General features: G+C 42.9%; 2 protein-coding genes across 4 annotated transcripts; one reads left to right on the plus strand and one right to left on the minus strand.

Moving 5' to 3' along the window:
* Window positions 1-628: 628 nt before the first annotated feature.
* On the minus strand, window positions 629-61549 carry ASB5 (ankyrin repeat and SOCS box containing 5). 3 transcript variants are annotated; one of them, XM_065405290.1, is made up of 8 exons: window positions 61350-61549; window positions 49419-49429; window positions 11566-11645; window positions 7079-7186; window positions 5705-5855; window positions 5436-5570; window positions 3477-3668; window positions 629-756 (listed from the first exon to the last, which is right to left on the minus strand). In XM_065405290.1, the coding sequence occupies exons 1-8, from the start codon at window positions 61547-61549 to the stop codon at window positions 629-631; spliced, it is 1005 nt and encodes a 334-aa protein (XP_065261362.1). The 3 variants fall into 3 exon arrangements, with proteins under 3 accessions (XP_065261362.1, XP_065261363.1, XP_065261365.1); XM_065405291.1 differs by lacking the exon at window positions 49419-49429 and having other exon boundaries at window positions 61354-61549; XM_065405293.1 differs by lacking the exons at window positions 49419-49429; window positions 61350-61549 and adding an exon at window positions 17801-17858.
* A 28221-nt stretch (window positions 61550-89770) lies between these two features.
* Window positions 89771-98734, plus strand: SPCS3 (signal peptidase complex subunit 3). The gene is made up of 5 exons (XM_065404820.1): window positions 89771-89933; window positions 91744-91817; window positions 94085-94161; window positions 95314-95429; window positions 95960-98734. Exons 1-5 carry the CDS (start codon window positions 89791-89793, stop codon window positions 96090-96092), a joined length of 543 nt encoding a protein of 180 aa, XP_065260892.1. The 5' UTR covers window positions 89771-89790; the 3' UTR covers window positions 96093-98734.
* Window positions 98735-144179: the final 45445 nt, after the last annotated feature.

Here is a 144179-nt window from a genome sequence, read left to right on the forward strand (position 1 = left end):
AGTGGAAGTGGTGTTGGAGAGGAAGGGGGAAATCACTTCACCTGTCCATATACTTGTTTGTTCTAAAACTGTGTGCTGGGGAAAGGGGAGGAGGGGGTTGAAATGAGTTCTCATCAGTTGTCATTTATGAATTGCCTATATAGGGAAAGCAAGAAAGAAAAATTGAGAGACCTATTTATTTTTCCAACTTATAGAGCGCACCTATTGCCATGTATTTCTAGACACAAATAACAGACGTTTACAAATATACAATAATAAATCCAAACTGACAAACTCACCAATACTTGTAAAGGAACTCTGTGAGGTTTCAGATGTATCAAACAGATTATAACATACAAATACAATTAATTAACTTTATCAGCAAAATAGCTAATTAGTAAGTGTTAAGCTAAAGCTAGCTATACAATCATTTCCCAGAGTATTAGCACACTTCATTTTACTCAGTTGTATTAGCACCTTGGCACCGAGTCGTTCAAGGGCTCCCAAATATTGTTACATCACGACTCCTGGTGTCAAAGACTTAGTATAGTAATATGTAAAAGACTATTTCCTCAGAAGTTCTTCATGTGAACATTCAGTATACAGACAAAACAGTACTTGTTCAAGTTTCTAAAGGTTAGCCACTATTTTATCTATACTGTAAAAAATCCTTCAATATTGTTGGCAACTGAAGTTGGGGGATAAGATGCAGTCTTGCTCTTCCTATGCAATTTCGGATACATAGTCGGCAGAGTTGGCAAAGAGAGCATGGAGTAGCTACAAACAGATAAGAGATTTAATTAAGTAAATGTTCAGTATCCTTAGGAGTTTACAACATGGGGTATATTTAATATTATTATGGAGTACCTAATAAACATGCATTTTTAAAAATTCTATATATCAGTCTTACTGACCTTACACAGTATAGTTTCTCAAAGATATATAACAATAAAAATTATGCTACTCAAACTTTATTAATGATCAAAGAAACAGAAAGAGCAAGGAAACTTGTATTTAAACTAAATATCCAGAAGACCACATAGTAATTAACTCATGCTGTTGTGTTTATATAGCTAATACTTTTTAATTTAAAAAAATTGTTTTTGTGAAAGATCCTCTGCTGACAACTCCAGAGATTGAAGTTCTTTTTATTTATAGTATAGGTACAATATATGTTACACAAATGCAAGTTTCACCATCAATATATTTCAGCCCTTCCCTGTAGGGACCACTTTTAGGAGTTAAAGGGAAGTTCACCTTTCATGCCTATTCAGTTTTGGCCTCTTTGCTGAGGCTTCCAAAAATGCTGCTGGCTGTGATTAGTGTGTGTAAAGGACATCTGACTACTAAGAACTAGACCAACAGCCTTCAGATGGTGATACTAGAGTTGAATTAGTGCCAGGGACACAAAGCTCCCTCAATGGTCACCATTCAAAATGCATCAGTTTTCCCTTATAGAGCTAACTACTCCTTTAGGGCACTGTGTTACGAAGAAAAGGTTGGGGGGTTGATTTGATCACAGTCTAAGAATCTGCCTGGGGAACTTATAGTTGGTAATGGGCTCTTCAGTCCAGCAGAGAAAGACATCACAAGATCCAATGGCTGGAAGTTGAAGCTAAACAAATTCAAACTGGAAGAAAGGCTTTTTTGTTTTGTTTTACAGTGAGAGTAATTAACCAATGGAACAATTTACCAAGGGTCACAGTGGATTCTCCATCACTAATAATTTTTAAATCAAGATTAGATTTTTTAAAATAAGATGCTCCAGTTCAAAAGAATTATTTTGGGGAAGTTCTATTGTCTGTCAGACTAGATCAGGGATCGGCAACCTTTGGCACACGGCCTGTTAGGGAACTCCGCTGGCGGGCCAGGCCGGTTTGTTTACCTGCGGATGCAGCAGGTAAACAAACTGTCCCGGCCCGCCAGCAGAGTTCCCTGACGGGTCACGTGCCAAAGGTTGCCGATCCCTGGACTAGATGATCAGTGGTTCCTTCTGGACTTGGAATCTATGACAGAGAGTAGGGAGAGCAACCCTATGGGCAAGGCTAGGAATTCCACCTGGCCCTCACACAGGCTATGCAGGGAGGAAAGTTGAGGCTACTTGTACCCTCTTTTCCACTGTTCTCCACATATAAAGGCTTGGCAGAATCTGACTCTGATTATCACTGATGTTTTCCCTCAGTTTTGTGGTTCCAAAGCAGACCTTTAACATTTATTTAATGTAGTATTTTTGGCAATGTTTTACTTGTATTTATTTAAGCTGTTAAAGTTAAGGTTGTATATATCAACCCTTCTTTCTCAGATAGTTAAATTCAACTATAAACATTTATTCCACAAAGAAAGTTAGAGTACAAGACTTTAATCTAAAATAATATTCCACACAGGACAGTTTTAAAGAAAAAAAAAATATAGGGCCTGATTTCCCCAAAGTCTCTCTCACATGCATAGTCTTTAAGAGTAATACATTAGGTGGTTTTAAAGCTACATAACAATTTATTAAAGTAATATTTTTGTGCCCGTATGACTCAAATAAGTCTGCTCTAAAAAAAAAAAATCTAACTCAGTACTGCTTACTCAGTAATAGAGTTGTTCCTCTTCCCATTCTCTAAACAATTAAATGCAACTACTTAAGAATAAATTTCTAACCCATACGCTGGAAGACACCTGTACAATGCATTTTTTTTTTTTTTTTTTTTAAACTGGGTTTTTATCTAAAAGAATACATAGCACTAAACTGTACTTTCAATCTCTTGGACAAATGACATTTAAAATTATTCTTTAGGAAATTATATTTTAAAAATCAATTAATAAAAATGGATAGGCAAATTGAAGAATTTGATGAAATAATATTCTATTTATGACACAAATCAATAAATGCTAGGACACCAAACAGCACATTTTCAAGACAGGAGGCCCAAAGCTTGTGCACAAATGCACGCAGAATATGCTTGAACTTGTTTGGGCGATGTGATTGCACACAAATAGCTAGGGAACTTAAATAACCATTTATAAGTGCAATCATATGAATTGCACACACAAATTTAGGCATGTAAATCCATGTAAAACCCAGGCCTCCGGCTTTGTAAATATGCCCTAAAAATTAAGTCTGGGCACACATCTTTCCATTTCCATGAACTATTTTTTTAAAATGAAATAAAAAAAAATCCAAGTTTTTTTTTTTTTAAATAAACTGCATGTTAGCCATAAGTTGAAGCTATTTGTTTTTGTTGGTTTGTACCATCACCTGTTAAACCGAGGAGGCCACATCTTCAGCTGATATAAGTTGACAGAGCACTATTGAATTTATGTCACCACCTGAAAAACTGGTCTATTTAAAAATATTTTCAATACTTTACATAGCTGGAGGTAGAATTTTTAACTGAGTGTAAACAATCATTTTATAAACCCATTATCAGACAACTTTTACTGATTCAAGTTTGTCCAAGAACAAAAACTATGTATAGAATGATGAACAAAAGTATATTTGTCCCACTTACCTTCATGCAGAAGCAACATTCTCTCCACCAAACTGCTTGGGGCAGCTAAATCTACGGGCCGTTCAAAATCTGTATTCTTGGCATTAATGTCTGCCCCAAATTCAAGAAGTAAATTTACTATCTCTGTACTGGGTTGCTGAGCCGCTGCATGTAGTGGCGTGTCCAAATACTTTCCTTTCTGTACATTAGCTCCTATATAAATATATTGGAGAGACAGAGACAAATAGATTAATTAATGTTGTCAGTGCTAAAAGTTAATGCTTTAAAATCTGGAACAAGATTTTTAAAAATGAGTGTCTGAAGTTACATTCCTAAATTTATAAATAGATATCTAAATAAATGGTCAGAATTTCAAAAGTTCTAAGCACTCCGTGGTCAACGTGAGCTGCTGGGTTGGGTCCAGGCCGGGTCACACAGCCCCTTATATTTAACTAGTTTAAAAAACATTCTATGGGTTTTAGAACCAAATTCCTTTTAACTCTCCTCTTCCCTTTCTAGCTCAGCCTCTGTTCTTTGTAAGCAGATATACTAGTATGGAGAAGGGGCTTTTTAAGGATAAAAAGAGAGGCAGACAAACTGCTGAAAAACATTGCGGAAAGGGCAATGGCAGCTTATGGCTCTATACCCACTTTAAACTTTCACTTTCATAGAATCAGAGAAATGTAGAGCCCAAAGGGACATTGAGAGATCATCTAGTCCTGCTCCCTATTCTGAGGCAGGACCAAGTATACATAGACCACCCCGATAGGTGTTTGTCTAACCTGTTCTTAAAAACCTCCAGTGATGGGGATTACTTTTATCCAAGCTAATTTGGGAGCTATTTAACTTTACTACCTTCATTTTTACTATAGAAAAGAAGGAAGTGGCCAGTGGTGCTGAAAATGCTTGATATCAGACCACTCAGAGTTGATGTTTTCTTTCTTCCACCCCACATACTGTAAATCAACAACCAAAAGGTTTCCCCTAACAAAAAATATGTCTTAGCATAAAGTTAAAATTAGAGTCCTGCAACAAGAAGCTGTGATAAATGAAGGGGGGTGGATTAGTTCCCTTTTATGGACACCCAGCCAGCCAGTTAGCTATAAAATCCCTCTTAATAGCTGTTCTCTCTACTTACTTTACCTGTAAATGGCTAAAAAGTCTCACTGCTATGCATAGGTAAAAAGAAGTGAGTGGGCACCTGGCCAAAAGAGCCAATGGAAAGGCTAGAACTTTTTAAAATTGAGAGAAAACTTCCCCTTTGTCTGTCTGTGGTTCTTCTCGGGGAGAGGCAGACAGGGAGCAGTTATGCTGTGAAAAGCTTGGGCCAGGTATAAAAATTTATGAGTATCATACCTAGAAACTATTCATCTAAAACTCCAGATATGTAAGTAGATCAGGAAATGTCTAGGAAGATGCGATTAGGTTTATCCCTTTTATTTCTTTATGGCTTGTGGCTTCCTTTGTGCTAACCCCAGGTGCTTTTGTTTTGCTTGTAACCTTTAAGCTGGACCTCAAGAAAGCTATTCTTGATGCTTAATCCTTGTAGTTTTTTTTTTTTAATCTAGCAAAAGTCTAAGTCCCAGATGTATTTTCTTCTTTTTTTATTAATAAAATTTAGCCTTTTTAAGAACAGAATTGGATTTTTGTGTCCTAAGAGATTTGTGCACATGTTGTTTAATTAGCTGATGGCAACAGCTGATTTCCTTTGTTTTTCTTCTCAGCTCTTCCTGGGGTGGGGTGGGGTGAAAGGGCTTGAGGGTACCCCACAGGAAGGAATTCTCCTTGGAAGTTTAATACAAGCCTGGAGTGGCTACTATTAATTTTTAGAATCCTTGTTGGCCGCCACCTTCTGCACTCGAAGTGCCAGAGTGGGGAATTAACTTTGTCAAAAGCCTAGTTTTGTTTAGCTGAATACATCTTACTGTAAAAGTGTGCAGTATCAGAATATGTTAATATTTTAGGTAAATAAACTTGTACCTGCATAAAGAAGTTTTCGAATGCAATGGATCTGCTGTGAAACACAAGCTACATATAGAGGTGTTCCCAGATGAGGAATGTCTTGGTCAACGTCTATGCCCCAGGAGATCAGCACTTCCAGACATTCACTGTGGCCTGCCAACAGAGTATGACATAGTTTGCTTGCCTCTTCAGTTAGATGTTCCATTTACGAAACCTGATACATTTCTTAACACTATAGAATGTAATTTGTCAACTATTCCATGTATGCTCAGAAGCTAGTTTTTTACCTCTACTGGCTGCTTCGTGAGTCGGTGAAGGGAGACACGACTCCCACTGAGCTTTGGCACCATACTCCAACAAAAGCTCTGCACAAGATGCACTGCCTCTTGAACATGCATTAAATAATGGGGTCACTCCATCAATTGTTGTAGCATTTACCTAGAATAGAAAAGATATGTCTAAGATGGGAATGAAGTAAGGGATGCATTCTTAACTGATAGTGTTTTAAAATAAGATATAGCTGAAATATGCTTGATACATCAACAAATACACTATTTACCATAACATCGCTTTATTGCACTCAACTTCTGTACAGTTCTTAGCTTCCTACCCCACCCATCGTTATTTGCATAATGGTATGCTAATTTAAATATGCTAAACTATATCCAAGAAAACATAACTGACCATAATACTAAATCTAAATAAGTGGCCTGACTTTCAAAAGTGCTGAGTACTCAGCAGTTCTCATTGACTTCGAAGTTCTAAAGTTTTCTTTTCATTATGGAAAATTCCATTAGCACTCCCCAATCTCTATCATCAGATGATTCTTTCTTGGTGCTCCACAAGCTCTAAAATTAGCCTATAACTATGAAGAGCTAGTGTTCTACTCCACCCCCAAAAAACTCAATTTAAAATAATTAAATTGATAAGTATTTTTTAAAATGTTCCTCCTGTGCTAGTCCCCATTTTAAGGAGAAGGAATTTCTCTGGAAGCTTTACTACTGTATAGTTGTGTGTGTAGAGATAGCATGGTACGGTTGAGAAATGCAGAAGCATACCTAAATACTGTAATTGCATACGCTTTTATTTGTAAATCTTGTGCTCCCTTTTCCCTGTTCCCCTCACTGTTTGTTGCTCTCCCTTGTTGTGTCTTGACTCATATTTAGACTATAAGCTCTCTGGCACTGGAAACATGTCTTTTTCTCAGTTTTTGGGGAAACATGTATGGGTTCTGTAGAAACAATAAATGTTTATGTTCTGTAGAAATAATAAATATACATTCAATTTACAATGCTTACATTGGCCAGAGTGCCTCAATTTTATGTCCAATTTCACTCTTGCTTTCTCCCCTGGTTTTCTCATCTATTTTCTGTTCTCTGTTCTGCCCATCCTCTATGTGATCTTTTCTCTCTCCCCTCTACTTCTGCTGTCTTCTCTCTCCTCCATTATGCAACAATCCCATCAGTCTCTTTTGCTGTCAATCAGCAAAGACTTTTTAAAAAAATCAACTATTACTTAAAAAAAACACAAAAGGCAAACCTACTGTTGTTAACAAACCAACATACTATGGAGCAGGAGAATGTGGAGAGCTCTGGATGAAAAATCAAGAAATGGATCCCTTTCAATTAGATAAGGTCAGTGCATATGAAAAAGATACTTACATTTGCCCCTGCTTCAAGAAGGATTCTTGCACACCCTACATGATCTCCCAGGCAGGCTTCATGTAATGGAGTGACTTGGTCAATTGTCAGAGTATCCACATTGTAACCCTAAACAGGATAGGAACCACACATAAAGGTAAGACAAAAGCTATTCAAAGCTGTTAAGTCTTCAACATTGTTAGTTGTAAGCATCACAGTTTATTAGAGCTGGGTGAATAATGGATTTTTCAGTTCACTGGCAATTTAAAAAAAAATGTTTAGCTTCAGGTTGAACCAAAAATGACATTTTTTAAATTTTTCAGTGAATCAAAAAGTAATTTAGTTTTGACTCAAAAATGCTTTATTTCAGTAATGTTGAAACAAAATGTTTTGTTTTGTTTCACCCTGAAAATTTTTGTTTCAATTTTCAGGCATTTTGATAAAAGCAAAAGAAAGGAGAACTAGATTTACAAAACGGGGAGAGGAGGAGATGCTGCTGCTTTCAGTATCCCTTCTCTTATACGCTTTATTCCAATGGTTAGGGCAGTTACCTAAGATATAGGTGACCCAGGTTCAATTCCCTCCTCTGCCTGATGTGGAGAAGGGATTTGAATTTAGGTTTCCCTCATAGAAGGAGAAAGTCCTAGCCACTGGGCTATGGGATATTCAGCTATGGTGGGGGCTTTCCTAATCTTGAAGCTGTTCCACTTTTTATAAATAATTAAATAGTCATCTGAGCAGGGACTTGAACTTGGTTCTCCCACCTACCAGGCAATAGTTGTTTTTACTATTTCTCTGGCCCAATGACTATGCATTGCAATTCATAGTCACTCATAATGACAGTGGACAGTCATAGGGCCAGAAAGATAGTGAGAATGACTCAATAGCCTGGTAGTTAGGTGACCCATCTCCCAGGTGAATGCCAAAACCACTAGACTAAAGTCTATAAGGGAGGCAGAACTACCACCACCATCTCCTCCTGCTGCTGTTTCTGCTGCCACCATTGTTTTATGACTCTACTCCTCCTTTCCTTTGCTTTAGCCAAAATGCCTGAAAATAGAAACAAATTTTGTGTCAAAATGAAACATTTTGATCTTACTAAAATGTTTTGACACTTTCAGTTTGGTCTAAACCAGATGTGGGCAAACTATGGCCGGCCTGCGGTACCATCCTGCCCGGCCCCTGAGCTCCCGGCCGGGGAGCCTAGTCCCCGTCCCCTCCCCTGCTGTCCCCCTGCAGCCACGCGGGCCACACTCTGGCCCGCCGCTCCCATTGGGCAGCATGGGGAGCGCAGCTGGCTCTGGTCGAGTGTCATGGCTGCGAGTTCCTGCTGCTGGCGGGGAGCGGGGGGGTTGGGTAAGGGAGCGGAGGCGGTTGGATGGGGCGGAGGTTCTGAGGGGGTGGTCAGGGGATGGGGAACGGGGAGGGTTGGGAGTGGGAGTCCCGGGGGGCCTGTCAGGAAGCGGGGCTGTGGATAGGGGTCAGAAGGGCAGTCAGGGGACAGGGAGCAGGGGGGAGTTGGATAAGGGGGTGGGATCCCGGGATGCAGTTAGGGGCAGGGGGTTCCAGGAGGGGGTGGTCAGGGGATGAGAAGCAGTGGGTGGTTGGATAGGGGGTGGGAGTCCCGGGTGGGGGCTGTCTGGGGGCGGGGGTGTGGATAGGGGTCAGGGCAGTCAGGGGACAGAGAGCAGGGGGGTTGGATAGGTAGCGGGGGTCCCGCGAGGGGGCAGTCAGGGGACAAGGAGTGGGGGGGTTGGATGGGTTGGGGATTCTGAGGGGGGCAGTCAGGGGACGGGAAGTGGGAGGGGGCGGATAGGGGACAGGGACCAGGCTGTTTGAGGAGGCACAGCCTTCCCTACCCGGCCCTCCATACAGTTGCGCAACCCCGATGTGGCCCTCGGGCCAAAAAGTTTGCCCACCTATGGTCTAAACTATTTGGTGAACTAGACATGAATGTGTAAATAGTTTTGGTCGACCCAAACTGCATTTTTTGATGAATAAACTATTCATCTGAAAAGTTTCACCCAGCTCTATTTACAATATTCTATACATAATAAAATATACCTTATGTGAGCACAAAAATGAATGCATGCAGAATCTTTCATTATTTGATTTAGAAAACAGTAAGAAAAATAGCTTCTAAACATTCACATAGTTGTCTACACTTCACATTTGAAATACTTAGACTTCCTAGAGCCACAAATTCAAATTCCAAGACAGTAAACTCAGTCCTTCTTCCTTATGAGATTGATAAAATGACTGAGCTCCGTGCAGTTTTCTGTGGATAGGTTTTTTTAGATTCTTGAAATCTGATATCTTTTTCAGAGTCATAGAGTTGAAGGCCAGAAGGGACCACCATTTAGTCTGACTTCCTGTATATCAGAGCCCATCAACACTACCCAGCACCCACACACTAAACCCATCAACCAAAATTAGACCAAAATATTACAACCCACAGGAGACTAGACTATTATGTGCCACAGGGAGAGAATAACAGGGACTGAGATGCACCAATGCCTGATGACCCTGCAAAGGCAGGAAAAAAGAGGATGTTTGGTGCCACTTCAGAGAACCGGCCAGCTCCATCCAGTGTCTCATTTCCAGCTATAGTCATCTCTGATGGTTCAGAGGAAGGAAACAAAAAAACAAAACAAAACAAATCACCAAAAATAAATTGGTGGCGGGGAGGCTGGAGGTGGCTGGCTGAAGACCTGAAGCATGAGCTTTTAGGAACATAAGACATAAACCAGAAATGACCCCCAGGGCTGCTGTGTCCTGCCCCCTACCATCACAAGCAACCCCATCATACAACTGCACTCAAATTTGTCCAGCTCTGTCTTAAAACTAATTAAATTGTTTGCCCCCACAACTCCTATTGGAAAGCCATTCCAGAATCTCACTCCATTAATGGTTAGAAGCCATCTTCTAATTTCCAGCCTAAATTTGTTCATGGCCAGATTATATCCATTTGTTCTTGTGCCAGCAGTGTCCTTTAGCTTAAATTATTCACCCGCCTGATGCATTTATAGAAAGCAATTATATTGCCTCTTTAGCCTTCTTTTTGCTAGGCTAAACAAACCAAGCTCTTCCAGTCTCCTGTCATAAGATAGGCCCTCTATTCCTTTGATCATCCTAGTATCTCTTCTCTGCACCTGTTACAGTGTGAATTTATCTTTCTTGAACATGGGTGACCAGAATTGTACACAGTATTTCAAATGAGATCTTACAGTGCTTTGTACAATGGCATTAAAACTTCTCTGTTTCTACTAGAAATGCCTCATCTGATACATCCAAGGATTGTGTTTGTCTTTTTCATAGCTGCATTGCATTGGTGGCTCATAGTCATCCTGTGATTGACTCCCATACCCAGGTGTCTCTCCTGCATTGCTTCCAAATGATGAGCCCCCCCAATTAGCAGCAGAAATTCTTATGATTAGATCCCAGGTGCATGATCTTGCACTTTGTACTATTGAATTTCATCCCATTTCTGTTACTCCAGTCTTCAAAGTCATCCGGATCTTCCTGTATAATATTCCGATCCACCCTTGTGTTGACAATGCTACACTGAAGCCAGCTTTGCATCATCAGCAAATTACTACATTGGCTTACACAATATACTTTTTGTAGTACCATTTACCCATGTTCCAGAAAGGGCTCTTATTTGATACCATATTTTATAGTACTTAACTGCCAAATAGCAGGTTTGCTGTTACACCAACAGTAAAACTCCTGATTTTACTTTATCCCTTTGCTGTTACAAAATAATATTCAGTGTGTCTTTTATTATTATTATTATTATTGCTGCTGTTCACTGGGCTATTTTCAATGAATTTTTCTGAAGAACTCCCAAGTCCTTCTCCTGATCAGTAGACAGGATGATAGCTTTGTTTAGCATGTACTAATCCTTTCTCCCACGGTAAGGGCTAGATATTCAGCTGGTGTAAATTGGCATAGCTATATTGAAGTCAATGGATCAACATCAGTTTATATCAGCTGAGAAGGGACGTCAGTGCAACTATGCTGATTTACACGAGCTGAGGATAAGGGTTATGTGCCTGTAGGCACAGCAGAGAGTAAGGGCTGGTGTATAAATTGTACCATCCAAGGAATAATCCCAGGATGCACTGTACCTCTCAGGCACTATTCTTCCTTAATTCTCCAAAACAAGTGCTTTACTGCTCTTTTTTACAAAAACAAATAAATAGCGTCATTCTAGCCCTTAGAAGCAACCCTAAAGGAACAACAACATTTACAAGGAAACAGTTTTCATAGGTTTAATCTACCAAAGCTTCAAAACAAATATATTTTAGAAAATGCCTTTAAAACCAGTGGGAAAATATCTTGAAATGTCTTTAAATTTTATAGTATCAAAAGCTCCCAAATGAAAATATATCTGCATTATTCACCTGGAGAGCGTAACAGAATAATCATGCTATATTTACCTTTTTCTGGGTTGTCATTAAATAAGATAAAAAAGGAAAATGTTTTAAGAACCACATGGGCATTACCTGTGACAGTAAAGTTTTTAGAGAAAGGAGACGTCCTTGACTGGCTGCCTCATGCAGTGGTGAACGATCTGCCCAAGAACCTACAGAATAATAATATTTATTGAAAAAATTACAGCAATTAGAGTGATTTTAGAATGCACAGAACAAAACAGAAGTGGTTATGCTAAAAATAAAGTAAAAGGTTCTATTAAATGAATTATTCTCATTTTGGACTAAGTGTCTTAAATACATGTATTCTTTCCTGGACACTAAAAAGAGCAGACAGGCTACACGGCTAATTTTAAACATCTACACTGAGTAATTCTGCAATATGAAGGCGAAAAAGTTTCTACGTGGTATTTTTTATTAATGTATTTTAACAACTTCAGCAATATTCATGGTATTGGTCTACCAGAGCCTTGTATATTTTCTACAAAGTGTTGTATAGGTATATCAAAATCTACCAGCTTCAACAGGAAGCACAGACATATTGGATTGAATATTTGAAGCAAAAATGAGGACCACACACACCTTCAGAAACATTCCTGAAAAAAAGGAAAAGCTGTTCTAAAAAAAAAAATTAACATTAAAATGTCTATGGTTGATAAGACCAAGCTGAAGCCTCCAACCCCCGCTTCCCTCATGAAATCTATATGTAAGTCCCTGAGAAGAGAGTTCCCATGGTAGAAATAGGTTTTTAGGGCTAAATTCTTCCCCATGGACCAAATCCAAGTAGTTGTGTTTCTTGATGCAAGGATATTTTACAGGGCTTGGAAAGAAAATCCTAGCTTCTGCTCCAGGCCACACAACCACTCTGCTTCTTCTACTGAAACCCAGAGTGTGCCCATGCTGTTGTGACCCTGTTCTACAGGGTTCAGCTCTACTGCGTGGGCTTTTGCAGGGAAACCCATACAGGTGGACTCTCCAGTATACAGGCGATGAGAATCCCTGGCACAGGCTCTCAAAACTACTTGTTTTCCTCATCCAGCACAAGTAAACCAGTTCCACTATATCTTAGGCCCTTTGTGGCTGAAGAGAAAGAGGTGGGATTTGCCTCTTGGTTTCTAAATGGGAAGGAGTAATTGAGAACCCACTTTACCTTTTTTATGTATAATTTAGAGATGGTGCAAGTTTGAGGGTTCTGTGAAAATGATGCTCATATTTTTATTGAAGAAAGGCAGACCACTGACTTAGGGACAAATCCAGCCGTCACTTCCACAGCCACAGAGGGCCCTGGCAGCAGAACTGGTTCAGTTCTGTTTCTTTGTGAATCAAGATTTGAGGGGCTCTGTAGAAATCCTCCTACACTTTTTTGTGGATCCTCTGCTGATTACTTCTATGAGAGAGCCTCAAGTTAGGAGAGCTGCAGAATGCTCATGTACCAACTGGCCTGCAGCAACATTGCAAACACTTACAACATAGGGAGAGGATTCTTTTCTGCCTAATTGTCTGGGGTAGGTGCAGGATTTAGGATTTGGTCATTATTCTGCAACATCTTGCAGGAAATTTAAGTTTGATTCTCAGTCCCATTTTCTTACTGCCTAGGCTCATTGCAGGAATACCACAAAAGCAGTATGCTCAGCACATGGGGTCAGAGAGACCACCATGTCATTGTCATTTAATAACAATCCCTTGATTGATTGATTTTATTGAGTAGATGCTGTGACTACTCAGAGAGTATTGCAATCAGTGTGAATTGCAATGGAACTTCAGCTCAACCCGCTGAACTATTCTATGGATTTGTTTGGTTATTGTTGTTATACAGTGTTGAAACCACAGAAAGTTTACAGCCTGTAGAAAATAGAGTTCCCTCTCCTCCATCACACTTTTTCCTCTTTCAATTCTCCCTCTGATCATCTTGTTTCTGAGTGATAAACTTGTTATTGGAATTAATTGTATGAGAAAGTAGAACACGAAGTTCTAGACACAAGGTTTTGTAATATTACTGTACTGCATCAGATATATTCCAGACATACTTTTCATCAAGCTGAATAGTTAATGTTGTCTGTCTTAAAATGGGAAGCTTCTACAAATTACCTGCCCATTTTTACTTTTTAGGTAACTACTTAACAGTTGCAAAGGAGTATGGTGCCTTACCAGTCTGTTAGGATTCTTTGAATGTGTCAATAACGTAGTGAATAAAAGTAAACCGGTTGACATAATTTATTTAGGCTTTCAAATGACCTTTGACAAGGTCCCTCACAGGAGGCTATTAAGAAACATTGTAGTCATGGGTAAGAGGAAATGCATTACCGTGGATCAAGAACTGGCTAAGAGAGAAAAAAAGTAGAAATAAATTGTCAAATCATGGCAAAAGGTTAACAGCAAGATTCTGTTCTAGGATTGGAGATTAATATATACATTAATGATCTGGAAAAAGGCATGAGCAGAGATCTGGAAAAATGTGCATATAACAAAATTACTTTGGGCTTGTCTACACTTAAAACGCTACAGCAGCACAGCTGCGCCGCGGTACCGCTTCAGTGTAGACACGACCTATTCCCAACACTAGGGATTCTTCTGTCAGCATAGGTAATCCACCTCTCTGAGAGGCAATAGCTAGGTCAACAAACGAATTCTTCTGTTGACCTAGCACTGTCTACACAGGGACTTAACTACACTGCTCAGACGTGTGGATTTTTCAGACTTCTGATGGATGTAAAATCAGTTTCACACATACAGAATGGGAAGAGACTGTCTAGGAAGGAGTACGGCAGAAAGGGATCTAGGGGTTATAGTGGACCACAAGCTAAATATGAGTCAACAGTGTGATGCTGTTGCAAAAAAAGCAAACATGATTCTGGGATGTATTAACAGGTGTGTTGTGAGCAAGACACGAGAAGTCATTCTTCCACTCTACTCTGCTCTGGTTAGGCCTCAGCTGGAGTATTGTGTCCAGTTCTGGGCACCGCATTTCAAGAAAGATGTGGAGAAATTGGAAAGGGTCCAGAGAAGAGCAACAAGAATGATTAAAGGTCTTGAGAACATGACCTATGAAGGAAGGCTGAAAGAATTGGGTTTGTTTAGTTTGGAAAAGAGAAGACTGAGAGGGGACATGATAGCAGTTTTCAGGTATCTAAAAGGGTGTCATAAGGAGGAGGGAGAAAACTTGTTCACCTTAGCCTCTGAGGACAGAACAAGAAGCAATGGGCTTAAACTGCAGCAAGGGAGGTCTAGGTTGGACATTAGGAAAAAGTTCCTAACTGTCAGGGTGGTTAAACACTGGAATAAATTGCCTAGGGAGGTTGTGGAATCTCCATCTCTGGAGATATTTAAGAGTAGGTTAGATAAATGTCTATCAGGGATGGTCTAGACAGTATTTGGTCCTGCCATGCGGGCAGGGGACTGGACTCGATGACCTCTCGAGGTCCCTTCCAGTCCTAGAATCTATGAATCTATGTAGTTAAACTGAACTAATTTTCTAGTGTAGATCAAGCTTTAGCAAAGTCAAGTCCAGAAAGGACTTTGAGAAATTTCAGAGGGCTCTACCCAAGCTTAGTGAATTGGCAACATGATGACATATGAAACTGAATGTTGATAATATGCAAAGTAATACACATTAGAGGAAAAATACAAGCTGCTGATCCATCTTACTGGGTTCTAAGTTAACTGTATCAACTCAGGAAAACACTTGGGTATCAGTGTGGACTGCTCAATTAAGATCTTGGCTTTGTCTACACTAGCACTTTTGTTGGCAAAACTTTTGTCGGTCAGGGATGTGAAAAACACCCCCCCGACCAACATAAGTTTGGACAGCGCTTTGTCAGTGGAAGATGCTCTCCTGCCGACATAGCTACTGCCGCTTTTTGGGAGTGGTTTAATTATGCCGGTGGGAGAGCGCTCTCCCACTGGCATAGAGTGGCTATACAGGAGACCTTACAGTGGCACAACTGCAGCGGTACAGCTGTGCTGCTGTAAGGTCCATAGTGTAGACATATGTGCAGTTGTAGTGGGGGGGAAAGCCAACAAAGTATGAGGATACATAAGGAATGGAATGGAGAATAATATGAAAAATATAATGCTATTATATAAATCAATGGTGTGCAATACTTATCACTCCATCTCAAAAGGATATTGCAGCTTTGAGGGAGTTTAGTGATGTGTGATGAGAATAATTACAGCCCTGGAAAAACTTATATGAAGAGAGATTGAGATTGCTTACTTTAGAAAGAAGATGAATAAGAGGGGACACAACAGACGCATATGAAATGAGTGGTATAGAGACGGCAGATCCAGAGTTTCTGTTTTCCTCTCATAACATGAGAGCAAGGGTGGATAATTCAAAACTGATAAAAGGAAATATTTTTTCATCCAACACATGATTAGTCTGTGGAACCCTCTGCCAAATGATAGCACTGAGACCAAGAACTCAGCAAGATTCAAAAAGAAATTGGATTTTTAGATGGTTGGCAAGAATATTGAGTTATATTAATAAATACTAAAAAACAAAGTTTTACAAGTGATATAAAGCCTCATGCTTCAGGTCTTACGTTTGTCTTGAACTCATAGGAATTAGGAGGAGACTCCCCTATCCAACATCAACCTACTGTGGGGCTTCTTGCACCTTCTTTTGGAGTATGTGGTGCTAGCCACTGCCTGAGACAGGATGTTGGATCAGATGGACCACAGGTCTGAGCCACTGTGGCCGTTCTGATTTTCCTATTAAGACAGCCATACTCTGCTATTCATTTTGGATGATTTGCTATAATTGGTGATACATATCCTCTCTCTATATTATTTGATTTAAAGTTAAACTCATTTTGCAATTTTTATTTTTAATGACAATAGCCAAAGAGTTAAAAAAGATGACTAGTGATTTTAAGTGCTTTAACTTTTTAGTAACCACCTTGGAGACACCTTGAAGAGTTCTGATTTTCAGAAAGTGCTGACCGTTCACCCCCTCAAACTCAAGCTCTTGTAAGGTATTTAAAATAGGGTACACAAAATCGCCATCACTTTTGAAAATCTTGGCCAATATTTTTCTTTATTTTTTATAGAATAAATAACTAGCACTAAAGTGAGTCAAGATCTCAAATAATGGTTACACCCACAAATCAGGTAGTAAGTAAAAGTTCTCTTCTTGTGACTGCAAATGATTGTGCAAGAAAAATCAGAAGCCCGCATTTAGAGGCTGCTTTCAAAAGTCTGGCCTTATATCTCCATTTAAGAAAATTCTCTGCTCTCTTTTGGTGGTCTATTCCATTGCCAATTTAAGATGAAAGAAAGAAGTAAGAAGTACTGCAGTACTGTAAAAAAAAAAATCAGACAAAACCGTACATTGCACAAAGCATAAAAACATATTAAAAATCTTTTAAGAGATTTCTGATTGACTGCTGGTGCTATGGACATTTTAGATTTACAGCTGGACACAAAACAGAATATGGATATGCAGGCAGAATCTCTTTCTGCAATCCATGTTTATCCCCATCTTTGCTTCCCTCACCTCCCTCTTCACATGTGCCCTCTTGGATTGCTTAGGAGAATGCCTGCTAATGTCATTACTTCAGTGACATGTGAGAATCAAATGATACTAGATTACATTCCAAGTTCTATTTTGCACCTAGACCTTCCCTCGGTTGCTGCCCACAAGAACAGTGAAATCCAACAGCTGATGGCTTCTGCTAAACCCATTAAATATAGAGTGCTTAGTTATGTGATTGCTTCCATTATAAACAGTGTACAGATATTAAAATTACTGCAGAAATATTCTGTGCAAATTAAGTTTAGAAAAATTCTTCCACTTTCCAAGGATCTGCTTCTGCTTCCATTGAAGTCAATAGGATTTTTGTCTTTAAGTAGGAGGACAGAATCAGCCTCCAAATCACTATCAGCCCAGCAAAATTGGGCCTTCCAAATAAAATATCAGAAGATATCTTTAAAAAGCAACATTCTAACTTATTTAACTTATTGCTTTCTGCTGATTTCCAGTTTTGCAATTTCTGTTATCTAGAAAGTGTTAAGAACACGAATAAATGTACTAATTCATAATGCTGTCTACGAGCAATATTAGCATATAGATCCTATTCAAAACCTGTTAATCTATCAGGTCTCTACTGTTGTGGTCTTTTTTGATGCTAAACACAAGCTACCTCTCACTATATTTAGAAACAGCACTAGTTCCAAGCCATCTGGTATATAATTTACAGGGAACAGCAGCCTACGCTGTTCTGTAAACATGAGAGAGAAATAGAGTAAAAAAGAATTTATATTATTAACAGACAAGAACAAAGAATTATTTAAAAATTTCATACAGTACCTAAATCTCCATCTCCCCATGGCACTTCCAGCCAATTGCAATTATAAATTCTACTCATTTCTTTCAGTGTGAAAATAAAAATCCGTCCCCACTAGCTGGGAGCTATTCTAAATACACTTCAGCCATGTTTGCAAGGAGATCAGCAGCTCCTTGTAATATGAACTTTCACCTCTAAAACCTATGGCGTAAACACAGTTCTGAAGGCATTAGCTTATGTGGCCACCAACTTTTTTTCTTATTAAAAAGCAGCAACTGCCATTTAATATAACTATATAAAAATGTTAACATATTGGGAATATTGTTTTCCATTGGCCCTGGTCCTGCAACCTCTACACAAGTGAAACTCCGAATGAAATCAGTGGAAACTTTGCCTGAATAAGGACTGTAGGATCAAGCATTAATTACCCATCTTTTACCTTGTGGAATGAGATGAACTTATGAATAATAAATTATTTTACAGCTATCCACTCAAATCATTATAAATATATAGCCTAGTGCGTGAAGATAAAGGCAGTGATCACACAGGCTGCTTTATTATACTGAATTAGTACTTTTAAAAGCAAATAAGAAAATTGCTGCTAGTTTGTGAGCTAGCACAAGCAAATGTTGTTCTCATCAGTAAGAAAAACAGGATTTTGTCCCCCCCAGCAATCTTCTTGCAGCTCACTACTGACTGGTAGAGGATCTTAATTATTAGGTTGTTAAATTGAATGTAGAGCTACATTTTGTATTCTTTTTCCAACTTTGAATGAACAAAGCAGGTTGACTTTTTAAGGAACCTTTTTCACATACCAAAGCTTGAAAAAAATTCAAGTTAGCCAGTGTGGCATTTTTCAAAAATTATCATTATGATTATTAGCAATCTGGTGGTACCCACAATGTGCTAGGCACTGTCCAGACACACAGGAAGGAGCATTTATAATCTAGTAATAAATTTAAGGAGAAACAAATGTATTTTTCAGTGGAATCTGCTGTAGCAAGCAATCTTGGTCTAAAATGTTAGTGAACAAAAGGTAGTTGGAGGAAAAATGGGATTTGGTTTTATGAAAAACAAGTGGCAGTTCTGAAGCCATTCAAAAGCTAATGGCAGAAGCACTATGAAATAAATCATCACTACTTGTTCTAATGTAAGGCCTGATCCAAAGCCCATTGAAATCAATGGAAGCCTGTCAATTGTCTTCAACAGGCTTTGTGTCAGGTTCTCACTTCCAGTCATTGCAGTTCAATATATTCTATTATTCTGTTTTATGGTTTATTAAAATGTGATATCTAAAACTTTCATATCTGGCTTATGGGTTCTCATATGCAGGGTTCTCATATTAAACAGGATGCTGCTTTAATGCACAAGGCATAATTTTAGCATGGAGGCCAGGAAGGTCACCGCCTATGTTTTTCTTCAAAATATTTGTTGGATTCCTCATAAAAATATTTTGCATGGTAGGGCTAGCCACATCATTTTAAACCTTTTTTCATTTGTGGACCCCTAAAAAATTTCAAATGGAAGTGCAGACCCCTTTGGAAATCTTGGACATAGTCTGCGGAACCCCAGGGGTCCACGGATCACAGGTTGAAAACCATTCTATGGTAATGGGACAACCTTTGCAGATCTCTTAGACATAGCCATCCGTGGACTGCCAGTTGAAAACCATTGGGCTGGATCATGAATTTACCACAACCCCTGGGTAAGGGGCAGCAAGGCTCTTTCCACTCCCCACGTCTGCATGCCCACATGAATGGGAGTAGTCTCATCACTGGGGCTTTGCTCCCCACTGTGGTGTGAGCAGCCCAGATAGGACATAAGGCGGCACCAATCTCAAGCCAAGGTTTGGCTTTTAGTGCCTTCCATTAGAGTATCTCAGTCATTTTACAAGCATAGACCACAAAACTCACAATAACTTGCATTATTATACACATTTTTAAACAACAGTTAAAGAGATAGGCATAGAGAGATTAACTAGTTTGTCCAAAATCAAACCAGAGGACTGTGTCAAAGCCAAAAATAGAATACAGGTCTCCTGACCTCCAACTCTGTGCCTAAACCACCAAGACTATCCTTTCTTCCCCACCAGTACCTGCTGATTCTTCCTAGTACTGGCAAAACAATGGATTCCCCTTAATCCTGATGTAGACTATCCAGATACTCCAGATAAAATTTCCTTATCCTAACCAAACCATGTTTCTGTGTTTTGGCCTTAAGAGATTAAGACTGGATGGACAGCCTGCAACTTTCTCTGCCTCTTGCCCACTCCTCAAAGGCCACACCTAACCTGGAGAATGCAATATCCCGTCACAGAGATGGGTTGAATTAGCAAAGTCTGTGTCTGAACTTCCCCAAACTTAAGAGATTTTTGGGTACAGGATTTTGATTTGGTTGATTTCAAAGTTTTCAGTCTATGATCAGAGCTCATAAGATATGAAATGTCTTGCATTTGGGACTCATTAGAAAGGGGCTCATATGTGCTGGACTCCACTAGCTGAGCATTGTGGGGCAATCAGGGGATTTGTTGGGGGGAGGGCAAAATGGCCTGAGAAAGTACAGGGGAAAACAGAGGTGCAAAAGAAAGTCACAGGGATATCTTCCATGTAAAACACTTTGCTTTACCATTATTATAATTTGTAGTGATGTAATTACTAAAGGATCAGGTCACAGCCGCACTGTGCTAGGTTCAGTACAAATATAGTAAACAGCAATCCCTGCTCCAAAGAGTTTACAATCTAAAAAGTAGTCCGTTTTAGCCATAGCCATAGTGTTTAAGGCCAGAAGGGACCACCAGATCATCTGGTCTGACCTCCTGTATATCACAGGCCACCAACACCACCCAGCACCCAAACACTAACTTATCTAAAGATGGGCCAAAGAAGTAGTGTTTGGATCTCAATTAGTTTGAGCTAATGTTTGGGGTTCAGGATGAAGACCAAATTAGGGCTGTTTCAAATATGGATCTGACTGTGCTGTTCTTACAAGATGTTGGCACTGAATGGTGGAAATCTCACAAAATCAGATAATCTAGAATGGTGGAATTCTCATGAGATTAGTTATTCTTGTAAGACTTCTGCTATCTTAGTATGAAATCTCCCTAGAACTACTGTTTTTGCAAGACGCCACATTATCCAAACTGAACAAGAGAAAAGAGCCCCTTCTGCTTTTGGATCCAAACTGTTAGGCCAATGCTGAGCACTTAAAAAAAATCCCGTCCTATTATTATATAAGTGGTGTCCGTAAAGTCAGTAGAAGATAGTACAATATAAGAGCACAGAAAAGTATAAGTGGGCTATATAGTTTATTACCATGGGATAACAGTGTGACGCTGGCAGACCAGGTGCCAGCTCATGCCAAAGCCGTAGGCCTCTCTGACCACTTACAAATGCATAGCTGAAAGCCAGGCTAATTCACTTGTGTACTACATAAATAAAAGTGATTGTTAAATGAATAAGAATGTATTTGGTGTTTAAACTTCATGAAAACTATTGGGATGTTACGTGCATTATTTTCACTTATCTGTATCCTGCTATAATGTAATAGCAAACATTTCCCTGTAACTAAACAACTCAGCAAATGAGAAATAAGTCTTGTATAATGCAAATGAAGAACTTTAACAGGAAAGTATTAATTCTTGTGCATTTGAAGCAAGTGGTCATTGTGTGTGATGATCAGAGATCAAAGTCTCTGAATATGCTCCTCTCTCTGCCAATCAAAGAAAGAGTCTAAGTGGGTAGTGACCCAGTCAGTTTGTTTTCTGTGAGAAGAAGCTGTAAGTATGGACTCAAGGGGAAAATTCTTCATCTCTGGACTATTTGGAGTCTAACAGGGCAGAATAACTGAGCGAGAAGATGAAGATTCCCAGAGTTATTCTGGATAGCCCCTCAAAGACTTTTGGGAAACTGGCAGATTACTACATCTCTGCTACCATTTGAAATGATAGACTGTGACTCACCTGTACATATATTTTACCTGCTTTAACTGTTCAATAACTCTAATTTCTTTTTCTTAGATAAAAACCTTTAGATAGTTTAGTATGGAATTGGCTACCAACATTGTCTTTGATGTGAGATCTAGGATGCAACTCGACCTGAGTGAGTGATTGGTCTCTTGGGACTGTAGTAACCTGGAATATTTGTGATTTTTGGTGTAAGTGACCATTTATCACATAGTCCAGCTTGCCTGCATGGCAAGATAGACTGGAGAGTCTAAGGGGACTGACTATGACTCCATTATAAGACTATTGTGGTACTTTGGGAGTTTGCATTTGGTACTGGGTTGGCAAAATATAAATATAGAACATACCACCAGGTTAGGGTGTCTGTCCTGAAGTAGGCACTCATGGTCATGAGCCACTCCAGACAGCGTGACAAACAGTATACAATATTTTGGGGTTATGTAGTTCAATGTTTCTTTCTACATAATTAACAAATAAAAGCTGGTATTCAGTTTATACTTGCCATTTTTTCCTTTTATCTCCTAGGAAAAGGAAAGGTGTATTGCATTTTTCAATTTGTAGAAAACAGAAGTAGTGACTATAGCAGAAACAGTGAGTTGTACTACTGTAGTCCATAAGAGATCAATGGAATCGTCTTGGTGTAACTGTTAGTTGAAGTTGGTCCAATATTTTGTACTTCAGTTTGTTGGAATTAATTTACTGCAGGTTTTACTTTATTACAATTGCACCACATACATTCAAAATTACCCTTCTCAAAAATATCTTCAGCATATATTTGTGATTGAGTTTACTTATTTTATATAACTATTACATCCACAATCTATGTTAAAAATATTAAGGTTGCAAAGTCAAACAACCAAAAGTTAGAAAATGCCAGATTGCCTGTGTATTTCTTAATGCAGTTCTACTGTGCATATGCATTGAGATACAGTCTTTAATTGCAGCATCACATACTGTACTATTTTTTCCACAAGAACCCTGCTTCATTCAGTGAATAAGTAGGTTTTTTTTTTTTAATCCTCTACATTCAGTGTGTGGCCCCAGGTTTTATTTAACACACACCTTCCCTAAATACAGAAATATTTATTTTCTCCTGGGTGTTTCTATGGTGCTCTCCCCATAATATCCAAGTCCTTCACAATCATTATTGAATTTTACAACCCTGAGAGAATAGATGGTGTTATTTTCCATATTGTACAGGTGGGGAAGTGAGGCAGAGAGAGATTAAGGCCAAAATTGCCAAAAGTGTCCACTAATTTTAAGAGCCTCACTTGAGATACCTATGGTCTGATTTTTTTCAGAGTATTATGTTGCACTTTATATATTCATCACACAGCTCCAATCAGTTTCTATAGCACTTTGGCAAATCTGGACCCAGGTATATCTTACTGGGCACTCAGAAAATGAGGAACACAGAGTTAGTGGCCAGCTGTGAAAATACTGCTTTAAGAGACTTGCCTAGGATTACTGTGGCAGAGGTAGGGATAGAATCCAATTCGCCAGGATGGCATTCAACATCCTTAACCATCCTTTCTCTTCCAGCAAAGCCCTTCTTCATTCTTTATGCACCTTCCAAATTCTTCAGCAAATGAGGCAAGACTACAGTCTACAGTCTCTTTTACTACACAGTCCTGATTTGTTTCTAGAGCACTATCCATCCTGTGCACTGAATGAAGTAAACGTCCTGTGGGGAAAATAGTATGTGATCATGTAATTAAACACTGTATTAGAATGTACATGCACAAAGGTGTCAAATTAATGTTGTACAGGCAACTTAAAACTGGCATTCCTAATTTATGAGTGCTTGGCTTTGCAACCTTAACGTATTTTTAACATAGTGGGTTTTTTTTTAATGTAATCTATTTTTTAAAACCCTGGAAAATAAAGAAATTCCATCCTGTGGAAGCATACTGACCCCCAACTTGGGTCATTAGTAGGATTGGGACCTTTAGATCCACAGTACAGACCTTAAGCTAATGGAGTCACTGCTAGCAATATGGTAGTAGTAGGCTGTTATCTTCTATGCAGACCAGTCATTGGAGGGGGAAGAGACACTTTGCCTGTGTATTTCAAAGCTACACCTCTACCCCGCTATAACGCGACTCGATATAACACGGGTTCGCGTATAGCGCGGTAGCAGCAGGGCTCCGACGGCACTTTAAAGGGCCCCGGGCTCCGGCTGCTGCGGGGAGCCCCGGGCCCTTTAAATCACCGCCGCAGCGCTGCCGCCCCTACCCTGGGGCTGCGGCAGCAGGGCTCCGCCGGCGATTTAAAGGGCCCGGGCTCCCCGCAGCGGCCGGAGCCCGGAGCACTTTAAATCACCGCTGGAGACCTGCCGCCCATACCCCGATATAATGGGGTTTCAGCTATAACGCGGTAGGAATTTTTGGCTCCCCACGACCGCATTATATCGGGGTAGAGGTGTATTTGCTGATAGCAGAGACAAGTTGAGACTGAAGACTCCTAGGTTCAATTTCAGGTTCTGGAAGGGAGTGTGGACTCATGGTTATAGACCCTTCGGCCCCAGCCCCCATCTGTCTCTGTATCCCTCTCCTCCTATCCATCCTCCCATTGTGGCTCCTGCCCCCTTATCGGTTTGCTCCTATCCAATCCCCACCCTGACTCCCTCCCCTTCTGTTCCTATATACTCCACATCTCCTGGATCCTGTCCCTCTCCCCCACTGCATCTATATACTACCCTGCTCCCTGGACTCTGCTCCTATCCAAACAACTCCACTAGCTCCTGTCCCCCTCTTCTTCTGCTTCCACCCAACCTCTGGCTCTTGCAAACTCTCCTTCTGCCCAATTCCTCACACCTATGAATTCCACTGTGGTTGCATCTTCCTTCTCTTCCTCACTACCTGGGCACCAGCAAAAGAGTAACAAAGGGCAGTGGTCCTGCTCTCAGTTCCAGTGTCCATTCTACAGTGGCCTGGAGAAGCAATTGTTGGGAAAGTCATGCTCGGCCCCTGTAACCCTAGGCTGGAGCATTCACTCTATGGGGATGGCACATGCACAGTCCCTCATATGAACTGTGAGGGGATGGATCATGCTCAGTGTAAATTAAATCTTCAGAATATTTAGCTGCCAAACTATAACTAGTGTCTACTGAGCATGTGCAAACTGCAATTTTTCAAAGACTTATAACTTGGCCAAGTTTGGGTGAATTTTCACAGTGATTGCAAAAGGTACACCCTCCCATGCCAAACTTTAAGTCTCCGCTCCAAACCATGAGGGCAACTAAATTGTTGTGAAATTTTTTTATAAAATATATTTTTGCTAACCTCATTCTTAATCTTCTGAACCGTTTTAGCTGAAATTTTCATAAATAAGTCACCTTGAGGCAGATGCCCAGCATGGGAAATTTCAGCCCAAATGGTTAAAGTTTGGCAAAGTTATGAGCAACTGAAACAGGGTTTCATAATGGCAAGTGTCAGACAACCTTAAGTAAAAGCATCCTTACCAGCTCTACTTGGTGGGAGATAAATCTATGTATAATCTGTTGCAGCATTATGAGATGTAATAAATAAATGGATGTTTTTCTGATGTGTTTGTGACAGATACGGAAATATCCTGGACAAATCTTATTGAATTAAGTTAAAGATGTCATGCTGTCTGGAGTGGCTCATAACTGTGAGTGCCTGTCTCAGGGCAGACTGTCAGAAAACAAAAGCAGCCACCCAAAACTGGTGGTAAATTATAATATTAGATTTCACGAAGCCAGTAACAAATGTGAACACCTGAATCACTATACCAGTCTTACCAAGGAGTCACAGACAGTCCCCATAGCCTCTCCAGCATATCTTGCCACCCAAACAAACTGAACTAAGTGATAATGGTCATATAAACCAAAAAATCACACCACATCAGGTTTCTTCCAGTCTCAAGACACCAATCACTTACCCCTGATCAACTGATACTCCAGATCTTACACCAGAGACAACGCTGGCAGCCAATTCTATAGTAAACTTATAGGATAAGTTTATTAGCTAAGAAAAAAGAATGAGAGTTATTGAGAGGTTAAAGCAGGTAAAATATAATAACAGGTGAGTCAAAGTTTGTAAGTCCAAAATGATAGCAGAGATGTGGTAATTTGCAAGTTTCCCAAAAGTTTTCTCAGGGCTACCCAGAATAATTACGGGGATCTCAGTTTTCTTGTTCAGTTATTCTACCCATTAGAATCCAAATAGTTCAGAGATAAAGGATCTCTCTTTGAATGAGTACTTATAGCTTCTTTCCATAGACAACAATCTGACAAGTGTCTGTACCGACACAATGGCCAATTGCTTTGAATTCATTTGCATTCAATGAGTTATTTAGTCACAGGGATATACATAATGTAAATGCCTGCCATTATAATAGGAATAGATAAGTAAAAACAATACAAGTAACATTCCATTAGTTTTCGTGATGTTCTAACACACTTTGATCTAGGGTTATTTAATTACTAGGCATGCATCATATAAATGTAATGTAATAGTAAACAACAGGATATAGATCGGCGAAAACAATACAATTAACATCTCCTTTGATCTCTATTAACACACAAGTGAATTAGCCTGAACATATTCTAATACATTTAACTTCTTTGATATTCACACACAAGTGAATTAGCCTATGGGTCTGGCCTGAGCTGGTCTGTCAGTGTCATAAAAACTATCTTAGGACTATCTTAGGTCATTGTATTAAAATGCAAGTGTTTAAGTATTATCATGGGATCATTCAATGCCATGTAATGGCAGATAGCTAAAAAGTGACAAGTTCTACCAATGCTAGAAGTCTAAATAATAAGATGGATGAAGTAGAGTGCCTTGTATTAAATGAGGATATTGATATAATAGGCATCACAGAAACTTGGTGTACTGAGGATAATCAATGGGACATAGTAATACCAGGGTTCAAAATATATTGGAAGGACACAACAGGTCGTGCTGGTGGGGGAGTGGCACTATATGTGAAAGAAAGCATAGAATCAAATGAAGTAAAAATCTTAAATGAACCAAACTGTACCAAGAGGTGAATATAGCTGGACCGCTTGGTAATAGGGACCATAATATAATTAAATTTAACAGCCCAACACTGTAGCATTTAATTTCAGAAAGGTGAACTACACAAAAATGAGGAAGTTACTTAAACAGAAATTAAAAAGTACAGCGCCAAAAGTGAAATCCCAGCAAGCTGCATGGAAACTTTTTAAGGACACCATAATAGAGACTCAACTTAAATGTATACCCCCAAATAAAAAAAACAGTAAGAGAACCCAAAAACTGCCACCGTGGCTAAACAACAAAGTAAAAGAAGCAATGAGAGGCAGGAAGGCATCCTTTAAAAAGTGGAAGTTAAATCCTAGTGTGGAAAATAAAAAGGAGCATAAACTCTGGCAAATGAAGTGTAAAAATATAATTAGGAAGGCCAAAAAAGAATTTGAAGAACAGCTAGCCAAAGATTCAAAAAGTAATAGCAAAAAATTTTTTAAGTACATGAGAAGCTGGAAGCCTGCTAAACAACCAGTGGGGCCACTGGACGATCGAGATGCTAAAGGAGCACTCAAGGACAATAAGGCCATTGCGGAGAAACTAAATGAATTCTTTGCATCAGTCTTCATGGCTGAGTATGTGAGGGAGATTCCCAAACCTGAGCCATTCTTTTTAGGTGAGAAATCTGAGAAACTGTCCCAGACTGAGGTGTCATTAGAGGAGGTTTTGGAACAAATTGATAAACTAAACAGTAATAAGTCACCAGGAACAGATGGTATTCACCCAAGAGTTCTGAAGGTACTCAAATGTGAAATTGCAGAACTACTAACTGTAGTCTGTAACCCAGGGGTGAAAGTAACTTAAAGGACTTACTCGTACTCCGGAGTCCTTAGGAGGGGCGGGGCCTCAACCGGAAGAGGTATGGCCTCTACCGGAAGAGGCAGGGCCTTTAAATACCCAGGTGCTTTAAATCAGGATTTAAAGGGCTCGGGGCTGTGGTAGCAGCAGCTGGGAGCCCCGGGCCCTTTAAATCACCCCCGGAGCTACCAGCTGCAGAGGCGGCTGGGAGCCCCGGGGGTGATTTAAAGGGCCCGGGGCTCCAGCTGCTACTACTGCAGTGGAACCCCAGGCACTTTAAATCACCATCAGAGGGGGCCCTGGCCTCTGGCGGAGCTTTAAAGGGCCCAGGGCTCCGCTGCAGTAGTGGCAGCCAGGAGCCCCTGGCCCTTTAAATCACCGCCAGAGCCCCGCGGCTGCTCCCCCAGGGCTCCAGCAGCGGGGCTTGGGTGGCTATTTAAAGGGCCCCAGAGGGTAGCAGCAGTGGGATCCCTGAGTCCTTTAAATCGCCACCCGAGCCGCGCTGCCAGAGTCCCAGGGTAGCAGTGGCAGCCGGGGGCTCGGGTGGTGATTTAAAGGGCCCGGGGCTCCGGCTGCCGCTACCACCCCGGGCCCTTTAAATCGTCCCCAGAGCCCTACTGCCGGAGCCCTGGGGTAGCGGCGGCGGTGCTCCGGCGGCAAGTTAAAGGGCCCGGGGTTGTAGCAGTGGCCAAGCCCCCGGCCCTTTAAATCGCCGCCGGAGCCCCGCCGCCACTACCCCAGGACTCCGGGGATGATTTAAAGGGCCCGGGGCAGTAGCTGCAGCAGGCGCCCCGGGTCCTTTATATCGCCGCCCGAGCCCCCGGCTGCCGCTGCTACCCTGGGACTCTAGCAGCGCTGCTACCCTGGGATTCTGGGGCATACCGGCTTACTTTCACCTCTGCTGTAACCTATCATTTAAATCAGTTTCTGTACCAAATGACTGGAGGATAGCTAATGTGACGCCAATTTTTAAAAAGGGCTCCAGAGGTGATCCCGGCAATTATATGCCGGTAAACCTGACTTTAGTACAGGGCAAACTGTTTGAAACTATCGTAAAGAACACAAATAGTCACACACATAGATGAACATAATTTGTTGGGGAAGAGTCAACATGTTTTTTGTAAAGGGAAATCATGCCTCACCAATGTACTAGAATTCTTTGAGGGGGTCAACAAGCATGTGGACAAGGGGGAACCAGTTGATATAGTGTACTTAGATTTTCAGAAAGCCTTTGACAAGGTCCCTCACCAAAGGCTCTTAAGCAAAGTAAGCTGTCATGGGATAAGAGGAAAGTCCTCTCATGGATTGGTAACTGGTTAAAAGATAGGAAACAAAGGATGGGAATAAATGGTCAGTTTTCAGAATGGAGAGAGGTAAATAGTGGTGTCCCCCAGGGATCTGTACTGGGACCAGTCCTATTCAACATATTCATAAATGGTCTGGAAAAAGGGGTTAACAGTGAGGTGGCAAAATTTGCAGATGATACAAAACTACTCAAGATAGTTAAGTCCCAGACAGACTGTGAAGAGCTACAAAAAGATCTCTCAAAACTGGGTGACTGGGCAAAAAAATGTCAGATGAAATTCAATGTAGATAAATGCAAAGTAATACACATTGGAAAACATAATCCCAGCTATACATATAAAATGATGGGGTCTAAATTAACTGTTAACACTCAAGAAAAAGATGTTGGAGTCACTGTGGCTAGTTCTCTGAAAACATCCATTCAATGTGCAGCGGCTGTCAAAAAAGCGAACAGAATGTTGGGAATCATTAAGAAAGGGATAGATAATAAAACAGAAAATATCATATTGTCTCTATATAAATCCATGGTGCATCCACATCTTGAATACTGCGTGCAGATGTGGTTGCCCCATCTGAAAAAAGATACATTGGAATTGGAACAGGTTCAGAAAAGGGCAACAAAAATGATTAGGGGGATGGAACGGCTTCTGTATGAGGAGAGATTAATAAGACTGGGACTTTTCAGCTTGGAAAAGAGACAACTAAGGGGGGGTATGATAGAGGTCTATAAAATCATGACTGGTGCAGAGAAACTAAATAAGGAAGTGTTATTTACACCTCATAACACAAGAACTTCTCATAACCCAAAACACATTTCACCAAATTAAATTAATAGGCAGCAGGTTTAAAACAAACAAAAGGAAGTATTTCTTCACAGAATGCACAGTCAACTTGTGGATCTCTTTGCCAGAGGGTGTTGTGAAGGCCAAGACTATAATAGGGTTAAAAAAAGAACAAGATAAATTCATGGAGGATAGTACCATCAATGGCTTTTAGCCAGGATAGGCATAGATGGTGTCCCTAACCTCTGTTTGTCAGAAGCTGAGATTGGGAGACGGGGAATGAATCACTTGATGATTTCCTGTTCTGTTCATTAGCTCTGGGGTACCTGGCATTGGCCACTGTCAGGAGACAGGATACTGGGCTAGATGGACCTTTCGGCTGACCCAGTATGGCCGTTCTTATGTTATGTTCTTGTGATGGTATGTAACTTCTTTTAAGAGAGAGGCAGGACTAATGTAAACACTAGGAAGTATTATGTGCTTCAAAAGACTCTTTAAAATAGTGGAGCAAAGAAGACTGAACTTTCAGTTGAGTGGGGTTCCTAGGAAATACTTTGGAAGAAGGGAATGGAAATTACTCACTTTCTGAGCCATCCTTTTGAAGCTGCTCCTTGAAGAGAAACCTAATTGTCTGGCTGATTACCTATTCATAATCTCTTCAAAGGCGCAAACTGGATACAGGAAGGATACAGTAACTCATGGGGTAGCTAGTCCTGAGAGAAAGCTGTTATGAACTGGTGACCACAGGAAAAATCCCTAATCACCAACCAGAGCCCTTCTTGGAGTTAGAGGGTGGTCTCTGGTTATGTTATTCACATACAAGTAGGTTCTTTTGTTGTTTTTACTGTTTTCTGTCTAATGCTTTTGCCTTTAAGAATAAAAGTGCTCACTTAGGAAGACCTGTGTGGTAACTTATAACTGTTGGGAATTATACCATTATTAGTCTCTGAAGAGAAAGCATAATGCAGATGCAGGCCATGCAGGCAGTGTGCCTTGCTGGAGGATGTCACGATATAGTCGGAGGCCTGTGCAATCTGAAAACACTCTGGTCAAGAGGCAGAGAAATGCAGATCTCTGACTCTACACCAGAGAGATGATGGCTGAGGAGCCTATAGTGGGTGCCCTTGTTGAACTATAGAGGGGGAATACAGGTACATTTGCCCTGAATTGCCCTGACAGTGTTTATATACCTTGGTCCAAACTATCTATCAGGAACATTGAATTCCCTTTTCCAGGTTTCTATATATAAAATAAAATAAAATAATGGAGATATCCTATCTCCTAGAACTGGAAGGAACCTTGAAAGGTCATCAAGTCCAGCCCCCTGCCTTCACTAGCAGGACCAAGTACTGATTTTGCCCCAGGTCCCTAAGTGGCCCCCTCAAGGACTGAGCTCACAATGCTGGGTTTAGCAGGCCAGTGCTCAAACCACTGAGCTATCCCTCCCCCCACCAATGGGCATATTATTAGTAAATACTTATTAATATTATTATTATTTATTTTATTTATTTATTAGTATGCTGTTGACCTTAAATAAATTAGAAAGCTGTCTTTAGTATTTAGGGAAAGTATAGTAGCTGCTACTTTTATTCTTGAATATATCTTAATTCTCAATATCGACAGTAGTGAAGGTTATCACCATAACACTATTTTAAGTATTCTTCTTACCTTTTGCTCCACTTCACAACTATATATATTTATCCCAAATGTATTTGATATCCCTTTCAAGGTGTAAATTAACTGTGAATACTTTCCATTTTCCTTTTGTGTCCTTTTTCTCCATTTTTTAACGTATTCTATTCTATCAAACACTTGCTGATTTTTTTCTAAAATCAACACTGCTAAATTTTGATGTCCTTATTCTCCTTTTTTACCTCACTTTGATCCTAATTAGAGTATTATTACTATTTTAAAAAAAATTTCTACCATGTTTATGCCTCCAATCATATATGTTAGTCCAGGCACTCTCTGATAAGTGTTTTATTTTTCTAATTTCTGCTTTAACTATCATGTAACAAAGCAGTTCTATAATATTCCCATCATGTCCTGAAGCTTATTGTTTAAAATATCCCTTCTTAAAATGTTCCAATGTATGTCCAGGTAATTTTAAATGCCTCTATTTTTTTCTTTTCACAATTTTTCTTTTAATTTTAGTATTCAGCATCTTGTTACCTTTGAACAGACAATCTGTGGCAAATTCCTAAAATTAACATACTCTCTTCGGTATCTTTAATCTCCAAAGTGTCCTATCTTTTAGTTACTCCAAGCCTCTCTTTACATGTAGTTACTTATCCCTTTACATTATCTAATCTCTTGTAAACAGTCAGCCCTCAGCATTTAGTTACATTGACTTTTACTTCCCTGCTACAATTTGCATTAAGCCTTGAACACCTGCACCACAAATAAGGCAGATAAACAAGAAAACATACGGTGGATGAGTTTACAACATTTCAAAATGTACAATCAAAAATTATAGCTGCATTATCTCTGTAGAAACTCATGCAAGTGTAATACCCTACTAGTAATTAATATAGGCATGCCTTTACATTACAAATCTGATTACTGAAAAAATTCAGTTTAAAGTTAGTATGCTGCAAAACTCGGTCAACTTGGTATACTTTAGTGCACTGTCAGCTTGTGAAATGGCTGCTATACTAACCTTGGCTGGTCAGAATACCCCAGCAAGCTTTTCGTTTTGCAGGACACTCCCCTATACTTTCTAGGCTTCTTTTTAGGAGATTCTGGTTAGTGCAGCTCCTCTGAGTAGCAGTACTTGTGATCATAATTTGTTATTTTTTTCTCTTGCAAAGTCTGTGTATCATTAGTGCAGGTGCTCTAGTCAGAGGAACATCCACGGATGGATTTGTAGCTACTTTTTCCCCCCCTTCAGATTTTCACAAAGGATCTTGTTGTACTTACTGTAGAAGGCTACAACACTGAAATCCACAGTGAGTGCACAGTGGGGGAAGGGAAGGATAGCTCTAGCATTTTCTATTTTTAAAATGGAGAAAGAATCAGCTTAGCTACAGCATGAACCTCAACTATTTACATGATTTAAATAGAAAGAAGATGTTCCTTTTTTTTTAGTTAGACCAGAAAAGCAACTGATTCTTAAAACACAACACAGTTCATGCTTTAATATGAGGTTTGCATACTAAACAGCTCAAAATAGAAAAAAATTATGAGTATGTTAATAAAAAAATTATGGTTCTGATAAATGACAGCCTAAAACAGTGAACCCACCTCCCTCGTAATAATACTGCCTCATGACTGGCTTCAGTCACCTACAGCTCTGCAGTTGGTAAAGAATTTACTTAGAATTTGGGAATTATCCAACTAATGCAACACTAATTGTGTATGTAGAGCACAGTATTGTACTGACGTAAACTAGAAAACACTTCCTGCATAAACAAATGCTTTCATATGGCAGCAGAAACAGTGTAATTGATTATTTTGCAGGTTGTATCCAGATATGAAAGTAAGGTTGTAATCATTTCAAGGAGTCCTGAGTCACTAGTTTTTGACAACAGGGTAAATAGTAACAAGGACAACAAACTTGGAGCAAGACTACTTTATACGTACTGGCTTGTAATACTGGAAACAACTACTTTGCATTAATATTCTGTCTTTTATCTGGGAATCTCAAGGTACTTTACAAATATTAATTAATTAAGCCTCAAAACACCCCTGAGATGTTGGAATTATACCCATTTTACACATATATTCACAGAAATAAAAATAATCAAGCAAGTTAGCACATCACAGTTCTATATCAAATGTAGAAACATAAGATCATATCCAAAAAAGTATATGTGACTGTCCCACTACTCAATGAGCTGTTCTTATCTGTCTTGAAATTAAATTGAGTTTAGAAATATCAAATTTAATTTTTGCCTCTTTTTTTCCTATATTCCCCTTAAACAGAACTTCTAAAAATAATAAAAATTAAGGGCTAGATTAAAGGTATCTGGTACAAGAGAGTAAGGGGTAGACATGGCAGAGGGCACAAGGGATAGATCCACAAAGGGGACTGAGGAGTGGGTCAGTCTGGACTGCTGTGGGGAGCCCCGGACCCTCCACCTGACTCGGGCACCCAGCCCCCCCCGCCCAGGCTTATTCCTACGTTGTTGTTGATGGTGGCACTGCCTTCAGAGCTGGGCGGCCAGAGAGCCACAGCTGCTATGGGAGGGCTAAGGCAAATTTTGGGGTGGCTTCCGCAAGCCTCCCCCTAGCACCGCCCGTGGCTGCCTTAGGCACCCAACAGGAAATTGGATTTCTAACCATCCAGGATTGTCCTAGAGTCTCCCAGAATTAAAGATTAACCTTTAATTAAAAATTATGTCATGTGATTAATACATTCAACCAAAATTGGCAACCCTAATAGGTAATGCAAAGGGGGGGAACCAAATTCCTGCCCACCCCCAAAAGGAGTTAGGCATGTACTAGAGGTGCCTCCCTCTGTTTGGGATTCACAGCTGTGAACCTCCTCCTGGTCTAAGGTACCTAAGCCAGATCAGCCCTTTTCACAAAAAAACAAGGTAGCAGTAATACCCACCCCTGCCCATAGCCCAGTGGTTACAGCCCTGACCTAGCATATAGAAGGCACGGGTTCAAATCTCTCTTTTGCCTGATGTGGAGCAGGGATTTGAACACTGGTCTTTCACCTCCTAGGAGAATGTCCTAATCATGCAATTATAGAGTATTCTGTGGTAGGTCTCTCTCTCTCTCTCTCTCTGTCGCTCCTGTTGACACTGTTATGTTTTGTATAAAATATTTAAATAGTCATTGGGCCAGAGAAAGTGGAATGAGAGTGACTATAGTCTGGTGGTTAGGGCACTCATTAAGGAGGTGAGAGACCAAGGTTTAAGGCCCTGATCCTCACAGTGCCATAACAAGGCGCGAGTGAGGCACTTGCCTCGGGCACACAAAGAGGAGGGGTGCAATCACCTCCTCTCCGCCTCCTCCCCTGAACGCTCCGCCCCTGCTTCTCTGAGCCCCTGCTTCCCGCGAATCAGCTGTTCATGTGGGAAGCCTGGGAGCACGGAGAAACAACCGGCGGCGCGCTCAGGCCCAGGGAGGTGGAGCAGAGGTGAGCTGGGGTGGGGAGCGCAGGGCCGGGTTTAACTTTTTTGCTGCCGCCCCAAGCAAAAAAAAAAAAAAAGCGAGGGGGGGAGGCGCTGCCGCGGTGTGACCAGAGGAGTGAGGCACGAGGGGGGGGCGTGGCCGGAGGAGCGGGGGAGGCACGGCACAGCCAGAGGAGCCAAGGGGGGAGCGGCACGGCCGGAGCAGCGAGGGGGGGTGCAGCATGGCCACAACGTGGCCGGAGGAGCCGGGGGGGGGCGCACCCGGAGGAGGCGGGGGGGGACGCGGCCGGAGGAGCCAAGGGTGGGACTATAAAAGCCAGAACAAAGCCCTACACTTGAAGAAGGGTAGGTGCATTATAAATTTAATTTTAATATGAATAAAGTTTCTTGTTAAATTGTCAATATTCTTCAACAGCTAACTGAATTATACATGAGAGAGAGAATGTCAATAATTTCCCCATATTTCATGACTTTGGGATTCTTCTCGCTTTCACAATCACTTTTGACAAGTGCTTTTGGGAGGAAGAGGGGACCTGCAGGTGAATTTGTCATCTGGGATGGGATGCTGTTGTTGAGGGGGGGCTGTTGGTTAGGAAGGAAATCCAGTCTTACATGCTTTGGGGGAAGTATTGAGTGTATTTGTCAGCTGAGAATGAGGTTGGCTAGCTTCTCAGTGTGGTTGAGCAAGTAGATTTGTCAGCTTGGAAGGAATTCAGGTTAGCTTGTTTTCCATAGATGTTCTAACCCTCTGCTATGTTATCTATGTCATCATCAGCAGAGGGTGTGACTAGCAGTAGCAGCAGCAATGAAGTCCACAGACACTGTCTACAGATAGCACATGTCAGGCAGCTGCTGCTGCTTCAGAGGAGTTTACTCAGGGGAAGTCAGAGAAGCACCCGCTCTCTCCCCCAAAGAATTTGGGCAAAGGAGTAGGAAGAAATTATGTGGGAAGGGAGGCAGGATAGCTCAAAAAGCTGGCATCCTGAAAGCAGGGAGGCTGAGAGGGCTATCTCCTTCCCCATAGATAATCGATTAGTTAATTGATATGACAGTCATTATTTTCTACCAACTTTATCCACATATTTTAGGTACTCTGGAGCAGTGGTTCTCAAACTAGGGCCGCCGCTTGTTCAGGGAAAGCCCCTGGTGGGCCGGGCCGGTTTGTTTATCTGCCGCATCCGCAGGTTCGGCCGATCGCAGCTCCCACTGGCTGCGGTTCGCCGCTCCAGGCCAATGGGGGCTGCAGGAAGGGCGGCCAGCACGTCCCTCGGCCCACGCCGCTTCCTGCAGCCCCCATTGACCAGTGGGAGCCGCGATCGCAGCAAGTAAACAAACTGGCCCGGCCCGCCAGGGGCTTTCCCCGAGCAAGCGGTGGCCCTAGTTTGAGAACCTCTGCTCTGGAGGACATGAGAATATAACACACAGAGAGATGCAGGGGATTGGGCTAGATGACCTCCTGAGATCTCTTCCAACCCTAATATTCTATGATTCTATGCAAATATTCTCCTTATTGCTTTACAGGATACAGAGTTCATCTCACACAGTATCCTTGATGAAACTTTACACAAGACCAAATGGGTTAGCGTACAACTGTTTTGCTTATGGGCAACAGCCATATTGAAGTTGTGAAATGGATCTTTCTAGACTGGCATCACACTCTTTTCAAAAATAAAATTTAAAAGGAAATGACTAAAGTCTAAAGTTTTCAGTTGGAAACAAAAAAAAAGCACACAGGTGATACATGTATAGAGGAGAGATGGGCTTGTGGTTAAGCACTGGGACCCAGGACACCTGGATTCCATTCCTAACTCTGCACACACTTCCTGTATGATCTTGTGCAAGTTCCTTCTCAGTTTCACTATCTTTAAAACAGGAATAATATTTCCCTTTCTCATAGGGCAGTTGTGAAGATTAATTCATGAATGTTTGTGAGGTGCATAGATACTACTATGAAGAGTGCCATATAAAAGACCCTTAAACATCTTTGAAATCCTTTAACAAAAGCATTTAATTAAAAATCCATTTACTAGTACTATATGTTCAGCTGTTGTGATGGACAAGCAATTAACTAATTATTTTTATGGCAGGGTTATCTATGACAGTGATGCTGTATCCATCAGAGCAAAAGAATCTAGGGGAAGGGGCAGAGACTATAACATGTGAATATGGAAACTGACTAGAGGATGTTATTCATAGGTGTGGAATTTTGACAGTATTGATTTTCCTTATCTAACTTGTAAACATGATATAATTCCCTGGCTCATACTCCTCTCAAAATTTTGGCTTCATTTCATTTTCTTAACCCAAACATTAAACTATTAGAAAAAAATGAAGGCTTCTTTTATCAAGCTTCTTTTGTACAGATTGTTATGAAAAAGAAATGCCAGTGCCAGTTTCAACATTTCTATGGAAGCAGAAAACTCATACGTTTATTTTATAGATGCAATTGTGTTCCTGTCAACAACTGCAAAGTTGTAAAGAAATTATTTCCCATCCATTTCAGTGGGAAAAGCATTCTAGTTTGAAAGAAGTATTTAAGACAAGCTTCTAAAAGTGTTTAAAAATTCAAATTTTGTCTTGGTATAACTTTATACAGTAGGAAAATGGGATCTTCTACTGTTTTTAATAAAAATAACAAAGGATGAATTCTGTAAAGTTTTGTGCCTTGGTACATGCTGGAAAAAAGCAAGTTTCTAGCATGCAAATTGTTGCCTTATTCTAACTCCAAATGAACAAATGCCATTGAAATAAAGTGAGCTTTCTAAACAGAGTCCTTTAGACGAGCTATTAAGATCAATGCAAATATAATTTAAAATACTTTGAATGTTTATGGTATACTCCTTGCAAAAATCTGAGTGCTTTATAGATATTCAAGAATTATGCCTCATAACATCCATGCAAGGTAAGTATTAATCCAATTTTACAGGTAGAAAAACTGAGGCAAGGAGACATTGAGTCTTGCCTGTGGTCACACAGAAAATTTGAGGCACAGTTGGGAATAGAACCTAGGTTTCTCAACTCCCAAAAGATCATTCTTCCTTCTTAATAGCAATGACTCATTGAATTTACATACCACCAGCATTGTGCCTAGCCAAGGAGTGAGATCTCCTGATCCTGGGGTCACTGGGCACTGGCCCACATGGCTAGTACATGACAGACAGCCTTAAGGCTTTTGGGGATCTATTGGACACAGGGTGCACTGGCCATGTCCTCTTTTTCCAAACTTATTTATCTAGGTATTTATATGGCCTCCATGACCATTTTGTCTGAGTATCTTGTGGGCTGACCCCTGAGGGAATCAAGCAGCCAGTCTACCTGTGCCACGCTCTGCTAAGGAGAATGAGCCAACTCAGATCCACCTATAGCTGAACAATAGTTCATTCAGTAAGGAGCACCTTCAGTCAGGAAGCCCCAGAACAGAGGAAGCTCTTGAGGAGAGAGAGGGGAGCTAGTTAGGAAGCTACTCCTATTGGTGTCTCCCTGGAGAAGAGAGGCTCATGGGGAGAAGGAATGGGCCCAGAGAGAAAGTGTTCCCAGGCAAGGGACCAGAGCAGCTCAGGAGAAGTAACTGAGCATGGGACCTCCTGGGGATGTATGACGGACTGGCAGAGGGATGCACTGTCAAGGGAAGAGTGGCATCCAACGAAATGCCCAGCAGAGGCCCAAGCTCCAGGCAGGGAATTCAGCCTGACAGTGCTTCAGTCCTAAGACTGATTAACCCAGGGCAGAGAATTTAGGATGGAGTAGCTTACTGAAGATTTTATTTGTTTTCATATTATTCCTTTCCGATAAATACATGAGACCCTCCAAAGAGGGTGCTCTTTAATAGTAGAAAAGCCTGCTTGGACTTATTTATACTGTGGGTGAGGGGAAACTGAGCCAGTTGCTCACCTGCAGTGCCATGCCTGACCACTCGGAGTGTGCTGTGGTGACCTCAATGGCATTACACTAAGTGATTTTATCCTCACAACATTTTTGTGAGGTAGGGAAGTATTATTATTTCTACTTTGCATATGGATAACCAAGGCACAAAGAAAATAAGTGATTTTCCAGGGCAACAAAGGAAGTCTAGAAATTAAACTTAGATCTCCAAGTACCTTAACTACAAGACTGTCCAGGAAAGGGATAACATAGAAGCCAAAGATCTCTCTAGTCGAAACGTAGGGGAAACCTCAAGTGTTCAGATTGTTTAATTTAGGGCCCCTTTGTGCTGCTGGATGAGGACAAAGTGACTAGGGCCTCACTCTGCAGCTTAGAGGGAAGAATTTCATGAAAGCCCAAAAATTAAAATGCTGATTATAAATATTTTATAAAAATCTCTGACACCCCATCTGCCTAGAAAATTAGCAAAAACAGGTTTTGTAAAAGCTACACCATATATTTAAATAAACACACAACATGAGCTTTTTCCAGTGAAATCAATGGTAAATAATTTTTTTCTTGCTTGCTTTCTGGAATTCCTTTCATAATGACAAATACATGGCTGTTTCTGTAGAACAAGTTTTTTTTTTCCAATACGTAACTGGAATGTTTTATTTTAACAGGCCTTTGTCATTGTTGGTAATGCAAGAGTGTGGGTTCTGTAATTTATAAAATTTCTGAAATTTTCTTTTAAGCATATAGTAATACATAAGATTTAAAGTTAGGACAACTGGCATACATTTAATTTTTTTATTATATGGGGGGAAATTAAAATTCCAATAAATGAATGCATCACAGTTTTGACTCAAATGCTAGCAGGCTGGGTTGTATGTTACAGAAATAACCCAGTGATCAAATCGGTCAATGAATCAGTGAATTACTCCCAAATTGTAGTATCTACATTTCAAAGTACTAAATTTAAAAACAAGAAATTAATAACTATGCATTTTACATTTAAAATCATATCCTGCATGGAGCAGAGTTTTCAGAGGGGGGAAAAAAAAGCTTTGCCTTGACTGTTACACATTTAAACATATATGGTATATGATGGCTTATTTGAAAATATCATTCCTAAATTCCTAGTACCATACAGATTGCATTTACTGTTCTCTCCCAGTACTGAATCAAATTAATAAGAATTGGAAAAGACAAGACAAATCTGTGAGTGTTTGATATAGTTACATTTAAAAAATCTTATTTAGCTCTAGATTATTTACATGGATGTCGGATGCTAAAAGTGGCTAAATAAGATAGCAGTAGCTTCTCAGTACAAACTGAAACTTCCTATAAATAAAAATGTTCTGCTGTCGGAACTGTGATATTCTTTCTTTAAGTATCATATTAAGATTAAAAGGGGTAAAATCAGAAATCCTTTCAACTGTACAGTAAATCCTGGACATATGGTCCTCAATCACAAGGCTTCTAAATATATGCAACAACTGTATAAAATCTCATCTTCACAGTAACGTGCTACCAATGTTTTGTCAAGGTGGTCTCTCATAAACTTTCTCCCTTACACCCAGATCCAGCAAAGCACTTAAGCATACAAGTAAACCAATTGAAGTAATGGGGTTATTCATGTGCTCCCATAGGAGCTGCTTCATACATTGATTTTAATTGTCCATATAACGCCAGGTCTACACTACGGAGTTAGGTCGATGTAAGGCAGCTTACGTCAACCTAACTCTGTAAGTGTCTACACTACATTGCTCCCACCACTGTAATTGCCCCACTACACCAACCTAATAACTCCACCTTCATGAGAGGTGTAGCACCTAGGTCAATGTAGTTAGGGTGACACAGTGTCTGTATAGACTAGACACTGCGCTACTTACATCGCCTGTCAGCTCTGCATCCTGCCTGGCGCTGAGAGCCTTGGCTCTCATCTTGGCACAGAGCTCCCACCTGCCTAGTTCTGAACACCCGGGCTCTCAGCTCCTCACAGAGCTCCCAGCTGGAAGCCTGGCTGCCAGGCACTGAAAGCTCTTAGCAAACACTCCTGGTGAGGACATGCACTTAGGGTTGCCAACTTTCTAATTGCACAAAACTTTACAGAATTCATCCTTTGTTATTTTTATTAAAAACAGTAGAAGATCCCATTTTCCTACTGTATAAAGTTATACCAAGACAAAATTTGAATTTTTAAACACTTTTAGAAGCTTGTCTTAAATACTTCTTTCAAACTAGAATGCTTTTCCCACTGAAATGGATGGGAAATAATTTCTTTACAACTTTGCAGTTGTTGACAGGAACACAATTGCATCTATAAAATAAACGTATGAGTTTTCTGCTTCCATAGAAATGTTGAAACTGGCACTGGCATTTCTTTTTCATAACAATCTGTACAAAAGAAGCTTGATAAAAGAAGCCTTCATTTTTTTCTAATAGTTTAATGTTTGGGTTAAGAAAATGAAATGAAGCCAAAATTTTGAGAGGAGTATGAGCCAGGGAATTATATCATGTTTACAAGTTAGATAAGGAAAATCAATACTGTCAAAATTCCACACCTATGAATAACATCCTCTAGTCAGTTTCCATATTCACATGTTATAGTCTCTGCCCCTTCCCCTAGATTCTTTTGCTCTGATGGATACAGCATCACTGTCATAGATAATCCTGCCATAAAAATAATTAGTTAATTGCTTGTCCATCACAACAGCTGAACATATAGTACTAGTAAATGGATTTTTAATTAAATGCTTTTGTTAAAGGATTTCAAAGATGTTTAAGGGTCTTTTATATGGCACTCTTCATAGTAGTATCTATGCACCTCACAAACATTCATGAATTAATCTTCACAACTGCCCTATGAGAAAGGGAAATATTATTCCTGTTTTAAAGATAGTGAAACTGAGAAGGAACTTGCACAAGATCATACAGGAAGTGTGTGCAGAGTTAGGAATGGAATCCAGGTGTCCTGGGTCCCAGTGCTTAACCACAAGCCCATCTCTCCTCTATACATGTATCACCTGTGTGCTTTTTTTTTGTTTCCAACTGAAAACTTTAGACTTTAGTCATTTCCTTTTAAATTTTATTTTTGAAAAGAGTGTGATGCCAGTCTAGAAAGATCCATTTCACAACTTCAATATGGCTGTTGCCCATAAGCAAAACAGTTGTACGCTAACCCATTTGGTCTTGTGTAAAGTTTCATCAAGGATACTGTGTGAGATGAACTCTGTATCCTGTAAAGCAATAAGGAGAATATTTGCATAGAATCATAGAATATTAGGGTTGGAAGAGATCTCAGGAGGTCATCTAGCCCAATCCCCTGCATCTCTCTGTGTGTTATATTCTCATGTCCTCCAGAGCAGAGGTTCTCAAACTAGGGCCACCGCTTGCTCGGGGAAAGCCCCTGGCGGGCCGGGCCAGTTTGTTTATCTGCCGCATCCGCAGGTTCGGCCGATCGCAGCTCCCACTGGCTGCGGTTCGCCGCTCCAGGCCAATGGGGGCTGCAGGAAGGGCGGCCAGCACGTCCCTCGGCCCACGCCGAACACTACAGCCCCACTCCTGCCCTGAGGCCCACCCCTTCCCGCCCTTCTCCGAGGCCCCGTCCCCATTCATTCCATCCCCCATCATCTGGGTTGGGGCCAAAAATGAGGGGGTCAAGGTGCAGGAGGGGGCTCCAGGCTGGGGCAGGAGGTTGGGGTGCAGGCTCTTGGGTGGGGTCAGGGATGAGGGGTTTGGAGTGCAGGAGGGGACTCGGATGGGGCGTGGAGCCGAGGGGTTTGGAGTGTGGGAGGGGGCTCCGGGCTGAGGCAGAGGTTTGGGGATGCACGGAAGATGTGGGCTGTGGGCTCTGGGAAGGAGTTTGGGTGCGGGAGGGAGCTCCGGGCTGTGCCAGGGGGTTGGGGTGTGGGCTGCGTGAGGGGGCTCAGGACTAGGGCAGGGAGTTGGGGTGCAGGCTTGGGGAGGGGGCTCAGAGTTGAGGCAAGGTGGCAGTGTGGGAGGGGATGCGGGCTCCAGGAGGAAGTTTGGATGTGGGAGGGGGCTCCAGGCTGGGGTAGGGGGTTGGAGTGAGGGAGAGGTTGCAGGAAACGGGCTCTGGGCAGCACTTACCTCGGGGGGCTCCCTGGAAGCGGCGACATGTCCCTCAGATCCTAGGCAGAGGGACCAGGCAGCTCTGCGTGGTGCGCACTGCCTCCGCCCGCAGGCGCTGCTTCCACAGCCTCGGTTCCCAGCCATTGGGAGCTGCAGAGCTGGTGCTCGGAGCGGGGACATATTGCCGCTTCCGGGAGCCATGCAGAGCCAGGTAGGGAGCCTGCCAGCCCCACCAACCAGATTTTTAATGGCCCAGTCAGCAGTGCTGACCGGAGCCGCTAGGGTCCCTTTTCAACCCGGCTTTCCAGTTGAAAACTGGACACATGGCAACCCTACATGCACTACCGACACTAGGAAGGTAGTGTGGACATGAAAAATTGCAGTAATTACTGCGGTAGCTGTAAGTCGACCTAATATAGGTCAACTCAGTAGTGTAGTGGTAGATAAGGCCTAAATCCATAGAAAGGTTTGTACTTTGTTCCTAATGTATACAAAGAGAATATTGATAATATAGCAGAGTGTTGAACTTGTACACTTTGAAATGGATTGTGATGTGGGAAGCCCTTTTAGGGTTGTCTGGCGTATCTTCTCCAGGGGAGTTTTGTTTTGTTAAATGCTTGATACTTGTCGCAATCTGGTTCACTCCAGAAACAGATTGCTCTCTTAAGAAGTATTTTTGAGTGCCAGTCTTGTCTGGCAGGAGTGATTTAGCAGTGTCCAGAGAGGGTGATGAACTCCATTAAAAAATCTCCCTATTTCGATGTTTTATTCAATTTGGTGTCAGATTTGTAAAAGGGAGCAGCCCCCAAGAGCCTCATTGTTCATCAAATCACTGATTCCTAAACTACATTAAATACTTTGACACTACTGACTATATATAATCTATGAAAAACAAAATGCCAAATGTCGGTGCCTTACACTGAGCAGTGTGATGAATAGGTATTCCATACAACATTCCTTTCATTACCAAATGAATCTCTATTGTATCTAGGAAGTTAGTAAAGGTGTTATATGGCTTTTATTAATAGAATTATGATCTGTGTGGAATGTGAGTTGAGAAGATGCCTTGTGCTTATTTTTCTCCCCTACCAGCTGTTGCTAAATGACGTTATCAATTGCAAATTGTTAGAATAGGGTAGTAGGACAACATTACCCTGTTTAATCATTCACTATGGTTTAAAAGCAGTCAACCTTACCTTTCCAGCAGTGGATCTCCAAAAATGAACCACAACATTATTTCTGATTTATGACCTATAGGGGAAGGAAAGCTGCTAACGTGTCTTAAAACTACTTTTGCATTCTTATGATCCTGAGAGGAGCAGGGGGTCTCCCAGTTTAAATCAGAGCAGTCTCAGGGATGATCTAACTTTGCCTCCTTGGCACTTAGGTTTATGAAGAAAAATTTAAAAACGTGAACTGAGTGTAAACTGATTCAGCCTTGTCTACCTGATTATGCAGAGCCTGCTGTAATCACTCTGAAAAGTATGAATAAACCCCATTTATCTCAGTGGGATATCAACTTTTAAATTTTCATTGTTCGTTTTCTGTTATGCAGAGAGGTACTGGTAAGTGCTTGGACCACAGATCTCTTGGAGATTACATATGAATGGTGGCACCCTTCAATTAATCCGCTTTCACAAGGTTAGTCATACATTTTCAATCCAAAATTCTGCAGCACATTAACATTTTAGGGGCACCCTGTTTAATGTAAAAAGTAACCCACAAAGAACTCCAAAAGAGAAACCAAAAGAACCCACAGCCAGAAAAAATATAGCACAAACCTAAAAATGACTGCGGAAATCTCCTACTATAACTTGTATCTGCAACTGCAGCTCTGACCTTTTTGCCCCAGTATGTGTCATGAGTACAGACGGTAGGAGATTTTTCATGAAAGCGTTTTTTCCTCAGAAAATGCTGTTTTGATTCAATACAATTTTTTCATAAAACTCATCAATTTTGGCAAAAATTTCTGATGAGACAAAAAATAACTTTTTTAATTTAGGAAAATTTCATTTCAGAAAAATTTCAAAATCTTGTTTCAAAATAAAATTTCATTTTGAAATTTATTTTAACTTGTATTTAGTCTTATTATCTTTACATTATTCCATGTAATCAGAAGTAGTACATGTTATATCATGACATTATGAAATGATGTTAGGTCATAATATGCACTACTAGTGGCATGTCATGAAATAATGTGAAATATAAATAATAAAATAAAATAATTTTCAAAATGTTTCTGAAATTAAGTTTTCCTAACCTAGCATTTTTGGAATTTCCATTTTGTTAGTAACTTTGAAAATATTATGGTTTGTTCTGATGTGGGATGAAAACAAATTTTGATACTTTGAAATTTTCCATGAAACAGAAATTCCAAGTTCAATCAGCTGTAATCATGAGCCTATTTCCTGATGCAATCATTATAAAAGTAGAAGCGTCTCCCCGCCCCACCACACAGATCACAGCTGCTGAATTTATATTCACTGGTGAGTTTCAAACATTTACAGTTATTAATATTGCTTATATATTCTAATTAAGTGACCTCTTCTTTAGAAGTCTAAGGAAATACTAAAAAATTTTCCCCTAACAGATAGCTATGCCGCTTCTAACTGTTAAGGGAAAATGTTTTGGGTTGACCCAGAATGGATTTGTTTGTTTGTTTCTTTTTTCTTGGCAAAATGAAAAACACAAATAAAATGAAATATTTTGTTTAACCTAAAATGAAACATGGTGTTTTTCATACTTTAAAAATCATTAAATCTAGCTACATTTCAAAATTTTAGAATTTCTTTTGATTTTTCAGCTGAAACTATTTGCCGAATTCTGCTATTTGCAAATATTTTGTCAACCCGACTTTGCATTTTTTGCAAAAATATTCATCCAAAAATTATGCTCAGTTCTACATCAATTGCATATTTTATTTCTCTTTCCGCAATTGTCATTTCTTGCTTTATTCTTAGCCAGGGGCAGCTCTAGCTTTTTTGCCGCCGAATCTGCAGGCAAAAAAGCTAGGACCTCCCGCAGGCATGCCGCCGAAGGCTGCCTGACTGCCGCCCTCGCAGGGACTGGCAGGGCGCCCTCCGCGGCTTGCCGCCCCAGGCACGCGCTTGGAGCGCTGGTGCCTGGAGCCGCCGCTGTTCTTAGCTTATGAGCTCTTAAAGGAAGGACATTCTGTTACTTTATATCTGGACAGTTCCTAGCACTGCACTGTAGGCACTACAATAATAGAAATAACTGTTAGCTAAATTTTCATAGGTACTGAACACCTACAGATGTCATGTATTTCAGTGAAGTCAACAGGGATCTACCAGAATGCAACAGTGTTCCCTCACTTTCAGGATTGGGGTTTAATACTTTTTTTTTGGTAGATGACCAGGCTAGTCAGCATTCAGCAAACTTTAGTTAATTTACATGCTGCCATAAATTGTTTTGTTTTTCTGGTTACATCTTTAAAATGTAGTCTAAATGATTGCGATGCAAAGCCTTATCATTTTTATTTGCTATGCAGTGGGATATTTAACAATTAAATTGACAAAGTACTTTGTCAACATTTTATATAACTGATGAAGGATTCATAAGAAAACACAAACTATTAAAATGTTTTTGAGTACAGAAAAATAAAGAATGTACCTTCTGGGATAATTTCAAGAACAATATTAGCAAATAGTTAAAATGAAAACATACTGTAATGCAGGAAGGTGCTAATGGCTGCCATTGAGCAGGTCTTTGATCAACAAATCACAGACCTGGTTAAAGTCAGTGGGTGTGCTAGCTACCCTTTGTTCTGGCTAAATAAAGGAATGGTTAAGCCCCTTAACTAATGACACAGCTGAAAACAATAGAAGCCACTGCCCAAGGCAATGTTCCGCATGACAAAGCTTAATGAGAAGTTAAGTTGCCTAGGATCAGGGGTTCCCTGGTTGCAGCAAAACACTGTAAGAGACTTTCTGGTTAGGAATCAGGAGTTGCTCTCCCTATCCAGCAGAGATATAGGGTGTACTGCACTAGTCCAACATAAGACTGCTGCTGGGGGAAACAAGCCCATTAAACAGCCACCTCACTGTTAACCAATTGCAAAGAGGGAAAGGGCTTTACCAGCCACTGTAGAAATTTATCAGGAAGGCATAATTGAACCTTCAACTAGTCCTTGGGCCTTACCCATAGTTCTGGTTAAGAAAGAGATGGCAGCACTAGATTCTGCATGGACCATAGAAAACTAAATGAAGTATTCTTTATCTATTACAGTGAATGGATGAGACCTTGGATGCTGTAGCAGGTTTAGTCTGGTTTTCCACACTGGATATTAAAAGTGATACTGGTAAGTGGAAGTGGATCCAAGGCACAGGGAAAAGACTGCTTTCACACCAGGACAAGGCCTGTGACAATTTAAAATTATGGCTTTTGACTTGTGTAATGCACCAGACACATTTGAGAGGCTTCCGGATAAGGTGTTACATTGCATATTTATTATACCTATCCAAGGGCGCTGGATTCTTCATAAAAGGGGGATGTGGCCCCACCCCTGCTCCCTCTTTCCCCTGAGGCCAGAAGCCAGAGCCTGGCCGGAGTAACAGCCACCCAGCCTGCTGTGGGGAGCCCCAGACCCTCCACCTGCTCTGGGCGGGAAGCCCGAGAGCAGCCCCCGGCCCATGTCCCCGCCCATGGTAGGTGGAGGGTCCAGGGCTCCCCGGGCAGCTCTTACCTCAGCCTAGCTCTGGCGGGGGTGGGGATTCAGGGGGCCGAAGAGCAGCAGCCGGGCCGAGTTAAGAGCTGCCGAGGGGGCCCAGGCCACTGTGGGAAGCCCCGTACCTTACACCTGTCCTGGGCATTGCACCCCAGTGGGCGGGAACATGGGCCAGGGGCTGCTCTTGGGCCCCGCAGATTGGGTGGAGGGTCTAGGGCTCCCCACAGCTGCCCGGGCTCCCCAGGCGGCTCTTACCTTGGCCTGGCTCCAGCTTCCAGCCTGGTCAGGGGGTGGGGCCTTGGGTGGAAGAGGAGGAGAAAGGGGCTGGGGCCTGTCCTGAAATGTGGACGGGCCAGGCTCTCCCACTTTCAAAAGTGGGAGGTCCATGGCCCCAACTGGCCCTCCTGTTCCAGCACCCTGTACCTAGATCAGCGGTTCTCAAGCTTTAGCAACCCAAGGACCCGCATTTTGATTTTAAAAATTTTGGGGACCCCCAACCCTCCTTCCAGCCCTTGGCCCACCCCTTCCCCGAGGCCATGCCTCTGCTCACTCCATCCCCCCTCCCTCCGTCGCTCACTCTCCCCCACCCTCACTCACTTTCACCAGGCTGAGGCAGGGAGCTGGGGTGGAGGAGGGGGTGCGGGCTCTGAGACGGAGTTTGGGTGCAGGAAAGAGTGAGGGGTGTCGGCTCTGGGCTGGGAGCTTGGGTGCTGAAGGGAGCACGCTGTGGGCTTTGGGGCTGGGAATTTGGGTGCAGGAGGGGTTGCGGGTCCTGGGAGGGAGTTTAGGTGTGGGAGGGAGTTCGGGTGCTGGAGGGGGCTCAGGGCTGGGGCAGGGAGGTAGGGTGCAGGAGGGGCTGAGGGGTGTGGGAGGGGGTGCAGGCTTTGGGGGGGAGTTTGGGTGCGGACTCTGGGCTGGGGCAGGGGGTTGAGGTACGGGAGGGGGTGAGGGGAGCTGTGCTTACCTCAGGCAGCTCCCAAAAGTGACTGGCACATCTCTCTGGCACTGACTTCTAGGCAGGGGGCCAAGGGGTCTCCGCGCGCTGCCCCTGCCCGCAGGCACTGCCCCCGCAACTCCTGTTGGCTGAAGTTCCAGGCCAATGGGAGCTGCGGAATCGGTGCTCGAGACGGGGGCTGTGCGCAAAGACCCCCTGTCCCACCCCCTCTCCCCAGGCCTCAAGGACATGCTAACCGCTTCCGGGAGTGGCACAGACCCAGGGTCTCCGCTCCTCCCCCTCCCTCCCAGTGCCTCTATTAAACTGTGAAGGAGGCACTGGAAGGGACTGGGAGGAGTTGATCAGCGGGGCCCATGGACCCCCTGGAGTACCCTTGGGGTCCCCCCATGGGTCCACGGACCCCAGTTTGAGAAACGCTGACCTAATATCGTGGTGCATGCTAAAACCTTTGAACAGGAACAGATACATTTAAAAAACAATCTGTGATAGGTAAGGTTAAGATTTTGTCACGGATATTTTTAGTAAAAGTCATGGGCAGGTCACGGGCTATAAAGAAAAATTCACTGAAGCCTGTGACCTGTCCGTGACTTTTACTAAAAATATCCATGAGAAAATGGGAGCTCAGCTAGGCAGGTGCGGGGACCTGCTCGGAGCTCCAGGGTCCTCCTGCCGCCTGTGAGCTCCAGGATACCACCACCAGGCAGTGAGGGTACCCCGCAGCTCCTGGCCAAGGCAGGCTGAAGTCATGGAGGTCGCTGGAAGAACCGGATTCCATGATTTCCACGACCTCAGAGTAAAAATCATAGCCTTAGTGATAAATTAAAGGCCTGGTCTACACTATGAGTTTAATTTGAATTTATCAGCGTTAAATCGAATTAGCCCTGCACCCGTCCACACAACGAAGCCATTTATTTCGAAATAAAGGGCTCTTAAAATCGATTTCTGTACTCCTCCCCGATGAAGGGAGTAGCACCGAAATCGATATTGCCATTTCGAATTAGGGTTAGTGTGGCCGCAATTCGACGGTATTGGCCTCCGGGAGCTATCGCACAGTGCACCATTGTGACCGCTCTGGACAGCAATCTGAACTCGGATGCACTGGCCAGGTAGACAGGAAAAGCCCCGCGACAGGGGGGACAGTTCAGACAGGAACTTTTGAATTTTATTTCCTGTTTGCCCAGCGTGGAGAGCATAGGTGACCACAGAGAGCTCATCAGCACAGGTAACCATGCAATCCGATAATCGAAAAAGAGCACCAGCATGGACCGTACGGGAGGTACTGGATCTGATCGCTATATGGGGAGAGGAGTCAGTGCTAGCTGAACTACGTTCGAAAAGACGAAATGCCAAAACTTTTGAAAAATCTCCAAGGGCATGATGGAGAGAGGCCACAATAGGGACTCAGATCAGTGCCGCGTGAAAGTTAAGGAGCTCAGACAAGCCTATCAAAAAACAAAGGAGGCAAACGGTCGCTCTGGGTCAGAGCCGCAGACATGCCGCTTCTACGCTGAGCTGCATGCAATTCTAGTTGGGGCAGCCACCACTACCCCACCTCTGACCGTGGATTCCGAGGCGGGGGTAATCTCAGCCACACCTGAGGATTCTGCGGATGGGGAAGAGGAGGAGGAGGAGGAGGAGGAGGACGAGCTTGCGGAGAGCACACAGCACTCCGTTCTCCCCAACAGCCAGGATCTTTTTCTCAGCCTGAGTGAAGTACCCTCCCAAGCCTCCCAACGCAGTATCCAAGACCATGACCCCATGGAAGGGACCTCAGGTGAGTTTACCTTTTAAAATATAAAACATGGTTTAAAAGCAAGCTTTTTTTAATGATTAATTTGCCCTGAGGACTTGGGATGCATTCGCGGCCAGTACAGCTACTGGAAAAGTCTGTTAACGTGTCTGGGGATGGAGCGGAAATCCTCCAGGGACATCTCCATGAAGCTCTCCTGGAGGTACTCCAAAAGCCTTTCCACAAGGTATCTGGGCAGTGCAGCCTTATTCCGTCCTCCATGGTAGGACACTTGACCACGCCATGCTAGTAGCAAGTAATCTGGTATCACTGCATGACAAAGCCTGGCAGCGTATGGTCCCGGTGTTTGCTAGCATTCAAGCAACATCCGTTCTTTATCTCGCTGTGTAATCCTCAGGAGAGTGATATCGCTCATGGTAACCTGGTTGAAATACAGGAATTTAATTAAGGGGACAGAGGTGGCCCTTCCTACTGGGCTGTTTGCCTGTGGCTGAAAAGAAATCCTTCCTTGTAGTAAGCCAAGCGCGGGGGGCAGGGGGGGATTGGCGCTGAGCTTTTCACGTTTGGCTAGCAGGAATCTTCCCTGATACCGGCCACACGGTGGGGGGAGGGATAAAGCGATCATCCCAGAGAATTGGATGGGGGGGGGTTAGTTTGTTTTCTGCTGCTGCAGGTTAACAGGAAAACCACAGCACTCTCTCCCTTTTTTCCCTCCCTCCCTCCAGCAGCTGCAAATTTTTCAAGCCTCCCTCCTCCGTCCCGAAGGCTATCAAAGATAAGGCGTCGGAAAAAGAGGACGTGAGACGAGATGTTTGCGGAAATCATGGAATCCACCCGCAATGAAAGAGCTCATCTGAATGAGTGGAAGGACACGGTATCAAAGTACAGGAAAGATGCCAGTGAACGTGAGGACAGGAGGGACCAACGCGAGGACATGAGGGACCAAAGTGAGGACAGAAGGGACCAAAGTGAGAAGAGGAGAGATGCTCGAGATGAGAGGTGGCGGCAGGAAGATCAGAGGAGGCAGGATGCAATGCTGGGGCTGCTGCGTGAGCAAACAGACATGCTCCGGCGTCTGGTGGAGCTTCAGGAATGGCAGCAGGATCACAGACTGCTGCTACAGCCCCTGTATAACCCCCCTCCCCCCTCCCCATGTTCCATAGCCTCCTCACCGAGACGTGTAAGAACGCGGGGGGGGGGAGGGAGACTCCGTGCACCCTCCCATTCCACCCCAGTGGACAGCCCTAGCAAAAGGCTGTCATTATTTTAACCTTTTTTTAGTGACCTTTTCCTTCCCTCCGATCCTCCTCCCAAACCCCACCCGGGCTACCTTGTTAGTGTTCTCCCTCTTTTTATAATCAATTAATAAAGAATAAATGATTTTTAAACTATAGTGACTTTATTTCCTTTGAAAGCAAGCTGTGATCGAAGGGGGAGGGTGGATTGCTTACAGAGAATGAGTCAATCAAGGGGGCGGGTTTTCATCAAGGAGAAACAAACAGAACTTTCACACGGTAGCCTGGCCAGTCATGAAACTGGTTTTCAAAGCTTCTCTGATGCACCATGCTTCCTGGTGTGCTCTTCTAATCGCCCTGGTGTCTGGCTGCGCGTAATCAGCAGCCAGGCCATTTGCCTCAGCCTCCCACCCCGCCATAAAGGTCTCCCCTTACTTTCACAGAGATTGTGGAGCACACAGCAAGCAGCAATAACAATGGGGATATTGGTTTGGCTGAGGTCTGAGCGAGTCAGTAACATGCGCCAGCGACCTTTTAAACGTCCAAATGCACATTCTACCACCATTCTGCATTTGCTCAGTCTGTAGTTGAACAGCTCCTGACTACTGTCCAGGCTGCCTGTGTATGGCTTCATGAGCCATGGCATTAAGGGGTAGGCTGGGTCCCCAAGGATAACTATAGGCATTTCAACATCTCCAACGGTTATTTTCTGGTCCGGGAAGTAAGTCCCTTGCTGCAGCCGTTTAAACAGAGTAGTGTTCCTGAAGACGTGAGTGTCATGAACCCTTCCCGGCCAGCCCACGTTGATGTTGGTGAAACGTCCCTTGTGATCCACCAGTGCTTGCAGCACCATTGAAAAGTACCCCTTGCAGTTTATGTACTGGGTACCCTGGTGCTCCGGTGCCAAGATAGGGATATGGGTTCCATCTATCGCCCCACCACAGTTAGGGAATCCCATTGCAGCAAAGCCATCCACTATGACCTGCACATTTCCCAGAGTCACTACCTTTGGTAGCAGCAGCTCAGTGATTGCTTTGGCTACTTGCATCACAGCAGCCCCCACAGTAGATTTGCCCACTCCAAATTGATTCCCGACTGACTGGCGTTGCAAGCTTCCACAGGGCTATCGCCACTCGCTTCTCAACTGTGAGGGCTGCTCTCATCTTGGTATTCTGGCGCTTCAGGGCAGGGGAAAGCAAGTCACAAAGTTCCATGAAAGTGCCCTTACGCATGCGAAAGTTTCGCAGCCACTGGGAATCGTCCCACACCTGCAACACTATGCGGTCCCACCAGTCTGTGCTTGTTTCCCGGGCCCAGAATCGGCGTTCCACGGATAAAACCTGCCCCATCAACAACATGATCTCCAAAGCGCCGGGGCCCGCGGTTTGAGAGAATTCTGTGTCTGTGTCCATGTCCTCATCACTCTCGTCGCCGCACTGCCGTCGCCGCCTCCTCCTTGCCTCGTTTTTCTGGTCCTGGTTCAGCATAAACTGCACGATAATGCGCGAGGTGTTTACAATGTTCATGACTGCTGTCTTGAGCTGAGCGGGCTCCATGCTTGCGGTGGTGTGGCGTCTGCAGTGTTCACTCAGGAAAAAAGGCGCGAAACGGTTGTCTGCCGTTGCTTTCATGGACGGAGGGGTGAGGCTGTACCCAGAACCACCTGCGACAATGTTTTTTGCCCCATCAGGCACTGGGATCTCAACCAAGAATTCCAATGGGCGGGGGAGACTGCGGGAACTATGGGATAGCTATGGGATAACTACCCACAGTGCAACGCTCCGGAAATCGATGCTAGCCCCGGTACATGGACGCACACCGCCGAATTAATGTGCTTAGTGTGGCCACATAGATTCGACTTTATACAATCTGTTTCCAAAATTCGAATTCTGTAAATTTGGATTAATCCCGTAGTGTAGACATACCCTAAGACTGCCAATCTAAAACTGAACCCAAAGAAATGTGAGGTGTTCCAAAAAGAAGGAACTTACCTTGGATATACAATCTAAATTTCCACCACTAAAAAGGAAACGGAGACTGTGCATAATGGTCAACCCGTCAGCACTCACAGACATGCAGAGTTTTGTAGGCCACTCTTCCTATTACAGAACAGTGGTTCTCAACCGGGGTACATGTACCCCTGAGGGTACACAGGGGTACATCAACTCATATAGATATTTGCCTAGTTTTACAGCAGACTAATAAAAAGCACTAGTGAAGTCAGTACAAACTAAAATTTTCATAGAATGACTTGTTTATATTGTTCTATATACTATACACTGAAATGTAAGTACAATATTTATATTCCAATTGATTTATTTTATTATTTTATAATTTCAGGTGGTTGAAAGCAACAGATGTCTGACGAAGTGGGTATTCACCCACGAAAACTTATGCTCCAATACATCTGTTAGTCTTAAAGGTGCCACAGGACTCTCTGTTGCTTTTTACAGATCCAGACTAACACGGCTACCCCTCTGATACTTGAGGTGGTTGAAAGGAGATCAGGCTGGGGAAAAAAGGCCCAAGTAGATTTGGGTGGGAGTAAAATAATTTTGTGGTGGTGATGTGAAAAAATCTTGACAGAAAAACAATCGGTAATTATGTAAATAGTCAGGTTTGTATACATTTTAATTAGTTACCTTTATCTTCTTTCTGTCTGTCTGGCATGAGTCATTCAGGGTGTCATCTTTTTAATGGTATTAAAGGTTGCCATTGAGTGGGCTTTTGATCTATAAACAGTCATAGATCTGGCCAATGGCTGTGCTAAGCACCGAACTTTCAGATTAAATGGAAGGAGCAATTATGCCTCTATATGTAGTGAGATAGCTGGAAACAAAGTCTGACAGGAAGCTAAACTCTGATGGCTGAGGGATTCCCTGGTTGCAAATGCAGGATTAGTGTGTGTTAGAAGCAGAAAAAACAGAAAAGCCAGTAGAGCAGGAGAGAAGCAGTTCTAAGGGCTTGTCTACACTACAAAATTAAGTCGACTTTATCTAATTCGACCTCGAGCCTCCGAATTAATTAAGTTGATTGTGCGTGGCCATAGCATGCTCGTTGTCTTGATGGAGTGCATCCTCACTAGCAGTGCCTGCATCGATGCACAAAGCAGTGCATCGTGGGTAGCTATCCCAAAATGCAACTTGCCACAGTGTATTTTGGGAAGTTTGTGCAATGCGTCATGGGACCAAAACATTGTCGCAGGGGAGAATGGGAACATTCTGTAGGCATCCCATGATGCACTGTGCTCACCCTCCCATATCAACGGCAAACAAGCCAGTGGTTTTCGTCCTTAAAACCGCTGCGCATACGCCATAGCCCCAGAAGCATGGAGCCTGCTCAGTTGTGCACTCTTGCTGTGAGCATCTCAAACACCTCGCGCCTTCTCCTGCAGTTTTTCCAGAGCCGAAGTAGGGTCCGCCGTGTGGAACATAGCGATGTCCTGCAAGCAGCCCTGCTGCAAGCCATTTAAAAAAACAATTCATAGTTGCTGCTGGCAGTCACAGAGCAGCTGCACTCTGTTGAGTGCCATTTCTGGTCCCGTGAAACAAGCACTGACTGGTGGGACCGCATCGTTTTGCAGGTATAGGATGACGAGCAGTGGGTGCAGAACTTTCAAATGCGGAAGGCCACCTTCCAGGAACTTTGTGCAGAGCTTTCCCCTGCCCTGCAGTTCACCAACACAAAAATGAGAGCTGCTCTGACAATGGAGAAGCGAGTGGCAATCGCTATTTGGATGCTTGCAATGCCAGACAGTTACCGGTCAGTGGGGAATCAATTTGGAGTAGGTAAATCAACTGTGGGAGCTGCTGTGCTCCAACTGTGCAGGGCCATTAATCGACTTCTGCTACGAAGGGTAGTGAGTCTGGGAAATGTGCAGGACATAGTGGGTGGTTTTGTTGCGATGAGGTTCCCTAATTGTGGTGGGGCGATAGATGGCACACATATCCCCATCTTGGCACCAGACCACCTTGCCAAAGAGTACATAAACTGAAAGGGATACTCTTCAATGGTGTTGCAAGTACTGGTGGATCACAGGGGTCATTTCACCGATATCAATGTAGGATGGCCAGAAAAGGTTTATGACGCGCGCATCTTTAGGGACTCGGGTCTGTTCAAAAAACTGCAATCTGGGACTTTCTTTCCAGACCACAAAATGAACATTGACGATGTTGAGATAATGATAGTTATCCTGGGGGACCCAGCCTACCCCTTGCTCCCATTGCTCATGAAGCCATACACTGGCTGTGTGGACAGCAGTAAGAAACGGTTAAACTATAGGCTAAGCAAGTGCAGAATGGTGGTTGAATGTGCCTTTGGTTGTTTAAAGGGGCACTGAAGAAGTTTACTAACAAAGTTGGACCTTAGTGAAGAGAACATCCTCATGGTTATAGCTGCCTGCTGTATGCTCCATAATATCTGTGGGGAAAAAAGGGGGGAAATTTTCCACAGGGGTAAGCAGGTGAGACAGATTGCATGGCAACCATTTTTGAGCAGCCAGACACCAGGGTAATAAGAGCACAGCAAGGGGCGCTGCGTATCCGCGAGGCTTTGAAAAGCCATTTCAATAATGAGTCACAGTAATGTGAGCTGCTTGTCTGCACTGTGCTTTCCCAAACCTTGACGTGGCTTGTATCACTGTCCCTGTAAAGCCAACCCCCTGCCCAAGCCCACTGCTTCTACTCAATAAAGAACATTTATTTCTCGAATCCCTTTACTTTATTTAACAAACATAAGTAAAGAGAACAGAAAAAAAGGTAATCTTGAGGAAAAGGGGTTGTAAAGTTGGAATGGGAGAAACATTTTCAGCTGTGTAACATAACACCGCATTCCAGACCATCAAAGGTCTGTGAATGGGTGCCTTCTGTTCCTGGTATCCTCCCCCTGAGTTAAGTGAAAGGGATAATGGACTTTTCGCCCATGCCTCAGGGAACGCTGGGGTAAGGTTGATTCTGTGCCAGGCAATGCTGGCTGGCTGTCTACCAGGGTCTGCAGAGGGACTCTACCCTCCTGCTTCTGTTCCTGCAGTTCAACCAGATGCCTCAACATGTCTGCTTGGTCCCTCATAATCCGAAGCATCTTATCCTGCGCCGCTTGCTCTTGCTCATTGGAAGCTTTCCTGCTCTCCATGTCCATTTCTAACTTCTCGGACAGTGAAATCCTCCATGCTCTCAGCTCTGTGTCAGCTGTCCCAGAGGCGTTCATTATCTCGGTGAACATGTCCTCCCATGTTCTTTCTCCTCCTAATCAGCGAAAGTCTGCTTTCAGGTGTTGATGACACGCCGAAGGACACATTTCCAGCTGTCAGTCATGGGAAAAAATAAAGGAGCCACTGTACATGAATAAAATGTTTCCATAGCAAGGCCGTTTTCATCAAACAAACAAACAAACAAACAAACAACCTTTATTACACTAGGTGTAAACCATAACATAATCAGAATCCGTAACCATTCACTGTGACGTTTTGCTACTCCAGCCCTGGTGAGTAGCACCTCGCTTTTGGTGTCATGTCCTACGACCCACAGGGCTCCAGGGTTAAAAATATTTCCTGGCTCTCGGGGAGAATGGATCCACCGCTCACCTGTCTCCCATTTTCCTCCTCCTCTTCTTCCTCATCCACCATATCGTCCTCCTTGTTGTCCCTAGACTAACACAGCTGTGAGATGTCCACTTTGCTTGTGGGGGTGCTGGTAGAGAATTGCATGCAGCTTATTGTAGAACCGGCATGTGTGGGGTTCAGCACCAGAATGACTGTTTGCCTCCCTTGCCTTCTGGTACACTTGGTGAAGTTCTTTTATTTTCACAGGGCACTGCTGTGTGTCCCTCGTGTAGCCCTTCTCCCCCATTCCACGAGCAATCTTTGCATAGATGTCAGCATTTCTTCTGCTGGATCGGAGCTCTGCCTGCACAAACTCTTCTCCCCACACAGCGATGAGATCCACCACCTCCTGTTCAGACCAGGCTGGAGCACGTTTGGGGCGTGTAGTCTCCATGATCAGCTGTGCTCAAGCTGGCATGCTCCCAATGCTGATCAAACAGGAAATGGGAAATCAAAAATTCCTGGGGCTTTAGCAGGGGAGGGGCTGTTTCCTGTGTACCTGGCTTCAGTGCAGCAGAGTTGAGACTGATCTCCAGAGTGGTCACAGATGAGCATTGTGGGACACCACCTGGAGGCCAATTAAGGTGAATTACACAACACTGCGTCTGCACTACCTCGCAGTCTACCCATGAAAATCGAATTAAGCGCTATGCTCTCGCAGAGGTGGATTACAGAAGTCAACATTAGAGGTGACTTAGGTTGGTGTAAAGGGCCCGGTAGTGTAGACACATATTAACAGGTCAACATAAGGCGGCTTCCTTCTACCTAACTTTCTAGTGTAGATCAGGCTTAAGTATGGCCCTGAGAAAATGCAGAGAGACAGAACTCCTCAGGGCACAAAACTGACTGGAGAGGCTGACTGCTGTGGCTGCTGTTTGCTTGTACTGTGTTTAGGAAAACAGGACTTTATATATTGTGACAGGGTCAGGCCAGATGGTTACAGGAGAGTGTTAGAAGGCAGATATATTAGTCCCAGATTAAGTAGATCCCTTTTCTCTGGGTAAGGGAACAGGGGCAGTTCCAGAACAAGCAGGAACTTGCTGGAACCAATTAAGGCAGGCAGGCTAATTAGGACACCTGGAGCCAATTAAGAAGAAACTGCTAGAATCAATAAGGACAGGCTGGCTAATCAGGGCACCTGAGTTAAAAAGGACCTCACTTCAGTTTGTAGTGTGCATGCGAGGAGCTGGGAGCAAGAGGCACTAGAAGTTGAGAGTGGGAAGGCGTATTGCTGGAGGATTGAAGAGCACAAGCATTGTCAGACACCAGGAGAAAGGTCCTGTGGTGAGGATAAAGAAGGTGTTGGGAGGAGGCTCTGGGGAAGTAGCCCAGGGAATTGTAGCTGTCATGCAGCTGTACCAGGAGGCACTCTAGACAGCTGCAGTCCACAGGGCCCTGGGCTGGAACCCGGAGTAGAGGGCGGGCCCGGGTTCCCCCCAAACCTCCCAGCTCCTGATCAGACACAGGAGGAATTGATCTGGACTGTGGCTTCTACCAGAGGGGAAGGTCTCTGAGCTGTTTCCCGACCCACAAGGTGAATCTCTGAGGTGAGTAAATCCGCCAATAAGCGCAGGACCCACCAAGCTAGAGGAGGAACTTTGTCCCAATATATATTTTTTGTAAATAAACAGGATTGCACCAAGAATATACCTGACTTCTATCATCATTTTTTCGTCTTAGAAATAATCCTGCAAGGTCCCAAATACTGGCAACTGTTAAGGCCAAAGGAGCAACAATATCTACACACAAGGTAACTGAGGTCGCATATTAGTGACACCCACGTCCTTCTTGAAAAAAAGTCATGAATTAGTATTTTTCATAAAAAGTCATGGCAGTCCACTAATGAGCAGTACTTTTTCCATGATTATTATTATACAAAAGTGGCTCAATTATGTCAATTTGGTGGAATGTGAGATTTTAAAATGGGGTAAAACTTTGTGTGCTATGACTTTTCCTTTTCTTTTGTAATTAGAATCATGACTTTACACATTTTTGCCATGAAAAATAACCAACCTTAGGTACACTTCAGCATGAGGAAGAGGAAAACTAGGCATAATCATCTAAACGTATAGGCCTTGGCCCTGCAAACACTTAACTAGTTAGTGCTACACACCTGAGCAGTCCCATTGAGTTCAATGGGACAACTATGAGTATAAAGTAAGCATGTGAGTGTTTTCATGATCAGGACCAAAGTTAAAGAATAATCCCGTTAATGGGAACTTTATAATAGACCTGATCCTTCTCTCATTGAAGCCATTTTTTGAAATGGGAGTTTTACCATTGACTTCACTGGGAACAGAACTAGGCTCTTAAATCTTATTTTAAGACATGAACTTTGCAATTTAAAATGGATGACTCAGAAAAAAGTATTTTTAATTTCTTATTCACATTTGACTTCTAGAAATAGACATTTGTTCAGTCTGTGACTATTGTAGTTTATACATGCATATTTATTCTTTTGAAACTCTGATGCTGAGCATCCAGATGAAGCCCAGAAGTCCCAAAGCAACATACGTTACACATTTGTTATTTTTAACTCAGAGACTACCTTCTATTTTTTTAACAAGAGACCCGCTCTCTTTACCACAGCCCCTCACCATCTATCTCCTTTCATTAAAACAAATCCACTTTCACCAAATTTAACATCATTAAACTTAAATTACAGAATTCACATTCTCCCCCACCAACCTCCTGGAAATTATTTTTTTTTTAAATCAACCCAAAATCACAGCTAAGTTGTGTTGCAGACCAGAGCTAAGAAATCCAAAGTTAAGGATGACATATTGTTCTTAATAAAAATCAATGTTATATAAAATAACTGCTCAGTGCAACAATGTGAATTAAGGACATAATCATCCTTAACCTTAAATATACATGTTCCTTCAGGCCTTTTTTTTTTTTTTTTGGTCCATCAACCAATAAAAAAATAAACTGAAAAATAGAAATTCCATCACGTAGAACCATATTGACACCCCCACCCCCAGGAGTCACCTGCAGAACTGGGACCTTTACATCAGGACAGACCTCTTTGCCACTTGAGCTAACAGTCAGTTTCAGCAGTAGTAAATCCTTATCCTCTATGGACCAGCCATATAGGAAGATGAGACCCGTATTTTGCCAGCCGATTTCACAGATGTTTGCTTATAGCAAAGGAAAAATAAGACTCAGGACTCTTGGGTTCAATTCCAGATTCTGTAGGGGAGTGTGCTATAATGGTTAAATATTCTTACCCTATTCCTCCAAGCCTGATTCCTTCTACCCCTATGCACTCCAGCCTGTCCCAGTCCTCTCTCACCATCTCCTGTTTCAGTCTCCCTCACAAGCTCCTCATCCCACTGGATTCAATTCAGGGTACAGTACTTCCTTTTCCTCCATGCTACATGGGTGCTAGGAGTGACCCCAGACAGATATAGGAGCATTGGAGGGAAACTTCATCCCAGAAGTCCTGAGCTGAGCAGGAGCATGCTCATTCACTCTGTAAGGATGCTGCATATGCAGTCTGGTTGGCAAATAGAAACAATGTGGAGATAGAACATGCTTAGAACAGATGGACTCTTTGGAGAATAATGCTGCCAACTAACAAATGTCTGCTTGAGCACATGCACACTGTAATTTTCAGAGGCTTACAACTTGACCAAATGTGGGTGGATTTCTATGAGGATGCCAAAAAGCCCATCTCTGACACCTGGGTGACCTTCCTGCCAAATTTCAAGTCCCTATTCTAAAGCATGAAGATTCTAGAGCGTCTCAAATAAATGGTTGTAATAATTTTAACATGGGCAAAGCAACATATTTTTCCTTATTTTTGTTCTCAGAAATGTATGAACTGATTTTGTTGAAATGTTCTAAAAAACTCTTCCTGAGTCAGACTCCTGGCATAGAAAATTTAAGCTCAATAGTTGAAGTTTAGGAGCATGTATGCAACTGAAAGTAAGGTCTTATAATGGAAAGTGTTAGGCAGTCTTTAACTATAGGAGTCACTAGCAATGCTGCCTATAATAATTCAGTTTTATACAGTACCTCACATTAATCTACAACTTATAAACCATGTTTTCTAATAGATATGTTTCTCTGGAGCTTTCCTCCTTATACATTTTTTGTTATAAACTATATCAAAGATATAAAGAGAGCTAACAATTAGATTTTCTGATCATAGTAGAACAGATTCCGCTACCCATACTCATAATGTGTGGAGCTTTTCATGGAGAAAAATTCTACTTAAGGTAAAGATGGAAGAATATGGCCCAATATAAACAAACTAACACTGTTGTAATATGAGCTATCTTATATTGGGGGGGGGGGGAGGGGGGATCACACACAACTTGGCTTAACGGAAATATTTTTAAATCACGAGCAGTTAAATAATTAACTACAACAAGAATAAACCAATGGCAATAAACTAAGATACAGTAATAAGTACACACATACCTTGCCCTTGAGGAATTCCATAAAATTCATCAGCTATCCTTGCTGCTTCCTTACGGTTCCCTTTTACAATGTAGAAGTGACTGAGGATGGCAAGGCTGATTTTCACAAAAAGTTTAAAACAAAAAAGTGAAAGTATAGTAAAGTAGACGTTAGATAGTTGCTGGGCAAAAGGGCGATTTTCCTCTATGACAGTCATTGCTGCACCAGAGTGTTTGTCAGTGTTTCGGTACAATTCTCAAATGTGTTGATAAGATCATATGGCTCCAGTTAGGCACTCCTCAGTGCCAGGAACAGCTGGTCCCGAGGAAAGAAAATATCAGCTGGTCATGATGCTTGCTGCTCAAAATATGAGGATTATTTATACTGTACATAGTATTGAGTTCACTACAGCTCGTGCTGACCTGATGGTATTCAACTGGAGCGGAATATCCACAAATACAGTTTCTGACATTCACAGTTTCCAAGATTCTTCCATTTAAAAGGTCTATTTCATTCCAGAATTTGCATTTTTATTTGTCTAGTTATTTCTATTTTTACTTATTAAAAAACACTGTCAAAAGTATTATTTTAAGATTCTTTTGTTACTCAGTGTTGCCAACAAAAGCTCTTTGTATCCTTGAATATGAAATCAATTTCCCCCCAGATATGTTCTCTTTTCCTCATGTACATTTATTTATTATTGTTAGATTTCTAGGATATTAGACTGCTGCCATAGGTTTTTCTAACAAAAACATATCCTAACAGTAAAGCATTTTTTCTGAAATACATGGATTTTGCAAACAGATAAAAAAATGAAAAGTAGAATAAATTTGGGCCATACCAGTTTAGTGTCTCTTTAATTCAGGAATGACAGGAATAGTGACATGCTGCTCCAAAGTACCTGCTATGCATCTAGTATGTATGGTTTACATAACTGTTAACTGAAATAATATCAAATAGCTGACAGGAGAAACAAATCCCACGTTGCTTTTACGGTTAGATCTGTTGCACAGAATATTTAAAAATTCACAGGACAAAACCCCAGTAAATATACTATAGGGAATAATTCTGCACTGGCAGAGAAACTAGATGAGCTAATAAGTCTTTTCTATCTCTAATGTCTATGATACACATTTTTATTATGCTGTACCATGTTATTTTATATCGATGATGTGGCAAATTTACATCTTCACCTGTTTTTAACACATTCCTTACATTCTTCAGAGAACTGATTTGCTCATATACCGTAAACCCATTACTCACACTGATCAGCAGTGCCATTAGTGTGAGTAACTGCTCACGAGGAAGCAATGACTTCACAATATGAGACAAACTGAAGAGCAGCAGGATAGTTCAAGATTTTTCTAAGAGAGACACAATCCAAAAATAACATACGAGGACAGAACAGCTGAGGATCTCACCCTACTTTCTCTTTGTAAATTTTTGAATAAAAAAATGAATTAATATCTTGAAATGTGGTATGAAATTATCAACCCAAATATATACTGTAACTTCCTACTCTTTCAGAAATTTTAACAAAGACCTTTTGTTAAAGATATCAGGTCAGGTTACTCCTTTAATTTGCTCTAATTTGATGCACATAATATGGAGAGACTAATACCACTGACTGGAATCTGTCACACTGTAGTATGTGTGAACTTCCTCATATGATCTGCCAAGCTATATTAATCTTAAAACTGAAACACCCTGTCTATTCCATTCCTGGCTCTTTTTCACAACAATTACAAATCATGCAGAATTCTGTATGAATTTTAGAATGGTGGCAAATGTGGAGGAGGGACTAATGGCATGATCCAAAGCCCACTCAATTCAGTGTAAAGACCCCCACTGACTTCAGTGACCTTTGGATCAGGCCCTTTGGCAGAACAACCAAACACATTGTCATGTGAAACTCAAAATAGGATTTCAATGCATATTTCCAGATGAAAAATGGCAAAATAATGTATCTACCATACCACCTAGCTCCCGGACTAAGTTGTTAAAGTGAAAAGTGTAGTGGCTTCTGAAATAGCGTTGCCAATTTTCTAATGGCAGAAAACCAAATGCATTTGCCCCACCCCTTCCCTGAGGCCCCGCCCATGTCCTGCTCCTTCTCTGAGGCCCCACCCCTGCTCACTCCATCCCCCTACCACCCTCACTCACTTGCTCATTTTCACTGGGCTGGGGCAGGGTGATGGGGTGTGGGAGAAGGTGAGGGCTCCGGCTGGGGGTGCCGGCTCTGGGGTGGGACCGGGGATGAGGGGAGTGGAGTGCAGGAGGGGGCTCCAGGTTGAGGCAGGGGGTTGGGGAATGGGGGGGATATGGGCTCTAGGCTGGGGTGTCCCTCCAACTCCTAGGCAGAGGCATGGCCAGGAGGCTCTGCACGCTGCCCCTGCCCCCAGGCGCCACCCCCCGCAGGTCCCATTGGCCATGGTTCCCGGCCAATGGGATCTGTGGAGCCAGCGCTCCAGATGGGGACAGCGCGTGGAGCCCCCGTGGCTGCCCCCGAGCCGGAGGGACATGCTGGCCGCTTCCCGGGAGCTGCGCGGAGCCGGGCAGGGAGCCTGCTAGCTGTGCTGTGCCGCTAACCAGACTTTTAACTGCCCAGTCAGTGGTTCTGACTGGAGCCACCAGGGTCCCTTTTTGACCGGGTTTTCCGGTCGAAAACTGGACACCTGGCAACCCTATTCTGAAATCTCATGTGTGAAGAAAGCTCTGTGGAAAGAGGGGTGGGAGGAGAATGTCTGTTTGAGAATAAATATCAACCCCTTTTTCTGCATGTGCTTTTAATTTTATCTTAAAGAGAGCAGAGTTTTATGTTTTTTTCTGAAGAAATTTGAATGTATGCAAAAATCACAGGAATAATTAGAGAAAGCAATGTACAAATAGTGCATTTTATATAGAAAATTATACTCTGAAAATATACTTCAGTTTCTTCTTAAAGTTTGTTCATAAACATTTCAGCAACCAGCTAGCATAAGTATTGCTTTCCTAATAATATAGTGAGAAGTATCGGTAAGTATTTGGGAAACTGCCAGATGAAAATCCCTCTTTATATTTGGCATATTGTTATCTGACACTGAATTGAAGTGGCATGTTTTCCATAGGGATAAATGTGCACTATGTTCCTAACCACAGCTGCCAATTTCCGCTTCAATCATTAAGAAACAGAAATTATATTTTCCTTAATCATACATCCAGTGTTTGATGTTTCATACTCTCCTCCTCACCTTTTCATAGTGTTAGAAAGAATGTATTCAATCAGTACTTATCAGTAAGGCTGTGAGTATGTCATGGATTCTGTGACTTTCTGTGACCTCCGTGACTTCTGCAACGGCTGCTGCTGGCTCAGGGGCTGCCCGAGCTGGGCAGCCCCTGGGCCAGCAGCAGCAGTTTGTGGGAGGGAGGTGTGTAGGAGGGAGCTCAGGGCTAGGGGCAGGGGGTTGGAGGGGCACTTACCTAGGGGTAGGGGGCTCCCCAGCTCCACTAGCATGGCCCCCCTGCAGCTCCTAGGCAGTGGAGGGGCCAGGCTGGATCTCCACGCCGCATGTTGCCTGCGCCCGCAGGCCCCACCCCCAGCTCCCATTGGCTGCAGTTACCAATCAATGGGAGCTGTGGCAGCCGGCGCTTGTGGCAGGAGCAGTGGAGTCCCTGCCCTGACCCCTGCCTCCACTGCCTAGGAGCTGCAGGGACGTGAAGCCAGATAGGAAGTCCCACCAACCCCGCCAAACCCCCGCCCCTCAGCACCAGTGAGGGTCCCGGGTCACCTCCCCCAGCACCCGTGGCGCCCCCAGACCACCACCCCCAGAGCACTTGCAGTCCCCCACCCAAGTTTTAGTCAGGGAGGGTATTTGGGTAAAAGTCATGCACAGGTCACGGGTCCGTGAATTTTGGTTTACGGGTCATGACCTGTCCATGACTTTTACTAAAAATACCCATGACTAAAACATAGCCTTACTTATCAGTGATTAATCATTTCAATGTTTTGAAGCACTTCTGTTTTTCCAATTCTCCATTCAGAACAATGAAGAAACACAATTTGCTGATGAAGAGGATCATTTTCCTCCTGGTGAAGCTTTTCACTTTACACTATAAAGTTGCACCCCATGTACTCTTTATCATCCCAACTTCTCCCTAATTTCAAGCTATACAAAAAAACCCAGAGTATTCTGTTAATAAGCAAAAACCCAACCCCAGTAGCTACTAACTATAGATGGAGCTAGCAGTGACATCTATAGTTAAAGTTGCCTAACACTTTCCATTATAGCACCCTGTTTACAGGTGCTTGTAACTTTTCCAAATTTAAACTGTTGGCTTGGAATTTTCCATGCTGGGTGTCTGCCTCAGACTCAATTTTTTGTGACAGTCTCAGCAAAAGTAGCTTAGCCCATTCCAAGAATAAGGTTAGGGAAAAGACAATGTTTTGCCCATGTTAAAAAAATTCTTACAATTGTTTCAGTGAGAAGCTCTACCACCTCCTTGCTTTAGAGCAGGGACTTGCAATTTGGCAGGAGATTGCCCTAGTGTCAGGGATGTGCCTTTTGCTCTCCCCATATATATTATGTAAAAATCCAGCTCAATTTATATGCCTCAGAGATGTAGTTCACACATGCTCTGTAGAGGTTTGTTATAGGCTGGCAGCATTACTTGCTGAAGATTTTGTCTGCACTGAACATGTTCCGCCCGCACCCCGTCCCCCTCCCCGCAACTCCTACATACTAGCTGGACTGAACATACTCCAACTGCATAGAACACCTGAACTTGCTCCAACCCAGAGCTGCTGGGGCTAAGAAGAACTTTCGTTGCAATTGCTTCTCTTGGCTATCAGGGTCTGCTGTGGCAGCCGGTACCAGAACTGAGAGGATGGAGACAGTCTCTTTTAAGCTTTCAGTGCTCCCTCTCCTGGTGCCCTGGCTGTATGGTGGAAGGGGTAACAGTCTGACTTGAAAAAAGAGGAGACGATAGGAGCAGAGAGTGACAGATACTTGGAGGATAGGTGTAGAGAGGGACAGAGAATCAGAGGATTGGAAGCAAAAGCCTAGGGTGACAAGAACAGGAACTGCAGAGGAGGAAATCAACAGGAGCTGGGGGAGAGAGATAGGAACAGGACAGGGATAGGCTCAGGGCAGGAATGGAAGGATCTGTGACCACTAGAGCACCTCCTCTACAGAATTTGGAACTGAACTAAGGTGATCAGATAGCAAGTGTGAAAAATTGGGACAGGGGGTAGGAGGTAATAGGCACCTATATAAGACAAAGCCTCAAATATCAGGACTGTCCCTAAAAAATCATGACACCTGGTCACCCTAAACTGAACCAGGATCCATTAATCTAAACATTCCTTTTCTGTCTAGCAAATAGCTGTGAGTCACAGAGATACCCACTACCAAAATAAGTCTCATCTCCCTCTAGTCCTCCCAGATACTCTGTTAGTTCCTGTGGTAGATCTGTGTAGCAGATCCTACTGATGAATCATGTGGAAGTAAATATGATTCCATATGATAGAATTCTTTTTAGTTTACTTTTCAAAAATTTAGTCTTTTTAAATGTAATTTCCTATGTTAAAATAATATAAAGGTGCAAAGTCAAGTGTTCAAAACTTAGGAAATGCTAGAATTAAGGTTGCCTTTACAACCTTAATTTGTCCCCCTTGTGCATATGTACTCTGCCTCATTCAGAGTACAGGATGGACTGTGATCCAGCAATGAATCAAAGTTTTGGAGTTAATGAGGGTGTGATGGTACCTCCCATAAGGCTCTATGGAAATATGCTTAGAATGTGTTTTATGCTACATATGCCATGTAACATATCTCTGTAAAGGTTATAATCTACTGAATGTATTAATCCTATTTGCATGCATGTATCATTTTTGTATTCGATGTTATGAATCTTGGCTGTGTACTGACTTGATTTCTAAATAACCTTAGTAGAGCATTTGGTCAGTTCCTGGAGAAAGGAATGTTGAAATTACGTACCTAATCAAGAAACACTTAAAGGACAATGGATCTTGGAATGCTCCAATCCACATAAGAAGTCTACTTGAGGACTTTCAAGGTAGCATGTGAACAATGAATGCTACCTGTAAAGACTGTGAGTTATGCATGGACATGTGACTTGCCCAGGTGACTCCAGAACTCCATCTTGGAGCTGGACTTTGCATAGGAGTGAAGAGGGGGGTCTCTACCCACAAAAGAAAGTCTATTTAAACCCGTGGGAGACCCCTCCATTTTGTCTTCAGCTGGCTAAAGAAGGAGCCTCTCCACCCCCCAGGATACTTGAAGGAAACTGGAACAAAGGACAGTAACTACAGGGGGTGTGAGTGATTGCTGGACCCAGGCTAAAAGAAGATTAGTCTGTAAAAGGGAGCATTCTGGAACTGGTGAGGATCTTATCTGTATTTAGTTTGATTAGACATAGATTTGCGTATTTTATTTTATTTTGCTTGGTGACTTACTTTGTTCTGTCTGTTACTACTTGGAACCACTTAAATCCTACTTTCTGTATTTAATAAAATCACTTTTTACTTATTAATTAACTCAGAGTATGTATTAATACCTGGGGGAGTAAACTACTGTGTATATCTCTCTATCAGTGTTATAGAGGGCGAACAATTTATGAGTTTACCCTGCATAAGCTTTATACAGGGTAAAACGGATTTCTTTGGGTTTTAAAATGGGTTATAATAATATCACCTAATCTCACAGAGGTTGTTTTGGTGATAACTTTATTAATGTCTGGCCATAGAACAGTGTCACCAACCGGTCGATCATGATTGACTGGTCGATCCTAAAGAATCTCCCAGTTGATCGCAATCTCCGGCAGTGTAGCGGGGCTGCCACTAAGGCAGGCTCCCTGCCTGCTCTGGCCCCACATCGCTCCCAGCCAGCACAGCCCCGGGGGTAGGGAAGGGGTGGCAGGGGTTGCCCTCTGCGCGCTGCTCCCGCCTGCAAGCACCACCCCCGAAGTGCCCATTGGCCGGGAACGGGGAACTGTGGCCAATGGGAGCTGTGGGGGTGGTGCTTGCAGAGAGGAGCAGGGTGCAGAGCCATGTGCCTCCTCCCCAGGGGCGCGTTGGCCCCTTCTGGGAGCGGCGTGGGGCCGTGCCTTAGCCTCGTTGCACCGCCGACTGGGAGCCACCCAAGGTACATGCTGCCTGGTGGGAAGCCGCACCCCAACCCCCAGCCCTGAGCCCCCTTCCAGAGCCAGCACCCCTACCTCTCCTGCACCCCAAGCCCCTGCCCCAGTCCTGAGCCCCCTCCCATAGCTAGCACCCCATATCCCCTCCTGCACCCAAACCCCCTCTTTCGCCCCAAACCCCAGCCCTGAGCCCCCTCCCAGAGCCAGCACCATGCACCCCCTCCTGCACCCCAACATTCTGCTATAGCCTGGAGCCCCCTCCTGCACCCAAACTCCCTTCCAGAGCCCACACCCGCTTCTGCACCCCAACACTGTGCCCCAGCCTGGAGCCTCCTCCTGCACCCAAACTCCCTCCCAGAACTTGCAACCCTCACCCCCTCCTGCACCCCAACCCCTTGCCCCAGGCCTGGAGCCCCCTCCCATACTGCAAACCCCTCAGCCCCAGCCCAGAGCCCACATCCCCTCCCAAACCCCAACCTCCTACCCTACCCCAGTGAAAGTGAGTGAGGGTGGGGGAAGAGTGAGCGACGGGGAGGGGAGGATGGAGTGAGTGGAGCGGGGCTTTAGGGAAGGGGCAGGGTAGATCCTGGGTTGCCCTTAAATTCAAAAAGTGATCTTGGGCGTAAAAAGGTTGGAGATCACTGCCATAGAAACACAGAGGAGGAAATTAATGATTTTGTATACAGTGTAGGGGTATACACCAGATGTCAAGGATAAAAATAAATTAAACAACTACTTGTTCACTGACTGTGCAGGAAGCCTATGGAAAAAATAGTATGTGGTCATGCAATTAAAGACTGTATCATACACAAAATAGGGCTGAATTAAAAAAGTTGCATGGGCAACTGTAATTCTGGCATTTCCTATCTTTTGAGTGCTTGTCTTAACATTCTTTTAACGTAGCTTTTTGGGTATGTAATTTATAAAAAGGTTGATCTAATCAGGTCATGTAATATAGCAATATTGTCATTTGCAACATGAGTGACAGAAGTAATCAGTTTCAAATAGTGATCCTTGCACCTATACTAATAAAATCATGACAAAGGGGATCAGAATCTGGCCCTATGTATACAGATGAGCCTAGAGTTAAACTTCCCTGAACTCTGAAAATATTGGGCACTGAGCTAGATTTTATGCTAAAAATCTCTGATTAGATAGTGTGGACCTTCTAGATTTCTTTTCTTTTCCATTCTGTATCTTTCATTAATGCAACTGTGCAGTGTTGTTGTAGCCATGCTCGTCCCAGGATATTAGAGAGACAAGATGGGTGAAGTAATATCTTTTATTGGACCAACTTCTGTTGGTGAGAGAGAAAAGCTTGAAAGCTTGTCTTTCTCACCAACAGAAGTTGGTTCAATTAATGTAACCAGGGCTGGCTCTAAGTTTTTTGCCGCGTGCCCTCCCCCCCCACAAAAAAACCTCCGAGAGAGCCCGGAATGCCGCCCCTGAAATTGTGCCGCCCCAAGCACGTGCTTGGTTTGCTGGTGCCTAGACCCGGTCCTGAATGTAACTGATTGACATCTGAAGCTAGTGACAAATTAAGGAAAACAGGTCATTCCTTAGGATGTTCTCTTATTATATGTTCAATCCACTTGTATTTCCTTCTTCATTTTATTCTGTTGTGTTTGAAAAGGCCAGTGTGGCAATCTTAAGGCTCAGTAAGGTGAAACATGAAGAAAATAACTGAACAGACATAACATTCATTCTCTGAAGAAACTTAGGAACACAAAAACACCCCCTATAAATATCCATTTATTAAGGAAAAATATTTCTCTGTTCTAAGAGCTCTTTCCTCAGTTCTGGAAAGGTTTCTTCAATTGTAATTATACATAACAACAACAGGGCTCTATTTTATAATGCAATTACAGCTGCTCTGAGGATGCCAGTTTTGCAGAAATGAGGCTCCTCAGACATTTTGCAATTCTTTAAAGATGAGCTTTAAATGTTGTTTAAATATTTTTGATACATAACTAAAAGGTTTGAAAGTCAAAATATCCACACACTAAAAATGAGAACCACAAAAGGAGTTTTATACAAGTAATTTTAATTGCAAGCCTTCCTCCTCTTGATAGATTGTCCTGTTTTTTAAAGTCATTGTTTCTTGACAAAGAGTTCGATCCTACAAGGTGCTGAGATGCCTCAACTCCCACTGAAGTCAATATCTAGCCTAGTAGGAACTAGACGAGTATCCAGAAGTCACCTCCTACAAGACAGGCCCAACAAAGAAAATAACAGAACACCACTAGCTGTCACCTTCAGCCCCCAACTAAAACCTCTCCAGCGCATCATCAAAGATCTACAACCTATCCTGAAAGATGATCCTTTACTCTCACAGATCTTGGGAGACAGACCTGTCCTCGCTTACAGACAACCCCCCCAACCTAAAGCAAATACTCACCAGCAACCACACATCACTGAACAAAAACACTGACCCAGGAATCTATCCTTGTAACAAAGCCCGATGCCAACTCTGTCCACATATCTATTCAAGTGATATCATCATAGGGCCTAATCACATCAGCCATACCATCAGGGGCTCGTTCACCTGCACATCTACCAATGTGATATATGCCATCATGTGCCAGCAATGCCACTCTGCCATGTACATTGGCCAAACCGGACAGTCTCTACGCAAAAGAATTAATGGACACAAATCTGACATCAGGAATCATAATACTCAAAAACCCGTGGGAGAACACTTTAACCTGTCTGGCCATTCAATGACAGACCTGCGGGTGGCTATCTTACAACAGAAAAACTTCAAAAACAGACTCCAACGAGAGACTGCTGAGCTGGAATTGATATGCAAGCTAGATACAATCAACTCAGGATTGAATAAGGACTGGGAATGGCTGAGCCATTACAAACATTGAATCTATCTCCCCTTGTAAGTATTCTCACACTTCTTATCAAACTGTCTGTACTGAGCTATCTTGATTATCACTTCAAAAGTTTTTTTCTCTTACTTAATTGGCCTCTCAGAGTTGGTAAGACAACTCCCACCTGTTCATGCTCTCTGTATGTGTGTATATATATCTCCCCAATATATGTTTCACTCTATATGCATCCAAAGAAGTGGGCTGTAGCCCACGAAAGCTTATGCTCTAATAAATTTGTTAGTCTCTAAGGTGCCACAAGTACTCCTGTTCTTTTTGCGGATACAGACTAACAAGGCTGCTACTCTGAAACTAGTAGGAACTGTTATCTCTGCCTAATGACTTGCTGACTTGTATTTTATTATGTGTATGGGATGTTAATCCCTGATACTTAACACCTTATCTGACTTATTTAATGCCATAGGAATGTGCTTCTCATTTACTTTAATATATTTTCTTGCAGCTATTTCCTCTTTTGCTATATTTGCTTTTTAAATGTTTGTCTTGACTATATTAATTTTAGATACATTGTTTTAAAAATTACATTTGCACCTATGTATTGCAGCTTTGAGAAAATAACTTCCATCATCCTCAACTGCTTTAAAATTTATTTTCTTTCAGTTGATACTAAGTTTAAATGAAGAACCACAACATGGTTCTAGAATATATTGCCATTTTCTAGAATAAGTTTTTTGTTTTCTGTCTCTCATAAACAAACAGCCACGTCTTCTTGTTCCCTGGGCCAGACCAGGTGCCTGTAGGCTTCATTGAACACTGACAAATGTGTACCTGGAAACCGGTTTGGCTCACCTATGTGTTAGTATTGTTAAAATAGGTATTAGATTTATAAAAATGTCTGTGGACTTTATGAAATGCTTGTAGGTTGCTGCATGTATTACTCTTATTTATAACATCTGTACCCTATGTTATAAGCTAGTATTTAAGTGTTTGCTCTAAAACTGTAAACCTCACAATCAGGAGAGAATAGGGTTGCCAGGCATATGGTTTCCGTTAAAAGTCCAGCTGGTGGCACAGCAGGGGCCTAGGGCTAAGGCAGGCTCCCTGCCTGCCCTGGCTCCGTGCAGCTCCCAGAAGCAGCCACCAGGTCTTTGCGGCCCCTAGGCACACGGGCAGCCAGGGAGGCTCCGAAAACTGCCCCCACCCCAGTGCCAGCTCCGCAGCTCCCACTGGCCGGGAATTGTGACCAATGGGAGCTACGGGGGCAGCACCTGTGGGCGCAAGGGCAGCGCGCAGAGCCTCCCTGGCTGCCCTGCCCCGAGGGACCGCCAGGACCTGGAGGCCGTTTCCTGGGAGTCACAGTAAGTGCTGCTGGGACTCCGCACCCCCCACAAACCCCAACCTCCTGTCCCAGCCCTGAGCCTCCTCCTATACTCCAAATCCATCATCCCTGGCCCCACCCCAGAGCCCACACCCCCTAGCCACAGCTCTCACCCCCCCTCTGCACCCCAACACCCTGCCCCAGCCTGGAGCCCCCTCCTGCACCCCAAACCCTTCATCCCCAGCCCCACCCCAGAGATCCCAGCTGGAGCCCTCCCCTCCCCTCAACCAAACCCCCTGCCTCACCCCAGAGCCCCCTCCTTCTCCCTAACCCCCTCATCCTGGGCTCCACCCCAGAGCCCACACTCCCAGCTGGTGCCCACACTCCCCTGCACTCCAAACCCCTCAGCCAGAGCCCCATCCTGCACCCCAAACCCCTTGCTCTGGCCCCACCCCAGAGCCTGCACCCCCAGCCGGAATCCTCACCCCCCCCACCCCAACCCCCTGCCCCAGCCTGGAGCCCTCTGCCGCACCCTGAACCCCTCATACCCCACCCTAGAGCCCACACCCCCAGTCGGAGCCCGCACCCCAACCCCTTGCCCCAGCCCAGTGAAAGTGAGTGAGGGTGGGGCAGAGCAAGCGACGGAGGAAGGGGGGATGGAGCAAGCGAGGGCAGGGCCTCTGAGAAGGGGCGGAGAAGGGGCAGGGCAGGGCGGGGCCACAGGACAGGGGTGTTTGGTTTTGTGCCGTTAGAAAGTTGGCAACCCTAGGAGAGAAGCATTACCAAGTATGAAATACTAGCTCAGGGGTAGGCAACCTATGGCACGTGTGCCAAAGACAGCACGCGAGATGATTTTCAGTGGCACTCACACTGCCCAGGTCCTGGCCACCAGTCCAGCGGGCTCTGCTGCAGGCCTGGGGTCCCAGCCGCCGGCCCAGGGCTCTGCAGCCGCCCCCAGCTGTGGCCCACTGGCCCCAGCCCGGCGCAGTGAGGGGTGCAGACAGGGGCAAGAGGGGGCGCAGCTCAGCACCCCCACCTTAAAAATTGTTCCAGCGCCACTGTACTGGGATATTTTAAAGTCCTGATTTGCTGCTTACATCACTATCATGCCACGTGGAACAGCGCACTGCGTTTGACATTGTGCGTACCATCTGTCACGATTTTTTCCCCCACTCTAAGTCAAGGAGTACATTTGACAAAATGTGAGCTCCTAAGAAAGCAAAGTTAGATGACGGTTAATTTCAGCCTTTTTGGACAGACACATTTGGATTTATTCAAAGAAGAATCGTGCTGTTTGTGCTTTCTGTTGTGAAAGTGTTGTTTGTCGCACATCAAGTGTTCGATGACATTTTCAAACGAAGCACGAGAAAACCTTTCTTGACGAAGCAGACAAGACTGAATCGATCAAAAAGGCAGTAGCAGGATATGAGAAGCAAAGCAGCGTTTTTAAATGCTTAAGTGTAAGTAAAAAACAAGCCACAGAAGGAAGATACAAGATTGCACAGTGCATTGCAAAAAACAGAAAGCCGTTTACAGATGGGGAATATATAAAAGAAGTTTTTTTCAGCAGTTCAGAGGTTTTGTTCAATGATTTGTCAAATAGGATCATATCTTTATCTAAAATAAAAGAACTGCCTGTCTCTGCTAGAACAGTTGAGAGACGTGTATGCGAAATGGCAGAAAACATTAACAAAAAGCAGATGACTGCATTAAAAGATACAGTAGTGTTTAGTGTTGCAGTTGATGAGAGCGTGGATATAAACGACATTCCACGTTTGGCAGTTGTTGCAAGATATTGTGCTTCTGATGAAATCCAAGAGGAACTTTGTTGCCTAAAACCCGTGCATGGCACAACAAAGGGGGAAGATATAGTGGAAAGTTTTGTAAACCATTTTGAAGAATGGGGAGTTGACATCAGAAAAATATTTTGTGTGACAACAGATGGTGCTCCTACCATGCTTGGAAAACAGAAGGGATTTGTAAAGTTACTTGAAGATCAAATTGGCCACCCGACAGTCAAATTTCACTGTTTCAACCATCAAGAAAACCTATGTGCTAAAATTTCTAATTCAGAGCTTAATAATGTGATGAATACAGTGGTGCGAATTGTGAATTTCCTTGTTGCTCGATCTGCTTTGACTCACAGACAGTTTCAAGCACTGCTAGAAGTGCTTATAATGACATCCCACTTCACAGCAACATTCGGTGGCTAAGTCGTGGCAAAGTTTTGGTGGGCTTTGTAAACTGTTTTGATGCAATCAAGGCCTTTTTGTCAGTAAAAGGACAAAACTACCCCAAACTGGATGATGACAAATGTATGTAGGGTGACCAGACGTCCCGATTTTATCGGGACTGTCCCGATATTTCCTTGTTTGTCCCGCGTCCCGACCAATGTTAGGTTGGGACACTGGACAAACAAGCAAATGCTCCAGAGCCCGGAAGTGCTCGCGCCCCCCGACTCCGCCCCCTCCTTCCCCCATTGGCTCCCTCCCCGAATCCCCGCCTCTTCCCCAGGCTCGCCATTCCTCCTCCCTCCACAAGTGCTGGAGGCCGGGGTGAGTGAGAGTCCGGCCTGGCCCCGAGTGCAGGCAGGACTCAGTCGGGCGATAGGGAGAGTAGGGGGGCGGCCCGCGGGGCCAGGCGGCGGCTGTTCTCCACCCCTGGGCAGCGGGACTCGGGAGCAGCCGCTGCTGCAGCTCCCACTGCCGCGGGGGGAGGAAGCGGCCGATGGCCAAGCTCGGCGGCTGCGGCTCTGGCGCCCGGGCCCGAACCCCCCGAGCCCGGGCCTGTTGTGGGGACCCAGCAGCGCGCACGCTGTGCCCAGCCCCTGGCCAGTCGCGTCTGGGCTGCTGCCCAGCTGGTGCTATCCCGCGGCGGCCCCGGAGTGGGGGCAGCAGGCTCCAGCCCCCCCGTCCTGCTCGGGTCCCGCAGGGGAACGAACGGGTCTGGGCTGCCGATGCCTCCGCCCCGGGGCCGCCGCAGGATGGCACCAGCTTGAGCCAAATGGCTGGTGCAGAAATCTTACTCCTGGGGGAATTCTGCACCACTTCGTTCATGCAGAATTCATGTCCCTCACAGATTTCTTTGCTTCCCCACAGAAAAAGACGGGGAAACAAAGGGAAGCTGCAAGAGCGGTCATGCCCCGGGAGTAGACTGACAACCTCACAGCCCCTTACCTGCTGGTCGAATGGTCCTGAGATGAGCCTTCCCTGGCCCCCTCCCCTGACACGGGCTGCATGCAGCCTAGGAGGAGCTGGACTGGCTCCTCTTTCTGCTCCCATCAGCCTGGGAGCAGCAGGCTGGGCCGGGGGGGAGGGCTGAAGGCACTTCCTAAAGGCCACAATGCCAGCTCAGCAGGAAGCCCCCGGCCACCAGGGCGGCTGTTGCCCAGCGTTAACCCTGCTGGCCCCAGCCTGCAGCTGAATGCCTTTCCCAGCCCCTCCGCTGCGATCCACCCCCTGCCCGCTGGGGCTCACATCGCCCCTGAGCTCCACCAAGAGAGCTGCGGCAGGCCCCCTCCTCATCTCTCCACCACCAACCGGACTTTTAACATCCCAGTGCTGACCGGAGTGCCAGGGTCCCTTTTTGATCGGACGTTCGGTTGAAAACGGGACACCTGACAACCCTAGGCTGGGAACATCCATGGGCATAGTTTGAGAAGACAGGGAGGACATTGCCCCCCAAACAGAGACGAGGTGCCATTGCTCTCCCACCCCCATTTGTGTGAGCACAGAGATGCCCGGATGAGGGAGGGTGCCGCTCCAGCTCGTTAACTCTGCAGCTGGCATCCCTTCGGCAGCAGCAGCAGGGGCTTCCCATTAAGCAGGTCCAATGAGAGCCCCCCACACCCAGGCCCCCACCCCACTAAGACCCAGACAGCTGCACCCAGACCCCCCCAACTGAGCGCCCCACACCCAAACCCTCTCTGCTGAGCCCCATCCCCCCCACACCCAGAGCCCCAACCACTTCACCTGGACCCCCCTGCAGAGTCCCATTGCCCCTATACCTGGACCACCCCGATGAGCCCCCTGCACCCAGACCCCCACTCAGGACCCAGACAGCTGCACCCATACTCCTGCCCCACTTCCCCAGCACCCAGAACCCCCAGCTGAGCCCCCCACACCCAAACCCTCTCTGCTGAGCCCCATTCCCCCATACCCAGACCCCCCTCCCACTGAGCTCCAAGTACTTCACCTAGATCCCCCTGCAGAGTCCCATTCCCCTGCACCTGGAACCCCCCAAAGAGCCCCTGTGCATCCAGATCTCCCACTGAGTTGCCTGCACCCACACTGCCCCACACAGAACCCTCACACCTGGATCTCCCCTCATTAAGTCTCTCCACTCGTGGATCCTGCTGGGCTGAGCCTGCCTGCCCAAATTTGGTGCACCTGGCATGGAGGGGTAGGACCCTGAGGTGTTTCTGGGTCAGGCCCAGCCCTTGCTCTGTGTCAGCATTAGGTGCAGTCTCCCTGCCAAAGTCCGTGTCCCGGCGGCAGAATGGGAGGGGGGTTGCAGGGTGATCTCCCACTTCTGTGCAGCCAGTGGCCTGTGCTCCCCACTGCTATGCTGGAGCCTCCACATTTATTTATTGACAAATAAAACTTGCAGAATTTTAAAATATTGTGCTCAGAATTTTTATTTTTTGGTGCAGAATTCCCAACCCAGTTTTCATTTGTGAGAAATAATTTAAAAATTACCATTTCACTTACAGTTCAAATTGCATTTCAGTCAGCTTAATTCACTTGACTTTTCATGCTGTTCCTGCTTTTTGTTAAAAATATTGTTGCTTATTTTGTTAGCTTTAATATGTAGATGCTCATCCTTGGAGACAAAAACAACATAGTTCTGACTTAAATAATTATATTCCAGGACAACAGTGTTACTGTCATAGAGGATTTAGATATCCTATGGCATTCTACACTACGAGAATAGTTCGATTTTACTTAAATCGAATATGTGGAATCGATATTACAAAGTCGAACGTGTGTGTCCACACTAAGGACAGTAATTCGACTTTGTGAGTCCACACTAACGGGGCAAGCGTCGACATTGGAAGCGGTGCACTGTGGGCAGCTATCCCACAGTTCCCGCAGTCCCCGCTGCCCATTAGAATTCTGGGTCGAGCCCCCAATGCCTTCTGGGGAAAAAAATGTGCCGAGGGTGGTTTTGGGTAACTGTCGTCATCCAACCGTCACTCCCGCCCTCCCTCCCTGAAAGCGCCGGCGGGAAATCAGTTCGCGCACTTTTCTGGTCAGTGACAGCGCGGATGCCACAGCACTGCGAGCATGGATCCCGCTGCGACCATCGCTGCAGTTGTGGCCGTTGTCAACGCCTCGCAGCTTATCATCCACCGCAGATGCAGATAAATCAGGCGAGGAGGCTACGGCACCGCGGTGAGGGCCTGAAGTCTGAGAGTAGCACAGACCTGTCAGAAAGCACGGGACCCAGCGCCGAGGACATCACGGTGGCAATGGGTCATGTGGATGTTGTGGAACGGCGATTCTGGGCCCGGGAAACAAGCACGGACTGGTGGGACCGCATAGTGCTGCAGGTCTGGGATGAATCCCAGTGGCTGCGAAACTTTCGCATGCGGAAGGGGACTTTCCTTGAACTTTGTGAGTTGCTGTCCCCTGCCCTGAAGCGCAATGACACCCGGATGCGAGCAGCCCTGACTGTCCAGAAGCGAGTGGCCATAGCCCTCTGGAAGCTTGCAACGCCAGACAGCTACCGGTCAGTCGCGAACCACTTTGGCGTGGGCAAATCTACCGTGGGGCTGTTGTGATGCAAGTAGCCAACGCAATCGTTGAGGTACTGCTCTCAAAGGTAGTGACCCTGGGAAACGCGCAGGCCATCATAGATGGCTTCGCCGCGATGGGATTCCCAAACTGCGGTGGGGCTATAGATGGAACTCACATCCCTATCCTGGGACCGGACCACCAGGCCAGCCAGTACATCAACCGAAAGGGCTACTTTTCAATGGTGCTGCAAGCACTGGTGGACCATAGGGGACGTTTTACAAACATCAACGTTGGATGGCCGGGCAAGGTTCATGACGCTGGTGTTTTCAGGAACTCAGGTCTGTTTAGATGGCTGCAGGAAGGTATTTACTTCCCGGACCACAAAATAACTCTTGGGGATGTGGAGATGCCTATAGTCATCCTCGGGGACCCAGCCTACCCGCTAATGCCCTGGCTCATGAAGCCCTATACTGGCGCCCTGGACACTGAAAAAGAACTCTTCAACTACCAGCTGAGCAAGTGCAGAATGGTGGTGGAGTGTGCTTTTGGCCGTCTCAAGGGGAGATGGAGAAGCTTACTGACTCGCTGTGATCTCAGCGAAACCAATATCCCCATTGTTATTGCAGCTTGCTGTGTGCTCCACAATCTCTGTGAGAGCAAGGGGGAGACCTTTATGGCAGGGTGGGAGGTTGAGGCAAGTAGCCTGGCTTCTGATTACGCCCAGCCAGACAGCCGGGCGATTAGAAGAGCCCAGCGGGACGCGCTGTGCATCCGGGAGGCTTTGAAAGCTAGGTTCCTGAGTGAGCAGGGTAACCAGTGACTTTTCAGTTTGTGTACAGAGAAGCTGAACCTGCCCCCGTTTCTTTACCCACTAAATGTTCAGTATCCTCTCCAGTTACATACCCCATTCCCCCCCTTCCAACACACGTTTAAAAATAAAATCACTTGAATTTTGTTAATGAACACCGTTTTCTTTATTACTGTTTTTGTGGGAAAGTGTTGAACCTGGGACGCAGACTGTGGTGGGGAGCGGGTGTAGTGTAGTGATGCAAATGACGCTTCCAAACTCCAGGAATGACAGGCTCCGCAGTGGTGGACTGGTGGTTTCAACGGACCCTGCCACCCCTCCTGTTCGGGACTCTGTGTGTGGGGGGGCTATGTGACTTTGTGGCAGGGGGAGGACGGTTACAGATCCCCTGCTGCGTGGCTCTGTGATCCAGGATAAGGACCGCTGCATAAGATCTGTAACTGCCCTCCCCCACCACAAAGTCACAGAGCAGCCCCCACCCCCCACAGAACACTAAAACCACCTCCCAGAATGACCAGGGTAACTAGTGACTGCAATGTGTGTGTGCCCTGCTGCTGAACCTGCCCCCGCCTCTGTACCCTGGTAAAGGTGACTGTTCTGTCCAATTACCAACCCCCTTCCCCCCCTTCAGACAGACTCTCCTCTAAAGAACATGATGGAAACAGTAATTAACAGAAACGTATTTTTTATTAGCAACTACACATGAAACTGGGGGGTGAAACTTGGACGGGGGCTTGGGTGAGGCGGGAAGGAAAGGACTTGTCAAATTTTGGGGAATGAGAGCCTTCTAGTAGTAGAGCAGTCTGCAGGGGTGGAGTGAGAGTTTTCACGGACTCTGCCGCCCCTCCTTCTTTGGACTTTGGGTGAGGGGGGTATGGGACTTGGTGGCGGGGGAGGGCGGTTACAGATAGACTGCAGCGGGGCTCTGTCCTCCTGCCTCCGGTCCTGCAGAACATCCACAAGGCGCCGGAGCGTGTCCGTTTGCTCCCTCATTAGTCCAAGCAGCGTTTGAGTCGCCTGCTGGTCTTCCTGCCGCCACCTCTCCTCCCGTTCCATGTGTGAACGGTGCATTTGGGACAAGTTCTCCCTCCACTGGGTCTGCTGTGCTGCCTGGGCTCGGGAGTAGCCTATAAGTTCCGAGAACATGTCCTCCTGTGTCCTCTTCTTCCTACGCCGAATCTGCGCTAGCCTCTGGGAGTGTGATGCCAGGCTGGGTTGGGAGACAGTCGCAGCTGTGGGAATGGGAAAAAGGGAGTGAATTCCTCAGAAAGATAAATTTAGTTGTGAACAAAGAACATAGTCTTTCTCTGTAAAGAAGACCATGAACAGCACCTATCACATGCGCACTCAGGACAAGGTCGAATTTTCGGCCTTCGCATTCAGTGCCTGGGGTCTTGCAGTGCAGATCAGAGAAGCGGGGCAGGACACCAGAATTTGTGTAGCAGGCCGACATGGTAAGCCGTAGACTTGTGGCTGCTTAAAACTTTAATAGTTGCACTGGCCTCCTTTCACATTGAAAGCAATGCCAGTCCCTGCTGCCAGCAATCCGGCAAGCATGAGCTCTGCCCCTGTCCCACCCCCTCGCGGCTGTCCCAGGGAAAGATCCCTGTATGCTGCCCCTCTCCCGCCTTCACCGCGTGGCTGTAAACCGCCGATTACAGTTCTGTAAAGGAACGGGCAAGCAGTCCCAATACTAACATTCCCCTACCTAATTCAAAGCAGGTCACCATGAGCGACATCACCCTGATGAGGATCTCAGACATGGAAAAACAAAGAATGCTTCGGGAAAGCCTGCAAAGACCAGGGCCGTATGCCGCCATGCTCTGCAGGGCAATGATCCCGGAGTACTTGCTTGTCTCCTGGCGCGGAAATGTCTGCTATTACGGAGGACCCAATAAGGCCGCTCTCCCCAGGAACCTGATGCAAAGGCTTTCCAATTACCTCCAGGAGAGCTTCGTGGAGATGTCCCAGGAGGATTTCTGCTCTATCCCCAGACATATAGACCGCATTTTACTGTAGCTGCACTGGCAGGGACTAAACAGTAGAGCGGCTTGGGCAGAACAATCATGCAAAACCGGACATTGTTAGATTTTTTTTCAATAGTTGCACTGCCCAGGACTGAAACGTTAAGCGCCTAGGGCACACTAATCATGAGAAACCCATTGTTGTTATTGTTAATATTCCTGTTCTGTTAAAAATAAATGTTTAGATGTTTAAAACACTTACTGGATGATCCTTCCCCTGATTCTGTGTCCGGGTTAACGGCTGGGGACGGTTGGTAGGGGATCTCTGTAAGGGTGATGAAGAGATCCTGGCTGTCGGGGAAATCAGCGTTGTAAGCGCTGTCGACTGCCTCGTCCTCCTCATCTCCTTCCTCATCTTCCCCGTCCGCTAACATGTCCGAGGAACCGGCCGTTGACAATATCCCATCCTCAGAATCCACGGTCAGTGGTGGGGTAGTGGTGGCGGCCGCACCTAGGATGGAATGCAGTGCCTCGTAGAAACGGGATGTCTGTGGCTGGGATCCGGAGCGTCCGTTTGCCACTTTGGTCTTCTGGTAGCCTTGTCTCAGCTCCTTGATTTTCACGCGGCACTGCGTTGCATCCCGGCTGTATCCTCTGTCTGCCATGGCTTTAGAGATCTTCTCGTAGATCTTTGCATTCCGTCTTTTGGAGCGCAGCTCGGAAAGCATGGACTCATCGCCCCACACAGCAATGAGATCCAAGACTTCCTGATCAGTCCATGCTGGGGCCCTCTTTCTATTCTGAGATTGCACGGCCATCTCTGCTGGAGAGCTCTGCATCATTGCCAGTGCTGCTGAGCTCGCCACGATGTCCAAACAGGAAATGAGATTCAAACTTCCCAGACAGGAAAAGGAATTCAAATTTTCCCGGGGCTTTTCCTGTGTGGCTGGTCAGAGCATCCGAGCTCGGACTGCTGTCCAGAGCGTCAACAGAGTGGTGCACTGTGGGATAGGTCCCGGAGCTATTAGCGTCGATTTCCATCCACACCTAGCCTAATTCGACATGGCCATGTCGAATTTAGCGCTACTCCCCTCGTTGGGGAGGAGTACAGAAGTCGAATTTAAGAGACCTCTATGTCGAACTAAATAGCTTCGTGGTGTGGACGGGTGCAGGGTTAATTCGATGCAACGGCGCTAAATTCGACATAAACGCCTAGTGTAGACCAGGCCTAAGAGTCATTAAAATGTTCTCTCATTTAATGAACATTCAGAATAATAAAAATTAACTGAAATACTTTTGCAGGCATCAAGTTCTAGATTTCATACTTCTCCAGTTCTTATATACCACTTTACAGTATTTTTAAAGTACCACCACTTCACACTATACTCAATGGATAACTGCCAGTCACATGGTGACAGATTCCATCATAACTGTTGGTCTAATATCAAACAGTCCCTGCTATCAGCAACGTCATCACATGAATGTGTTTGGTCTACTTAACAACTCTATCTACTCATTTACAATAAGATCATATAACATGGGCACTGAACTTTTGTCTGTGCTAGAAAACTGGATTCGTTAAATTGAACTGCTTGTATTTAACCAGGTTAAGCAAATGGTTAAGTGTATCCACACTAACCATTCTGAATTACGTTAAGAACCTTTGCAGATATGGCCCAAGCACTCACCTAAACCATTGCTCTCTGGATAGTTATTGCAGCACAACTCCCAGAAGTAATATATTCTAGAAGATTTTTAAAAAGCTACCAGTGCACTGAGATATTAGTGAAAAGACTGGAATGGTTTCAGCTACTGTGCTTCCACACTAGAACTAAAACAAACAGTTCAGACTAACACAGTACTTAAATCCACTAACACAGTCTTATCCAAATGGTATTAGTACACCTGTTAAATTTTGGAACACTCTGGGCCTGGCTACACTTGCAGATGTACAGCGCCGGGAATTAAACCAGCCCTCAGAGACCGCAGCAGGGAAAGCACTGCCATGTGTTCACACTGTCAGCTGCAAGCGCAGTGGCATGGCCACATTTGCTGTACTTGCAGCTGCATTGGGAGCAATGCATTATGGGCAGCTATCCCACAGAGCACCTCTTCCCATTCTGGCACTGTGGCTTATGGGAAGGGGGAGGGGAGGCAAAGGCTCCGTGATGCATCACTTTGCATCCCAGCAATCCCTGTGCTTCTGTCCACATTTGGTGCCATCTTTCAACCATTTTTGTACTGCGCACTCTGTCTTCCCTTTCGGTCTGCGGGAATGGATCTCGAACTTCTGAGGAATATGCTGATGGGTCTCGCCAGCACGTCACGAATTGCAGTTGAGTTACTCCTTAAGCTACAAAGTGACAGTGAGGAGTCCGACAATGTCAACACGCAGAACGCATATGACACGAGATTGCTTGTGGCTTTCACGGACATGCTCTCCACAGTGGAACGCCGCTTTTGGGCTCGGGAAACAAGCACTGAGTGGTCAGATCACATCGCCATGCAAGTCTGGGATGACGAGCAGTGGCTGCAGAACTTTCGGATGAGGAAAACTACTTTCATGGGACTGTGTGCTGAGCTTGCCCCCACCCTGCAGCGCAAGGACTGAGATTGAGAGCTGCCCTGCCGGTGGAGAAGTGCGTGGCTATTGCAGTCTGAAAGCTGGCTAACCAGTTCGGAGTGGGAAAGTCAACTGTTGGAATCATGTTGATGCAAGTGTGCATGGCCATTAATCGCATCCTGCTTATGTAAGCAGAGTCAGGATGAGCTCTACCCTTACATCTGGTGGTGAATTATGGCAAGTGTGGAAAAGAACTTCAGGGGCTGATCTTGTTTGCATAGGCACACCCACCCTGCCTATCATGAGCCCATGGCAGCCCAAAATGGTCACTTTGGCAGCTGTAGGATTCCCAGTTTCTGTTATTTGGGCAGGAGGAATAAAGTGTTGTTACCCTGATTATGTGAATCAAGGACAATGAAACTGTGTTATGACAGAGGGTCTCACCATCACCTAAGGAGCACTCGCTAGACAAGGGACATGGGTTCCAAAACCCAGTGAATTGAGAAAGGTTTGGGATAGGTGTGTACACCTAATGGTATGGGCCCCTTTTGAGGGCCTGGAACACCAATTGCACTGTCTCCTCTCTCTACTGTTGAATAGCAGAGCTAATTTTGATGCTATTAAGAGTCTAGCTAGAAACTGCTGAGCTGAATTCACTTTGGGCCAATGGTGTACCAGCACTGGGGCTCCCCTACTACAAGCTGAAATCACTAAAAGAGCTAAAATTACTGAGCTGCGATCACTGAGTACTGTGTTAACTAGTGTGGGAGCCTGAAGATATATTGCTGAGTGGCTGGCAGAGCGGAGCAGTTTGCGGGATGGTTAGAGCGGTCCACGGAACAGTGAGCGGAGTGGAGCGGAGCTGAGCAGTTTGCGGGGACAGCTGGAGCGGTTCATGGGATGGCTGGTGGAGCGGCTGGCAGAGTGGAGCAGTTTGTGAGACGGTTGGAGTGGCCCACGAAACAGCGAGCGGAGTGGAGTGGAGGGGAGCAGTTTGTGGGGACGGTTGGAGCGGCTCATGGGACGGCTGGGGAAGCGGCTGGTAGAGTGGAGCCGTTCGTGGTGAAGGCTGCAGCAGAACTCCACGGAGAGACGGGGCAGTTGGCCCCGGACCACGTAAGGTGCCCCTTAACACCCCGTGTGCCCCCCCCATTTCCACCCAGTCTGGGGGGCTAAAACTCTGCAGATAAACGTTTGAACTCTGGGGCGGCACTGACTAGGGACAGAGACTTTTGGGTTGTTGAACTTTGGGGTGATTGGACTTAAGACCCTGAGGGGAAAAGGACACTGCCAAACTTACTTGGAGGTGGGTCTTTTCCTCATGGTTTGTGTTATAAATCCTATTTGTGGTGTTTCCCCAACATAATGCCGCATTGTTTCCCTCCTTTATTAAAAGGCTTTCGCTACACTCAGACTCCGTGCTTGCGAGAGGGGAAGTATTGCCTCCTAGAGGCGCCCGGGAGGGTGGTATGTAATTGTCCCAGGTCACTGGGTGGGGGCTCGAGCTGGTTTTGCATTGCGTTATTGAAACGGAACCCCTAGATACTGAACCCGGCCCTTGTTGCTGCCAACTCAGAGGGGCTGACGGGTTACACTTAGAAGAACCAAGACTCTAGATAACGTGCGTGACATTGTGGCGGGCTCTGCACAAATGGGTTTCCCTAACTGCGGAGGGCGATAGATGGGATGCATATTCCAATTCTGGCACCAGATCACCTCCGAGTACATAAATCGGAAGGGGTATTTCTTGATGGTTCTCCAGGTGCTTGTGGATCACCGTGGGTGTTTCATGGACATTAACACAGGCTGGTCCAGAAAGGTGCATGATGCACGCATCTTTCGGAACACAGGCCTGTTCAGGAAGCTGCAAGCCGGGACTTTCTTCCCAGACCAGAAGATCACCGTAGGGGAAGTCAAAATGCCCATGGTGATCCTGGGAGACCCCGCTTAGCCTTTAATGCCATGGCTCATGAAACCATACACAGGGAGTCTTGACAGCAGCAAGGAGCGGTTCAACAAGAGGCTGAGTCGGTGCAGAATGACTGTTGAGTGTGCTTTTGGCCGTTTACATATTTACATTTACATTTACATTAATGGAGATATCCTATCTCCTAGAACTGGAAGGGACCTTGAAAGGTCATCGAGTCAAACTGCAGAACATTACATACTCTCATTGTGTTAATTATTTTCTTCCCAATAATCAGCAGATCATCAACTATTATTTCCACCCTTTCCAGATTCTGAAAGATTGAGGATATGCTGCTTTGCCTCTGCATGAGGTATATCAATCTAATCAAAAGTAGAGTTGAAGGTGAAAAGTTTTATATTTTCTGTTTCAAGTCAGGGCTGCCAAAAACTTTGGCTTGCAACCCAAACTGATACTAACTACTCTGGTGTTTTGAAGCTATGACATGACCTCCACAACTATTTTCTCGCATTTGTTGGCCTTATTAAAATCTTTTGGACCTCCATCAATCCTTAACTTATTCAGGTTTACTTAGTAGGTCTTTAAGATAATTGACAATGGTCTCATCTTGTATATGGTTTAATGTAAAGTAACATTTTTGATTGGTTCAAATTATTTTAAACTTTTTTAAATAACTTTGTCTAGTATTTTGCAGTCCTTCATGATCTTATTGGAATTTATCGTATATTTCCAATAATTCTGTTAGATTTGCCACATGTAGGAGGGGGCAGGATTTCAATCTCTGATTTCTCTTCAATACCACGTGTTTTCAGGAAAGCGTGGAACTATCTTCCAATTCTCAGTCATGTTATCTTCCAGAGTGACTGAGAGAAAAAGGTGACTACATTTACCCTTTTTTGCCAAATATTTAGTTAACTTCTGACACCACACAATAAAGGTATGACTGGTGCTGGTAAGCGGCTCATTTTTATTTCCTGGCCTCAATTACATGACATGAGTTAGACTTAAAAGATTATACCACAGTCACATGGCAGGGTAGCTATCCTACTATTAATGTTTTTTTTTTAAATCCCTCCCCTAAGAAGTATCAGTTAAGTGATGACAGACCTAGCAAAACATATCCTGGCTTGAGAAAAGGAATGGCAATCTCTAGTTAAAAGCTATTGGTACTTTGACAAGAGACATAAAAATACACTGTGACAGAGAACAAAGAATTGACTCAGGGACTGAGATAAAACCACAGCGAGGGAGATCAGTGAGTCAGGCTTCTTGCCATGGAATGCAAAGCACAATGAAGTGTGAAAGTCTCAGCTAAACCAGTGATGTATAAAAGCACTTTACCTTATAAGGCTTTGTATGCCATGTACTGGGCAAAAGCAAATTAACTTGATGCCAAAAATGTGCTGTCTTTTGCTCCAAAGCATATTTAGAACCAGTTTTGGTCAAGTTAATTTGATGTACATTGTAAATCTGGAATTAAAAAAAAAATTCCCAACACTTACTGGCCACAGGACTAAGCATATTAGCCCTGGTGAAAACCTGTGCCACCATGCTCTTCTCCCAAATAAATCAGTTCTCCCATACCCGGTATCTCTTTCCAGAGTATCTTCTTTACCTCTGAATATGGCACCAGCTGCCTGCTCTGCCTCCCTCCTTTGAGTAGGCTGAGCTTTTCTTCATAGTCATAGGGAGGCCACAATTTCCCTTCCACCTAAATAGGTGCTCTCCTATCATTCTCTGCATTCTCCAGCTCCACACTGAGAAACAAAGTGGGGCTGAGAAGGAGGTAGGAAGCAGAGAATTCCCCATACAGCCCACGGAGAGGACTCCACATGGCCATCTGCCTGCCCAGCAGCAGCTTAACTGCTGCTAGGAACGATTTCACTATACCAGAACCTCAGAGTTACGAACACTTCAGAATGGAGGTTGTTCGTAACTCTGAACAAAACATTATGGTTGTTCTTTCAAACGTTTACAATTGAACACTGACTTAATACAGCTTTGAAGCTTCACTATGCAGAAGAAAAATGGTTAATTAACCATCTTAATTTAAATAAAACAAGCATAGAAACAGTTTCCGAAGCTTGTCAATTTTTTAAAACTTTCCCTTTATTTTTTAGTAGTGTACTGTATTTGCTTTTTTGTAATCTGTCTGCTGCTGAGTACTTCTGGTTCTAAATGAGATGTGTGGTTGATTGGTCAGTTCGTAACTCTGATGTTCCTAACTTTGAGGTTCTACTGTACTTTACCCTTTCCACAGTTTCTGTTCTGGAGTCCTCTTCTCCAGCTGCTCATAGTATTCCTAAACAACAGCAAAGTGAAAATGTGATACTATACTTGACTATTTCATTTCTACCCATCCGGTTCTAAATAGCAGCAGTGAAATTGACCATAGTCTTGTTGGTTTCACTGATGTTTAGTGGGAAAACTATAATTAGGGCTCCCTGTTTGTCACGGAGGTCGCAGAAGTCACGAATTCCATGACTTTCCGCGACCTCCGTGACTTCTGCAGCAGCCAGTGTGGCTGACCCTAGGACCACCCAATCAGCTGGCTCCAGGGTCAGCTGCTCAGGTGGCCCTGGGGACAGCCACACCGGCTGCTGCTGGAGTGGCTCTGCAGCCAGCAGCACCGATCGCCCGAGCAGCTGGCCCCGGGGTCCACCTGAGCAGCGGCCGTTGCGGCTGGTCCCAGTGGCTCCTGGCAATGGTACCCAGGGTGGCTGGAGCAGCCACAGCTTCAGCAGCTCCCAGTGCGCCCCCCAGCTGCTGCTGCTCCGGGGGCCTGAGGCAGCTGGTGCCTCAAGCAGCTGGTGCCGCTGGGCCGGCTCCGCCCCTCCCTCCACAGCAGCAGCCCACTGCAGCAGCGGCTGCCCCAAGATTTAGTTGGGTATTTTTTTAGTAAAAGTCATGGACAGATCACGCATGAATTTTTGTTTATTGCTCGGGACCTGCCCATGACTTTTATTAAAAATATGCATGACTAAATCGTAGCCTTAGCTATAAGCAGCAACAGAGCCACTGAAGCTGTCTGTCTATACACACAAGACAACATTGCTTCTGTTCACATTTGGAAGGTCATCTTTGCAACCAGAAAGGCTAGAAATTTAGACCTTTTCAATCCTTTACAGGGGACGTTTCCTACTTGCCACTGCCAAATGGGCCGGAGACTTTTTCAATCACTTAGAAAACACAATCCATTTTTCAGGGACATCACTGGAAGGCTTCAACAACACTAAACTCCTACCACTATGGCACAAATCCTCACCCAAATCAAACAGTGCTCAGGACAATAGACCAAAACAATAGCAAATCAAAGGACAAATCAAAACTAGCAAGCTTGACTGCTACAGAGCCACCACACTAGGATCCGGTCTTAACTTGTAAGGTGTTGAAGACCGTTTTTCCTGCTCTACCCAGGAAGTTTCATCTAAATGTAGCTGAACGGGTGCTGACACCTGCTGCCAGCTACAAGTATTTTTTCCTACTCCAGGCCAGGCCTAGCTGACTTCCTTAGTCGCACAATGAAACGTGCAATGCTAGCAGACTCTCCAGAACAAAATCTGCATGTGTAACTGGAGTTGGTAACAGACACCCAAACTGCAGTGAACAGAGAAACGGCTCTGCCATCAATGTGACACAAGAGAGATTGACAGAGAGCGAATATCCCAAACCCAAGGGAATGAGAGCCTGGTCATGAATAATACAGATGCTCAAGGAGGATGCCTCAAAAGCTAGCGGGCAGGCGCGTGAAAGCAGAGCCTGGCGCGAGGCGTGGAGCTGGGGGGTGGGTGCCAGCTCTGAGGTACCAGGCGGCTGCTGCTGGGGGCAGAGGCGCGCGGGGCGGGTTGTCGGTTGGGGGCACGCGCAGGAGATGCCTGGGTGAGGGGCCGGGGCAGGATGTCCCGCCTCCCCGGGAGGGCGGTGGCGCGGGTCGCGCGGCTCCTCCCCGCTGGCTGGGCGGGCTCAGGCGCATCCGGCCCGGCCTCGCCTCTCTGCTGCTGCCGGTGGCTCACACACCGAGGCGGTTGCTGCTGCTGCTGCTCCTGGCCGCCCAGAAACCCGCCGCCGCCTGCCCCAGTCGCCGGGCGCTGCCGAGCCGGCTGCCCGCGGTGTCCGCCCGTGGGGCTGCGGCAGGGAGGGGCTGAGAGGCCGGGCCGGGCGGAGAGATGAACACGGTGTTGTCCCGGGCCAACTCGCTCTTCGCCTTCTCGCTGAGCGTCATGGCGGCGCTGACCTTCGGCTGCTTCATCACCACCGCCTTCAAGGAGCGCAGCGTGCCCGTCCGCATCGCCGTCTCTCGGGTCATGCTGTGAGTGCGGCCCCGGGGCCCTGCCCCTCCGTGCCCGCCCCGAGCCCGCGGGAGGTTTGGCGCACCCAGGGCCCCGGGGCTGCTGAGGCACCGAGCCAAACTCTGCCTGCGGGGAGGGGGAGCAGCCGGCGCCCCCTGCCGGGGGGTGGACCGCACCCAGCACCTGTAAACGAGGGGGCTGTGGCATGGGAATCTAGGGACGCTGCCTGTCCTGATAGTTTAGGGAGACGTTAAACAAATCTTTTGCCACATCAGTGCCCCCCGCAACTCCCCCCGTCTCCTCTCTGGAGCTTGGGCCTAGAATAAGTACAGTCAGTGTCTGCCTCTGCAGTTTCCTTCCGGCTCTCTCACTTCCCCCTGTCTGGGCCAATGAGGGAACCCCACGACAGTCAACTCTGCTGTACTGGTGTCCTTTCTCCTCCTCTCTGCCAGTTCTCTGTGTGAAGGCTGTTGCAGTGCATAAATTGCACACAATCGCACACACCAAGACTCCTGCTTTATATGAAGGCAAGACATGTTGACAAGGGGGAATATTCTCTTTTGATTTCAAATTCCTTGATTGGCTTCTGTCAGACTTAATGCTAGACCTTTTCCAACATGCCACCTTCCCTTCTTTAATTGCTGTCTTTTAAAAAGTGTGATTGGCTATATAAACATGTATTGACAAACTTTAAATGTCTCTAAACGTCTTTCATCTCTGTAAGCCACATTTTTTAAAACTGAACTAGTAACCCAGTCGGAATGGAATTGGAGTAGCATAATGAGGATCTCTCTAGTTGCGTCTTTTTTCAATGGTTTCTTTTGGCCAAACCCCAGTTTAATGTGTGGATTCTTCCTGTAACAGATTGACAGTGACTCTATGCACCTGTCATGTAGGTGCATATACTGTGAAGATATGTTAGTTTGTGTGAAGGGAAGGAACAGTCTGTAGTCAGTCTTCAAAACAAAACTTTGGGCTTTCTTAGCTTCTTTCTTTTTGAAGTAAGGAAGGCACTAATCAATGTAGCAAACTTAATTTTTTGTTTTTAAAGCTCAGGGGCCTGTTTCTTTTGTTTTTATGCATGGAGATTTGAATAAACTCAGTTTCAGTCTGGAGCTAATCGTAATGTCAAGTTCAACGTTCCTGAAGTTTTGGTGGTGAGGTTTATCCATTGTCAACCAAATTATGTCATGATTAACTGCATGATGACTTAATATTGTGGAGAGAGCATAAACTTTGAACCAATGTAGTATTTTTTTGTTTGAGGATTTTACATGCCAAGGAAGAACTTTACAATGTGTGTGTGCAGCACAAATATGAAATCAGGGTTAACAGGTGGCTAATGTAGATGGGCTAAGGGGCTCTTTGTGATGTAAAATCAGTTGGTATGACTGAAAATAGTAGTACAACCAGAATGACTGACTTTGCTGCTGCAGTTGTTCAAATTGGCATTGATTAGTTGGTAATGGCTACATATCCTTGACTAAAATCAAATGAAGTACAGTTGAGCTGCCCATGTCTCTGTAGGCAGGAAAAAGTCCATAAATTATTACTCTTATTTATCATTTGAATTCTAGTAGTGCCTAAATGCAGCAATCAGGATAAGGGCTCCGTTGTGCTAGGAAGTGTACAAACAGTAAAACAATATTCTTGTCCTAAAGTGCTTACCATCTGATTAAGACAAGATATAATAAATGGGTGTATCAATCAATCAAAATGGTGGAAAGTGTACAACGGAAACCAATAAGAATGTTCATTGACATAAAACAAATAATGCAAACTATGCTAATTTTGTGTTCTTGCTTTATTTTATTTTATTTTTTTTTTTAGAAAAAATGTGGAAGACTTCACTGGGCCTAGAGAAAGAAGTGATCTAGGATTTGTTACATTTGATGTTACTGCAGATATCCTTTATAAAAACACTAATGCTTAAAATATAAACTCTGCTATATTGTTGACACCACTTCCGTAATGGTTATGGTTGTAATGTATGAAACCAGTCCTCAAATATTTAAACCAGAAGACCTTAAGAAAGTAAAAAGTTTGAGGAGAACCACCAATATCTCTGGAAAGCAGTGTTTTAAAGTAAATGGAATTAGAGAATGTATTGGCTGAGGAGAGAAATACAGTAGAACCTCAGAGTTACAAATAACCCGAGGTGTTCGTAACTCTGAAACGTTCATAACTTTGAACAAAATGTTATGGTTGTTCTTTCAAAAGTTTACAACTGAACATTGACTCAATACAGCTTTGAAACTTTACTATGCAGAAGAAAAATGCTGCTTTCCTTTTTTTATTTAAAGTAGTTTGTTTAACAGTATTGTACTGTATTTGGTTTTTGTTTTTTTTTTTTTTTTTTTTTTTTTTTTGTCTCTGCTGCTGCCTGATTGTGTACTGGTTCCAAATGAGGTGTGTGGTTGACAGGTCAGTTCATAACTCTGGTGTTCGTAACTCTGAGGTTCTACTGTAGTTCTTATCGGATGAAGAGCTTACCAAGACAGTTTATGGCAACCTCATCAGCAAAGCGCAGAGTCCTCCAGCCACCATTAAATCTGGTCAGAGTGCAGTCATCAGTAATATGTGATGTTTGGCCACAGACGCGTTTAGGATTTTCTGTTGGTCCCAGGTGTGAAGGCTGGCTGCCCATTTACCCTGGCCTGTTTGAAATCAGGCCAGAAGGCCCATGAGCAGCGTGACAAATAAAACTGGGTACACACATGGTTGGGTCAAGAGACTGGTATCTGACATCAACTGCAGCCCATTCTTCACACCACATCAACATCGCAGAGAAATCTGGGCAGGACAGATAGGCCCACAACGATTGCCTCAATGACAAGCATGCTCGTGGGTGGTTGAAGTCTTCTGTATATAGTGGTAGGCTCAGGATTAACTCTGATCATCTCAATCATTCTTGCTGTAGCATCCTCACGACAAATATTGGAGGAGTGATATTGCTTAACATGGAGAGCCACGGTCTGGGTGTAGGTCGGTAAGGAGAGAATTAGTTAATCATAGGGATTGCTTATGTAATGTATATTTTATGAATACTTAAAGATCTATGACATGGGTTTCAAATTCATTCTGTTAGGAAAGCCTGGATTATAAAGTTAAGGACCTATAATATGGATGTCAGTGGGAGTATTTTTGTTAAAAGATTGAGGGCAGACATGGTCCTTTATTTACTAAAATATTAAATATCAGTTGCATTTATCATCACTCACTGGAAATAATTTATTGAGCAGCATACACAATTATATCAAAACTTCTGTCCTCTGTTTTTCTCCCCATTTTACTTTCTCCCCTTTCCCTCTATCTTTGATTGCCTGTCTCTTGTTTTTGCGTTTCTTTTATTTTCCTCTTCGCTTTCTTAATGTTTTCTACTCTGGCTCCTCCTTTCTCTCCCCTTCTGGCTCCTTATCCCACTCTCTTTTGCCTAGCCAATCCCAGTTCTCCCTCTGTGCCTCAGCTCCTTGCAAGAGCTGTCTCCCCTCTACCTCACCCCTAGTCCCAGTCTCTTCTGTGTCTTCTGCAGAGACCAGTGTAGCTGGCTCCGGGGCTGCCTGAGCAGCTGAGGCAGCCTCGGGGCCAGTCGCACCGGCCGCTGCTGGGGCAGTCTGGGCCACCTCTTCCACCCCCAGGAGCAGAAGGAGACTTTTGGGTGGGGGGCTGGGTGTTGGGGCACGGCAGGGGGTGAGGGCTCTGGGTGGCGCTTACTTTGGGGGTGCTCCCTGGAAGCGGCAACACGTCCCTCCCTCAGCTCCTAGCTCCACGTGCTGCCTCCTCCCACAGGCACTGCCCCTGCAGCTCCCATTGGCCGTGGTTCCCAGCCAGTGGATTTTTGTTTACTGTCTGTGACCTGTCCATGACTTTTACTAAAAATACCAGTGACTAAAACGTAGTCTTACTCTTAGACATGTACAAAAAACTATTTCTCATGCTTTTAAAGAGATACTGATTACCTTTAATTTTTTTCATATTGACTAAAAATAGAACACCCTTTAAGTAGTATGCCCTGGAGAGCAGATAACATCAGCTATGTTGAAATGTAGGAAAATATCTTAAATGTTATAATTATATTGTACTTAGATTATGAGATGATCTATGTTCTACTTTTTGGTAGAAATATCATTTAAAAATAAAGTTGGTATACCATTTTCCTTAACTTGCTCACATCTGCAAACTATATTTGATTGGAATGTTAAACAGTTATTTCTGTATTTATCTGCAGAATATTCAACAAAAAACAATGTAAGTATGAAATAGAAAATTTAAACAATTAAAATTATTTGGTTTAGCTGCTATTTAAAATGCTGTAATCATCCTAGGAAAGATTATGGTACAAAAATTTCATACTACTTTGACTTATTCCTGCAATCTTTGACTTTTGCTTTTGCTGATATTTAATAGTAAGAATTCCAAACGTTATGTCTTTTGACTTTCTGAAATAGTGACATAGCTAAAATGCTATACAACTTTGTCACTTAAAACTGCTGTTCTCAACTGTTTCAACTGGTACAGCTATTCTACCACTGTAGAAAGGTCAGAATTTTCGTAAAATGATTTTTAAAATTAATTCTCAAGACTACGTCACTACCTAATCTGCTTTTAATGACCATTTAAATAAAGTAATATTCCATCTATGCTGGTAGCACAACTGCACTTGCTGAATCAATTTTTAGAGTTCTCTGTTTCATTAGTTGGGCTTTAAGAGTCCATTATCTTGTTTTATATTTCATAAGTTCAGTTTATAAACAGCCAGCTCTTATCAATTGGTACATTATAATGGTATATTTTAGTCCCTTGTTCAAATTGTATCAGAAGACACCAGACAAAATTCTGAGTATCCCAATATGGCAGATCATCATTGCTGAGTAAGTAGTTCAGAAGAGATGCATAAAACCTCTTATGAATTCAGGACACCTTACTGAGGTGCAGTTATTCTTTTGGAATTATACTTACAAATCTGAATACAGTAATCTTTGATAAAAAAAACACTGAAAATTTTGAACAAAATGATAGGGTTTGATTTCAGTACAACTCAAGTCTTTCATTCTTGAGACAATGTCTAAATACAAGTTATATAGTTTAAAATCACTTTTACTTTTACAGTTGTAATTACAATTAAAAACTAACATCCTTGACCCATCATACTTTTTACTGGTATGTCTTTAAAATCTGCTATCCTTAAAATAAGGTTCTGTCAGATCTGTTATCTCTACCATATTTAAATATTTTAGTGGTAAACCTTTGTTCTTGTGAGACATAGTTCTGTTACACTTGCAATCTGTAAAACAAAGTTTATGCTCTGCAATTTCAGTTTCTTGAATCAGTAATACTTTGTAATTTCCAGTGATCAGATATACTTCATTGTGTTAACTCAGTGATTAATTTTAATTGTAGGCCCTGAACCAGGTTGTCCTTTGGGACAAGATCGTTTTGAGAGGAGATAGTCCAAAGCTGTTACTAAAAGACATGAAATCAAAATACTTTTTCTTTGATGATGGAAATGGTCTCAAGTGAGTAAATTACATTTCTTTATAGTGTAGCTGTTCTGTACTCTGGATATTTGTGTCTTGCTGAGGTAGGAGTGGGAGAGAGGTAAGTAAAGGGGAATATGAATATTTAACAGCTCATTACATTCCTTTAAATCTTATAATTGTTTCAAGACTATTACATCTTCAGAAAGCAGCTGATGAGATGTGCTATGTGGTAGAGATCCAGACCTCCACGGTCTACCCCCCAATTCAGTGGGCTGAAAAGCAAGTGGCTGCCAGAAGCAGTTGGCTGCCAGGTTTCAGCCTGTGCTTGCAGAGCTAGAGTCATGTCCTGCAAGGTGTGGAGAACCCTCAACTACTTTGCAGGAGAGTTATCCGGACTCTAGGTCATATTCCATGCAGTAGCTTTGTGCAAATATTGTAAATGAATGCAAACTGTGTAAATTTAAAATGCCCATCATTTTTGGCTCACAGAAAAGTATTTATATTCAAGGTAACTTACGTCTTTATAAGTTGAGTATTTCTTCTGATGATCTGTTTTGATTTTACAGGGGAAACAGAAATGTCACTTTGACTCTCTCCTGGAACGTTGTACCAAATGCTGGCATTCTACCTCTTGTGACAGGATCAGGACATGTATCTGTTCCGTTCCCAGATACTTATGAAACAGCAAAAAGTTATTAAATTATTATACTGAATCCTAAGCAACATATTTTTATACTTGTATATTATGAATAAATTTTATCACTTTCTCCTCCTATCCCCTGCAGCTCTCCAGTCAAAGGTACTTGTTTTCTTTTGCTCTAACTGAGCAGGAAAAAAAACAGCTGAAATTTAGACTTTTTTTTTTTATTATTTTAAATAAAACATTGATGCTGAAACTTACAGGAAAGGTAAACTGATGGTTTAAAATTTTTGAAAAATTAACTTTTTTTGTTGGCCATGTGGGTAGAAAAATATGTTTCTTATAAATAAACATTTAAAACCAGAACATAGTCTGATTATTTTAAAATTTATTATAAAAGTGGTTATGTAATCTATCTAAAGCGCAATGCACAAATTTCAGTGTTGTAGTCAAAAATGTAGGAGTACTTGCAGGTTCATAGGCACTGTGGCTATTGTATTGTATTCTTCAGCTGCTGCTAAATAAGTGAGTTTAGAATGCTGCATTAAGGTAGATTGTTTCCTTTCTAGTAGCATCAAAAGCCACTCAAAATTGTTGTTCATCATTATCCATGAGCCATCAATCAGGAGTATTTTCGTACTATTCCAGCTCAAATTTGATGTTGGTTGAACAGAACTCCTTATTTGAAAGATTTATGTAATATTGATTTAACAAGAATGTGCCACTGATTTAACAAGAGTATGTGTTTTGTGTTTAAAAAAACCACACAAATCTTTTAAGAGCCGTTTACAACACAGATACCAGTAGAAATCATAAGCAGGATAAAACAGTGGAAAAATACCTCTAGCATATCAATTGGCAATTTTTTTGCTTATTTGGAAAAACTTAATATGAACCAAGTGTGCATTTTTCTCACACTTGTACAAATAAATCATTTTGGGTTAAAGTCAGAAGATAATCTCAAAGCATTTAGGATGTGTTGTGCAATATACATAATAAAAATGTTCTTTTTTAAAAAAAGGTATGAGCAAGAATAATCCAAAATAAAAAAGTACGTACAAAATGTATGATTTGCTTGTAAAATATTTGGAATTCTTGACTTTCAGTATTATAGACCAGTAAAATTTAAAATATAGTAAAATTCTGAAAATAACAAAAATTAGACTTTCATAGAAATAAATTAAAAAGATTGGGACTACTTAGCAAAGAGACAAATAGGTTGTAGAATAGTATACAAAATGAGTTGTGTTCAGAAGGTAAAGTGGCCACTGTCCTTCACTCTTTCACAGTACAAGCACAAGGAGACATTCAGTGAAATTGGAAAGCTACAAATTAAAAACCTGATCAAAGGAAATATTATCTTGTACAATTCATAGTAAGTCTGTGAAGTTCATTACCCCAAGAGCTGAGGTCAATAGCTTAGCAGAATTTAAAAAAGGATTAAACATTTATATAGATATAAAATCATAGTCAGTTTTACTAGATAAAATAAAATAATATAAAACTGCATGGGATACTTGGGTTCAGCAAGGAATATCCTTTTTTGGGCAGATTATTCCATAATTGTCCACTATGAAATATATTTCTCCGTCCCCTAAAGTATCAGCAGTAATTATCAAAGACAGGACAGTAGATTGGCCATTGATCAGATCCTCTATGATAAACCTACGTTGTAAGTGAGTTGACTCCAACTTTTTTTAAAAAAGAAAAGGCTTTCAAACAGTTTGCATAGGGCCACCTTTTCCTCCCTGCATCCTGTTCCTTGTAAGGAGGGATAACAGCATAGCCTGCCACCCACATACCCTTAGGATATGCAGAAAATTCTTGCTCTAATTCTGTGAATCCTAGGTCATCCATGTGGAGTGGCAATAGGGTGACCAGGTGTTCTGATTTATTGTACGGACAATCCTGATATTCAGGGCATTGTCTTACCTATTGCCTCCCCATCCCCAGTCCTGATTTTTCATACTTGCTATCTGGTCACTCTAAATGGCAACTAAATGGCTGTTACTGGCTTTTCCTGTTGTGTGGCTCCTTCCCCTTGTGAGAAGGGTAGAAAGTGGATCATACATGCATACAATTAATAGCATTATTTAAAAGGGCACTGGACTATGTGATAAAAGAAATCTGCATAAGCATCTACATAGGCCAAGATTTTTAAAAGTGCCTTGATTTTTGGATTCCTCCTTTTTGTGTGTTCAACTTGTGACACTTTAAAGAGCCCTGATTTTTCAGAGGGTGGGTGCTCAGCACTTTCCATTTCCAAACATCAGGCCTTTTTAAGATATCTCAGGTTGGGTACATACACAATTGTTGCTCTTGAAAAGCTTGACCATACAATGTAAAGCAGCTGATCTGTAGCTCTGCGCTCAAATATACAATATATCTTCGTATTCACTTGGTTTTTTGGAGGGATTGTTAGTGGGGTTCTGCCAACCTGATTTCTGTACACTTAATGTTTTTGCTCTTGTCTGCTTTGCTGCAGAGAGAAACATCCCACAGTTTGGGTCGCTAAAAAGTTTTGTTCTGTGAGCATTTTAAAAAATGCATTTTAATAAACTGTTTTAACAGTATTCCTAAGTATAAAGAATCTTACCTTGTTGATACAGAATCTTGTAATTGCTAAAATTGATAGATGTTAAAGCAATGTGTAAAAGTTTCAATTATGTTGTCTCAATTATATGAAAATATTTTGCCCTTTTTTGGTGGTAAAGGAATATTCACTTGGTCTCTGCTTCTGCCATTTGTTAACTAAGATTAACGTTTACACATCTGAACAAAAAAATCAAATTGATAAACATGTCTATTCTCCTGGCTTTCCTCAAGGATAAACTGTCCTTTCTATGTATCTGAGCTTCTTTCCTAAAATGGCTTCAGAATTTCAACTTAAACAGGAAGCTTCCCATTTCAGGTTCTTTCCTAACTTGAATTGCAGGAAAGAAAAGTCTTGTCATATCTAGATTACTATATAGGTCATAGCCTTTCTATAGATCATAATTTTCAAAGATGTTAGGGAGAGACTTAAGGCTTCCTGGCAAAGTGGTTAAGAGCTTGCATTCAGGAAGTTTCAAGTCAGCTGTAGTTCCTTCTCTGAAAAGGATCAAAGTATATTCCACCAGGTCTCTTATTTGGAGTGGAGTTGTACCTTTAGAGGAGCTCTGCAAAATTACCATTTAGAAGTACTTTATACAAGTGTGTAAAGCACACAATTTGAAAGTTATGGCAGCAGTTGATGCACAGTGCTCAGACCAGTGATCTGAGATAAGACACTTCAGAACAGAAATTGTTCTTTCCCATTCTCTCCAGTTTTGGCATATTCCTGGCTTTTCTTCTCCTCCAATACTTTATCTAGCCTCTATCTCTGGTCTCTGTCATGCCTTTTTTTTTTTTTACAGGGAGTGATTTACCAAATCTACTAATTGGTGTCAAGAGACTGGTGCAAATTTTATGCCTTTACCTGTTAACTTGATTTGTGGCCTGGTTGAAATAGCACATGTATCCACACAGGAGGAAAGCATTGTGGTCGAGACCCAGCCATGATCTAATTGTAGGCTATAGAAACTCTCACCTGGGTTCCATCAGAACATATAGTAGAGAGATGACTCTGGAGCCAGAAGAATCCATACTACTTTGGTATAGCTTGCCTGATATCTACTGAGGAAGAGGAAAACCCAGCATTCTGTGCTGTTTCAACCAGGTCACAAGAATCAAATGAACAGGTAAGAATATAAATTACTTTTTACACTATCCGTCTTGGAACAAACAAAATAGAAATTGCAAGTCTTGTCTTACATTAAGTTGTAATCTTGTTGGGGCAGGGACTGGTCTTTGTTCTGTTTGTACAGTGACTAGCACAATGGGATCCTGGTCTGTGACTAGAGCTCCTAGGCACTCAAGTAATACAAAAAGGACATTCAAAAGACTGTCACAATGGCTACTTGGCATCATACTACCACTCTTCCATTGAATGTCCTGTCCTTTCATCACCATTCCACTGACTTTCCCCTAAAGTGGTATGGTCCTGGAGAATAGATGTGAGAATAAAGTTTGCAAAAAATCTAAGCAATTTTGGAGCCTTCAGTCACTTTTGAAAAAATTACCCTGCTTCTTTCTCCACTTGTCCTCCAGACACCTGTTTTATCTGTTCAGATACTATCTTGATATACATTTCACAAAGCTTCCTACTGGTCATGCACTAAAGAAGGTGAGTGGTAGAAAATATACAGCTTGTGAGGCTTGACCATCTTTTGCTGATACACTGCTTTGCAAGTCTTAATTGTATATCTAATTTACAATGTGAATTTTTTGGGAAGGTACCAAGTCTTCCTCTGTTTTGTGCAAGATTTTGGACTGAGTGCTCATATAATAAAAAGTTAAAGGTCACTGTTTATGTTAAGTATCCATTTATAAATAGTGACTTTTATTCATGGTTATCAGTTACAGATTTCAGCAAGTCAGAAGTTGTTTATAACTATCTGTGACCGATTGGGGATCGGTCTGTCATTGTCAACTCCATGTTAGTCCCTGAAACAACGGATTTCACACCCTCTGCTTTGTATTGTAACCTTCATGGGGTGTGATCTTTTCTGGGTGAAAGCATCTATTTTGAGGCCGTGCTTTTACACCTGGTGGAAAGACTGTCAGAGAAGATGTGACTGGGCAATCAACTCTGAATTACTCTTTTCTGCTGGAACATTGACTTTGAATGACTTTACATAGACACAAAAGGGTGGGGAAGGCTGAGCTTGGACTCTCCTGCCCAAAACACATAAGCAAATGGGGGACAGATGGTTTTAAAAGAGTATAGGGTTACCATATTTCAGGTTCCCAAAAAGAGGACACTGCGGGAAAGGGAATTGGAGAGGGCAGTGTCGATCCCTGTCACAGTGGTAGTCAGCTGGCAGAAGCCCAGAATGCAGAAACAGCCATCAGTCAGCCACTCCCTGTTGGACCCCCTTCCCAGAGCTGGGGGCTGGGTGGGCGGGATCTGGCAGCTGTGGCTGCAGGGGAATGGACCATTCGGGAAGCAGACCAATTGGAGCTGTTTTGGAGCTGCAGCATCTGCTCTGCAAAAATCCTGGACATTGGTTGTTTGAAAAATCTGCCAGGATGAGGCAGAGGCTCAAAAAAGAGGCAATGTCCTGGAAAACCAGGATGTATGGTAACCCTATAAAAGAGGGATGCTTCTCTCAGAAGGGACAGACAACCATGATGTGCAAGAGGACCAAGCCAAGAAGGCAGGAAGGACTGCCTGGTCTAAGAATGCTGACCAATGTCAGGACTCCCAGGAGGGGAGAGATTGGAGCAGAGGGGTTGCTTTACAGGTTTCTATTGATTTTCTTAGAACTGTAACTCTATTGCTATTAGACTGTGATTGTGGTTAAACATTTCTTTGCTAAGCCTGCGTTCCTTGTTTTCCTGCTATGTTATCCCTGAAGAGTTTAATCAAGGTACCAGAGCCCCTACAGCCAGGTCAGCTCTGCAGGAACATGCCTAAGCAATTGGGGCCTCTGGAAGGCTGAGGCACTTTTTGCAGGGTGTAAGGTGGCTGTACAGTGGTAGTCGGCTGGTGGAAGCCCAGAATGTAGAAACAGCCGTCAGTCAACAACTTCAGGGTCCCACTGCCCAGGAAGGAGGTCAGACACTGGGCCTGCACCTGCATGTGCCTTGGAGACCCTGAGCTAGCTACGGTGATCGGTCACTACCCAGACATGGGGATTTAGGAGAACATGGGGCCCAGGATTTGGGGCTGTTTGCAATAGACTGGTGTATGCCCAGAGGTAGGACTGGACCAGGTTGCAACACCATCTATAACACTTTCCACTGATGTGCTTATAACCATCAGTAATGCAAACAACTCACAGCTATAACATTGCATAATCATTTATGAACCTTTTATAAATAAAATCCATTTTTGAATAATTAGGCAATAAGTTGGTAACTAAACACTTCCACAATTAAATTCTTACACTAGTGTCATTGCATTGTAAATAAGTCCTTCTCTTCCTCTCATTTTATGCAGTGCAACTGTGTTCTCTATTCTCCAGCTGCATGGCACTTTTCAGAAAGGTTGGCATAGTCAATGTTTATTAGAAAAATAGAATACATTTAAAAAAGGGGGGGCTACATGCAAAAGAGAAAAATAAACCGTAAACTCTTGTCAATGGTAATTCTTGCTCATGGTTGTACCTGCTTTCTGTAGTAGTGAAACTTGCACTAAATCTGGAGCTTGCTGTCTCCTTTATGGATAAATTATTTCCCAGAATTCCTGCTTACAGTTTATTTTCCATGGTTTGGTGTTCAACTGCCAACCAACTACATTTGTTAGGATGCCTTTGATAGAACCTCCCTCAATCAGGTTGAAGGTTGCTCATTAAAGCCTTTGTGTGAAGTGCTTTTACTAAAAAGGAAAAAAGAGCTGCAATCAAACAAATGCACACAAACATAACTTCTTACAAAAAAAAATTGGATATTCCAGTCTGCTAATAAAGATGATAAATAATATCCATAGAACATGAAGAAAAGATGTTAACTCTAGAAGTTTTGCCCAGTGTAAGAAGATCCTGGAATTTCTCTAAGGAAAGCACCATATCCTTAGGGGAAGCGGACTGAAGAGCCTTAAGAGAAGAGAGAGAGAGCCGATTTGTTTTCGCAATCATGCTAAAGTACATGGCACGGAGAGTTTGGTTTCACTCTCACTGCAAGTGCGGGATACGTTTAGGAGAAGGACACTTCTCACTCATGTTTAGAGTGGCATGTTCATAGCTCCTCTGCTGCAGGGTAGAGTACAGTATCAGGTCATCTACTTGTTTCTTATCTCTCAGGGTCAAGATTTCATAGTTATTGTGACTAAAGTATATTAAAAATGGAAAGTTCTATATGAAGTCAGGTGTTTTTTGTAGTATTATGAAATAGCCATTTATAAAAAAATAATTCAGGGGAACACATCTAGTCCTCCCACCTCTACTGATGCATGAAAAAGTAAGCATCAAGCATATCAACATATGACTAGATCCCAACACGTATAACTTTCTTTAGGTTTTAATCTGCTCCTTTAGGCACTGATGTTATACGTAAAGATACTTTCTGTGGTATACTTAACACTCCACAAGCACTTTGAATACTTGTTTTCAAATAAATTTGATGCAAGAAACTGCTGATGTATTTCATATAATTTTTATGAAGAATTGGAAGATACATACACTCTTGTGTTGGAGCTGAGAAATGCAGGCTGTTTACTACTGTTCCTGTTTACTATTAAAAGTGTGCAGTCAAACTGGTGAAAAACGGTATGTGGCTGAAAGACAAGATCAGCTTAAAATTCTGATACTGAAAAAGCCCTAAACAAACTTAACACCCTGGGTTGTTGAAATTGAAAACTCTTTAAAAACCTACTTTTAACTGTTCTGGTTGTTTTCTCTTTGCACAATATTCATTATAGGCCATGAAAATAAATGTGTTGATATTACATTTATTTATAGCCAGCTTCATTCTGGTTTTCTGAGCAGGTTGCTAAAATATTTGGGTTGGAAGCCCTGCAAAACAATGTTACTCCTTTAAAAATAATTCTCTGTTGCAATGTTCTAAAAGAAATTTCATGGAAGCACTTCTATTGATGTTAGAACAATTTAGGCACAAAATTTAGGTTTTGAGAAAGCAAGCTTCCATCACATTTCACAGTGCTCCCTTACAGCATTGAAAATCAGTATATGAAAGAGATTTTTAGAAAGTCCATTAAATGATTAAAGTGTTTCCTCTCTTGTTTGGACACTTCTAGTTTTGCTAAAGAATCAAGAGATATTTTTCATCAAGAAACAACATTTTATTTGCAACTATTTACACAACAAACATGCCTAAATAGTAATACTCTGATTCTGCAAACTCTTAACGTTACTAGCCTCAGTAGTCCCATTGATTTAAAGCACCTGTGTAAATGTTTGGGCCGTGGGTCTAAGTAGATAAAAGAAAGCAGGTAGCTAAATAAAAACAGGCTCAATTATTACAACTCCTAATATTACACCACTAGGGAACTTTGACAACGAGAGAGCATGCTTTGTAGTTTGTGGCGGCAAAGCAAAGACTGGTTTATAAAATTATACCCAAAATTATTTGGTTAATTCTAATTAGAACTTATGTTACACTTTTCATGGAAGGATCTCCACGTGCCTTTAGAAGGAAAGGTAACTCTCGTTATCTCCAGAGGCTGGCTGGTTGCTAGAGGCGGAAAGTGCTAAACTCTGCTAATAATGCCTCCGCAGGTGGCCGCAATAACAATCACTGTAGTAGTCTCTGTAGCGTGGCTGTTGTACTGCAGCCTGTAATACCGCTTGCTGCCACGAGGGAACAGACGCTTCCCCCCCGCAAGTAACGGGAAACAGTCCTCTGTGCTCTCAGATTATTACACGAAGAGGGTTTGGCTGTAGTTTCTACAGGAAGAAGAAGGAGCAGATACAGGCTGATAATCACGAGGTTAGTTCCAGTGGGGTTGGGCATAGGGACTCCAGCCACATTTCTTCCTTATGGTATCTGTTTATTCAAGCCTAGCAATAGGGGGGAGTTGCGAGCCCAGATAGTTTGGGTGGGGCTGTGCTCGTGGTTCTGAACCTAGGTATGTCAGAAAGGAGAGGTTCTAGGAGATGAGTGAGGAGTTTCTGAGCTATGGGTAGATTAGGAAGGGGTGTGTGTTGGGGTACTGGGCCTGCTAGGATAGATGAATGGGAGTAGGGGGTCTGGGGTTTGAATGGGAAAGTACTCCTGTTTAGGTGGGGTTTGGGTTGGAGGGAACTGGGAAAGGTGGGATGTGCTGGGCTCTCATGGCTGATTACAGGGGGGATGCTATTAACTGGTGGGAGTGTAAGAGTGTGGAAGATAGGGAAAGGGGGCAACAGCTAGATTTGGAGAGGATGAGGTTGGGAATAGTAAAGAACAGCAAAGGGGTCATAAAGGGATGAATACTATTTTCTTCCATTCTGCCCTTACTGTAAAGTTTCTAGTTTTTAATTCTGAGAGGGGAAACTGTGGGTGGGAGTTTCATTTTTTTCCCCATAGCTTTCTCCCCTAGCCTCCCTCATCCCATATAAAATTGCTTCCCCATGACACTCTCCAACTAGTATCCTATGTATGTGTAAAAACAACAAGGAGTCCAGTGGCATCTTAAAGACTAACAGATTTATTTGGGCATAAGCTTTCATGAGTAAAAAATCTCACTTCTTCACTTTCCAGGGGAATGCAGAAAGGCTCTGATACTGGCAGTCTAAGCCCTATGGGCATCAGCCACCACTGACTATTCTCATTTTACAAAGGGGAAACTAAATGATTTGCCCAACACTGCACTCCAATAAAATAGGCTGACAAACTTGCCTTCAGATTTCCTGCTGGGCTTTGGCTACTTGGTGGGACTGCCTAGTTTCTGGATCTCTACCCTGACTCAGGATGAGAAGTGATTTTTGCTTTATTGCAGCCATTCTAAATTATCAGGTCTGTTACCCCAAATGGAGTAGAAGAGGGATGATGACCTGAACCACTGTCTCACCAGGAGTTTTTAGGGAAGAAAGTTCCTCTAACTGTCCTGAGATTGTTAGTGCTGCTTTTTAAAGGCTGGTCTCAGTTTGGGTAGACTTTTGTTCTGCTTGTGAAAGAAAGGTGTTAGGATTTATTAGTGCAGTCTTGCAGTTAATTTCTTCAAAGAACTTTGCAAATGTTAAGGGGTGAATCCCACTTCCATTGAACTCATGTATGTGTGACTATTTGCAGCTAGGTGGCACTATAAAATTAGAGGATAAAAATGATAAAGCACTGAGTAAACAACTATTTGTGCTTGTATTGTAAATGTTTTCTGACATTCCCTTTTATTAGTATTGATTTCAGTGTTTAGAATGTTACTCAGTGTATTAAGTAAAATTGCTTGAACTTGTATGCATGGTTAAGAATTACATATTCATATCAAGCCATTTGAATTGGTCTTGAGCTCATTTTTCTATAGTACGTTTTGTGACCTTGTTATTCCTAATTTACATTTATCTGTGTGTGTACATGTCTGTATACTTCCTAATCTATACACATGACTTGGATCATATATCTTGAAGTGTGGTGTTTTAATAAAATGGCTTTAAAACTTGGTTCTGACTAGAAAGCTAGTGCAAAACTTTCAAGAGTGCTGAGCACTCAAATCTCTATCTGAAGTCAGTTGGAACCGCAGGTGTTCATCATTTCTGGAAATTAGGCCGGAAAACATTTTTTGCTTCTTTTAGAAGCAGACAATACCCTTAGCGCAAGATTCTGCGAGTCATTACAAATGGAAGTGCCAACTTGTGAATAATCGCCCTCCCCATGACATCTTTTATTGGAATACTATAAACTGAATGCAAATATACAGTTAGAGGAAAATCCTCCCTTCTAATGCACAGTCCAGCCCCGCCCAGAGTAACACTTATGTCTTGTGTGGAACCACTGTGTGGGATTCCTTATTTTTTTGCAAATATTGAAGGATTGTTTGGACCACAAATTGTATAATTTACAGGTAACTATAGCCATTGTGGACTACAGATAAACTACAGGATCAGTAAACTTAAACAGACCAAAACTGCTTTTCTGGGTGCTTTGCTGAAAAGGTTTCTTACATCTAAAAAGCAATGTTGCTCTGACAAGAGAAGTCAAGGCACCAAATATAAGCCCTGATCCTGCAGTCACTAATGCATATACTTAATCTTAAGCATGTGAATAGTTTTCACTGCCTTCAATCTGTAGTCACATGCTTAGATTTAAGCACGTGGATTAAGTACTTGAAGGATTGAAGCCCTAGGCTGGAATCTGCAGATAATGTTCAAAGCCTGACAGCATTAAGTTGGTGGGGCTAACTGAAGGATGGAAGAGCAGAATGTAAGTTCCTTGAGATTTTGAGATAGAAAATGATCCTGTATGTGTTGAAAAGGTGTTTTGTATCCCAAAGCTTTAGGAAACCAAAAGTTTTGGGTCAGTTCACAGAGATTTGGAGCAGACCAATAAAACATTAGGGGTTTTGAAATCAATGAGACTATGCAACCTAGTAAGCACTGTACCCACTAATAAATATTTTCAGGGTTGAGCTCTTGATGTACAATAGAAATACAATCTTTCATCCTCTGTGTGGCACAGGCTTGATAACTATAATTTCAAACACTGAACATTGTATTCAAACAAACAAGAGGTGAAACAAATCTCCTTTCTCTCTGAGTTTGGTTTGGTGTGAATACCTGCTTATTTGGGAAACCTGAACTGACAGGTAAACTTTTGGGAAATATCCTCAGGGCAAATTCAGCTGAAGGAACTGACCATTCTGTACTGTTTGGAAGAGGATATTTCAATTTTTTATCTTTATATTGCCATCAGATAAACAAAAAGCAAGATGGTTACAAACTGTAGAGAACAGAGTATAATGGCAATTACACAAAGGAAGAGCTTACTTTATACATTTATATAAAATATTTGGTATTGCCTGTCTTTAACAACTTCATATTTAAGAGTAATTAAATTCTGTATAATAAACTCCTTCACATCAATTTAATTGTTATGAATATAAATACTAATAATATCTCGGGCAACTGATTGACCTGAAGATAACTGTAGTATTTTTAGAGCCTAAAGTGATGGTTGGTTGGTTTTTATTGTTTAGCAACCAGGATATCTAGATACATATACCTCATAGTTTCTATAAAGTTCCTTCTGTGTTTTTTAATCCAATGTTGTCTTCCATTAGATAGGTTCATCCTTATTTTGCATATATAATTGCAGCTCCATACATAATGCATGAGTGAGAGCAATCATGTTTGCAGCATCTTAAATATAGATTGGAATTAGTTTTGTTAGCATGTGAAGGAAAATTCAGTTAGTAAAATGTGCAAATCCAGACTTCAAAGGGTATTCAAATGCTTTTTGCCCCTGATTATCTTTAAAAGGAATCTTAAGATCTTGAATATAAAGTGTAGAATTTGGGGTGTATACCGATGAGTATTTCTCAATGAAGTTGTACAGCAGAGATGTAGATATGGCTACCCTCTGATTGTATTTTTCTGATCAGATCTTCCCCACTCATGGAACTTCATTTACTAACTCTAGGAAATGGCTAACTTGTAGTATAGCTAGAAATCCAGAGACGGTAGATTAAATTTAATTCTGAGCTGTTCCAAAACCACTAGTGTTATGCCCCGGGAAAAATCTCCAACAGCTGACAGTTCTTTGGCATTCCACCTATTAAAGCTAATGCCTTCATGTCCTGGAGGGAAACCTAGTCGCCCAAATGTCCAGGAAGTCAACTAGAAGTCTGACACCTGACCATACCTGTCATGTATTTCCGTAGCAGATATGGACTGGTTATAGAGCTTACTTACACACACCAGATGTGTTCATCATAAGATTTTTTTTTTAATGCTCTGACAGGTATGGCTGGGGTTGGTTTAAATAGGGTATTTTACATAGTGCCGCCAAGTGGCTGAACAATATGATACAGTTTAGCATGCCATTACCGTACCAAGATACCTGATTTACAATGTTCCCTCTAATCTTTTACATCCATGTGCAGAATGAATTTTATGTGCACCAATATGGAGGTGATGTGTGATGGGGGTGGGGCCTAGGGGTTTGGAGTGTGGGAGGGGCTCAGGGCTAGGTGAGAGGGTCTGGGTGTGTGTGGGGGTGCGAGCTCTGGGTTGGGGCCAGGGATGAGGGGTCTGGGGTGCAGGCTGCCCCAGGGCTACGGCACAGAGAGAGGACTCCCCCAGTCCTCTCTTGCCGCAGCAACCTGCGACCATGACAGAGGCGCACCTCCCTGCTGTGCATCCCTTGATAGCCTTCTGCGTGGCCATGCAGCTTAGAGGGAACTTAGCTGATTGCTTCCTTGGAAGATCAGACAACACTCTATCCTAGAATCACTTCATTCTGCAGATATGAAGGAAAAACAGTGTTTTCACCATATATCTTTATTATGGACGGACTCTCTGGAGAACATTAACTGTTGTGAGCTGTGCAATGACTGGAACAAATGGAAGAGGTGACAAAACGAATGCTCTTGCCTTGTGCTGCTCTTTAAAGAGAAATTCTCTGATCAAAAGGAATTCCAGTGAAGGAGTGCACAGGGAGAAATGTAGGCCAGTTAGATAGAGGTTGCAAATTGATATCTAAAAGGAAGTTTCTCTAGTACAACAAAAATGTCCTCCAATAGAACCCTAATGCTTTCTCTCTTAATACTAAAAGATGGCTGACTTTGTTTAATATGATTGACAATTAGTTTTTGAAAAATATATGAATGTGTGACTTCCCTTGAAATAAAGATAGATTATCCTTTCCACTGCTAATTTTCACTGGTCAGAGAGACCCAGTATTTCTGTGACAGTATTTCTTTGTCTAGATTGATTATATTGGCCAATACGAGCTACACGGCTCTGAATTATTCTTTTAAGGAATGCAGTCATGTTGGATTTTGACCATTACTGAGTAATATTCTTTCATCAAGGGAATGGGGCAAGATTTGAAGTATTCAGTACACTCCATAGCTCCAGAAAAGATTGACGGAGGTTGGTGCTAAAACCACCCAGCCCGGGAGATTTTTAGAAGGTCCCTGAAAAGTACTTCATCGGTCTTCAAATTGTATATTTTGTTCTTTATCATACTGTGATATTTTTATGCTTTCTAAACAATGTGTTTGTAGGATTTCCTCCTATACATTACCATTTACAAATGTCTTATTGCATTTTGATCACTACTCTTTTTCTGTCATTGTAATTGCAGGTAGAATGGGATAACATATTTTTGAAAGCATGCGTCTAACTTTAAAAAATCAAAATACTGTCTTGGGGGGGGGGGGCAGGCTTGGGTCCTGGATGAGATAATGTTGTCAGTTGAACTTCAGCTGGAACTTCTTGTTGTAGAAGAACTGATTTTAGCTGTTTCCAAGATCAACTGCTCTGACTGCAGATACACCTCCCCGACCCAAAAAATTACATAATGGTAATTCATCCAAGTATAACTTTAAATTCTTCTCACAAATCCTAGGGGAAGACTTGCCTATTGTCATTTATTTCAAAATATTGTTGTACATGTGCTCTGTTAAAAATTTTAACATGTGAGAAGGGAATCTTTGCCTAGGTGCTGGTCTTTGGAATTACTGGCTTCTTGCCAACAGCGCATTGGTGTGTACTAAAATATTTTAAAAGCTAAATACTTTGAGGCTCTTCCACTTTTGTGAAAATCAAACCTATCCTGGATGAGGAGCCAACTTTGTAATGGAAAGTCAAGACTTTTACTACTTGTGTTCAGTAGTCACCAGACATCAGAGAAGTCTTTATTTCATAAGGATGGAACTGAAGAGGCTGGGAGGCATTTTATCTAATTTGTATTTTAACACAACATTACTGTCTTCCTCCAAGAAAGAAATAATTTTTAAGATGGGTATAATTGCTAAAGTCTCAATTGCTCATCAGATTTATTAGGAGAGGCCTACATATTCCAGATATTAACACAGTGTGCCAGAAAACCAGAGATCATAGAAGATTAGAGTTGGAAGAGACCTCAGAAGGTCATTGAGTTGAACCCCCTGCTCGAAGCAGGACCAATCCCAACTAAATCATCCCAGCCAGGGCTTTGTCAAGCCGGGCCTTAAAAACCTCTATGGATGGAGATTCCACCACCTCCCTAGGTAACCCATTCCAGCATTTCACCACCCTCCTAATGAAATAGTTGTTCCTAATATCCAACCTAGACCTCCCCCACTGCAACTTGAGGCCATTGCTCCTTGTTCTGTCATCTGCCACTACTGAGAGCAGCCTAGCTCCATCCTATTTGGAACTCCCTTCAGGGAGTTGAAGGCTGCTATCAAATCCCTCCTTTCTCTTCTTTTCTGCAGACTAAATGTGCCCAGTTCCTTCAGCCTCTCCTCATAAGTCATGTGCCCCTCTGCTGGACTCTCTCCAATTTGTCCACATACTTTCTGTAGTGGGGGCCCCAAAACTGGATGCAATACTCCAGAGGTGGCCTCACCAGTGCCGAATAGAGGGGAATAATCACTTCCCTCGATCTGCTGGCAATGCTCCTACTAACGCAGCCCAATATGCCGTTAGCCTTCTTGGCAACAAGGTCACACTGTTGGCTCATAGCCAGCTTCTCGTCCATTGTAATCCCCAGGTCCTTTTCGGCAGAACTGCCGCTTAGCCAGTTGGTCCCCAGCCTGTAGCCGTACATGGGATTCTTCTGTCCTAAGTGCAGGACTCTGCACTTGTCCTTGTTGAACCTCATCAGATTTCTTTTGGCCCATTCTTCCAGTTTGTCTAGGTCACTCTGGACATTATACCTACCCTCCAGTATATCTACCTCTCCACCCAGCTTAGTGTCATCTGCAAACTTGCTGAGGACACAATCCATCCCATCATCCAAATCATTAATGAATATGTTGAACAAAACTGACTCCTGGGGTGCTCCACTTGATACCAGCTGCCAACTAGACATTGAGCTGTTGATTGCTATCTGTTGAGCCTGACAATCTAGCCAGTTTTCTGTCCACCTTACAATCCATTCATCCAATTCATACTTCTTTAACTTGCTGGCAAGAATACTGTGGGAGATTGTATCGAAAGCTTTGCTTAAGTCAAGGTATATCATGTCCACCGCTTTCCCCATATCCACAGAGCCAGTTATTTCATCATAGAAGTCTCATCATAGAAAAGCCAGTTATCTCATTATGGTCAGGCATGACTAGCCCTTGGTAAATCCATGTTGACTGTTCCTGATCACCTTCCTCTCCTCAAGTGCTTCAAAATGGATTCCTTGAGGACCTGCTCCATGATTTTTCCGGGGACTGAGGTGAGGCTGACCAGTGTGAAGTTCCCCGGATTCTCCTTCTTCCCTTTTTAAAATCTGGGCACTATATTTGCCTTTTTCCAATAGCCCGGGATCTCCCCCGATCACCACGAGTTTTCAAAGATAATGACCAATGGCTCTGCAATCTCATCAGCCAACTCCCTCAGCACCCTTGGATGCATTGCATCCGGCCCCATGGACTTGTGCATGACCAGCTTTTCTAAATAGTCCGTAACCTGTTCTTTCACCACCGAGGGCTGCTCACCTCCTCCCCATACTGTGATGCCCAGTGCAGCAGTCTGGGAGCTGACCTTGTCTGTGAAGACTCATGCAAGAAAACCATTGAGTACTTCAGCTTTTTCCACCTCATCTGTCACTAGGTTGCCTCCCCCATTCAGTAAGGGTCCCACACTTTTTCTGACCTTCTCTTGTTGCTAACATACCTGTAGAAACCCTTCTTGTTACCCCTCACATCCCTTGCTAGCTGAAACTCCAATTGTGCTTTGGCCTTTCTGATTATACCCCATGCATGCTGGAGCAATATTTTTATACTCCTCCCTAGTCATCTGTCCAAGTTTCCACTTCTTGTAAGCTTCCTTTTTGTGTTTAAGCTCACCGAAGATTTCTCTGTTAAACCAAACTGGTCACCTGCCATATTTTCTATTCTTTCTGCACATCAGGATGGTTTGTTTCTGTGCCCTCAATAAGGCTTATTTAAAATACAGCCAGCTCTCCTGGACTCCTTTCCCCCTCATGTTAGCCTCCCAGGGGATCCCGCCCATCAGTTCCTTGAGGGAGTCAAAGTCTGCTTTTCTGAAGTCCAGGGTCCGTATTCTGCTGCTCTCCTTTCTTCCTTTTGTCAGGATCCTGAATTCGACCATCTCATGCTCACTGGGGCCCAGATTGCCACCAACTTCTACTTCCCCCTACCAATTCTTCCCGGTTTGTGAGCAGCAGGTCAAGAGGAACACAGCCCCTAGTTGGTTCCTCCAGCACTTGTACCAGGAAGTTGTCCCCAACACTTTCCAAAAACTTCCTGGATTGTCTGTGCACCGCTGTATTGTTCTCTCAGCAGATGTCAGGGTGACTAAAGTCCCCCATGAGAAACCAAGGCCTGTGATCTGGAAACTGCTGTTAGTTATCCAAAGAAAACCTCGCCTATCTCATCCTCCTGGTCTGGTGGTTTATAGCAGATGCCACCACGACCTCACCCTTGTTGCTCTCGTCTCTAAACTTAACCCAAAGAGACTCAACAGGCTTTTCTCCAGTTTCATACTGGAGCTCTGAGCAATCATACTGCTCTCTTACATACAGTGCAACTCCGCCATCTTTTTCTCCCCGCCTGTCCTTCCTGAACAGTTTATATCCATCCGTAACAGTGCTCCAGTCATATGAGTTACCCCACCAAGTCTCTGTTGTTCCAATCACATCATAGTTTCTTGACTGTGTTAGGACTTCCAATTCTTCCTGCTTGTTTCCCAGGCTTCTTGCATTTGTGTACAGGCACCTAAGATACCTAGTCGATTGCCCTACTTTCTCAGTATGAATCAGGAGGCCTCCCCTGTTGCACCCTCCTCCTTGTGTTTCCTCCCGGTATCCCACTTACCTCAGGGCTTAGGTCTCCATCCCCTGGCGAACCTAGTAGTTTAATCTCTTTTCATCCACAATGACTAAAGTAGCCCCTATTGTAAGATCAAAGTAATATAATACATACATATACATAATATAGTTCTCTCTATAGGATGGAGCAGATACTGGCCCACTCAATCTTTTTTTTATCTGAGGTTTCTAGCTATTTCTTGTCTTAGTGCAAGAGAGCACTTTTCACTCAATTTCATGAGTGGTTGTTAATTGTAATATTCTGTGTACAGAATTTTAAAGAATGCCAAGGAGATGAGCTGGGCATTTTCAGTTTGATTAATGTCTCTTCTAAGTAGGCTCTTTTATGTATATTGTTGCTTCCTAGGGTACTCAACAGATGAGCTATTGAGTCATCAATCAGTTTCTCAATATCTAATTAACTGGAACAGTTAAACACATTAAAACTGTATGCAATACCCTGCTGAGGGCAAAAGAAGACTGGTTATTAAATAGCCCCAGTTAACTTTAATGACTGGAGCAATGTTTTATTGTCCTCACAGGACCTACATTAACTGTACAGAAATAGTAGTGTAGGGTCTGATCCAGTGTTCATCGAAATCAATGGGAGTCTTTCTGTTGACTTCCATGGGCATTGTATCAGGTCCATACTATTTCCAGCCTGACTTGCAATGAGGATGTATCAAACTCTCACCCTCTCTCCTCCTCTATTATATCCTTGTTATACTAGCCAGTGAGGGATTTTTTTTCAGGCAGTATGTAATATTGTAATATTCAAACTGTGGCACAATCAGTTTTATGTTCACACACTTTAAACTGGTTGTGTTCATTAATTGGCAGTGCTCTGATCCTGCAACCTGTTGTTTGCAGGCAGATCCCTCCCCTTGCACATAGCTTCATTCACTTCACCTTGCAGGATCAGAGCCTAAGGCAGGATGTGTCCTGGAGTCTGAGTAGGAACCTGAGTTTAATCCTATTTAGCTGTCTTTGTCAGGTACAAGACTCAAGAATAGGGAACATTGAGAACATAAGGAAAAATGGGTACTAAAAATGTTCATGACCTGTTTCCATCTGAAAAAGATATTGTATTTTGTATAGGCCCTTCTTAATTAGTGCATAGTCCCACAGGCTACATGGAAAGCATAGTTAGGCCCACCAAAGGTTGTTATCATAAAATTATTAAAGATGTCCCCTGTTAATATATAATAATTGAAGCTAAAGCATGATATTAACTAGGATATGTAAATATATTTTTCTTATTAAATAGTATTGCCACTTAATTAAACACACAATGGTGCCTTTGAGTTAAATTTTGTCTGCCTTTTGAGTCTTTGATTTCAGGGTTTTAAAACAAATTAAAAAATCTTCAGGGTTGCTGATTTAAGGTAATATATCTAGGACTCTGATCTTTAAGTAGTTCTCTTGCTGGATTGGAAAAAAAATGGCTGTTTTTCTCCATTTGAGTCAGGGGCGGCTCTGTTTTTTGCCGCCCCAAGCACGGCAGTCACGCGGATTCTGAGGCGTTTCTGCGCATGATCTGCCGGTCCCACGCCTCACGGCGACTGGCAGGCCGCCCCCCGCGGCTTGCCGCCCTAGGCACATGCTTGCTGCGCTGGTGCCTGGAGTCGCCCCTGACTTGAGTAAGAGTGTGCATGCACACACGTGCTCTTATGGCAGCCCGTAAAATGAATTGCCTGTCTTTAAAGTTATGTGATGATTGAAAGCTGAGGGTGAAGATCTCTAACACTGCCACTTGGTTCCTGATAGGCTCTGTTTTTCATGTATTCCCATTTCCTTTTCGTTTTGGGATCCCTTTGGGAAACGAGCTAACAAGCTTGTTTCCCACGATTTGCTATCCTTCAAGGAGTCCTCAGAGTTCTATATTGTATGTGTGACTTCTGTTTCCAATATTTTCCCCTTCAGCTTTATTCTTCTAACAATGTCAACACCAGAGAATTTTAGCAAGAAATTCCTACTGCTTCATGTACTGGTAGGAACTCCTATGTGCACAAAGCTTTGGCAACTTTTGGTGGTTTCCCAGAGCCATAAAGTGCTCCAGTGTTCTCTAAACTGGTATCGCTTCTTCAGCTGTACTGGTGGTATCACCAGTTGAAGTATTTTGCTAAAATTCCCTACTGTAGCCACAGCCAATAGAGGACCTTGGTTTCCAGGGGTTGCAAATGGATGTCTTGTTGTCTGAGCTGATTTATATGATGCCACTCTTTGGTCTGTAGCGGTTAGGTGATCTTGAAATCCATCTGCTCTTCCAGTTAGGGGGACCAACGAAGATTGGAGAGGTATTTTGACTTCTGAAGTCTTCTCTGTAATTGTAGTCAAGTTTAAGACTGGGCTGTCCAGAAACTAAGAATCCCAGGTCACAAATTTTTTTTCAATTTTTCTGAATTTATTTTTGTTCTGCATTTAGCCAAACCTGAGCCCTTTCACAAAAAACAAGGGAGTGCTAACTCAGGATAGACAATGGCGAGGACATTTATCTGGGAGGTGGGTGACCCAGGTTCCAGTCTCTGCTCATTGGGCTAGAGAGAGAGAATCAAGAAGAGCATTCTCTCTCTCTCTCTCTCTCTGGCCCAATCAATATTAAATAAATTCCTGCTTTGCCTGATTCTGAGCAGGGACTTGAGCCTGTCTCCCACATTCCGGGTGAGTGCTGTAACCACCGGGATATTGGCTACTCTGTGGTTTCTCTCTGATCAAATCCAGAAATTCCATCCTAAGACCTGAGAAAGTTTTGTCTAAACTGACCTTTTCCTGCAAATTTATTACAAATCAGCATTTTGCAACAACCAAAACCCCCAAACACCATTTCATTTAATTCCCCCCCTCCCCCCCAGTTATCTCTAGTTTAAGGAAATTTCTTGGTATCCAGATTTCTGAGTTTTGCAGATTGCATGACTCTGCCATATTGGATGTCTTCCTGATCTGCTCCAGCTGCTTCAGAGCTGCAAGTTTTTATATCAAATTCAGCAGAGCAACCTTTCTTAGTACTCAGGATTCCATAGAGAGTTAAAAATACATTTCTTTAGTTTAGTTGATCAGGAAACCAAAAATCAGCACTTGAAATAAGGATCTTAAGAGTTCAGTGTGGCGCTCACAGTGATGTTGCTATGGTAGAGGAAATGTAAAAAATGGAACTATTTAATGACTTTAGCTTGGATTTAAAGATCAGTCTATGGCTGGAGCGCTGTGCAAATGTAGTTTTGTAGTTTAATATCCACTTAGGCTTTTAATAATGCTTTATTGCTAACTCGAATAATACCTTTATTGCTAACAAACTTAATTTGTTTTATTTTTAAAGCCTGTGCATCTGTTTTTTTTATTAAAAACACTACTAGATACTATTCTAATCAGTTACTGCCATGTTTAGAATCCTTTCCATTCCCCCCATTTTTCTGCATATTTTTTCTGCTGTAATTTGAGGATGACTCTTATTGTTTTTATTATGAGATGTCTGTATACATCCTGAGATCTTTGATAAAAAGTGCTTCATAAATAAAATTATAGTTAATAAAATACCCTTTACCCAGGAAATTGGGGTGCTGTACAATTATCTTCACAATAAAGATATTGGATTGAAATTTGGCACTTAAATCAGCAGGTGCAGCTATTATCGGTTCACTGCAGAGGGAGCCAACTATTCATTTATATGTTCACTAATTGGGTTTGCCAGCTCAGAATTTTTTGAAGGGTCATTGTATTATTCCAATTAGCAATTATATTTTCATGATATTCTATTAGCCTGACTTCAAAATGTTTAAAACAGAAGGGGGGAAACAGCTCAGTTTTTTAAAACGTTCGGTTAAAGGGCACATGAGCTATAAAAATGTATCCTGTGTTTGTACTAATCTGTTTTTCATATGTAGAATGCACAAGAAGTAAGCATTTTTGGTAGTAGTTGGTTTTCATGCAATATTGTTTGGTTTCAGTCTTCTCTGCACAACAATTTTGTGGGGGATTTTGAGGTTAATGCCTAAACTAAGAAACTACTTTTGATGTAAGTCAGTTCTTAGAAGAAGTTGCTAGAGAGCCATTTAAATATGAAAGACACTGTTATGCCCCGAAAAGACAGTGGAAACCATTTGAAGTACTACATAAAATTTGTTTTGAGACCTTTTTGCCAGTTCACATAAATATTACCAGCAGGTGTCGCTCCTTCACTTCAGAAAACAATTGAGCTCAAGAAGTGTCCATTTTCACTTTACAAACAGAAAAAGCCTTCATTTTAAGTTCAAATACAGAGTGTTAGTTTTATAATATCAGCAATAATCTCTTTACCTGAGAGAAGTTGGATTAAACACTGATTACGTTTTCTCATCACAGTTCATTTTTTACATTAAGGTGATTTACTGTCTGACTAGTACATGTGAATACCTGAAAGACCTTAAAATGCAGCAAAGTGAAAATAACATCCAAAAGCCTAGATCCAAACAACCCCAAATTTTGGGCTTGGTCTGACCTGGTGCTGAACTTTGTGGCTGGGTCCCATTGCTGTTTATATTCATGGTATTTCTTTTACCAAAGAGATTTTTATAAATGGCACCTGTGTGGCTAGTGAGAAATAGACATAAGCATTTTGGTTTCATCAGTGACATCCTCACATTTGCCTTTGTCATAATGTAAACGTGCAGTGATATTTATCCCAAAATTTTGCCACAAATCTATAACGAGAGGAAGGATGGTCTTATGGCTAAAACCCAGAGCTGAAGTCAGGAGACAGGTTTTATTCCTGGCTCTGCCAAGACTTCCTCTGAACAAGTTACAGATGGTGAAACTGAGGCACAGATTTAAAATAATATGGCAACAGCACAGAGGTGTTCTGAAAATTAATTTACAAATTTTAATGAATTCAATTATTTGACTTTGAGATTCTTGGATGGAAGGTGTTGTATAAGTGTGAAGTATTACAATGAAACTTTCCTTGAGCAACCACTCAAGGAACTGGCAAAGACTGAGTGCTTTACTGATGTGGTCTCCTAATAAAGGTGGAACAGTGTTATACTTGGATGTTTGAGGATACTTTGGGTAAGGAACTGATCTTTTTGTTTTTTGTTTGCTGGTAGTTTAAAAAAACAACTTGACCCAAATTGGCTCAGAAAATTCTGAAAAATTTAATTGAATCAAGAAAAGTCAACCAGAAAAGAGTTTTGAATCCAATGAAATATTTTGTTTGACCCAAAATGAATCATTTAGTTCCTGGGCACTTCTATATTTAAAAAGCAAAGGAAATGAAGGGCTAGGTGTACAAAACAGCCAGAGTAGAAGGTATAACCTTTATCCCAGTGGACAGGCCCTCAACCCAGGTGTGTGGCACTCTGAGCTCAATTCTCACTCTGCCTGATGTGGAGAAGGGATTTGAGTGCGGGTCTCCAGAGTTGCTGCAGAGTGCCCTAGCCACTAAGTTCTGGTATATTCTGCTATGGGTCTCTCAATTTCTCCTTTTGAAGCTGTTCCACTGTGTAGTCATCCAAGCAGGGACGGGAACTTGGATTTCCCACCTCACAGGTGAGTACCCTTGCCACTGGCTTAGAAAGTCATATATATTCATATTCATTCTCTCTCTCTCAAATGTATGTGAATGACTATTGAAGTTTTTTTTACACCCTTCCCCACTTCGGGCAGAGGGGGAATTGAACCAGGTGTCTCCCACGTAATTGGTGAGTGACCTAACCAATGGGCTAAAGGTTATAAGGGATCTGCCACCATCACCTCTGAATGTTTTGTAAATAGTGCCTAACTTCCCCTGCCATTCTCCCTGATTTTTTTTTTAATCAAATTTCTGTCAAATATGATAATAGCTTGAGGTTGACTGAAATGGCATTTTTCAGTGAATAAACTATTCATCTGAAAAACGTCACCCAGTGCTAACTTTGGGGCAGTCTCTAGAGAGAGCAGGTTTCCTAACAAGGATGGCTTATTTATTTTTATTAGGCCAACATCAACCTTTCTTTTGCTCTTTGGATAAGCCAATAGGTATTGAATCATAGAATATCAGGGTTGGAAGGGACCTCAGGAGGTCATCTAGTCCAACCCCCTGCTCAAAGCAGGACCAATTCCCAACTAAATCATCCCAGCCAGGGCTTTGTCAAGCCTGACCTTAAAAACCTCTAAGGAAGGAGATTCCACCACCTCCCTAGGTAACCCATTCCAGTGCTTCACCACCCTCCTAGTGAAAAAGTTTTTCCTAATATCCAACCTAGACCTCCCGAAGGTTGACTTAAAACCATTCACAGCTTGCTGGTTAAGTGCATGTGTGAAATAAAATACAAGTGGCTGCTTCTTAATCTTCAAATAGCACAGTACAAATAATCAAGGACAAAAGTAAGCGAACACAAAACAACTAGTATGAGAACATTGTGTGTGTTTGGGAGGGTGCTAACATCAGTGCTACACCAATCTTTTTCAGACCCATTTAACCACTGGGAAAGTATTCTTGAATTTCAGTCAAAATTGAGGAAACGGACTAAGATTAGTTCCATGCATCAGAAAACACTTAAACACTGGATGCCTCATAAAACCAATAACTTAATTAGTTCATGTTTGGAAAATGTGCTATCTGAGTGTTAAGTTTAGGTACAATGTAAGAGCATGACATGCTGGAAATGTGGCAAATTGGGAGGAGACCTTACACACATGACAACTTGGCTCAGTAGTTTATGCTTACAAGGGCGGAGTTCTGTATGTGGTGGGGAGGACAAGTAGAGTAGAACATACTGATAAAGCACCATTTCCTCCTTATAATAAATAGTGACTAACTATTTTTTAAATAGAGGCTTTTTACAGTATATAAAATGACATGACTAATTACTGTCTGTTGAAAACTGCATGTAGCAGATTATGACTATCGCAAAACTGTCAGTGGTACTTCCTTGACAAGTCTACAGAATAACTTAGTCTGTACATGTCTCTGCATTATCTTAAGGGAGTCCTGAATGTTCTGAAAAATAGAATGCATCCCTTTAACCAGACCGCACACAGCAGTGAAGATTGCAAAGAGTTCAACCAAAATGTTACCCTCTGTGGTTTGAACCAAAGGTTGAAGACAAGGCAAGCAACCCTAGAGTAATACTGAAATTTAAAACTGTTCTCTGCTTGCAGTGGACACAAGGTATCCAGAAAGAAAAGTACACATGGAACAGAACAATATTTCAAGATTGCCTGCAGTCAAAAACAGTTGGCAAGCCAGAAGATGAAAGCCCTGCAAACCAATTAATTCAAGTAAATTGTGATAGACCGTACAGAAAGACTCTACCTTAATTTATGGTAACGTTTGTTATAGGCACACACAGTAAAATAGGCTTGGAATTGCTCTTGACATTCATTTCAGTTTAATACCGTGCTGATGGATCACAGTATCTTTCACTTTGTTTCAGACAAATAGCTTTAAGCAATCCTGTTTGTGTTGCAATAGTGTTGTTCAGATCCTAGTAAACTTCAGATTTCATTCCTGAATATTCTCAAATTATTCCGGTAAGACCTTTTAATAATGTAAAAGGCTTGATAGTAAACATTTAACATCGAGAAATTAACATTTCTCTCTCTCCTTCTCTCATTTGGATCCCATAGCCTCACTGAAGTCTTAATCTCACTGAAGTCATGTGGAGATTTGAATGAATAACCCTCTGGCCATTGGGCATTAGGTGACCCCTCTCTGTGCTCAATCCACAGAGCATGTGGGCCTTCGATGTTTTGGATAAGTTGCTAGTGTCCAAGGGAAGCATGTAACCTAGTGGTTAAGTTGTGTCCTGAATGCACAGAGGATGTGGGTCTGTTATGACTCTTAGCTGGAGAGGCTGGCTCTCCATCTCAAGCTGTAGAAACTCACACTTACAACTCTAGGAGTCCATTCTTTAAATCCTGGTGTTGGACAAGATGGCAGCTGTCACATATACAGCAGAAAAGTAGGTGAAATAAATGCACGCACACACAATGTTTTATGTATTAAGGACCTGATCCTGAAGCCTCCCTCACCTGAACTGCCTTCCTTTCCTTGCCTTCTGAGTGTTTAAGTGGTGTTATCAACGCAAAATGCTGAACTCAACTCCTGGCATGTTAAACAAAAGAGGAAAAAATGCATGTATTTTCAGTCTGCCTTAGATTTACCCCTTGCCAAATACTTGCCCCCAGCTCATCTGATGTGGGAGTGCTTGCTCAACTGCACTGGAACTGGAGCTGTTCCAAATGCTAGTCACTTAGTAACTTAAAAAAAGTACCAATTGCAAATTCTGAAACTAATCTAATCCAAGAGTAAAAAATGGAACACTCCACCGCTACTAAATTACACGAATAATTTAAGGTGATCTGCCTTCAGAAAAAAATGTCCTAAAACTTTGAGCATACCAAGTAATTTGCTTTGGTAAAAACAATAACCTGTTCTCATGTCAGGGCACCAGATGGTGCTGTTACACACATAGTCTTACAAGTTCTTTCTTAGTGCTTGAGCAAGTTTATTTAATTAGGAAAATGCTGTGGTGGTTGATGTTTTTTTTCTGATGTATTTTTCTTTGGCGCACAGGTAATGAACAGCAGAGGAGTTTGCTTTCTGCCTTAATCTTTCTGACTTGAGTCAATTCTTGAGTCAGGGTGACTCCCTGGGAACTGGTGTTTGGGCTGAAATTCCTGAAAGAGGGGTTTGCCTGTGTGCTATTTGTGACCACTTCTGTTCAAAGACTGGGTGTATATAAGAAGTTGCATTAAGAATATACCCAGACTCTTTGTCACTATTTCTTTCCCAATGAAAAGCCAAGCAGCGCGGCCATGACATCTTGTTACCTCTCAGCAGAGGAGTGATGTATTGTTGAAAGATAGTGCTGAGTTTGTTTAAAAGTATGCCGTAAACTTAGCAAAGGAAGGAATCTGTGGGCCTGATGCTATGCTGATTGCCAATTCTCGTCAAAGTCCGAAAAGGAACAAATGTAGGAGATGCATAATCTGGTCCTGTAGCACACTTTCTGCACTTGTTTTCACACACAACTTTAACTGATATCAAAAGGAGTTCCATTGACATAACAAGTGAAGAACACAACATAGTGTGGATTGTAGAGGAAAAATAAGCTTTCAAGTTTCATTTATCCAGTGTGTCTGGCTATTACACAAACTTGGGTCAAATGTCCCCTAGATGTACACATAGACCAGGGGTCTCAAACACGTGTCCTGCAGAGTTATTTGCTGCGGCCTGCCAAGCTCCCTGCGCCCCTCGGAGTTATTTCCTGCGGCCGCCAAGCTCCTCTCACCCCCAGCGTGCCGTGTCCCCACTCCTCTGGCGCTTCCTGCTGCCAAACAGCTATTTGGCAGTGCTTAGCACTTTCCAGGAGGGAGGGGGGAGGAGCAGGGAGCCACACACTCAGGGGAAGAGGCAGGGCAGGGGTGGGAATTTGGAGAAGGGGTTGGAATAGAGGGCGGAGTTGGGGTTGGGACTTTGGGGAAGGGGTTGGAATGGGGGTGGGGAAGAGGCGGGGCAGGGGTGTGGCCTCATGGAAGGGGTGGAGTAGAGGTAGGGCAGAGAGGGGGCCTTTTGTATCTTTATATGAAAAGGTGTCAGTGATGCGGCCCTCGGGCCAATGTACTAGTCCTCATCTGGCCCTCGTGTGATTTGAGTTTGAGATCCCTGACATAGACTGTAATTCACGCTAACCCTGAAGATGAGAATTCATGGTATTTAAGATCACATACTTTCCCCCACTGAACTTAAAACAGAACAGGAGAAATTAGGGCTGGAATGATGCCTTGGACTTTCAGTACATTCACTGATTTGTACCACAAATTGCACAATAAGAGTATTTAAATGTAATTTCCTTTTTAACGTAATGGTATTGTGAGACAAATTAACTTTACAGAATGCTGTGTATTTGTTTATGTACCACCACTGAAATCAAATGCTCACACAGTTTCTGAACTTATGTTATACAAGAAAGCAAACTTCCCCTGCTCCCACATTATTGGGGTGAAAGAAAACAAAAAATTGCATTTTATTCTAGCTGGACAGTGCAGTTTGAAATTTTTCATTACGTTTCTCAGAATGTTACCAATAGATATTTTAAAAACATTGACATTTCCATTAGTGTGTTTCATTCATGAGAACATGGGAAATAGCGCAGGATGAGATGGTGAGAAAAGTTAGAGGAAACAATAGTAATGAGTCATAACTAGAGCCTGCATTTTATAGATTTCCTACCTTAGCAGACTTTCCTTTTGAAGGAAAACCCAAAAGAATGTTTTGAGAGCCAAATTTTTAAAGAAATACTATAGTACCCAGAACAAAGGTTGTTTTAACTTTAAGACAAACCAATGTCCATGTCACTTAAGTTTTGTACTCCCATTTGCTTCAAAGACTCATAATTCATGATTTTTTCCAGAGCCTGATTCTACAAAGTGTCGAGCACCTTCTGCTTAGCACTACGTGTCCTCATCTCCCTCCCATTGACTTCAACAAGAGTTGAGACTTCAGCGGTGTTTTGCAGAAGGTGCTCAGTATCTCTAAGGCTCAGGCCTTCAAAAGGTTAAACTCTCTTCAGCATGATGATACTGCACAGTATAATGCCCAACTCTGAACATAAAGTGTGATAGCCAACTGGAACATAATGGCTAAAAGAACAATGTGCTCCATAAAGTGATAAACACAAAATTAATTAGCTTAGTGTTTAAATTTTTCTTCACTTTGCACATTTGTAATAAGAGTGATGTTTTGGAACAATATAACACTAGTCTGTCCTGGCAAATTAATTTTCCTAAGCAGGGTACATAACCAGCTGCACACACTATTTGCTAGTGCTCTTCTTTGTACTTCCACTCTGGAACTAATCTAGCTAAGTATTCAGCATATTTCTCACCAATGATGGAATGAAGTGAACATCAATTCTTTGTACTGGAAAATGAAAATGTATGATCTTAGTAGGTGAAAAAAACCCACTCATCTGCTGCTGGTCCTTCTTTCTGCATATGCCTCCTGTTAGATGAATGTATAGAGGCTTTTTTATTTTCTAATAAAACTGGTAGCTATCATGTTAAAGGAACATTTGTTTATCTAGCAGTTGAAACTAATATATAATTTCAGTAGTGATTTCATGTTTATGGTGCACTGAGAGCACTACTAGGCCAAATTTGTCTGTTAATTCACTAATAGGAAACATACAGAACTCCATACACTCATTTTCACACTAATTTATCAGAGCTCTTTTAACTATGTCTAGCAAAGCCCTTAAGATGTATTCTAGTAAAATAAGTTCAAACTACAAGTATAGTTAGTCCTTGGCTTTTTACAGCAGAGAGTAATTTTTGACACCACGTACTAAGCATTTGTTATTTTTTAACAATGCAAACTAATACTGTAATTAAAGTCCACTGAGACTCTTTTCAAGTTATCCTAACCATACTTTAGATTGACTTCTTTTGTAAATCAGACTCAACCCATGAAGACCCATAACTAGATTTGAATGCTGTTACTTTCTGAAAATTATACCTGTAAAAATTCACAAGGCAATTCATGTCTCCCCCTTATCCGTTGTTTCGCGTATCCATCGCTCATCAATAGGGGAACATTTTCCAATTCACGGTGGTCCTGAGCCACATATCCGGCACTTCACCTTTTTCATGGTGGGTTTATTTTTATTTATTTATTTTTTTTGGGGGGTGCTTCCCCCGGTGTTCAGGAGGCACTGCGTCGGAGGGGAAGGAGTGGGGATGGGGTGCATTAGGAGAAGGGGGGTGGAAGAGGGCACAAAGGGGTGGGGCAGAGGTGGAGGGGGGGCAGGAAGAGGTGGGGCAAGTAATTATTTCTTATGGGAAAAAATTCCTCAGCATCCGTCACCTTTTTCAAGAATCCAACCCCGACATATACCGGGGACCCCCTGTAACAGCTACATAATACAAAACCGCTGCCATTATTGTCTCGTGTATTTGTTCACTGAAAATGTTACAGTATTTACAAGGATGGGTATATTGCATATTTACATCCATTTTTCTATTCATGTTGAATTTGTTTTTTTGGTTTTAGATTCTTCTTCTGTGATCTTCTTGCTATTACACATGTTCTTTTACTCTTCCTCATCCCCACATATAGACGCAGATCCCTTGTTTATTAAATAACTGCAACTGGATACGGTGGATTAGTGCAACCATGCAAAATTCATCCAATAATTCCTAAGGGTAGTGTCACTATAATGACCCTTTAGCCGAGTAGAGTAATGCTTGCTTTCTCACAGACTGCATTTGGATTCTTGGAAACTTTGTTTAGTTCAGGAATCTTGGCTGATATGAATTATGAGTTCTGGGTCTCAAAAGGGTTCATTTCATATTAATGAGTTGTGATAGTTTTCACCTTGAAACTAATTAAACTAAGCATGCATGTGTGTAAACACTTGCTATCTACAGTGTGATTTATTAGAGGTGGTGAGAAATTTTCTGATGGAATATTTTTCTACCAGAAAATGCAGGTTTGTTGAAAGCCAAATGTTTTGCAAAGGTGTCTAATTTAACAAAAGTTTGCTTTGAAAGGGGAAAACTTGGGAGGCGGGAAGAGGAAAAACATTTTGATAATATAACACCAAAACCTTTTTGAAACACTTTGGTTTTCTGTTTCAAAATGACCTGTTTTACTTTTATTCAATATAATATAAGTCAAAATTGGAATTATCAAAATGTTTCAACCTAAAACTTTTTTTTTAAATTTCATTTTGTGTGAAACTTTGGATTATTTTTTTTTATCCCATTTTAGGACAGGAAAATGAACTTGAGAGCAGGAAGTAGATTTTTCATTTCACAAGTCATTTCTTAAAAAAATGTGGCACTCAGGCAGAGATCACAGGTTCATGTGGGACTGGAATCCACACAGGATTTGTTCAAAATGGTTCTGGTGGCATCAAGCATGGGTGTCATCAAATCTTGCCCATGTCTTGCCAAATCATCACTTTCTAATGCAACTGCTTCTTGCAATTCCACCTCCTCTTAGCATATATGATACTACTCAGCCACTCTTATCTAAAAAACTTATAAAATTCAACTGTGCCCTCTTACCCTTACTCTAATGGATTGAGTATGATAAACATCTGGATGGATTATCAGGAATTGATGCTCTCTCAATCTAAAGGCCTTTAATACTCCGTCCCTTTGCTGGAAACAGTACCAAACTCATATTTTTTTTACGTGGCCCAGCCACTAGAGGGGACAAATACTGTTAATGTGTCTACATAAGCCTGGGACTGAGATCAAGGGACTCTATATTCTAATCCTGGTCTGCCGCTGACTTGCTCAGTAGCTTTAAACAAGTCATTTAACCTCTCTCCATTCCCTCATGTGTAAAGTAGCGGTAATAATTACTTACCTCATTAGGAGATGTAACAGTTCATTAGCTTACTTTTTTTAAAGGGTCCGGTTGGCGGTGCTGACTGGAGCCGCCAGGGTCCCTTTTCGACCGGGTGTTCCAGTGGAAAACTGGACACCTGGTCGCCCTAGGTTGGAGCAAGAGATTGGCCTACCAGTAATAGCTGAATCCAGATATGGCAGATCCAGGAGTGAAGCCAAAGATTGTAGCTGGGAGTCAGAAACCAAAGCCAAAGGGTTAGCTGGAATCGTAATCCGATCCCGAAGGAGCTGGGGCTGGAGCAGGAGCAAGGCAGTGAAGGCAGGGACTGCAACAAGTGCAGCTGCAGGCTAGAATACGTTGAACAGCCACTGGCCTGCTGCTACTATTGAGCTATAGGCCTGGTCCACACTAACCCCCCACTTCGGACTAAGGTACGCAAATTCAGCTATGTTAATAACGTAGCTGAATTCGAAGTACCTTAGTCCGAACTTACCGCGGGTCCAGACGCGGCAGGCAGGCTCCCCCGTCGATGCCGCGTACTCCTCTTGCCGAGCTGGAGTACCGGCTTCGACGGCGAGCACTTCCGGGATCGATTTATCGCGTCTAGACAAGACGCGATAAATCGATCCCAGAAGATCGATTGCCTGCCGCCGAACCAGGAAGTAAGTGTAGACGTACCCTAAGTATCAGCTTGCAGACTCCTGCAGCCAATCATGTGGTACAGTCAGATAGCTTCTGTAAGGGCCCCCTGTGTTTGCTGGGGCCAGGAGACCAGCATGCCACTCTTTTGGAAGCAGGGGAGACAGCTATGATCAGGGGATAGCTTGAGCCTGTAGGGCTGCAGTTTGCACTTGCAAGGATGTAAGCTGGGCCTATCTGGTCTGGAGGATTCCCCCCGTGTCCGGCACCACTGCCTCTGTGGAATCTGTCACACACATACACACCTTTGCTGGGGCTTAGTGGGTCAACCACAGGGACTCCTGCTCAGACACCTGGCTCCATTTCTTCAGCAGCTGGATTCTGGCGGTGGCTTGAAAACTCTCCCCCTTTTCCCTTCCTGTTGTATATAACGTCAATTATGTTTGAGGGTGCTCTAGGGAATCCTCTGTGACCCTTCTCCAGATCTGAAGGCCACCCTTGTACATAGAGCTGTGGTCACAATGGGCATGTGGCATTTACACTTGAATTGACAATTAAAACTAGTAGCTTTCAACATTTAGAGATGCAAAAATGTACTTTGCAGGCATGAATGTTCACACACGCAAGTGAAGTCTGGATTAGTTGCAGATATAGTACTGCATGGAGGGAGGGGATGAGAAGCACCCAGTGACTGAGGCCAAGGGTGAACAGGCACAAATGAAGTCCGAAGGAGTAACATTAAAAAGCAGGAATGGGGAGAACAAGGAGCTTCAGAGATATTGAAGGAGTGACTAAGCAAATACAGTGGAGGCAACTTAAAAGAACAGTCTCTCTGGGTGGAAAGGATTAGAAAAAGATAAGAAATATATATCTGTAGCTAAGACCAAATTCAGAGAGGATGTAGATGGAAATGTAAGTTAGAGTAAACGTCTGTAACTTTCTCACCAAAGGGATAGAGGCATAGGCAGCTGGTGAAAATATTGGGTTGTTTTTTTTTGGGAGGGGGAGGAAGGGGGTGCTGATCCTGCCCAACACACACCCTGCAGCAACGGCTTCTGTCTTGAGAGACTGGACCCAGCTCCCCACTCTGGCCTGCTGAACTCTGCTAAGAATGTTTGTGCAAAAAGACCCTAATTATTAGATTGTTCTGTTCAAAGCTGTTTATGAAATTTAGTAGTCTTGAGGTTATTTTTAGGCTCAAGTTAGCTGTCAATTAGCTTCTTAAATCCTTCATACAGAGACCACTTCAGTTCTTCATGCATACACTTAAAACAAATGTTCTGTTGTTCTTCTGTAATCTTTAACTCAGTTGGTCTAGACAATGTGACCCAAGAGCTGAGTGGTTTCCCCCCACCCCCTCCATCCCTGGTGTGTGTATGGATTTTAAAGTCTTAGTATTACTTCTCCTTAAAAAAATGGGAAAGCGGAACTGTGCCTCAGGATCAGCTCTGTCACTTTGGATCTTTTTAATCTCCCATGTGACTTGTCACCTCTAAAGTATTTGCTATATTATTACATATTCTACTTTTTTCTTCTGTTGGCAAGAAAACATGCAGATCATACAAAGAAAAAAACCTGAAAATGAAGAATCCTACATGTTCTATTAGCAAGTTATTCTTGAGGTGCCCAATACATGCTTGACAAGTTACAGCTAAGATTTTTGCATATAGAATAGATTTTGGGGGTATTGGTTACAATGTAGTTGGTAGTAAAATAATAGGAGAATCCACAGTGACATCATAAATATTTACAAGAAGATGAAAAACAAGTAGGTGAAGATGGAGTTTGCAGTAATGGGGAACAGCATTTTTGGCTTTGCAGGTATCCATGAGACTTATTGACGACTAATGGGACAGTTATTTTGTCTTGAATAAAACTTTAATCTTTCCACCTCTGAGCTAATTACTTTCTTTGCCATCTATAAGAAAAATTGTATCATTCAAATAACCATACTTTAGTATATCTGATAGTGCTGTTTATAGTTAAGGTTGACTCGGACTTTACATTATAAAATCAATTTTTCCCGTTTTAATATTTCAGCCATTTCAAATTAGATCAAGCTGTAATCTGGTATAAAAGATAATGTTACAAAAGAATAGTTGAAATCAGCTATCGTCTTGAACTGTACAGCTTCAAATATGCCATTTGGTCTGAACATGTTCTTTGTCAGTATGCAGAAAAAGGGGAAAAAAATAAGTTGGGTGGGAGAGAGAAGGAAAGATGGGAAGTTTGTGTATTTGATACACAATCTAAGTTCTTCTAGGTGTATTGTGGCTTTTAATTTTTTTTTGGAATCCTTACAGTAGAAAATTATTTATGGAGCTTACGTAGCAGTTAGTTTTTTATGATCTAGGTCCTTATCCTGCAATGAGTTCCCTCTGGACGGATCACTGTCTCTATATGGAATGTATTGCAGGACTTAGGGATGTGGTTTGATTTATTGGTCTGTATTCTGAACCATTCTTTTTATTAAGCTTTATCCCTGTGTAACTCCTTTCACAATGCAAGAACTTCATGGTGCAGACAAAATCCAGGAAAATCAAGGATGAGGCAAAGTTATAGCTGTGGTCTTGTCTGTTATCACTCCTAGAAAACCATTATGGGCCTAGTTCAGCTCTCCGATGAATGCAGATGTCTCCCACAGAAGTTGACAGGAGTCAAGTGTCTGTATGTGAGGACTGAATTTGACTGTATGGCTTTAAAAAGATATTTGAATAGACTTGTTAATATGCTATTTTGGTCCACTTCTTGGTTTTCTTTATCCAAACTATATCTTGATGATAAACTTGTAATTCTATTACATTTAAATCTAGACCACTCAAGATGAAACAAAGTATTTTGAGAAGTTTTAAGGTCCATTTTGGTCAATTTCATGGTCATAGGATTTTAAAAATTGCAAATTTCATGATTTCAGCTATTTAAATGTGAAATTTCATGGTGTTGTAATTGTAGGGGTCCTGACCAGAAAAGGAGGGGTGTGGGTGTGTGTGGGTGTGTGTGTGGGGTGGGGTTGCAAGGTTATTGTTGGGGGTATTGCAGTACTGCTATCATTACTTCTGCACTGCTGCTGGCATTGGCGCTGCCTTCCCAGCTAGGCATCTGGAGAGCGGCAGCTGCTGGCTGGGAGCCCAGTCTGAAGGCAGAGCCACCATCAGCAGCAGCGCAGAAGGAAGGAAGGATGGCATGGTATGGTATTGCCACCCGTTCTTTTGCGCTGCTCCCTGCAGAGTTGGGCCCTCAGTCAGCAGCTGCCACCCTCCTGCTGCCCAACTCTGAAGGCAGCAGCACAGAAGTAAGGGTGGCATAGTATTAGGGTGACCAGATGTCTCGATTTTATAGGGACAGTCCTGATTTGGGGGTCTTTTTCTTATATAGGCTCCTATTACTTCCCACCCCCCCTGTCCTGAATTTTCACACTTGCTGTCTGGTCACCCTACATAGTATGGTATTGCCACCCTTACTTAGCCGCTGCATTCAGAGCTGGGCGCCTGGCCAACAGCCACTGCTCTCCATAAGAACATAAGAACGGTCGTACCGGGTCAGACCAAAGGTCCATCCAGCCCAGTATCCTGTCTACCAACAGTGGCCAATGCCAGGTGCCCCAGAGGGAGTGAACCTAACAGGCAATGATCAAGTGATCTCTCTCCTGCCATCCATCTCCACCCTCTGACAAACAGAGGCTAGGGACACCATTCCTTACCCATCCTGGCTAATAGCCATTAATGGACTTAACCACCATGAATTTATCCAGTTCTCTTTTAAACGCTGTTATAGTCCTAGCCTTCACAACCTTCTCAGGTAAGGAGTTCCACAAGTTGACTGTGTGCTGCGTGAAGAACAACTTCCTTTTATTTGTTTTAAACTTGCTGCCTATTTCATTTGGTGACCCCTAGTTCTTGTATTATGGGAATAAGAAAATAACTTTTCCTTATCCACTTTCTCCACATCACTCATGATTTTATATACCTCTATCATATCCCCCCTTAGTCTCCTCTTTTCCAAGCTGAAGAGTCCTAGCCTCTTTAATCTCTCCTCATATGGGACCCGTTCCAAACCCCTAATCATTTTAGTTGCCCTTTTCTGAACCTTTTCTAGTGCCAGTATATCTTTTTTGAGATGAGGAGACCACATCTGTACACAGTATTCGATTTATATAAGGGCAATAATATATTCTCAGTTTTATTCTCTATCCCCTTTTTAATGATTCCTAACCTCCAGCTTCTCAACTCTGAAGGCAGCAGAAAAGTAAGGGTGGCAAGACTGCGACCCCCCCCCTTAAAATAACCTTGTGACCCCCTGCAACTCCATTCCTCTAATACAAATCTCCAAATGAAATCAATGAGAGTTTTCTACAAGTTTAGCAAGTTGGATTTGTGCCACCACCAGCTGCTTCTTAATCATGAGATGTAAGGTACGCTGATCTGATAATGTATTAATTTACATAACATCTCTATAATATGTTTAATTAAGAAAGCTCTTTATAAACTATACCCCATTAAAATATCTTTTGTATATGTATTAAATGCACTCCTTAATTACATGAAAATGTACTATTTGTCAAATATTACAATATGTCACACTTTTTATACAGCCTTGGGAACATATAAGCATAATATAACATAATTCACTGGGGTGAATTCCATCCTGATTGCACAGCTATAAATTAGCCATACATGGAACATTGTCTTTCTTAGCAGCAATCCTTAATCATATTTGTAATGTATAATACACAATATTAAAATAAATCTTTGTCTCATGTTAAAGCATCTATATTATTTACCATACTGTACATATTGTGTGTGTGTATATGTGTGTGTGTGTGTGTGTGTGTGTATACACACACACACACACACACACACACACACACACACACACACACACATATATATATAATATGTGTGTGTGTATATATTGCAGCCTACAGTAGTAATAGTATTCAGAATCTAGTTATCCACTTAACAGTTGTATGTATTTGTCACAAACTGAAATTAAACAGGTGTCTGATGTCAGGCAGTTAATTTGTTACTTGGAATTTTTATAATTGTCAAATATTTTTATAGGAGTCTTTTTCAAGTATTATTAATTTGGCATTAGGCTGCATCCTCTTTTCATAAAAACAGTTAAAACAGGATATCATTCATTTAGTCACTGTACATTTATTTCCCACTCTTCCAGCCCCACGCTCTTGTCTTTGCAATCTATCGAACTTCATGTGTGCTTTTAGTAGAACTGAACATTGTTTTCCTTTGGTGCAATGAAAAATTTTATGTTCCAGACTCGTGAAAGAACCTGTTTGGTAGCCATGTTCTTGTTTTCATTAACTAACTTGTAGTCCCATCTTAGATATTTTACTTAAAAGACTTATAGCCAGTGATCGTTATCCTAAATACAGCAGTGTTTTCTTTGACTACCTTTATATATGCTGTTAAACAATTTCAATTTTCAAGGACTGCAAAAATTCCATTGTTTATGAAAATAATGCCTAGTATTTGATTTGGTTCTTTTAATCCCTGACTTGAAGCCCTTTGAGTATGGACACTCAAGTATTTATGCAGCACTTGCAGGGTGAGGGCATAACATGTACCTTAGACTATTCATTTTAAAACTGCTGTCATCTCCCAAAGAACCATGAAACCATTTTTTGACAGTTATCTAAAAATATCAGCAATGTTCATTTCAAATATTAAGCCATCATACAGTGCACATGGTATCAATGTATTGCCTTATCGCAGTCATGGTGCATGCTGTCCTTGAGGATGAAAGCAAACCATAGGAAAAAAGCTACTGTGTGAAATTGCTGTAATGTTCTACGTAATATGGAGGGTCAAGAAATTGGTGGCAACCATAAGTAAAGCAATGATTAGTTCATAGGTGGTAAACTACTTGCAAAAGAGAATGGTGACTCTGTTAACTATTCCATATGGCAGTGGATGGCAAATGGTCCCTCATAATACATAAATTATGTTTTAAAATTATTGGCCACTGGATGTTGTGAATCAGCAACAGGCTTTGAACACAAGGAACGAAGTTGTGGGGAAAGCATTTCAGCATCTTTTTGTTTCACCTCTTGGAGGAAGGTGCTGCTGTGCTTCTACTTCTACAGATCCTTCATTAAATCACACTTCTTCTGCAAAAATGATCAATGCTAATCCACCAAAGATAGTGCTATCTGTCACCATGCTATCGGAGCACTGTAAAATAAAAAAAGCTGCATGGGCCAGGGACTGTGTTGTTCTCTGAGTGCTCTCACCTTCTAGGGGTGAGCACACTAAATCAGTGACATAAATGGATCTTACACTGCATTTTGATTATCAGTCTTTGTCTCCGATGTCTGAATTACCAACATGCTTCCACAATTTGTTTTGGGTCAGTTTTTAAAAACAATATAACAACATTTGGTCCATTGGGGCAGGAGACCACAGTTGTAAGATCATTAAGGTTTGGAGCTCAGTATTATGTTTTAGCATTCTTACCTTTCTTTCCCCAATCTGTAATGCTCTGTTGTTCCCTTTCATTTATCTGTTTAATTCATCAAGTGCATTCAGCCAATAAGCTTTAGATGTACTCAATGTAAGCCATTTATCTGATTAAGATTTATTAGCTGAGTGCTAAAAACATTTCAACCAGACAAAATAGTGAGTGGTGGAATTCAGGATGGGAAAGATGTGAGTGTATTAGTAAAATGCCCCCTCCTGCGGACCAGTAGTCCATACCCTCTTTACAGACCTCCACAACTGAGGTATTTCTAGGCATTAAAAACATTTCTAATTGGCTTGGAGTTAACGTTAGCAACAGTTAACCCTTAAAATGGCTGAATCTTTTCTAGATTACAGTTCTTTGGGATCACAATTGGGAAATGAGAATTGCCTATTTACATACACTAATAGCTAATCTAAATTATAACTTAGTAATATAGACATTATATAAATTATCTAATTTTGAAACTGGACTGACTAATTTCACAGAAGTGCCACAGAATTTTCCCATGAGATTTCCTGCACAACTTCAATGGAATGTAAGAGATGGTGTGCACCCATGCAAGGGCCACTTTTCTGGATGTATATCAAAATATCTATAAAAGTGTGTAGACCTTAAGGTTGAGGGATATGGTTATTTGTTCTCTTAGTGTTGACCACCCCAATTTAAAGTTGCTGCCAAGTAACTTTACCACTGGCTTAGGGTCTTTGGGATTACTGTGACAGAACAGAGCTCCACCATGCTGCTTGCCCCCTCCCACCCCAAACATACCAAGGAAGAGGAGGAGATTCAGGGCCAAGTGGAAGTGCAGATTCACCAGCAGGGAATAGATCATAGAATATCAGGGTTGAAAGGGACTTCAAGAGATCATCTAGTCCAACCCCCTGCTCAAAGCAGGACCAATCCCCAATTAAATCATCCAACAGATTTTTGCCTCATATCCCTAATTGGCCCCCTCAAGGATTGAACTCTCAACCCTTGGTTTAACAGGCCACTGCTCAAACCACTGAGCTATCCCTCCTGCTCTCTACTGGGTATTTGTATGGCCCCTTTGTACCATTTGAGAGGCACAATGAGGGTCATAACCCCGTTTGTGAAGCTGGTGGTTCTTCATGTTTCCTCTTCAGGTTGTGGTATAGCAGGTAAGCTGATGCATGGTTTCTTCTGCCGCTCATAGGCTATGTAAAGAATCCACTGGCTGTGCATTTATCTCCAGTACACCCTAATGTACAGCTGCAGGAGAACTCTGTGGAGCACAGATTTGCAGCATGCTGGTAACCAGCCTCATCCCCGTGTAGACTTCCTGGATTGAGACCCGCTGTGCAGAGGAAATATTCTAGTGTTTCAGCCCATGGAGCTATACACATTTTGCAGAGAGTGGGAAGGGAATTTATTCCATTATTTTGCCATTTATTCTGGTTGATATGTAGGTAAGGTGTGTATTACACATTTTGGAAATATCCCCTAAAGCCATCTGTTTGACTTTCTATACTCCAAATCTTAATGTGGAAACATTTAATTCTGTTTTGTTTCCTGAGGTGACCTAAATCTTTCTGGGGGAATCTGCTCAAATATGGCCAGGCAGCTTTTAAGAGATGATTGTGTGTACAAAGATTTCCCTTGACACAGCTTTCAGATGTGAGCTAGTTTCACAAACATGCAGTAACTATTGCTCACTTTTGTTTTGTTTGATGAAAGAAAGTGTAGAATGTGAAATCATTGTCATCTTTGACATTTTAGGATGGCAAATGTATTGTACGTGGGGGGGAATATAGACACCTTTTCAGAATTGGCCATGAATTCTATGTGCCTCAGTTTTTTGGGTGTCCAACTTTAGACACCCAACACCTAAGTTTAGGAGGTGCTGAGCACTGGCTGCCCCCAATGAAGTCAATGAGAGCTGTGGGTACTCAGCATCTCTGCAAATAAAGTTACCAGGGGTGTCTAGTCTGTTCTGTTCAGGTTCTTATGCCATGTGCATCACCACACTATCTGCTTAATGCACTCCTGGAAGGCACTCGATGTGACTATACACTCATCATGTGGTGTTTGTTCCCTAATCCTCTTTCCCCCAGAGGAAGTGTCTTGGGTACAGCTGGTTGGGATCTTTTTGACAAAATGTTTTTCCATTTAAAAAAATACTGATTTTTCTAAACTGAATCCTTTTGCAGGAAAGGGTCAGTCTTTGGGGGTGGGGGGAAATTGTGGGGGAGAGAGAATTGTAATTGTCAAAATGAGGTTTTTTTTTTTTAAATCTAAAATTTCTTCAAATGGGAAAACTGTTTCCTGTTTCCCACCCAGCTCTAGTGTCAAGTTTCATATCCAAATATAGTAGTCACTTCTGAAAATGATGACCATATATATTAGGGGATCACACATTTGCCATCTCTCTACATTTTTTTTATATGTTCCCACATACTGTGCACATTTGTGATTGATTTTCTTTTACATAAAATGAAGTTAGATAGGCAAAACTAAACTGTAAAAACCTTTGATAAGTAAATTATACCGTAATCTATAACACCATAATTCCCTATCTGTAAAATGGGTTGGTTAATGATACTGACCTCCCTTTGTAAACACTTTGATATCTGCTGATGAAAAGCATTATATGAGAGTGAGGTGGCATTTATTTATTTATGTATTTATCTTGGTTAAACATGAATATAATGCAGTGTGCATGAACTTTATTGGCTTCAGAGTCATATTACACTGAACAAATGAGCTATACACATCAAATTTTAGCTTACTGTTTGGATTGTTATAAAATAAATGCTCCTCTAGGTTATTTTCTCCCATAGCCAAAAAAATACAAAATCCCATTAAATTTAGTCCTCTACCAAGCGATATATAGGTCACAAGCGCCATAAAGAATATTTCCACTTATTGAAGGTTGAGTTACTTTGTTCTTTCTAATGCAAATATAATATTTAATTGAAAGCTAGCAGAGTTTTACAATACATAATACTACTAAAATACATTATTTTTCAAAGTGAAGGTTTGGGTACAAGATTTAGTTTCCTTCCTTTTTACTCACACAAATAAAGCAATTAACCAGCTCAGGATTTGCTGGTTTACTTAAGAAATCGCCATTTCCATAAAAACAATTACACATAAGAAAAGAACCATTAGTACAAACTTGAATTTTATTTACTAATATAACAAACCATTTGAAGAGTATCTGGGGTACAGTCCAGTTTGTAATTCGCTATATTTCATTATGTACCCTAGAGGTGATCAGACATTTCCTGATGCCTCTAGAAAGAACAATAACTAAAGATGCCTTTGTTTTACTAGTGTTAAAATGAGTGTACATATTCATGAGAAAGACAGAAGAAAGTTGCTGTTTGGGTAAGAATTATACTATAACTTTAAAGAATAACAGCTTACTATAAAGAAGAAAATGACAGTAAGGACTTTGAACTGTTGATGCCACCAAAAATACAACTCACTAATGTCTCATCCCTTATGAATTTTGTCAAGATGCAATAATAAAATGTGTCCTACAGATTAATAATCTCTACCTACATTTACAATGTATTTTATTCTAAGTGATGTATTGCAGTAACCAGTTTTGGTTTTTTTATGATGCTGAGTTACTGCCGTTTAGAAAAGCAAAATAACTTTGGGCTGTGTGATACTGCAGGGCCGCTAATAGATCAGCCATCTGTTCAAGGTGACCAGGTGGATCCTCTGAGAGGGAGTGTACTTCTGTTGGTAACATTTGTCCTTTAAATATGTAGTGTCTTCCACTCCAGAATTTGGTTAACTTGTATCTAGCTTGACGTGTCTGAATCCTGGACTAGAGTTAAAATAGAAGTAGTAGTGGTGTATATAGGTTACCCAAGTACGTCTGGCATTGGCTGAGCTGTCTGAATGTTAATTTGGCTGGTGTTAACCCAGGACGGTGTGTCTTGATGACTATTTTAACATCCAGATGGATAATGAGTCCTCTCTAGTGACAATCTTGAAAACCATAGGACTACCCCAGGTGATTTCTGTAGGTGGCCATAGTGTGGATTTTATTTTGGGGCCAGGATTAGCAATTTGGGCAGTGAGGATTACATCCTTCTCATGGGCTGACTGTTGTCTCATTCAGTATGAGGTCTGGCTCTCAGTGAGACGGGGGACCTCTGTTGTTAGTCTATCCAGTTGGATTTCAGAATTCTGAAGGCTAATGCTATTTAACCAGCATACCACTCTTTTGGTGACTTTACAGGCCCAATAACCAGGGCCTAATAACCATTTTATGTCATTGACAGTCACGCATGTTCACTTGTAACAGCCCTTTCCTTCTTTGCCATTCTCTCAGGCTACCATAGTTTATGATGGTGACTCTCAGTGGATGGAGTGTGAAGGCAGAAGGCTAGTGCCAGTGGCAGCAAATGCATTCTTAATTTTATCACTCCTGGCATAAACTTCAAATTTTATGCTGTGGCTGTGATAGAAATGAAGAAAGTCTTCACTGCCACCACAGCAGCATCTGCAAGGTTCTGATTGTGTACCCCTGGACACAGACCTGATACAAAGCCTTACATTTTTTGCTGAAGGATTTGTTTTTTGTATTCTGCGAATAGGCTTGATTAGACTTGGAATATTTTGACTGCTTGCATGGTAACAGAGCTGTGTTGTGGAACCAGTACAACCTCTTCTCAGCCAGTTTTGATCACAGAGGTTCTGGAAGTTCTGCAGGACCTCTTGGCTATGACTTGCAATCTGGACTCGGAAAAGATGTCTCACGTAGCTGTTAAAATCTAGTAAGGATAAAACTGGATTCTTTATAGATAAACACTTGAAACTGTCAGTGTTGCCAATTTTTGCCTTGTCTCTAATCTTTTTAGGGAAGACTATTGAAGGATGAGACTTGTCATACTGTTGGCCCTGAGATATTGCAGATGCTTTGGACTCACAGAAAAACAGAGATTGTAGAGGTAAGGGTTTGCTCATCAGCATCAAGAGCTTTCTTGTGGGATACCATAGGTCAGCTCTTCTTAGTGTGGATGTGACGCTAGAAGGGATATAAGAGGCAATTTGAGCTGTACCACCATCAATATGTTGATGATACTTAATTCTGTGGTAGGTCTCTTTTTCATTAGAACTGAGCAATGTGTGTGTCGTTTGGCTTTGCCAGTGTCTGGCTGAGATTAAGGCTAGTGGGCCGGGAAAACATCCAGAGGAGAAAGTGGTAATCCTATTTGATCTTTTGATTGAGGGAGTATTTGCCCACCTTTTGTTATAATTTAATTCTTTTTCTTAGCCATTTATGGGATACTATCCACAACTGTTACCTGTGAAATATAAATGACAGTAATGAAGATGTATTAAGTATGCAGTTTTTATATAGCTTTCCAATATGTGTACTGTAATTTGAGTTGGGAAGTTTAGTTTTGGTTTGACTATGTAACAATATGTGACTGAGTGATGAGAGATGGAGCTTGATCCAGCAGTCTGTTAACTATGAGCACCAATTAGATTCCCTTGAGAAGGTCTAATTGGCCAGGGGTGTGCCTGACTCCTAGGCCAGACCAAGGCTAGGAAGGTAATGAGCTAATTAGCCCATTATCAGGCAAGTGGTTTTAAAAAGAGCAAAGGAAGGAAGTGCTTAAGGAGGAAAGGGAGGAGTGGGAGGGGGTACAACAGATGGATGGACTAGCAGAACTTGATAAGAGGAGCTCTCTGAGTAGAGATGCCTCAACACACACACACACACACACACACACAAAAGCTGGAGAAGAGTGCAAAGTCGCGGCTGCACCAATATGTATTGGTGGTGGGATTGAGACACTGTAAACGAAGTACATGCTAATGTTTACTGGGAAGAAGGTCTCAGGGCGATCTGTGTTCAAGGAAGAGGTGGTGGTATGGTAGCTGAGCCCCTGTCAGACCTGGGGGCTTGTCTGGGATCTCACCTGTATTCATGTGAATGGAGAACCTGATGGAGAAGCTGGTGTAGTGGTTTTGCAGTCCAGGTGATGGAGGGAACACTGCAATGGTTGGTGGAGCAGTGGTGGGGGCGGGCCGGTGTCTCGCCTGCTGCTGGCCCTTGTCCCCCGGGCAGTGCCCCACACTCTGGGTCTCCCCTCCCTAAACCCGCTAAACCCACCTTGCCTCAGTGGCTACTGCCACTCATCATCTAGCCCACGTTCACTGGGGCAGACTGTAGTCTGTAAACCACTCATCGGCAAGGGGGTTGGGACCTGCTGCCTTTGCCTATCTCTGGGCTGTATCTCTGCAGCCCCGGTACCTTTCATAGGCCCATCTCAAGGCCTGCAGCCTGGGGTTTTTCTAGGCTGGAGCTCCCCAGCTCCCTCTGCCCTTCCGCAGCACTGCTCCACCCTAAGTACCCTCCTCAGCTTCCCAGGCAGCCAGATCCTTCTCTCTCAAGAGAGCTAGAGAGAGAGTCTGTGCTAGCTTCTAGCCCGCAGCTCTCTTATAAGGGCCAGCTGGGCCCTGATTAAGCTGGCCATAGCTGTGGCTGCTTTCCCCATCATCCTACCTTTTCCCAGCTGCAGCCCTCTCCAGGGCTGCTTTTAACCCCTTCAGGCCTGGAGAGGGGTGACCACCCCGCTACAAGCAGCAAAAAGAGATGCTGAAGACTGCAGACCATCCAGCATGCAGAGAAGTAGTCCTTGCTTGCCTAGAAGGCTGAGCAGCAAAAGAGCCTGCAGGAATTTATAAGGGAGGAAGCCCAGGTACAGCAACAACTCCTGAAAAGTTTGGAGAGTCCTGCGATGGGAAACAGAAACCAGGCACAGGTGATAAAACACTCTAAGCTGGGACCTGCAGACAACCATGATGTCTTTGGTTACTTTCAAAAAAGTGTCAACGGGAGCCAGTTGGGACAGAACAATGTGGGTCTTTCAGCTGGCACCCTATTTAACCATGGACGTACAGGTAGAATATATGGCTCTCGATGAGCAGGCTTTGACATGGTTAAGGCAGCTGTCTTGGACCAGGTGGGCCTGTCCACATTAAAATACTGTCAGAAATATAGAGCTGCAAGATGGACTGGAGGATTACACAGGAAATTAACAGACTGGGCGTGTGTTGGTTACAGTCAGATGCACAAACTGTGGGGGAGATTATGGATTCTGTGATCCTGGAATAGTTTCTTCAGGGTTTCCCTGAAAATACCCAGCCTGTTAATCTGGAGGCCACAGTTAAACTAACAGAGGAGTTTGCAGAGGTGGATGGTCCCAGAGTTGGTCACCAGTTTAAGGGACTAGATCTGGGAAAAAAGACAAGGGACTCTATGGTTGGAAAGGGCATTGAGAGGAAGAGGGAGGAATCCTAAAGAATTCTGGCAGGGGCTCAGGCCACAGTGTGTTTCCAATGTGGCCATGAAGGACACACACACAGTATCATGTGCAGGTTTGCAGAATTGTTGTGGCTGGGCCAGGACTCTTAGGCAAGAAGAAAAAGGAAGAAATCTCCTACCATCTTAGCAATGGTAGGGGGAAGGTACCAGAGGGGCTTAGTGGAGATGTCTCCAGCCTGTTTGTTAATCTAGTGAAGCCCCACTGGATACTTCCCAGAGGCACTGTCAAAATTGAATGTGTACGTGGGGACAATAAATTCTACCTAATAGCAGAGGTGCCCCTGGCAGTCAAAGGGAAGTTTAGGTGGAAACACATAGGAGTAGTGGTTGGAAGTAGAAAAGGGCTATACAGTGCTCCCTTGGGCAAGATAAGGAGACCAGCACAGAGGGGCTGGAGAGACCTAGACACCCAATTACAAGCTGTAGAGAGAGGGATGACAGAAGTCCTCCAAGGGTACGGAGGGGGAAGAGAAAGAAAACAAAGACACAGGATCAAGGGATGGGGGTAACACAAGCTTGTCCACGGAGGTTGAACTGTTAGCTGACCCCTTGCCTCTAGAATGACAGGAGCAGGCATCCCTGGAACACTTTGGAGGGTTGGGCAGAACAGAGACCCAGGGTACTCAGGAGGTAAAAGAACAAGAGCAAACTCTGACATCAAACAAAGAGGGTGAAAGCAGGGAGAATAATTCAACAGGCTGCCCTTAGTGTGAGGACCTGTAAGCCGAGACAGAACTATAGGGGCGACCTCCTCCCAAAAAATGTGACTTTTGTGGATGGAGAATGGATGGACTTTGTAGGAGGATCCAAGATGATCACCTTGAGGATGAGGAGCGGCATTGCTTTAATAAAACCTCCAGAAAAGGAGGGAGAGTAAGAGGGAACAAACTGCCTTCTGTTAGAAAATTGGGGAAGTATGAGACAGTCACTGTTATAACCAATTAGGTTCCCCTGAAAAGGTCTAATTTATCAAGGGGTGTGCCCAATTAACTTCCTAACACCAGTTTGGCCTAGTTATGAGCTAATTAGTCCATTAACAGACAAATGCCTTAAAAAGAGCACAGGAAAAAAGTGCTTGGGGAGGGCAGACAGAGCCTGAGAATGGGAACTCTCTGAGTAGAGACAACTCAACCACACTACCCCGAGAGAATGGGCTGGACAGCTGGAAAATGGTGCAAAGGTGTGGATGCCCTGATACATATTGGTGGAGGGATTGAGACCCTGTAAATATAGTACACACTAGCATTTACAAAGAAGGTCTCAGAGCTGTTAGTGTTTGTGGAAAGCGGGGATACAGCAGCTGTGCTCCTGTCACAAGATAGCATGTCCCAGCTCAGCAGATCTGCCCCTTGTATACATCCAGTGGCAGATCTGTTTACCTAGTGACAAAATAAGAAGTTGGTTTTACTCTCAGCCCTGCACAGCCCACACAGCTAATTTAGAGGATGCTAGATTTTATTTCTCCTTCTGACTCATCAACAAATGACTTTTAAGTAGTTCCCATCAGTTACACCTGTGCCATGTCACTGAGGACAGAAGCAGAAGAAAATGGATAAGTTATCATTTAGGGTCTAATTTGGCATGTAGAACCATTATTACTGATAATGTTTGAGAACTAAATAAGCCAGTTTGGCTTTTAGATTCTAGGTTGAATTTGCAGCATTGACACGTAACATTCCTCACCTTCATCATTCTACTTATCAAATGTAATGTGCTCACTTTACATGGAAACTTTTAGAGATGACAAACGTAGAGCCCCATAATGCTATTTTTAGAGTAATTTTTCAGAAGAAAGCCACAGATCTAAACATAAGCTGTTTTCCATTATGCTTATTTAACCAACAGCAGGCTAATCTTGATCTCTTGTTTTTAAATGTCTGTATTTAACTGGTTCATAATACTGTGTATGGAAAAGTGAAATACTTCTCATGCTTGCTCAGATGCTTTTGAATGTAGTTAAGGTGCAGTGGAACAGCTTTCAGTGATTTAGTATGATATTTCTGGTTTCCTAGAGACCAAGTGTTAAGTTTGTTAGACATTTCCTGCTATTCTTTTGAACTGTAAATACTGTTCTTGTAAATTGAAAAGACCAGTGTAGGGAGAGATTAATGCAATTTCCCATCTATTAAAATATAGACTTCAGAATGAAGAAAAAATAAAATGATTTTACACAGAAATTAAGAAGCAATGTAGATGGAATTTCCACTAGTCCTTCACGGGGGACAAATTTGGAATTCCACAATCATTTTACTTTTCTCGTGATCAGCTTGAAGAAAATATCCGCAGTTCATTGTTAATCAAAGGCAGGTTCTGATCTCACCTTTACTGATGGAAATCTGTAGTAATTCCATTAATTTCAATGAAGTTACTCAGTAGCATAACTGAGATTGGTATCTGGCCTTCTGCTTTTTGTCGTTTTTAGAAAGTTCTTTGGTATACAAATGCAGATGTTGCAATTCTTAAATTAAACTATTTGTTTAGCATTTGGAATTGCAGCCTGCTAACACATAGGGTGCTTACAGACCCTGTGTATACTGTTTTTGAGGATCTGATGTTTATTGCAGGGCACAGCTGATTTTGGTGGTGGTGGAGAAATTACACAATCTAGTTAACGTTAACTTGGCATGTCAGTCTGAAGATGTAGAGGACCACACATGCGGAAGACAAGCGAGGATAACTTTTTCTCAGAAATCTGGCCTGCTTTGAAATGCAATATCTTATACGACAGCTGCAGCGAAGACATTAACCAACTTTAAATACAGGTATATCCATAATGCTTTCCAGGCCCGAAATACATTCTGTAGCCTATGTTTATACCCCTCTGCTGCGCTTCAGAGGGCAGGTGTTTGCATTGCTACTCTCCCACAGGGGTTCTGCCAAAGAAGAGCAGCTTTCACACATGTTCAGGCTCTACAGGAGCTAGTAGAAAATGCATCAAGAATTTTTGGAATCGGTCTGCTCCGTGAGTGTTGA

The sequence above is a fragment of the Emys orbicularis genome, chromosome 5 (genome assembly GCF_028017835.1).
Source record: "Emys orbicularis isolate rEmyOrb1 chromosome 5, rEmyOrb1.hap1, whole genome shotgun sequence".
In the NCBI taxonomy this organism is placed as follows: domain Eukaryota; kingdom Metazoa; phylum Chordata; order Testudines; family Emydidae; genus Emys; species Emys orbicularis.

Excerpts from the sequence above, each read along its gene's own strand:
- ASB5 (XM_065405290.1), bottom strand. The coding sequence starts at position 61,549 with ATGACTGTCATAGAGGAAAATCGCCCTTTTGCCCAGCAACTATCTAAC. Across the intron at positions 7,187-11,565 it reads TAAAAACTTTACTGTCACAG|GGTTACAATGTGGATACTCT; the intron begins GTAATGCCCATG and ends TATCCTGTTTAG. Across the intron at positions 3,669-5,435 it reads TCGAAAACTTCTTTATGCAG|GAGCTAATGTACAGAAAGGA; the intron begins GTACAAGTTTAT and ends ATATTTATATAG.
- SPCS3 (XM_065404820.1), top strand. The coding sequence starts at position 89,791 with ATGAACACGGTGTTGTCCCGGGCCAACTCGCTCTTCGCCTTCTCGCTG. Across the intron at positions 89,934-91,743 it reads GCCGTCTCTCGGGTCATGCT|AAAAAATGTGGAAGACTTCA; the intron begins GTGAGTGCGGCC and ends TTTTTTTTTTAG. Across the intron at positions 95,430-95,959 it reads GATGATGGAAATGGTCTCAA|GGGAAACAGAAATGTCACTT; the intron begins GTGAGTAAATTA and ends TTGATTTTACAG.